Consider the following 119,173-nt stretch of genomic DNA (forward strand, 5'->3'; position numbering starts at 1 on the left):
ATCGAAGAACAGGTCGAAACGCACACTCTCTGCCCTAAACTGAAGTCTTCCAGGGTCTGAGACTACAGGGACTGCAGCCATGACTACAGAGCTTATAATTGCACTTCTCTGGAGGGCGGCAAGTCAGGCAGGGGAGATGCGTTACTTCATCCTGTCTCCTATTATCCGATTTAAATGAAGGATTGGGAGTACGTACCGTGCTCTTACTGTTGGCTTAGCCTTGATTGATTGAATAAACCACATTTGGTTGTGGTGTATAAAACGCTAGCTCATCATTTATGGATTGCATGATATCTGCTTGCCAGATCTCCAACAGTTGGTTGTTTTTGTGGTGGTTACTAATAACTGCAATTAATGATATACATCATCTTCTTCAAAAGACTAAAATGTTACAGAATGTTCAACGATGGCAACAACCTTGTGGGATCTGAAAGGCAAGCATATTATGCTATGAGCCTTCATATTTTTGCCCAGGCAGCTGAGCAAAAATCAAGGGAGCAAGCCAACACAGTTTTCAGTAAATTTGCTAGGGGATATAAATACAACATCTTGAAAAGTGTGATAGGAGTTTCCTGGCCTCCTTTATAATGAGTTCATTAAGGTGGCGTCTCTTTGAATACCTTGAAAAGCTTCTTCCCAGACTTCACTCCACCTGCACTAATTTGCTGTTTTTGTGATAAACTGCCAAGTGATTTGCCTACTCTCTGTCCATATTGTACCAGTGTTTCCATCCTTCCCAAAATTTCTTACACATATGTGGTAGTTGAATATCAAACCTTTTGACTTATAAATATGTGTATACATGTACTATTGCAAGAACTCATGCTTAATACTTGTTTGATTATATTAATATGATTGTTTATGTAATAGTGGTTTGCCATTTTTTTCTGGGATTTTGTACAATTTCCCACTCCTGGATCCAACCTTGAAATTGCTTGGTTATCACTCATTCAAGTACTAATCAAGTCCAACCCTGATTAGCTGATTTCAAGATCAGCCAACAGTTACTAGGGAATTTGCCCATTGTGACATACACATCGTTGCACATCTATATTTATAGATGAAGGAACACTGATGTAAAACATGAAGAGCTTAGGCAGATAGAATCTGAGAAATTATCTTTTTCTGTCTTTAACTGCTGGATGGCAAGTGCATATTTATCAGGTGCAACATCTGGCACATAAATACCGAGGATGAGATCCTTTAAAGATCAAATTTCTATCTATCATTGACCAAACCTAGAGAAAAAAAATAGGCAACTTTATCTGGTTGTGTGCTTCAACAGAATATTCATTTTGAGTAAAATCTCATATAACTTTAAAGATATCATGTATATTTCAACTAAGTAATCTGGAACAAAACAATTCTTCTTGCTGGATGATGAATTTATCATCAATTTATCATTTCAATAGTGCTGGTTATTGCCTCCAACTATACAAGAAATCTTTCCTTCCTTTGCATGGGACCCAGATACTCTAAAAGATGGAAATTCACTGGATGTTGAGCAAATTGCGGTGCAGTGGAAAATGTAAACCATGAGAGGAAATGCCAGGCTATTTCCCAAGGGTGTTTAAAGAACTGGCCCATCAAGAAACTCCATATTATTCAGTGGGATCAGGAGCATTTTCCAACTGAAGACTGAATAGACAATTGTGAAAGAACTAATAGGACTGATTTGGTGTGTTCTCCTTGTCTCAAACTATGAAAGACCAAAGTTTCTTTCAAACCTCTTTAGAAGTACAGTGTGATAATTGCTAATTCAAGAGATTATGCTAGCAAATAACTAAGGAGTAGCTAATTTCAGGACATCTTAAAAACTGTACTATTGGCAAGTCACTAAGCCAGTGATACATAACTAAATATAGCCGACCAACATGTAGTGCATAGATTGTTGCAGCAATCTATGAAGGATGAGATTGAAATTTTCAGTCTTCTTCTTTTCCTCTCTCTTTTTGGGGTTGGGGAGGAATGGGGGGGCGATTAAGAGACAAAATATATGACTTAAATTTGTCAGGTCAAGCATTGACACCTCTCCTGCGCGAGCTGCACTGGCTCCCAGTGGTCTTCCGGGTGCGATTCAAGGTGTTGGTTACCACCTTTAAAGCGCTCCATGGCATAGGACCCGGGTACCTTCGAGACCGACTTCTGCCACCAATAACCTCCCACCGACCAGTCCGCTCCCACAGAGAGGGTCTCCTCAGGGTGCCATCGGCCAAGTTATGTCGGCTGGCGACACCCAGGGGGAGGGCCTTCTCTGTGGGAGCCCCAGCCCTGTGGAATGAACTGCCCCCGGAAATATGTAAGATCTCCGACCTCCGGGTGTTTCGCTGCGCTCTGAAGACCCTGTTGTTCCGCCAGGCCGGGCTATTAACATAACGTTTTAAATTGGGGTATTTTAAATTTCTGGGATTTTTAATTGGAGCCTAATTATTTAATGATTTTAAATTTTAATTGTTGTTTTGTTTCTGTGTTTTTAAATAGGCTGTACACTGCCCTGAGTCCTTCGGGAGAAGGGCGGTATAGAAATAAAATTATTATTATTATTATTATTATTATTATTATTATTATTATTATTATTATTATTATTATTATTATTATTATTATTATTTTAAATATCTTTTGAACATTTTCCCCCAAACAGTTTCCTCCACTGTTTTGAGAATGATGTAGTTTCAGCATGCGGCACACATCTTGGTTTGACTCACAAATTGATAGAAGGTGTACATTCCTGAGCTAGGCTAGTGAAAATTTATTAGACTTTCCTAGTATCTCACCAAACTGTTGATGCTCTTTAATTATAAAACTTACAGATGGTGACAAAACTTAACTGGTCTTGCATGATTTTGAAACCGCTAACTAGATTGGTTCAGTTTAATATATGATGGGGAGAACCACCAGAAAAAGAGTATAAGCTAATGGGAAGTTAACAAAAGCTTCAGAAAAAAGCTATGGAAAAAATGTTTTTGTACTGTTGCCAACTCTGATTTCTGATATTCCAGCTTTTATCAGACAACTGCTCTGCTTATTAATGGATTTTTGTTTTGGCAGATCCATGCACACATGGATCTGCCACCAATCTGCGGTGACAAATTTTCCCATTATTTCTCTCTGTGCAGAATAGCTGTTTTTTCATCAGTTGCACTTCTGCGTTTTGCCTGCAAGACTCTTAAAAGACACTGGTTATAAAAAGGCCTTGCTGTTTTCATAATCTACAACAGGAAGAAGAAGCTTTTATCCCACAAAACTAATGGGGCTTCGCCCCCTGATAGAAAGCAGGATTTACTGCTAAACAAAAAAGTCCCTGGACAAATTTGGGTCTAGCTTTGCTGCCTGCTAGATCCTGTCATCCAGCTAAAATAACTAGAGGCCTAAATACAAAGCTCAGTTTCTTAGACATTTTGGGACAGATTATATGAGCTGGGAGTATTCTGTGATGAAGGAATTATAAAGAGACAAACATTGTATTATAGCAAATATTCTAAGCTCACAAACTGAAAACTCTGCTCTTTTCATATCAAGGCCAGAATTCTCTAACATATTTTGATTCTGTTTCAGGAGCAAGACAGAAAGCATATGTTCATTTTTAATTGCATTTTTTCTGCCATTCCTAAATTAGTTGGGGGGGAATGCCAATCTGTTCTAATAATCCTAATTTATGTGCTAATCATGTATTGGTAAAACAGCATTTTTTAAATTAAAAAAATCCCTTTCCTTTTTCTGGCAACTTGTTACAGCTCTCCCAAGAGCCCAATGGGCAAAATCAGAAATTAGTTTCTAAAGAGAAAGATAACAGATGCCATCTTATCCAAAATCTGTGTGAAAAGATAACAACATGATAAACTAAAAATAGGTTGCATTATGCCTAATGATGAATTCTGTTTCCACTTAGAGGTCACTACTGTTGGGTCATCAAAATATTTGTGTGATTTGGGATTACAGTTTATGAGGTTCCATCAGATTGTAAATTGGTTGCTTTTAAAAAGAAAAAAAAACCGTTACTGACAATTTCATCCACCTTGGTTGAAAATTACTATAAGGATCCATTTCCTTTTATATCACTAGCCTATGAACGCCAAGCCACATTTCCTAATACTTTTTTCTTCTGATGATCTGTACTGTGGGTGCAACCCCATAGCTGGTACTATGGTTCGTCGCACAGTCAGTTAGATGTTCAGACTGGATTTGGCATTTTTATCCACCTATCAAGTCCTTCCCAAGGACCTGAGATAGGCAGATGTTGATGTTTTGTGGTGTTAGAGGTAGTGTCACAGGATGTAAGCTGTTCTGAGTAAAGCCACCTTTTGCAATTGACTGATGGTGAATTTGTCAATGCCAGTGGTGTTCAAATGGTGCTCCAGTTGTTTTGGGATGGCACCCAAAGCACCTATAACTATTTAACAATTTATTTTTTAAAAAATTTGATTTATATGCCGCCCTTCTCCGGAGACTCAGGGCGGCTTACAATGCGTTAAGCAATAGCCTTCATACTTTTGTATATTTATACAAAGTCAGCTTATTGTCCCCACAAACTGGGTCCTCAATTTACCTACCTTAGAAAGGATGGAAGGCTGAGTCAACCTTGAGCCTTGGCGAGATTTGAACTTACAGTAATTGCAGACAGCTGGTGTTAATCACAATGCTATCAGTCTGCTGAGCCACCAGGCCCTAGTTTATATTATTAATATTGTTATTATTGCCCTAGTGCATCAATAATATGTTCCTCCTGATCAAGAAACCTCAGAATTAGCAAAACATTTCAGGTACCCTCCTACCATCCTGGCAGTTAGAGCTGAATATGATTTCTTGCAGGCAGCTACAAAGGACACTACCAAAAATAGTAGAATAAACATGCTGGGCTGGGCACCATAATTTCATGACTCTTATAAATGAAGCAAGAGTTTCATAATTCTACCTCTGAGGCATTTTCCTCCCCTTCTTTTCTTGCAATAGGGTCTTTCTTCTGTAGAGCCTGGCTCTAACCCTATAACATAGACTGTTTACACAGCAGTGCTTGGTGATGAGATCAAACTTGCTTTAACAACTATTCCCCTCCTCTTTCCATGCATGTAGCCTGCCATTTTCTGCAGATGTTCTATAGAAGTTTAATCAACAGCAAGCACAAATTTTGTTGCCTATCCTTATAACAGGCTGAAAGACAGATCTCAAAACCCATATGGGGTGCCCTTGACCTTCCATTCAGCTAACTGTGAATGTGCCACAGTCACACATACAAATGGACCAGTCACCCGAGATTGGAATCAGATTTATTTGTGCTTTAGTCCCATTCAAAACATTAATAGTGCCTAAATGAATCATGCCTAACATAAGACAGTTGACTTCAATAGCCTTCTAATTATGCCTCCAGATTTCCAGGCACAATGGTTGAAAATCAGTGGTAGGTTTTTTCCAATCATTTTAAAGTAAGAAACACAGAAAAAATATGGTGTACTGTAAATCATTCTTAATATAGTTTGTTTTTTTTTTAAAGGGGGCACTTCCCTTCTCAAATAATCTGGAGGAAAAACTTTTTAAGAAAATGCTCTTCCCATTTACATAAAGTTGGAAAGGTCAACAAGCACCAACCTATCATATCCCCAATAAATATTATGGATCCTGAACACTAAAATTGCTCACCTCTGGATTTTACCATGACCACACCAGTGATGGGTTGCCCCCGGTTTGGACCTGTTCGCAAGAACCGGTAGTAAAACTGGTGGGAGGCCCCGCCCACCGCCCCGGATGTCATCATCGGCGATCTGCGCATTTGCAGAAGCAAGGCGCTCGAATGAAGCAATCCCGTTGCGAACTGGTGGTAAAGGTAAGTAGAACCCACCTCTGGATCACACCATTATTGCTTAAGTAAAAAAAACCTTAACATATCCTGGGAACCCAAAAGAGACTGCCTGTCTGCTTTATGTTTCCAGTCCTGCCAATGAACTTCTGTTGGCAGATTGGTGAGAATGTTACTTTGCAGCAATGGGCATGAAAAGACCATCCTGAGATGCAGGGATGCAAGAGCCATAAGGAGAAACAATGGTTCTCAGCTTGTGTTTTAAGTCTTTTCTCAGCATCAGCATCATCAGCAATTCTATCAAAATGCAGGGAGGGGGATGCTAGGTGTCTCCCTAGGGCCAATAGGCAGTTGGTTAGACACATTTCTAGAAAGCTCAGAAAGTTCATTCCCATTTGGAAAAGAGAGCTGCAAGATCTCTCCATCTAAGTACATTGTGTTAACTGTTCACTCTCTAACCCCCCCCCAAACTGAACAGAATCTAAGCCTCTGAGTAGCTTGAACATCAAGACCATATATGATTGCAGTTGCTGTTTATTTTGGGCGATTTAATTTATTCATGTTCCACATCTTCAACATGCTGTTTATCACGTAACTTTTGCTAAGGGCTTTCTTGTGATGTTTTAAGTCAAGCTAAAACAAAACTTGCCGTTCCATCAATGTTCAGTCTTGTTTTACTGCTAGATGAGCTTTTTGTGTTTTGTCAAGCCATTTGATAAACAGCTGGCATGGCAATATATTCTTACAGGTGGCATTTCTAACACACCTTTTTAATTGCATCATTGGTTTATCCTGGTTTTCTGCCCCTCCTTAAATCAAGTATTAAACTTGGAAAAAAAGCAAATTAGTACTGTAATATTTGATAAAAAAAAACCTCAGTTGAACTAATAGTACCATGTTTATCATATATTACAGAATTTAATTTGTTAAACAAACCATAATTATTTGGGCTTACACATATTAAACCATAGCACATGATTTACACATAATTGCTGCATTCGCACAGTGTAATAAATATGTTGAAACAAGCCACAATATGTCTTGGGTGCTTGGACATAAAGTAATATTTTATTCTGTCCCCCGTTCTACCAATTTTGTTGTTTATGAAATTCTATGTAAAGTATTAATAAACATGCATTTACTTCTGAGGCTGAGCTCATCTTTTCTCCATTTGCAAGAGTTTGATGTCCCTGAGCAGAACCCAACTTTTTTTGGCTGGAACCTTGCCTGTCCCATGAATTTACTAACCCTCCATATTACAATTTATACATATAGTAATGTATTTTGTTCCTTTTTCAATGCTCGAAAAACAAGAGCCAGAATTCCACACCCAGTTTAGCTGTAGGGTTACTGGAGGTGATTAAGGTATTTTTATGGTTTTTTTTAAAAAAAAAACTTTTAATGTTAAGTATTTTTCCCTTAAATTCTGCCAGTTCCCTGCCCATCTAACCCCTGGGCTGTATTTTAAATCATTATTATAAGTAAGGATTACCCAAACAACTTAGTCATTTTCAATTCACTTGTAGTTTATATGTTTCTCAGCTGATGGAACTTCTTGCCCTTTTATCACTGGGAATAAATGAAGTAGCTGTTTATCCCAGTAGAGCACAATTTATTGGCTTGGATGACAACGTAACATGTTACATGACACTTGCACGCAGTCAATAATGCCATTTTAGTTCTCTTATTTTTGAAGAGAAAAATATTCAGAACTGCTGACATCTAGATTTATTGATCGTCATTTACTTTGTAACCTCAAGACTAGACCACAAGAGTGCACACAAAGCTCCCTTTGATGAATTTTTGGAGTAGCGAGCTTGTTTCTTGACTATGAATGGATAATTGGGAGTACAATTTGCACTCTGGGTTTGAAACGGATTTTCCCACATACTATTTGGCTTTCCACTGCTCTATACCTTCGTTAGAGAGCACCAGCTTGGTGCACAGAATTGGTCATCTGCTCATTTGAAATGTTAAGGAAACACTGAAGAACAGGATGAGCACGGAGATATATCTAGTTAGTATACCGCATGAGTTCTTACCTTGGAAGAAAAAGACCACCTAGTATATAGAGACCGTAGTATATTAGTAGACCATTTGCAAAACATTCCGATATAAAAAGCTCCAGGTCCAGGATAGACTTATACACAAGCTTTATTTTCCCAATAATATTTTGGTTCATCCTAATTAGTTTTAGTTTTTTGATATGTTATCTGGCTGAAAGGCTGGTTCAGAACAGTTATAGGAAAAAGTTGTTATGGTGTAAAGTGGGGATAGAAACTGATAGTAAGATGAATGGGGAAAAAGTTTGGCAAGAGCATCCTAAGTAATGCTGTCCTGATTCCATAGTTGGGAACTGTTTTAGTAACCCTGTGCATGGTTACATTTTTATTCAATTTAGTAAATTGAATATCAATTAACATAAGAAACAGAAATGTTTTGTAGCATACAGGAAAGTAAACAAAAAGGACATCTGTTCCAAAACAGTAAAATCCTGAAGTTGGAAAATGTATTCTGAAACCAGGGAGCCAGAACACTGGCAACAGGCATCTCTACAATTGTTAAAACTGTTACCATACTGATAAGGCACCCAACCTAACCCTTTCAATCTGCTACCCTCCACAGTTGTAGTGTTACAGCACCTTTCATTTCAGTAGCAGCAGATGAAAAAAGAATGGGCTTTTGAACTTTATGGGCTGTGGTGGCGCGGTGGTTAGAATGCAGTATTGCACTATAATTCTGCCCACTGCCAGGAGTTTGATCCTGACCAGCTCAAGGTTGACTCAGCCTTCCATCTTTTCGAGGTTGGCAAATGAAGACCCAGGTTGTTGGGGGCAATAGGCTGACATTGTAAACCTCTCAAAGAGTGCTGTCAAACACTATGGAGTGGTATATAAACTAGGAGCTTAGGGCCACTTATCTGACAATAAGTAACTCCAAAATCTAGTCGATATCTCTGCCTATTTCAGGATGGAAGATTTGATGGCTGCTGTGTTTAAGGAAAGAGAGGTTCTAGAGACAAGCTGTCACCACATAATTTAATGATACACAGAAAGAATGGATAATTAAATACCTTATTAATGCTATTATCCATTATTGTGGCCTGTAAATTGCCCATAAATCTTATTATTCTCAGAAAGCAGTTCTCCTTAATTTGAGCTATGATTATCTTAAGCTCCTGAGCAACCAGATATTTTTTTCGCAAAAGTCTCTGTGGCAGAATAATTTTTAATTAACCCTTGCTTGCATTCATTGCTTGCATGTTTTTGATAGCAAAAGCAAAAGAATCTAATACAAAAGAACATTCAATAAAAATTGAATGGAAACCATAATTTGTCTAAAAATGTATACTCAACTTCGAGCAGTAATTAAATATGAAAGGAAAATTCTATTCATCCTGATCCAACTGTGTTAAATATTGATGAATCAATATTGGCAAATTCTTAGAAAAATCCAAAGGGAACCCCTGCATTTTCATCAGTCTACAGTCTGCCAGATTTCCTTTTCGTTGCTCTTTTCCTCAACACATAACCTGAAATTCAGATGCAGAATGGTGTAAATAGTGGAATAAATGGAAGGTGATTTGCGGATCTCTCTCTACTGTCTTCTTTCTGCATCGTCTAATACTGGGGTGTCAAACTCGATTTTATTGAGGGCTGCATCAGGATTGTGTTTGACCTCGGGGGACCTGGGTGGGCGAGCTCCATTTTTGGCTGCGATGGCCTCCTGCAACCCTCTGCCAGCGAAAACGGAGCCTGGGAGGGCTGTGTGGGCCAATCCTATGTTGTTTCCAGGTCGGCCCCATGGACCAGACTAAACACCCCGCAGGCTGGATCCAGACCGCAGACTTTGAGTTTAACACCCCTGCTCTAATACAAATCCAAAAAATGTTATAAAGTTTTGTTGCTGAGTAGGAACAAGTGCACTTCCAAATAATAGAACAGACATTGTGTATGCTCAGAAATCTTAATAAAAAACCAGCTGCGTTCACACGATACAATGGCATCCATAGAGAAGAGGGGAAGGGATGTCCTTGCATCATAATATCATTGAAGAAATGGTGTGAATTGTATCATTTCTCTCATTGTGGGTTCTTATGGACACCTTTGATGCATGAGAAACTAAGAATTAATTATGATGAAATGACTCAGCCACTGAATGTAATCCAGACAACATATGAAATTTTGATTTAGGGTTTAATAATCCTCCACTTTTAAGATATTATTGCAATAACCTTTGTGCTAGTCGATATTTCCTGCTCAGTTTTTTCTGTTAAATTGTAAACAACACAGAAAAATCCAGGAGCGCCTGAATTTCTACAAAGGACCATAGGTAAAGATAAGTTACAAGAAGTCATGATTGTGTCCTGTGGCTAAACTATATCATTTGTTTCCCAAATACACACTAGTGGGGGGGGGGGGACGGGACACAAGAAGCAGCAGAGATGTATGGGTCAAATAGTTCCACTCTACAGCTGCCTATCTGGGTGTCTAGAACCAGAAAGCAAGATTAACTTTCTGATTGACCTTTCCATTTAAGTCCAGATAAAATAAGGATTAATGTAAAGGAGATCAATCTGAGGAACCTTTTACTTACTTACCTTTTACTAACCTTGGTTCCAACTACAACTAAATTATTCCATGGTAACCATTATTTGGTCTACAGTCCAGGTTCAGATGATGTGGACCTAATGAGAAGTTCATTTGAGATGCCATGTGAATATAGTCATCTTGATGCTATTTTATCTCATGTGCTTGGTAGTACAATTTAGTACCTTTATGGAAGTATAGTCAAGATGAGACATGGAGAAAAACAAGCTTATAGATAAAGAGGGCTGACATTAAAAGCCTGACTCGTGGTAGTTCAGGAAGCCCTTTTGTACTAATTTGTGAACTAAATAGCCTTATTACAAGAAATTCTCAGAGAAGTCAGTCTTAGTGATTTAAACATAATGTTTCCCAGTAACTTTGCAAAGCATTAAAGTAGTCTGAGCCTTCAACTTGTAATGTAAGGGTATTGATTTATGATTTTCTTAGTATAGTTAAAATGAATGAAATATTATGTATGAACACTGCACAAAAATATGTTTATATAACCCCGGAATCCCTTAATTTGGGATAGATTTGGGGCGACTGGATGGAGCTGAGCGTTTACTGGCCGGATGCCCTTAATGACGCTATGTGGAGGATGCAGCAGATATTTTTTTCTTTCCACCCTAGGAGAGAAACATCTGCTGCCACTTAAGATTGAACTTTCAACCTTCTGAGTGAGAGGCGAGCATCTTCACCACTAGGCCACCACACTGCTCGTATGAAACACTGCATGAATATTAATATTCATATCAACTATCACCAATATTATGAGATTAGTAATGGATTGTCCTTTTTAAAAAAATATTATGGTCACTCCTGGCCATGCCTCAAAGTTAAAACCTTTTTCTGTCTTATAACTAAGTATTGATTATTGATCCAGCTAGTATATGCTATGATGATAAATTGTTTATAAATTATTTTTTCCATTATTGTTACTCAGGATTACAACTCCATGTGCCACTTCCCACCTGCAACTCAATGACATTTGCAGGGTATCAGAACCCAGATTATTAAAATGTATTTTTTGTTTGCAGTTAGAATGGACCCATGATATCCTAGAAAAATAAATTAAAAATAAAACAAGCCATTCAAAGATATCCCCCAAAACTGTTGTTGGAACGAAAGTATAAATAGAGCATATTTATCATTGTGGTGTCAAGCCTCAAGTGTTTGTCAAAGCAGTGTTTGCCACACTGTAATACTCATTTCAGAGATTTCCAAAGGCAGAAGGTGCAAATCCAATTCTACTTTTGTCCAGGTACTCTAGGACTGAAACAGATTCACACAGATATTTTTCAGAGTTCTGGGGCTATGATCCTCTTTGCATATGTATAACTCTTATTTATTTACCTCTTTATCTATCTATGTATTCATTCATTCATTCAATTTCTATAGCATCTGTTATAGCAATGTTATCATCTAAAAGCTGCCAGTGACAGCTGTTTCTGTACCTTTGATTGCAACATAACATGCAAACCAGCTTTAATGAGAAGCCTGCATAATAAAAGAATATGAAAATTTTGCCTGTAATTTAAATTAGTGATGGTCCATTGATAAACCATTTTCTTATGCTGTAGTAGTCTTTGAGCAACTGGTATGAGCATTTACACGGAACCAGACCTAAAATCTAAGTCAGCAGATTCACATATTTAAAAAACCCTGTGAATTGCTTTATTAGTTATATAAAATCAATGAATATAAATATTTTAAAAGAAAAAAAGCCATGGACACAGGCTGGTTCATTAAAAAAATCCATTGGACTTGTTTAAGTGAAAAACCAACAAGCTTTACCAACACAATTTTCATAATCTATTCTCTCCCTAATGACAGCATCCCTATCGATATCACTGAAAAAAATAAAACAAATACAGATATACTTAGCTGTTTCTCAGTTTTTCTGTGTAAACTTCATCAGTTCCCAGAGATATTGGCACCACAGTTTGAACATTTAAATTGTTCCAGATACACTATGCATACACTAGTGCAGTTTAATGGGAGCAAACCAGTTCTAATAAATACTGTAAGAACTGGTAGAATTACATTATTAAATATGAAAACTAGACTTCTGAATATTGTAAAAGCACTTCTGGCAGCCAAAAATTTTGTAGTGCCCCTCAGTCACATGACTGCATTTCAGGCGCTTAGGAACTAGTTCACATTTACAACTGGTTGTAGCATTTTGCAGTCATGTGATCAAAATTTGTAATTTTTTTTTTTTGCCAGTTTCCAGCAAAAAATGCCCGTTTGGGAAAATAGGTTCATACAATTCACTTAGTAATCACTGTAAAATTGGTTGTAAAATCAGGTCCAGTCATGTGGGTGCCTTGACTTATAACTGGTGGGCTTTATGATCGAAATCCCCGCCCCGATTGCTCTTGTGAGTCAAAGACTACCTGTAGAGAGCCAGTTTAAGGAGAAAATAGGAGTACATATCTAAATCAGAAATTTTTATATATTTTGTACCATTGACTTGCAAAGGGGCTTATAACAATAGATGCTATGATAAATGAACAATGAAGTATTATAAATATTGTTCACCATTTGCTTTTTAATGGAGCTCAGCTCCAATTTGCTGATAGGTAACACTGCCAGAATCTTTATCAGATTCTGTGAGAAGCTTGTCTCCAAGTCTATCAAAACACTATTCACTTGTACTGTAACGGGGAGCCATCCTGTAGCTTACTTATTCTTTGTTTGAGTGACATACAAACCTGTTCCAAAAACAATCCATGATGTTTGGCAAAAACTTCCATTTGAAATCATAGTTTTAAATCACTTTGTGAATCTTGGCACATATTAACCATCACACAGTTGTATCCAAATCCATAATCTTACCTTATTTAGAGTTCGTTATACTCTGCTCATTTCTTCTGAGCATTGATACAAGAAATGGAAAACAAACAAACCAGCAATTGGTCATGAATACTTTCCTCCTCCTCTAAACCATGGTCAGAATATGTCCCAGTTTACAGAATGGGACAACTCGCCACATCCAACTCACAGTGGCCAACTTGCCATGGCCAACTCACCACGGTGAACTTGTCACAGGACAATTCAACAAATACAAAAGTTAAATTAATTTCAATGGAACAGTGGCCAATAATAATAAAATAAAGTCAATCTAGAAATACTATAATACTATAATTTTGACGAAAACGTGGTCACCAATATCAAAGTAACTGAATGAAATGATTAATACAGCGTTGAAGTCCCACAGTGAGTTGTCCCCCAGCAAATTGGCCATGGCAAATAGTCATAGACCCCTTCGTTTATGTGCAAATGTAGCCTCAGTGCAAAATAAGAGAGAATCTTTCTGGCTATGGAACCACAGTTATTAAAAATGCTCTCTGGAAATTTGGTGCTAGTATTTTCTTATCAGTTTGAAACCTTAAAACACAAGCATTTTAATTGGATGATCTTAATTGTAATATATTTGATCATTTTTATAACAGATTCATTGTGTTTTTATTAAATGGTATATAATACTGATTACACCTATATATTGCCTTGATTTTAGTTTTTTAATTTTATTTTGTTTATAATATTTTAATTTAAAAATAAAAAAGTACACAAGCAATGAAGATATTTGGTGATGGCAACAATAATGATTATAATAATATTTTAAAGAAAAAATATTTACTAAGAATAACCAAATGCAACATGAACATTTTCTATTTTCTTAATGCTCCCAAAATGTTACAAACCAATCCATCATGACAAAACAGGAGCAATTTCAATGGAATTTATCCGGAGAACAGTTTGCGGCTGAATGACAACTGGGGGAAAAAAAGGAAAAATTCAATTCAGGACTTGGCTTTACAAATGAATTACTTTATAAGTTGCCAAAAAGAGCTAAATAATTCCATGGCTGATCATAGAATATACATCTTAAAGGTTGCTTGTTTGTGGCACTGAGAAATAAACCATCACTTTGGAAGAATGCATTGTTAAATGCATTTGTTAAAATACATTGTTTTACCTTGTTAACATGTACGGAATCACATGCAAGATTTGGAGCTATTGGAAAGGAACTGCCTTGCTTTAAAATTCAGTGAAATCTAAATCAGGTCTAGTTAAAGGGTACTATGCTAAAAGTCTAACAAGCTAACAGCAACTGTGCAACATTGGCTGATTTCTGATATCTAAGTAGGGTTAAACTTAATTTTTGAATAGGAGACTATTAGGAAGTTATCTGAAGGACCATCTTTCATAGGTACATCTGCCTAACTCACAAGAGTGTGGGGACAGGATATGTTATGTGTTCCCTCCATTAAGAGGTGGTAGCTCCCTCCCTGTGGAACATCATCCCTGCAGAGATAAGATTGCTCCGCCTCCCCTTTGATACTCTTTTGAAAGGCCCTGAAGACATGGGTTTACCAGCATGCCTGGGGACCCCAGGTGAGATGGAACCCATCTGATTGTTGTTGCCAGGGGACTGAGAGTTTATTCCAATTCTGTAAGCTTTCTGGGGTTACCGTGAGCGGGGCAGCGATAATACATTTTCTCAATAAATACAATAAATCAAAATAAATAAAAGAATTACAATCTCAATGAAAAAAAAGCTGAAAGGGGCCAACAAGTTATATTTGCATTGTTGCTACAACAACATGACCCAAATAAAAATATTTTATCTTTTTAAAATGGCAAAAAAAAGAAAGGGAGATATTTCTGTTGTAGTTCTTAAAACTCAAATCATTTCCCCCGCTTTTATATACAGTTCTTTCAATGATTACAGCAATTATTTGGCTTAGTAGAGGTTTAGATAAAAAAAATTATGTATGTTTTTCATCTTACTTTTTCTCGTCTCATAACTCTTCCTTCGACGGAACTTCACATTAACTCTTGGCCAAGAATCAGTCTTCTCTATAACAGTGGCTTCCACACGGACTAGGTCCTTTCTTTATAACAAATCGAGAGATTAAAAAAAACCCTGCTTACTTTCTAATATATAGATACTTTCTTTGAAAAATTAAGCAATGGCAATAGAAGCTATTTATTTACTGCATATCAATTTTCTCAGAGAACTTTCTCAAGGTAGCTTACAAAACAAACAATTACACAAAGCATATATAGAGATAATATCAAAGAAATAATACCACAAAATAGCAGACTACAACATTTTGAAATATACATTTATGATTTTAGAAGAGAACTAATTTCTCCAGGAAATTAAAACAAAGTGGACAATTGCTGGTCATGAAGGAATGTTTCAGAACAAGGAAACACGATGAATTAGATTATGTTCAGTATGTTAAGTCAACAGACACCACATTTTTAATGAGCATTTTTAAGCAAAATTCTAAAATGAAGATTCCTTTTTTTTTGTTTCCTGCCCACAAAACTGTAATGATGTGTGTATATCAGTCTATAATAGATTTTGCTTTCAATGGTTCTTTTAGCCCAGTGTTTTACATCAGATTTTGAAAGGAACAGAAAAATAAGAAACATGGGATTTGATTCTCCCTGGTGAAGAGAATTTGTAGCCTTTTACAGACCATTTGTTTTGATAAGAAGCCCCCAGATCCTTGAATACTTAAGTTCCTTCTTTTCTCTCTCTCTTGGATCTAACTGCAACTCTCTACTATTTCAACTTGCTTTTTTAAGGATGGTCTAAATTCAGTGGAGTTACTACGGCAATTCCCTTTTTTTCTGCACACATCCTTCCTCAGCTGCTTTTGAGTGCTTGGTAAAGTCCTTTCTAAAGCCTTTCGAACTCCTTTTCAGTCCAGTGCACATGACTCTGAAAAGATTCAGCATGACTGAATGACCCCAAAGCAAGCCTTACCCCAGGAGAGGCTTTCCCAGCAGTGTGAAGTTATCAGCCCCCACCAACAGTACCTGGGACAGAAGTAAATAATGCATGTTAATCATCATATTACAAAATATGTCAGAATGTTACCAAGGCAATCATGGAAGATGCACTTAAATCTGCACTTTGGTTTTCTCACTCTGGTAATTGAATGACCAGGATGAAATAGGGGATTGCCAAATAAATACCGTTTAGGACAAAAATTGTGTGCCCCCCCCCCCATCTCTGGGACAGCCAAGAGAAGACAATGAGTGATAGCAAGCTTCACTGTTTTCATGCATGGCATGACTTCTTTCAGTGCTGTAGTGACAACCACACATTTTGAAAAGAAAGAAAGAAATCACCCTGCTGGACACCTGTTTGTTCCTGGGGTTCTGACAGCTCAGAATCAATCTGAAGGAAACAGTACAGAGAGCTTCCTGATGGGACCATGAATATCATGGTTTAGTAGTTAAGGCACAAGACTAAAAATCAGGAGACGGTGAGTTCTAGTCCCGCCTTAGACATGAAAGCTGACAGGGTGACTTTGGGCCAGTCAGCCCAGTATGTCAGGCTTGGGAGACAAGCTGGTTGGTCATTTCCTCTTGTAATTAATGGATCAACATTTGGTTGATTTGAAAAAAAGCAGACCCTGCACTTGCAGGAAAACACTAGGAAGGGGGGGGAAAATCATGTATTTTCTGTTCTCCAGATGCACTGGGGCTTGGTGGTTCCAGAATTCCTAGCCATTTTTCTGAGAATTCTGGGAATTATAATCCCAAGATACTGGAGGAGTGCCAAATTGTTGGTGCAGACTTTTTGTTCATTTCACTAACCAGCCAGCAAAATTTCATGCTCCCATGATAGTTTCTTGCAAGATTTCCTTCTATTTTACACCTGTTATGTTACTGAGTTAAATGATGCATAAATATCCAGGGATGTCTTTCCAAAATGAAAATTAAAGGAGTAGAATAGAGGAAAAGTTCTTTCCATTGCTAAATTATTCCAAATTGTAATATTTCATCAGAATGCAAGACAATACAGTTCATCTCAGTGGCATCTTTTATTATTTTATATGAATCTTCAATTATCCAGGCTGTTTTATTGTTAAGTGGATTAGTCTGGGCATTGAACTATGCATCAGAATTATGTTTACAAATCAGAGCAGATGTATATGGCAATGTATAATTAAAACATGTCTGGATAGGAACAGAATAAATCACTTTAAAAAGATCTCATGCATGGAGGTCCTGACTAAAAGATGATAGTGATTAGTTTGATTTGAATTACGCAAATAATGAGATTTTAGCCCCTACAAAAATGGCTGGGGTTGATGTGAGGGGTTTTCCAAGGTATACAGAGGGCAACAAATTCAACCCAAATCAAAGTAAGTATATTTTATAGTGCCACAGGGACATGGAGACATCAATTGAAAAAGTGAAATGCCCACATAAGCTAACAAAGAGAAGTAAGTTATTCGAAGTATATTTTCCTCCAACCCCAAAAATTTAATGAAGTCAGAATTAGTTGTGTGAATGAAGTCAGGTGTTCACTTTTTAGAAGATGCCAGTGTTGAGAAAGTTCTCAGACTGAAGACAATGCTTTGTCTACTACAGCAACTGGTGGCTTGCGGGCTGGATGTGTCACGCACAGACCACGCCCACCCTAGCTCCACGAATGGGAAAAATGTCATGAAACATCACGTGATGGCAACGTGGCGCCGCGAGTTTGACACCCATGGTAAGAGCTGTTAAGCCTCTTTTGTGTGTTGGGTGTGTTCAGCTTGGTCAGAGGAAGATGCTGAAACCTGGATAGCATGATTTGAAATTATTTATATATTAAAATTTATTTATATATCAAAATTTGCTGTCAATTACAGATTACAAGGCTGTAATCTGCTTTCAATAAATCTTATTCTGGAATTCCTGGAGAAAGACGCTAAAACTGAGGACTCAACCCAGTGATGACCCAGGGCAAGGGCACAGAGGCAACATGACAAACTCACAGGGTCTGACATTGTGAGTCACCTTAATGAGGCAAAGTGGATGGGGCTGAAAACTGTGTGGCAAGTAGTACAGGTGGTCCTCTTTAGCAACTGCCTCATTTAATGACTGTTCAATTATGACAGTGAGAAAAAGATGACTTTACCAACAATCCTCACATTTAAGGCCTCCACAAGTCTGTAAAGCAAAGGAAAGGTGAAGTATGATCATAAGTACAATCATGGTTTCACTTAGTGACTGCTTCGCTTAATGACCAAATTGCCAGTCCCAATTGTGGTTGCTACCCGAGGACTACATGTATTGGTAAAGGGGGAAGAGTTAGAGGCGTCAGAGCCTTGAAAACAGCAATGGGGTTGGTGGTAGCATGAAAGTCATGAAAAAAGAAGGATCTAACAGAGATCTTAACAAGAGGGCCTAATTGTTGCCAATAGGGATCTGTAGCACTAGAAGTGCTAGCATAGGGCAGTATCTGACACCAAAGAGCACACAACACTGCACTGGCTGATTGAGAATTTAGGCAGCAGCTAAAGGAACTTGCACTAGTAAGAAAAGACTAAGTAAGAGAAGCAAATTGGAATAACAGAGTAAGAGGCACAGAAATTCTAACCTTAGGGAAACTGAGGTACACTGTATGCATTATTTAACTTGAGTATAAAGAAGTGGAAGCTTAGATAAATGTCTGGATTAGTGGAAACAGGTAAGATGGCTATTAGTACTTCACTCCTATCTTGCCTTTGAACAACACCCACAGGTCCATCAGCAACCTTTCTTCCACAGCTCATCACTTACCACTTAATTCTTTTTCTCCTTGGAATGCCATTTGAATCTTAAAAGAGTTCCTGATCATCTTTTTCTCTCTAGCCATCAGCAGAAAACCATTTTGATGTTCTCACAAATAGCTCCCAGCAGTCATTCTTTAATGTTTTTAGCTCTGTCTCCTTGCTTCTACTACCGTATTTACTCCCCTGTCACAGGACATGCACTCCTGCGGGAGATGCTAACAGGTAGCTAATGACATGGTGAGACGGAGGCAGACGTGTGTGTTATGCTGATTTAACGATACATTTATGGCAAAGTAATCTTTCGGATTAACATAGGGAGAAAAAAATGATTGCTAACATGAAGCCTACCTTTTCCATTCTGATTCTGTCTCCACATTCAGCAGGTATGTGGTTTTCAATTAAAATCAAGTCTTCACTGGTTATTTTCCACTGTCTGCTGGCAAAGTGAACAACTGCAAACAGTCTTCCATATTGTCCTGTGGCAATTAACTCATTCACATTCTGTACAATCTCTGGAAGAAAATTGGTGAGTTAAACTTAGTTATTGACTAATTAAGTTTATTTATTACATTAAGATCCCACATTTTGTTCAGGAGCTCAAGATGGTACCTAGACTTTTCCCTCATCTGATTTCCCCCCTAACCCTAAACCCTCCCTCCGGCCACACAAGACTTGAGATAGTTTAGACTAAGAGGAAGTGATTGGTTCCTTTTATGGCTGAAGATGTAAAACCTGGGTCTTCCCATTCCTAGTTGGGAACATTTTAAATTATAGGCCATCATGGTTCTCTAAACAAAATATATGTATTGAGATGAGTGTGGGAGAAAATTGCCTTGGATGAATAGCCCTATTATGTATCTATAGTACTGCTTTTCTTATACTTAAAAAAAAATTGATTCTAAAGCAAACTTTAAGATAAGGGGAAATGCACATTGCTTTGAATCTAAAGCCAGGAAGGGCCGTAGGCATCTTGACTTGTGAGCATCTCCTCACAAAAGCTGCACCATTTCTTGGGCTGGCATTGTCAAGTTCAAGTCTAGAAAAAGACTTGAAACAGTTCCATCCACATGTTCTTGGATGGGTCACAACACCAATCAAAGTGAGGGCTTTCGTTTTGGGTTTATGAAACATAGGAGGTAGGGTAGAAACATTGGGTCTCTAAGCAGGCAACATTGACTACATAACAGTCTGCTAATAGTGATTGCATTGGCTAAGAGGGTACACCATGACAGTAGGTAGAAGACAAATCTAGCTACTTTCTGTACTGTATGAAACCCCTGAAGACAACTTCACCAACGCTAGCGTTGCTTGTGCTTCTTGTTGTGTTATTCTGTATTAATGATTGCATGTCTTTATTAAATCAAAAGCAGGAACAAATGGGAGGCAGTGACAATGTCACAATGAAACACACAGAAGTGGCATACCTTATGTTTTTTTTTGAGATTATTTACCTCTGTGATGTTCTGCCTCTTCTGCTAGATCTGGTAGCTTGATTTGAGGCCATGGAGGTGATGACAAGGATGTTTTTGGAACTAGCCTGTGAAATAACAAGAATCCACTATTATAAATATTAGAGTCAATTCCTGGATGCTTGATTGCATCTCTTAAATCTCCTCTAGCCAATAATTTTTCACACCTCTCTCAGCTTTAGAACTGAAAGTTTGCTTTAGAATAAGCTTCACATACAGAAACATGAATCATAAAACATGATTACAGGAGAAGCAGAAAGAGAAAAATGAATTACCTAACCAATTCCAAAATGCAATAGGTTTTTGCACTGGCAGGAAAGTCAATCTCCAGTCAACTCCTTGATTATACTGTAGAAGGCCCCCTATTTTGTGTTGGACAACTCACACTTTTCCAAGTAGAATGTCTCAGTTTCAAGGTACTTAGAAACCTCACTTAAAAGGATTTCAGAGTCTAGGGTGGGGTGGGGTGGGGACTTGGGGAAAGGGTGAGAAAAGTTACTAAGAGCTGCAGTGGGCTTTCTTCATCCTTCAGGCATAATGAGGCTTGATGGAAAACTAGTTCAAAACAAGCAATGTATTGAGCATATTTAAAATTCAATTAGGAGACTACTTCCAGCAGTTGGGGGAGGTCATTTGTAGCATGTACTGACATGCTTACCAGATACCAATCTGCTGCCAATCTGTTGTTTATACACTCGTTTTCAAAAGCTTTCAATTAAAAAGCAGTATCACAAAGGGGAAGTTTGGGTATCTGGCATAAACCTAACTATGAATTATGGTTTATCTTTGAGAAAGTCCACCCATCAGTGGTTAATTCACCTAACCACAGTAGATGAAACTATGTTTTTTTTGTTCATGGATGATCAACAGTATTTCAATAATGAAAAAAACCTTCTGAAAATGTTTTCAATTTATCACATCTTTTGATTCCTCCTTTCGTTTTACAGTATATAAAATGGGAGGAAGGAAAAAAGAGTGATTGCCAAATCACAGGCTACAAATTCATTCAAATCCCTATGTGTTGTGCATGTTGTCTTGTAAAATGTTGTCATCTAACCAAGGGTTCAGCTACCTCAGGGTGGTACCATTCTGTGGTAGGCAAGCAGGCAGGCAGGCAGGAAGGCAGGCAGACGGTGATGATTGCTCTACTGATTGCCAACCTTCCCTTTGACATAGCAATCAGGCATTCAAAAAGTCCCAACCCAATAAAGGAGCACCTATGGAGATATTCAGTCATCCAGATCATGGTTGTTCCAAAGGTGCTTTTCCAAATGGCAACTGGATTTTCTTGGTTTATTCCTTGAAAATGTTTCGCTTCTTATCCAAGAATTCTTCAGTTCTGACTGAATGATGGGGAATGGAAGGATTGATAAATCCCTTTTTGGGACAACATAAAGGAGGCGTTTGAAAATTTGTTTGCAGCTCAAGGAGCTGATGGCTGAAGATTTTTCTCTATGGCTTGAGGAAGAAGCTGGTAAATTGGATGGGAAACTGATTCAATTTCTTTCTCTATGCCCATGGTAGAAAAGCTAATATAGGTAGTCCTCGACTTACAACAGTTCATTTAGTGACCGTTTGAAGTTACAATGGCACTAAAATAAGTGACGTATGAAGTTTTTCATACTTACGACCATTGCAGCATCCCCATGGTTACATGATCAAAATTCAGATGCTTGGTAACTGACTCATGTTTATGACGGTTGCAGTATCCCAGGGTCATGTGATCACTTTTTGCAACCTTCTGACAAGCAAAATCAATGGGGAAGCCTTAACAACTGTGTCACCAACTTAACAGCTGCAGTGATTCAGTTAACAACCGTGGCAAGAAAGGTCATAAAATGGGGCAAAATTCACTTAACAAACATTTCATTTAGCAACATAAATATTTTGCTCAAAATTGTAAACCGAAGACTAACTGTATTTTGAAGTCACTTCCAGTGAGGAATGACAAACTGAGATATTACGGCTGAAAGGCAGCTGGATACTGGATCCAGACTGCCAAAATTCTCTCTAGATGGGGAGATCTTTAGATTACTTATGCATACTCCAGACAGCTGTTTTTGGTGAGCAGACACTAATGTTTATTGGTCTCTTGCAAACAGTTGGGAGTCATGCAATTCCATTGTGCTCTGAATCATTAATCTAGCCTCTTAGGGGGTCTTAAAGTTCAACCACACCATCTTTTTAATCACTTATTGTTTGTTAAAGTTTTTTTAAAAAAACCTTCAGAACTGTAAGTTGGGCACTTGCTGGGTGTTTATTTATTTATTGGTTCGATTTATATGCCGCCCTTCTCCAGAGACTCAGGGCGGCTTACAACGTGTTAAGCAATAGCCTTCATACTTTTGTATATACCTGCTTAGTAGGGCTTTCGGCCGCCCCTAAGAGGTGTTCTTTTTTATACAAAGTCAGCTTATTGCCCCCACAATCCGGGTCCTCATTTTATCTACCTCGGAAGGATGGAAGGCTGAGTCAATCTTGAGCCTGGTGAGATTTGAACTTGCAGTAATTGCAGGCAGCTGGCAGCTAAGTGCTACTTAACAGCACTTTAGTCCGCCATGCCATCAAGGCTCCTGTTTCTCTTCAATCCATTTAGAAAAAAAGAAAATTATACGTATACAGTTTTAAGAATTTTTCTTTTTTGCAATACACAACAAAAGGGTTATTACAGTTTTGATTTTAGAAAGTTTTTTGTAAATGGATTAAAGATTCAGATGAATTTGAATTAAAAAATTTTTAAAGTTATTAAAAAGACCCTCTTCTCATGAGAATTATTTTTTTTGCTTACATTACAAACTGATTAACAAGTCTTTGAAAGTTTGGACATTATAGGGCACCGATGGCTACTTTAAAGGAAACATTTGACACTTGGTTCTCAAGCTGTTTAACTCTGCAATGGAATCAAAACATGTTATTGCAGAGGAACAAGCTTCATTGAATAATATTGAAACAGAGATTAAGTTGGATTTTAAAATTACAATTTACAAGAAAGGAAGGGAACATTGGGCTGACAAATAGAATTGGATGACTTAAACATTTAAAAAGCTATAGAATAAGCTAAAATAGTGATGTTGATTATTATTGTTTTTATTTTGAATTATAAGGAATTTAATGGAGCTGTTTCACTGGAACTACTAAGGGATTTTGATAAAAGTGACAAGAATTTTGAGAGAAGAGGCAAAGAGATATGGGAAAGCAGCAGTTAGAAATTTGTGGGTTTCAAAGATAGCTGACAGGAAAAAAAATAAGGAGATGGTTTATTTGATTGGTTTCAAGAAAACAGTTCATTTTTGGACAAAAAAAGCCAATTCTAGTTCCATTTATGTATGCCTTCTCATCCCCTTTATATTTAAAAGTCTTTTAAAAGTAAATTTTGAACCAAAAATATAATCCCAAATTAAATATTTGCACTTGAATTGTTTCATGTACTTCATGTCATAACAACTCTTAGCATTAATCTGGTCAGGAATTTCTTTAACAGACTTTTCTAAATATTGAGGGGCTAGAGGTGAATGGATCTCCTGCTCAAAGAGTTTAATAGCCATCCTTTTATTTCCGACTTGCACTTTTCTTTGGGTTTTTTTGTGCAAGATCACAATTTCATTTAGACTAGCACAGATGAGTTTGGTTAATAACAGAGTACTCAAGCCCTGTTTGCTGTCAGTTTTCTGAATTTTAGAAATCATATTACCATCTGTATTTCTTCTTGTGTGCTTCAGTGAACCAATTTCCAGTCACTGATCTATTACTATGAGTCAGGGTATATGCAGAATGGAGGAGACTGAGGTAGTGAGTGGTTTCTGGCCCTTGAATCTTGGGTGACTGAATGGACTACCTGCTGGATCCCAGTGTTCTATACTTAAGAGAATTACTGGCCTAGACCTGGTAGAAAAGTCTTGCCTCTCAGCCAGTTTTGCTAATAAAGCACATACTTTTTATTCCCAAAAATAGATGGCAGCAGATGTTCAAACTCTCACTGCCATTTACTGTAATAAAGCATGGAGAATCCCAAAGATCCACATTGCACTCATGTATGATAAATGCAAACTATGTCTTTTCCCAAAGGGAGCAAATCTAAATTCTAACCTCCATTAGAAAAACATACAGCTTATCTTTTTGTTTTTTGCATTTATCATTTGAAATGAATAATTTTAAAATAGGTCTCGCTCTGGTCCCCAACAAAACTAGCAATACAATGCAAACCAGTATTCTTTGGCTAACCCACCTGTGTTATTCAAACCTTTTTTTTTTTCTATAGTACATGCTCCCCAGCAACATTTTTTCTTCTTTGTTATTTCTCTGTGATATTGTCTTCAACTCATTTCCAACCATGAGGTAGAATTAAACCAGCCTTAGCTGAACTCTTATTAAAGTGCTACTTATCCCTTATTCCCAATTCAGTCGAAAGGCAGCTTCAAGATGGAGACAATGTGTTAATCTACAATGCTTGTTAATCTGGAGGGAAATCAGGTGGGGGCAGTGATGTGCAATAGAGGCAGGACAGGGATCAGCAATGGAAATGGCAATTTCCACACCAATTATTTTTCTGCCAAGGATGGAAAACCTCAGCTAGGCATTGGAAAAGGCCCCCAAGAGCCTAATAGATTCAGAGTTTGGACAGAAGCCCTGCTCTGGCAGGAACCAAATGCATGTAGGGCACAATGAAAAATAGGGCTGCTTTTAGAGTTAAGATTCCACCCCCTCTCCACATTAGGTAGAAATTTGAACGAAAGCTGAATTTCTACGTGAAAGAATATGATTACAGTTCTTTTGTGTAATTTGAGGTTTTGCTTTACTAAAATCCTGAATAAAGTGGTAGCAAAACTCCAATTCACTTCATGCTGTTCTCTGAATGAGGTGAGAGTTCACAGACAATAGAGGATTAGGATATTTATGTACAATGTGCATAGCTCCATTCTCTGTCATTGTCTCAAAGTCAGCAGTGGTAAACCACTTCCTTATTATTGTCAAGAAAGCTACTGGATGTGTTTGATTCTTAAAAATGGACAGACTTCACTTCAGACTGTCTGGGTTCATGCAGCAGCTAAGTTAAAATGTGGTCAGCTGATTTATGGCTTCAGGCGTTGTATGAGTCCCACCAGAATAGTTGATTTATAATCCAGTCTGAGAAGCATACTCAGGCAAATTGGTTAATGTGGTAAACTAGAATTCCATAGCAAACTTTGAAAAACATGAAATGCCTATTTGTAACAGAGGTATCCACAAATGTATCTTATTATTTATTGAATTTATATGCTGCCCATCTCAACAATACAACTCTGGCCAGTTAACAATATAATAGAAGTGAAAAAGTGAAAAAAAAAATAGAATAAAAAGTTAAAAATTAAAATTAGAAACCAAGAGAATCTTCTCTATCCCATTAGCCACTACCAATTTAGTGACAGCAGAGCCAAATTTTTTGGCTCTTCCAGAAGGCCAGGAGTGTGGGGGCTGATCTCATCTCTGACAGGAGAATATTCCAGAGGGAGGGGGGCACAGCAGAAAAGGTTCTCCTCCTCCTGTATCCTACCAGCCAAAATTCTTTGGCTGACAGGATCAGAAGTAGCTCTTTGTGCTGGAACAAATGGGGCAGGTTAATCTCAACAGGGTAAGGCAGTTCCTCAGATACCCTGGAACCCTGCCATAAAGGGCTTTAAAGGTAATGACCAACACCTTGAATTGGTCTGGAAGCAAACCGGCAACCAGTGCAGCTCTTTTAACAGCAGTGTCACTTCTGCAATCCCAGGGGCCTTAAGAACTGTCCATACTGCATCTAGTAAAATACTAGGTTAAATACCACGCATACCTGTTCCAGAAACAAACCACAGAATGAAAACTAGAGATGGTGTATTGAGATGAATATTTATGTAAAATAGGAATGCTTCAAGTATTTTAAAATAAAAGGAAAAAACCAATATGTCGGGGGACAGACTAGAATTCTTGTTTTAATATATTGACTTTGTATGCCTAAAGAGCATGAAGTTACGGTATTATATAAGCCCAAATTGCACATCTGATTTTAATAGCAATTATATCATAAAAGAGCTACCTTGACTCTGAATGTATGGCTATTAATACTGCTATTAATGCTAAGGTAAGTGTTTCCTACCAAATACCTGAGGTAGTGATGTAATCACATTTTTGTGCTTTACCAGCCAGAAGACAAGGGTGAATATAAAGAAGCTAACAGGCAGGAGAACATTATTCTTCCCTTGACTTTATGATGGGAGGCGAGGAATATAAAGCTATTTGTAGGGCTAGACAGGGACATTACAGAGCCCCAGGAGTCTCATGCGAACATGAGCATGTTCTCTGCCTCCTGGAGAGAAGGCAGGCATAAAGACATTCATTCAATTCAACCCTGGGGACCAGATGGGCACATTGTGGCAATAGCAAAGAAGCATTTTGTCTCTGCTTTCTTCCAAATTGACCTTTCAGCTTCCAAATCTAGTTTACCACCCAAATTATCTCCCTGTGATCAGATATCCCAAATACTAACCACATCTGTCTGTAGCTTTTTCAAGGGTGTTCAAAACGTGCTGCCACCTGCTGGGGCCAAAACATTTCATCCAGTTTGTTAGATACCTTCCATTTAAGTTTAAGTACTTCTTTACTATTGGAACTGTCAAAGGGAAAAAAGGTGTTCTGTAGTGCATCAAGATGCTCACATAGCACCTGTCAGGAACTCCTGAACACAGCTGTATCTTTTTCCAAAGCTCTCTTAAGCTACTCTCTGCAGAAGCATGAAAAGCAATCTGGTTTAATGTTAGCATCTTCCCTACTAGCATCGGAAACCTTTGCTCTGTATTTTAAAAAGTCCTGGTTTTAAGGGCACAGTTATCTGCGAAGGTTCAGAACACATGTTATCTGTCTGTCCATAACCTGCATTTTGGTACTGGTATTAGGAAACACTAATTAAGAATTTAGTTAACAATAAACCTAAGTTATAAGAAACCATTTACTTCTCTGCCAAGGAACCACTCTGTATTTTTCAGCTGTACTTTCCTGTGATAAAATTCTACAATTCAAGAAAAAAGACAGTAAGCAATTCTAAGGAAATAGTTAATATCTGAAAAATGATTAAAACATGACAATTAAATGAATTTTTAATAAACCAAAAACTTTATTTCCATAAATTAAAATCAATTGCCTATACAGAAGCGTGTGTGTGTGTGCGTGCGTGTGCGTGTGTATACACACACACACACACACACACACACACACACGAAACAAATATCTGAAGGTTGTTTAAAGCTTTATTACTAAGCCAACATCTCTTCTGAAAACAAATATCAAAAGTGCACTTTCCTTCCTTAAACGCATGTAACTTTTATTGTTCAGACAGTTGTATAATTTCAAGCAGGAGAATTCATGAAAAAGAAGAGAACTGCATTCATAATCCCAAGTTTATATAAGGCTTGTTTAACTTCATTAATTGATTTTACAATAGTTCTACAATAAGCATGGATATGGCTTTTCAACTGCCATTGCACGTTTCTCCAATGTTGATCTTTATTACAGAATTTTACATGACCAGACATGAGGAAGTTCAGTAAGTAACTAACTATCTTATACAGCCAGCCCTGAAACAACTGTGGGGGATCATTAAGGAGAAAAAATTTACACCTTTTTCATTGAACCTGAGACTCAGACTATAGTTCATGCTGTACTATGTAAACATGCTAGTCCATTTTTAGTGATATGAGAATAGGTTTAGGCTTTCTGATTGGAAGTAAATGATTGCATAGGTACCCAGGGTTAGCTAATAACAGGTTACATTTAATAAATCCAATTAGTTCAGAATTACTAAAATTCTTAAATAGATCAGATTACAACATCATGCCATCCACCAGTTTATTACAAATATTCAACTGATCACTTTTATGCTCAAAATCTATTCCTTATATGTTCTTATTTCTTACAGGCTTAAAATGGTTATTAGCTACTATTTATGGGAAAGAGCAGCTCTTTAGGCAATTTAGTTTGTATAACTGCCCACATTAAAGACAAAAATGTCACTAATCACAAAATTTTCATATGAGTCCAAATAGAGGATGTACATTCAGTTATTACCATTAAGAGTCTGAATTATGAATGCAATTAAAATGAAAATTTAGGCTACCAAAGAAAATTCATGTATACATAATATCCATGTACATAGTCTGAGATTTGAATTCTAGGTTTTATAATCCTATCCATTTGGGAGTTCAGCGTTTTTACTTGGGCTCTATTAACACAAAAGAAATTTTCTCACTAAATAAGTTTTTCCATTAAGTGAGTTTTATTATTTTAATTCTAATAAGATGCTTGTAACAGTGCCCTACATTCTTCATCAGCTTCTGCCTGATTGCATCAATATTTTTATAACTGGCTTACAATTAAACAAAAAATAAGTTCTTTACTACTTGTACAGGTTTTTTTTAACATAGGTTTCAATAGATGGGAGTCTATGGTCCCCCAGTAAACGGAGCTATAATACTCCTTAAAGCAGAATTAAGTTTACATAAAATAAACAAAAAACAAAGCAGCCAAATGAGAAGTTAGATTACCAAATTCATCCATATATTCATATATATATTGGATGGTATTGTTTGCGATTGAGTTTTTTCCTACAAGCAGGACAAGAGTTTGTACTTTTAAGAGAATTTTGGAGGCACTGACTACAAAAGATGTGGCCACATTTTGTTGACATTATAAGTCGTCCACTGTGGATAATTTCTGCATAGCCATCCATGCAAATTGGACAATTCACAGTGCCTGAAGATTTCAGACTTCCAATTTTCTCCTTTTCTAATTCTCTAGGCAATTTACTGGCAGCCAACTCACTTTCACTATATTCGTTGTCATTATCATTACATACTATACAGCTGTTGAACAGCGGTCGGCTTCTTAATTTTTGGTTTTGCTGTTGTCTAGTCTCTTCCGCAAGTACAATGGAATCATTATGTGTAAGATCAACCACTGAAGTGTCACCGGTGAGATCTATTACTTCTACACCTTCATCGAGTTTGATTGGCTCTATTTTTGATAGTGCTTTTGCAGCTGAAGCTGATATTCTACTTTGGTTAGGAATTTGCAGGGGAGTCCTCTCTCCATAGCGTTCCTTCTGAATCTCTTCCTGATCCATGCCTCTGCTAACACTCAAGGGGACAACTGCATCCAGAAAACTGGGCCCAGCTTTAGAAGAGCAGCCAATAGAGGCAGCTTCTACAGTGGCTATGGGAGAAATGGATGGCAAGGAGAAACTCTTGATTTTAGAAGTAGCTCCTGTAGCCATTTTGCCTGGGCCACTAGAAGGCGTTGCTGAGTTAAAAGGACTCTGTGTTTTACTTTTTCTGCTCTTGTTTCCATCAAGCTTCACACTGGCTGACTTCATGGTATGCAGCAAGAGGACTGGAACAAGTTGCACAGAATATCTGTTTTCTCTCTTATCTCCAACTGCAGGTTAATGCTTAGCTGCCACTCAGTTCTACAGTGCTGGTTATGAATATTATGGAGTACCTTTATACAATGGGAGAATTTTTAGAGCACTACAACCATTAAAGTGATCTCTTTAATGCCACGTACTGCAAAGCTGGGAGCAAGTTCAAACTCTTGTGTTGAAATGTTACACTTTAGAACTGCATCAAAGTAGGAAAAAAACATGATTAGGCTCAGAAGCCAGTACATACAATTCATTTTTTATTTTTTTCAGCCAATAATCAGCTAAAACTATTAAGAGGTAATGAAGAAATTCAGACAATTTATTGCAGTATATACTAAGTCAAAGCAAGGCTTCTGGTTGCAGATACTATATTTACCTCTACTCAAACAACTGAGCAAATCAGTTGTTCAATTATCTGTAGGTATCTATTCTGTCCGAATTGAAAAACTAGTTACCAATTTTGGGTGCAATCTGAGAATATTAAACCATAACTTAAAGTTGTTGTACTTTTCTGGTTTATTTAACAGTAACAGAATTGGAAGGTACTTGGAGGTCATCTAGTCCAATCCCTTGCTCATGCAGGAGACCTGTACTAGGGATTCGAATCGCCAACCTTTCTGATTGACAAGCTCGGTGTCTTAGCCACTGAGCCACCTAGTCAGGCTAATTATTCCAAAGTTGACAGTCATACCTTAAGGTTGGACCACCTAAAACTAAACATGTTGTCAATTTTGTTTATACACTCAAGCAAAGAAATGCATGTGCAGCAAAGTGATCATTTTGCTGGGGTGATAATCTCAATGACTTCCTTGACTGCTACCTTTATAAAAGAAGTCAGAAAAGAAGAGAAAACCAGAAAATGAATGCAAGAAGTGAATGCTTCTTAGGAATAAGTAGGACATAAAGACTTTTTATACATTTAAAATACTATGTAACTGTTGCTTCAAGTGTCTGATAACATCAGTATGTAAAGACAGGTCTTGCAGAACTACCCAGCATTGGGGTTTGTCTTACAATACTGCAAGAAAGACAACATGGCCTGCATTATGTAAAAAAGGGATATCAATATGGGCTTTCCTGCATGCTGGAATGCTTTTTTTCTTCTGTTACAATAGCTTATTTTGCTTAGTTGTAGGCCATTTTGTACAAAAAGACTCTAAAGTGACTAACAATTATAAGTAAGTAACTGTACCATTATTTGCAACAGAAAAACTGCTATTTTCCCAAAGCCCCGACAGCATAAAAGGTGTAAAAAGTTTCCCAAAATCATGAGAGGAGGAGAAGGAAGAGAAAAAGAACTAGGCACCCATACGGTCTTTCAAGAGCCCCTAAATAGCAATAGCGCTTAGACTTATGTACAGCTTCATAGTGCTTTACAGCCCTAAGTAGTTTAGAGAGTCAGAATATTGCCCCCAACAATCTGGGTCCTCATATTATGGCTCAATAATGGGAGAAAAAGGAAGGATTCATGAAACTTATTCATATAATTTCAATTTAGCAGTAACACAATTTCAAATGAATATGATTTGAATAATATATCTTTTTTTCTGCTTGGGTAAAATGTTAGTTAATTAACGGTATACTGCCTTCACACAACATTGAGGCTAAAAGGTTAAATTTGTTATATAAATCTAACCAAAACTAAATCAGAATACCAAAGCAGAAAAGAAAACATTCTGCAATGTCCTGATCTTACCCTTGAACTGGTGAAGTGTTTTGCGCACTCAGACTTCGAACTGTAGATCTCAACAGAAATGCTGAAAGAGAAACCGGGACAAAAAGTCATTCAGATAGAACTAAGATGTTCCAATTCTAGAATTAGTAAGAATAGTTTACATTTTTTAAGGAAGAATAAAAGTTCTATTGGAATCATCATACTCCTCCTTAGAGACTTTACAATTCATACAAAAAGATCTTTGCAACCTTTTTGGGGTCAGAGAGGCAAGATTTTAACAGTAAAGAATCTCACTTAATTGGGCAGACTTAATTAGTTAAACCTCTGGTTTATGAGAATTATAAAGAGCTTCAGATATAAAGGCAGGCCTAATGAGGTACTAGGTAGACAATCAGCATAGTTGTCAGTAAAGCAGCATACTGGAGCATAGCCAAATATTATGAAAATATGCTGCACCAGATCTTAAATCCTAAAATATGTGCTCACTCTTCAATATGAATTGAATTCTTGAAAACATATTGGATAGACTGAGTAGCAATATTCCATATGGTCAAGATTAAGTTTATGCCTTTTTACATGCAACTTTTCCTTCTTTCATAACAATTGTTTTTATATAGAAAATAAAAAATTCAAAGTAAAAAAATTGGGAAAGGTATTGTAAGATGCTATAAACAGGAAACTGAGAATTAAGTGGGTGACCTCCAACATAAACAGGAAGAAGTGATAATACAGAGAACTTGAAGGTTTCTAGACATTTCAGGTATATAGCCATTGTTTGAAATGGTTGGTTCATACAATCTGAACTAAATTAATCTCTCTTTAATTTGGCACAATACACTGAACCACAATAACAAACAGGCTAAATTTATGTCACATTGAAGGACAAAACAAACCAAATTTCAGTATATGGTGTGCACCCAGCTATTAGGCCTTTAACTGCTTTAGCTGGGAATGCTATTTGAACCCAGGTGAATAAGACTGTAACAAGACTTTCCTCCTCCTGGCAAAGATCTTTTATAACTATTTTTTGGCTTTTTAGATATACTTACATAACACACATAATAGAACCTGGGAATAAAAATTACCCATTTATAAATAATAAATGAACAATAACAGTTATCTGCAGGAAAATGCCAGCAAAAATTGCTGACTAAAGTCCTGAGGGTTAAGTTTGCTCCAACTGATAGCAATACTTTTCTGATAGACAAAAATTGTACATATACTAATTGAAACAGCTCTTTCAAAGCATGTAATGACAAATAACTTTACTTTCTTGGAATGCTTATTTGAGTAGGTGGGTGTGTTGTTCAAATATTACCAGCTTGAAAGAGTAAGAAGGGAATAGTAGGATCTCAATCTTGACAGCCATTGGAGCACTTAGATGTTACTCTTTATTAAATGTGGGGTGCTGCTCAATACTATTCATACCTAACAAGTAAATATAACGTTGAGTGAATTTATACTAAAGAGTAAAATAAGTGTAATTTACCAAATGTGTCACTTAAACTACCAGACTTCAAAAACATGTAACAAGAATGTAGCCATCACAGCATATTCAATTGGAATGGAGATTAACATTTATTTAATCATATACTTACATTCTAAGAAATAAAACAATTTGGCAATGCTAAAACAAATAAGTTACGAAGCAGTTTAGTTATAAACTACCAAAGCACCCAAAACAAATGAAAAAAAGTTGAATATTTAAAGTATTCTATTTTACACTATCAAATTAATAAAATTAAGACTGAAAAGAGTAAAAAGGCACTATTAGCAATATCAGTATCATTATTATGCTAGTTTGGATTGAGTCAGACTTTAATTTTCAAAAATAGATAGCTTCAAGTTTTCTGGACATATTTTTGTAATAATATAAATGAAACATGCAAAGATAATACAGAGGATACAATCACTCAGGCCTCACTGAAATTTAGGGGAAAAATACAAGAAACATTTGAGCTTTGGCGGCTCAAAACCTGACTAAATTTGCTTTGTTCTTAAGAGTTCCCCATAAATACAGGAATTACTTGCATTATGAGGAATTCATATATATAATTCATAATTGCTCTTAGCAGCGAAGATACAATAAGCAAGGCAAAACAAATTGTATGTATGTATGTATGTATATAATAATAATAATCCAGGACTTGAAGCACCCTTCCTCACCTGGTTGAGGTGAATTACAAATCGGAAAGCATTCTCAATTACACGACCGCCCAGAGATGAAGTCCAGAGTAATTGGGGAGTGTATGGGGAATGGGGTCGGGGGAAAAGGAAGGCTGCCTGAAGAAAAATGCCAGAATAAACAAGAGCTCGATGCAGGAGAGGAAAAGGATTTTCGATTTAAAACCAGCAGCAAAGAGAACACAAAGGGTAATTATAATGCAGGCAGAAAGTGCAGAATAAAACAGCCGAGCCACATTAACAGAAAAATACCAGAAAGGTAACCAACCCCGGAAACGAATAAACGTTGGGTTTAAAAAAGATCACAGCCCGCGCTCACCTGTGCGAGAAAGAAGCTGCCCGTAACCAAAGGAGGCAGACGCCGCTATTGCCATTACAAGCTGACCAGGTTTTTACCCGCCTGCTCTCGCTCCCGACGGAACCGGAAGTAAAGCCCTGGGACCAGCTGGGGCGCCATTTATAGGGGCCGTCGGGCAACGGGAGTCGGGTTTTAAAGGGCCGTTCGTTGGTCGGCACGTCGTTGCCTGCTGTCCCCAGAACGGGGCTTCTCGGGGCCGGCAGCAATGGCGGCGTCGGTGGAAGAGTTTGTGTCCCGGCAAATGGAGTTGCTAAAGGAGGAAAGAGAGGCCGAAATTTCGGAAGCAAGGTATCCCTTCGGCTAGGGGGCAGTTGGGTTTCTCAGCATCCCTCTGTCCCCATAGCAAAAAATAGGAATGTAGTAATTTAAGCCACGACTTAAGTTATATGTTTTGACCTTTGTAAACACGCTTATTCAAATATCTGCTTCCTAATTCTAAATTGCTGCTAGCCAATGTTGGTTTATAACCTGGCTTATAGACATTTGTTAGGGCAAGAACAGGTAAGATAAGGTGTCTTTCTGTAGGCTCATTAGGAAGGATTGATGGGGTGCTGTAATCGAAAACATTTGAGGGACCTAGCTTTGCTACCGTTATATTCAATTAAACTGTTTAATTTTGAGTATCTGTATCCCCTGCCTTATAACTGAAGACTTGAAACCGTTAAGCAAACCTGCCATTGGAGAATTGGGTCTGTTAGAAACAAATAGTTGTGTAAATACACAAATAGTGTATTAGGGTTTTTTTTATTTTTATTTTTAAATAAAACTTAAAAAAAACAAATAGTGTATTTGTTTTTTTATTTTTTTAAAAAAATAAAACTTAAAAAAACAAATAGTGTATTTGTATATTTAATAGATAAATACCACAGTAAACAAGCTACTTATGTGAGGGCTAAATTCTATAAACTTGTGTGGTATTTACTTCAGGATAACTATAGGTACTGTTGGTCAGTTGACCAGAATGACAGAGCAAAAATAGTGATAAACTGGCTTGCTAATCATGACTGGTTTACAAAGTATGCTAATCCAAACAATTACAGCATAGATTTTTATGTGTGAACCCAGTCAATATCTTTCTAGTTCTATAGATAGCAAAGTTGAAAGCACTTACAAATAAACTAATAATTTAAAAGTATTCATTAAGATCAAGTATCTGGATTTCATATTTTAAATATAGTTTTGGTGTCACATGTGGGCTGCTTGGAAGTTACTGATTAATGTGTTCTCTAAATCATAACAGTTGCAGGTAATTAGAATAACACATTAGCTAAGACATAAAAGGGAAAGTTTTTTTTTAAAATTTATTTTTATATGCCGCCCTTCTCCGGAGACTCAGGGCGGCTTACAGTGCGTTAAGCAATAGCCTTCATACTTTTGTATATGTTATACAAAGTCAGCTTATTGCCCCCACAAACCGGGCCCTCATTTTACCCACCTTAGAAAGGATTGAAGGCTGTACCTATAGTATGAAAGGATGAAAGTCCTGTACCTATAGTAATGCATTGAATATAGTGGCACTTTCTTTTGACTGGATACGTTTTTTTAAAGAGCCCAGAGAATAAATAAAACAGGCTTCACCTCACTTTCTGATTTCAACTTTTTCTGTTGAAATCAGCACAAAACTGAAATTAGGCGATGTTCAAGGTCACTGCTTTCTGCCTTGCAGCAGCATTGCTGGAGAAACAATAGAGAAGGTGTTAGCAGCATACTAATGAATCCTACTCTGAAGGACTTCCAGCATGTTCATGTATGTGTTTAATAGCATAAAGGCAAGGAAGACTCCTATGAGTTTCTATAGGTCAACAATTTATGTATCAAATAGTAATCTCCCAATACTACTTATCTGGACACATCCTGAGAGCAAGGGTCAGGACCACTGGAATGCCTACCAAATAGCCCAGAAGGTTATCACAGTCAGGGTTATTAAAGGGTACTGAAAGGTCTAGAAAAACTGGAATAGTTGTACTTGCCGCATCTACCTTCCAGCATAAAACATCCACCAAAATGATCAAAGCAATCATCACACTTGGACAAAATCCTGTTTAAATTGACCCAAGTAATCTTTAAGAGATTGTAATAATCAAAAAATTCCTATCCACATCTATTATTTTTGGGAAGGTAGCTGCAAGCATGCCATTCAAAACATATATGTGGTTTTCCCTACCCCAAAATCTTCTGCATCCCTGCTAAACATAGACATAAGAGTTAGAAAGTGGTTTGATTTACTCCATGATTCATTCAAAGCCTAGCATATGCAAAATATTATGGCACTAAAAAACAAGCAGTCTTGAAATTTTGACATGCTATCAAAAACACAAATATGAATATTGTGAGATATTGCAAGGTTTCTTCACTTATAGATTAGGAAATTTATCTGCAATTCAAAATTAAGCTCACACGGTAAATTATAAGCCATAATTATTAGATGTTTGGCTGGCTTTATGTATTGTGCTAAACCAAGATTAAGTGTAATTGCTTAGTATGATCTGTTAATCTTGTTAGTGACTCTGAATTTTTAAAATAGTTTTATCTAACTTGATGTCCTTCAAATGGAAATTATAAATGTTCTAGTTCAACATATTTGGAGGTTTGAGAAGACTTGTTACAATGTTATGAGTCACCTAGAATTGTTCAAGATGAGTGACTGTCCACATCTTTTAAATAAATAAAATAACATTATTATCTATATGGGAGATGTTTTTTGTTTTCTGCCAATGTTCTCTCTGGATGGAAGCAAAGAGGGTCACAATATGATTTAGCTTCTCGGGTGGTACCTAGTTAACAATGACGTAGTTTTCTCTTTGCATGATCTTTTTCAGAGCATGGCAAGAAGGAATCTCCCTGAAAGAGCTGCAGCGCAAAGGAGTTTGCTTACTGAAGCTTGAACTACATTGTCAAAAAACTGGGCTATATGGCCATCTGCTTGTAACTTTACAGCCGCAAAAACGTGGCTTAGACACAGAGTTACCTTCCAATAGTTTTGGGCCTGGTAAGTAAAAGTGTTAATTTTGAAAGAAAGTTTATTGTAAAAGGGTAGGTGGAGCTTTAGATATTGGAAGGATATACCTTCATGATGTGATGGGTTCTTTCTGAATCTGTAATGATTTCAGAGTCTTCGAATTATAGCTGCTACATCAAACAATGAGGAAACTAGACTTCTTTTTTTATTCACACATGGAGTTATTAGCAGTATAAATTTTGCATTCTTTTAAAAATATAAATGCCCAAGAAAAATAGTTTATTATCACAAATATAATACACCCGATAGAGATAAGGATTTCTCAGTATTCAAGTCAGTTTTGACAATTTACAGTAGAAGAATAAGCAATAATTTTACCCCCTGAAAATAACTACATTCAAATAATTAAAATTTGGGGGAGGGAAGATTTATTGCACTTGCCATCTTTTATCTTGATAGTAATCTTTCTTTGATTATTGTAAACCACCCAGAACTGTTGTGGATTGAATGGTAAAGAAGTTTAATAAATTCTTACAAAAGATAAAGTAAATGAAAACATATTTCTGGGAAATGAGAGAGCAGGAGAAAGAAACTCAAAAAACCCATGCCTTGATTCTGTATGGTAGAAAAGAGGAAGAATGCCACCTCTGGCTGGCTTTCAAGATTCTGCTATTTTACCCTACAACAATAGGGTCCTTGCTGTGTTTGTTTCCTGACCCTGGTCTATTCTGGAGTGCTGACAGACCTGATTGTTTCAGATTGAATTTGTCAGATTGTTGCCTTTGTCATGATGACTTTTGTGAATAGAGTGACAGAGCATCTTGGAGATTCTCTCAAGATAGTTGATGACAGTAATAAAGTTTCTGAAATACACTCAGAAAATAAATGTGCCTTACCTTCTAACCCAGGTTTTTATTTTTTATGGGTAGCTGTTCATGTTAGTAACTCACTATATCATAATGAAACGATGTACAATATTAGTAGAGGCTCATGCTTAGAATCTGATTTTCACATATTTGTAAAGTAATTTTTGTCACAGTTCTGCATCCACTCACTTAAGAAAAAGGCTTATAAATTCAGTAAGATTAACTTCTGAGTAAATATTTGAATCATACCCTTTCTCTGATTCGTTTTTAAAAAAGAGCCTTTATCTTCCTTCCTGCTTGGCTGGTCACACATCATGTTAAGGCATGATTTGTATTAATTGCATAGTTCAAACATAATTTTAATAAAATTTTAAGCCATAAATCATAGTTTACCAACCACAGTGGCTGGGTTCAGAAGCCAAAAACCAAACATTATAAGGTTTATTACAGTTTATGAATCAAATGACTGTAGCCTAAAAAGTGCTATTCTCCAAGAGCTTTATTAAACATCTTTCCATTATGTTGCAGTCACTGAGAATGCTACTTACTGCATGCACAGTACTGCATTAATGGACACACACATGCACACACACGCATACACTTGAGCTGCCGACTGGACAGTCCTGTAAAACAAGGGGTTCTAGGCATATTTTTCAATTTAGATCAGTTTTGAATCTCAAGGGTATTTTTTTTGTTTAAAAAGGAGATTCAGGACCCTCCCGGCATTCTTTTCCCTTGCCACAGACAGTTGGACTAATTGTATAATTAATTAATTGTATGTTTGAATTAACTGTGTATCAAAGAAGTAATCGGGAAGATAATTTTTGTCTTTTTAAAATGCTGTTTAGAAATAGGATATGTGCAGAATTAGACAAGGATGTGCTTTGAAAAGAGCTTCAGAGACTTTGAAAAGCACATCAGTTCAAGACAGGTTGTTTCTGAGGGGCAAGTTTTCTAAATTGAAACTATGTGCTAAAGACACATACTCTGTTAGATTCAGAGTTGCTAGGGGGTGAACCTCCAATCTTGGGTTCAATAATGCACAATTGCATTTTTCTTGTTGTGAATAAATCAGATACATGTGGAGGGTAATGTTGTGTGAATTTGCACAGGGCATTTCTTATGGCTTAAAGGAGAATAAATTCATTGAATAATGACAGCTTACATTAAAATTGTTATGATGAAAGATGCCCCACAGCTTATATTTAAACAATTGAGCTAATCAGTTTCATTGACAGTTCAATCATTTTCCAAAACAGAATGTATTCTCACTGGTAAACAGAGTGGATACAGGTGTTTTTTGTTTTTTTTTACCAAAATGGGAATGGCATGTAAGAATGTATGTTTCTTACATTTCTTATATTTACATAGAGGCATAATGTCTGTATCAGTGTTTCAAAATATTTATGGTATCTGCCAAGAATGGCTTCTAGCATCATTCCAGGGTTTTCTGAAAGGCTTTTGTTTTTCTGGATGATGCTAGTCAGAGCTCAAAGTAATGATTCTGAACTGCCCCATAAAGCTGTGGGTTTCAATGCTGGGGCTTTCAATGCTCCTGCTTTTACTTTTTTGAATTAAAAAAAAATAGGGATTGCATCTTCTTTTAAGCTTTTGTTGTGGTCTGCTGGTGGCCTGCGGAGCTGGCAGCAGAGTCGAACAGTGAGGATGTTGGGGAGGAACATGGGCCAGTCCTGGAGTCTGGGGAAGGCTCGGACGAGGGCTCTGCGTCGGAGGCAGAGTGGGGGTCAGGGCCATCTGGGAGTTATGTGCTGCCTCTGGAGCCTCCAGAGTCGGACATCAGCGAGGCAGAGGAACGGGGAGCCTGTTCCCAGTGCACGCATGCGCAGAGCTGCCAGAAGGCAAGAACAGTTAGGACAAAAGGGATGACTCGGGAGTAGGGCTTGGAGATGATTGGCTTCTCCCATAAAACATAAAGGAAGCAACTTCGTTCGTTCTGGTTGGTTTGAATTCTGAAGCTCCGTTTTGACTCTGTGCTCCGTGTGGCCTTGCAAAGCTAATTGCCAATTAGATTTTTGGCAGCGTGTCAAGGGAGATAAAGGTGGGTGCTTATCAGTCTTATCCCGAAAGACTGTGGCAGACTTCTATTGGACTCTTTACAAACTATTTGTGATTCATTGCTTCACAGCCATTGAAATATAAAAAGGGTTTTGGGGACAAAGCGTGTGCTTTTTACTATCTCAGGAATCTCAGAAACTACCTCAGAGCAGCTTTGTTTAGCCAAAGAGTTCTCTTGTGCATTCAAGTTTTGACCATGGATAAAGAACTCCCAATGGCAAAATGTGTTTTGGAGCCTGTGGGTTTTGCCATTGCATTGGAGCTCTTCTGAGCTCTGTGCTGGAATTTTAGCACACACTGGGAATTAAAGTGAGAAACCTTGGAAAGAGTTAAAAGGAATATAAGGTGCCCTAGTTAATTTTAGTGGATTCTCCTCAGATGGGTAGCAATGTCACTTGGTATGACTGACAGTTTTGCCTCCTTTGTGTCTTGTGATGGTTAATAAATTATTATTGCTTTACATATAGTTTATTTCAGTAACCAACCAGGAGGAGTATTTTTTGCTTATGAAAGCCTGGATTCTCTTGATGCATAATTGATGAATCCATCGGACATGACCTACTTTCAGTCTCATCAGTACAGACTATAGTCTGCATGAGGGCTTTTGAAAAATCTTATTTGCTATGTTATTTTTGAGTACATTGGAACATTATGAAAGGTAGCAAAAGGATGGCCAGGCAAATTTCGAGTATGATACTTGCCCATTTTTCTGTACAATTCAGTCATTTTAAAACCTTATCTTAATAACTATTGCATTTTGATTGGCACTGCACCAGTTTAGCATCAAAATGTTGTAATCTCCTTATACATTATTATAATTTCCACATGTCCTGTGAGTTGACAGAAGACTTTAGTATCCTTTAAAAAAAATAAATGCTGCATAGTCTCTCTGGATCCTGTCAAATGATGGTTCACTGTGCTATTTCTACAACATATAAACTTCTAATATTATATATTAAATTACCTCTCCCTTAGGCATGAAAGTCAGCTGGATGACTTTGGGCCAATTACTTTCTCTTAGCCTAACCAATCTCACACTGTTGTTATGTGGAAAATAGGAGGTAGAAACAATAGAGATGAGTGCTGCCTTGAGTTTTGCCTCCAAATAAATGGGTTAAAGTTAAATACATTTTTTGCAATAGGTTGTTTTGTATAACTTTCTATAAATAAAGTTTTAGTACCTGAAGTTTTGTTTTGTTGTTTGATTAAGGGTTAAGACAGAATTGAAATGCCAACAGTAAGGTATGTTATCTCATTTCAACTTTAGGATCACCAGTCTAACCTACAAATTGCCACATTTCAGCTTGTTGAATATGACTTAGAATTTAGAAGCCGATAACTAATCAATTTTTGAGTAAGATAATCTGTTTCAGTAATATGTAAATCGATTTGATTGGGGATTCATAATTCCTATGTATTAAGTAAATTTTGAGCCTGCACAATTTTTGGAAGCCTTTTTATACAGTGAATTTTGCCTGTAAATTTTTGTGTTCCATTTTCCCTAAATTATGCCTGCAGTTATAATTTCTTCCTAATAATCAAGTTCTCTATACCAAATCTTTTAAATGTTGAGTTACTTTCCGAAAGAAATGTATTTGTCCTAGATTAGTGTATATCGAAGCAAGTGTTTATATTTAGTTGTCCCATTTCCCTTTATAAAACTAAACCTCCAATCCTTTTGTATGTTTTACTATAAAATTCAAATTGATTTCATTTAATTTGCCATCTTGTGCTTGATTTATTTGTACTCTCAGAAAATATTTTTATAAAATAATCATAGTTAATGCCTTTCTTTATATATATATTTCTTATAGCATTACTACTGATGTATTTAAATATTTCAAATATTTACTAATTCTAGTTCTTTTGATTAGAATTCTTAAACTTCTACATTCAAGGAAACTTTCTTGGTCACTCACAAGGATTTTTTTGCCAATATTAATTCATTTTTCATATAATTTAGATCAGTGTTTCTCAACCTTGGCAACTTTAAGACGGGTGGCTTTCAGCTTCCAAAATCCCATCTTCAAGTTGCAATGGTTGAGAAACCAGTGCCTGCCTGTCCGTCTGGTTCTGGGAGTCCCCTAGGATTTTAAGCTTTCTTATTCTCCACAAACTTTTGTGGGAACAAAAGGTTGTGGGATCCCCCATTTAGGTTTATGAGGATCTAGTCCATATTCTGTACAGATGTTACTGTACACAATGCAAGTTACTCGGTTATGCCATTCCTACCTACATCTTACACTCTGCCACTTTGTGTTGGACTATCTTTGAGGCATAGATAGTCCAACACTACATAGCCTGCTAGCATTGGTCCTTTTTAGTGTGGTAGATCCCTGCTTCTGTGGATCTGGTGTTTAGTACTTGTTCTTGTGCTGCTATGATCAGCACTATCTTTTAGTCCAGCCCATTCCAGTCATTGGGATTCCCCATTATCTGCCACCTCCGCTACTGTGTCTGTCAACTGTATATCCTGTTAAGGATCTTGCCTTGGCTCCTCCCCTTCCCATTCCTCCCTCCCTCCCTCCCTTCCTCTCTCTCTTTCTCTGTATATACATATGCATATACAGCTATATAATTTCAAAGATAAAGTTCAAATACAAAATTACAGCAAAAAAAGGAAAAACAAGGATTTATTTTTATATCAAAACTGCTCATTTTTTGAAGAACAGAAATATTCAAAACTCAGAAAGGAAATAATTGGAATGTTTAAATAATTAATTTGAAAGGAACCCTTCATTTATTCCTTATTTAGTTTCTTGGAACTGTTTCCTTTTCTATAGCTTATCCTGGTGATATCTTGAAATAACATCACTACTATTTCCTTCTTGGTTTATGTCTTGTAGCTCATATTTCTTTCATTTAAGTTTGTCTCTTATGCATGCAGTGAGAAATGTTGATACAATGTGTCTCACAATGTGTCTTTGTATCTTCGTGAAGCAAACATTCTATTTGCATAGTCAATATTCTTATCCATAGGTTTTAGATCAGGAAACAATTCATTAAGTTTTGTCACCAAATAATCAATTATATTAACATTCTCAGCAGTTTCTCTAAAATCTCTGACCCTTAGATTATTTCTTTTGCAGTACTCTGATCTTGTAAATTCGCCAAATTTATCTTGTTATTTGAAATATCTTTTTTGAATCTTTTCTATCTTAGATGTATTCTGTATGCTAGAATCATATGATTGGCTACCTATTTAAACTTTATTAGACATTTGCTTTGACATTTCCTTAAATTTTGTATTAATTTATTATGCCTGCTAAATTTTCTCTTACTAGCATTATAATCTTCTCCCATTTCAGATTTAGGTCTTGCCTGAGTTGTCTCATCAATGATTGAATGAGAATCAATGTATTGTTTACCCCAATGATGTATCTTAGATGCTTCACTTCTCTTTGTCTTTATTGTTGATTTATTCCTGTTTGTTGCTGGAGGAATGATGAGCTTCATATATTTGTGGTTTCTTCAGATAGGCTGTAATGCCTTTGCTTTTATATGAGGTACCTTTTCTGTCTTCTAATTTTATTCTTTGTCGTCATTTATCTCCTGCAGGTGACATAGTGGGACTTTATGAAGCAGCTGGACAAAATAATCAGATCTGCACAGGAATTGTCACCCGGACAGCCTCCAATTCAATTACTATCGCAGTTGATGAGCCTCAGAGTAACCTTGTGAGTTTAGATCAGGAGAATTTGTACCGTCTGTTGAAACTTGCCAATGATGTTACATACAACAGACTCAAAAGGTAAAATTAACAAAGAATGATTATGGAACTTTTATGTCTTAAACAAAGAATAACAAATTATTTAATAACCAGAACGCTTGAAAAGAAGTAAGGAAAATAGTTATGCGAGGTATAGCTGGGAGATACCTGTCCATTTGCTCCATTGTACTGAGATTTTGGATGATAGCCTCATTTTCCTGGGTTCTGGAATTTAAAGATGCATGAATATTTCTCTATTTTTTATTCACTTGTATATCGGCGGCTGCATTTTTGTCATACACTTTGTAGTGCATATGTTGGCAACATATGTTCATAATCTGAGCCTTTCACTTGTGAAAACGATGAAACAAGTAGGCTCCAACTGGCATGTGCCTATTGGGTTAAGTTGGCATGTGGTTGGAAGTTTTTTTAGCCCTGGATGAAGGAGTTAGTGGAAGAGAAGCTAATTTAATTTTACAAGACTGATAATACTAAGTTCCTGGGAAGTTTTAGTATGGTTCTGAGACTACAATATGTCATTTCAAGCTGATCACACAGCATTTGTAATTATTTAAGATATTATTGTTTGGTGGTGTTTCCTAAGCTTTGAAGGGGAGTCGTCTTTAAGATTCAGTTCCTTTTGTTTTCTTCTCTTTGGAAGGGCTTTAAGTACACTTAATCACTATGGGTCTGGTCCAGCATCTGATCTTATTGATGTGCTGTTGTGTTCTTCTGAACCTAGTGGTGCCAGTGATACAAGTAAGAACTTTTTCTCTTTTTTTCTTTAATGAATGCTGAAAAATCTATGGAAATAAAGTTATTCAGTATGCGTGATTTAATCCACAACTGGTGTCCCTAAAAAGCCTTCCTCTCTTGCCCTCTGTGATGCCTTTTGAAGAAAAGATACAATTGAACATCATTTTCTTTGTTCAGTGCCATTTTGCATTGACCTGGCATATATTAAGCAAATATAAATATTTATTTCATAGAGGGTAAGCATTTATATCTGGGCAAGTATTGTTCTGTATTGTCTTTATAGATCTTCATAACACAAGTACAAATGTGCATTCATTTATCAAAATTATAGTTGTTGACTAGATTCTCACATCCTGCTAAGGCATAACACATTAACGCAGGGTGATTGTTGAGGCTTAGACAGTGTGGGAGATTGCATATCTTGACAATTCTCCCTCTAGTTTTCCACTTTATTAAACATTCTAGCAAGGATCAGAAATTTGTCCATTTGTTTTGTTTTTCACCATTTAGACGTAACTTGTAATTGTTTCTTGCATTTTCCTAGTTGAACATAATTACCTCAGGCTTTGCTCCTGTTTAGTGTATTGTTCCTGAAGCATTTCATTTATTTTCATCTAAGCCTTAGTCTCAGTATATACAGTACACTGCTTTTATTGCATTCAGCAAATCTTCAATCCCATATTCCCAAAAAGCATTCCATAATTCAAATTTATTTAGAATCTACTTTCTTTAAATCCAGCGTCTAAACAAAAATCTGATTCTGCTTGTGTATGCCCCTCCCCCTCTGGTATAAAATCAAACCACATTTTCTAATTTTGCTTATTATCACCTCTCTCATACTCATAATCCAAAGACCAGATGATGTCCACCCAGCATTCATGCTGTGTACTCTCCATTTGTCTTTATAGATCCTGTGCAGATAATGTTCAACATTTCATAAACGGACTTTTTATTTTTCTGTTTCCATTTATCGAGAACCCAGTTAAGCCAGTAGACACAATTCCTACTGTTAGCAAGCATAGTAATATACTTACACTGAAATCTGTAGAGAGATTTTTTTCCCCTTAATTTGAGTGAAACAACTTAAATGACCTCAAAAATTATAGATGGCTATATAAGTCATTTTAAATAAATAAAAGAGCAAGCCTGTCTATGAGGAAAAGATCATAGTTATATAATGCCTCCTTTCTGGTGTATAATAATGACACACAATGGTTTGATTATTGTTGTGTGAACCGTGAACCTGATCGCTATGTTAAACTATAAAACATACTTTAGTGTACTCGTACGGATGTATACTTTAGCGTATACATCAGTAGAAGTTAAAATGAAGCCTCCCTACACACACACACACACACACACACGTATAAAGGCCAACCAATAGAAATAAAGGCCAATCATTTTCTGGCTAGTATGTCAGAAAAAACACATATAATAAAATGGGTTATTCTATTCTGAGTAGAAGAGAGAGAATACTTTTAAAAATTCACCTACATTTAAAAATAAGTACCCAGAAAGCCAGAAATAGAGAAACCTAGAATTTGGGAATCATAGATAAAGACAGTTGGTAACCACCAGAGGTCAGCATTTTTCTATGAGCAGCACAGCCATAAGAGCGCTATTGTCACTTTTCCCAAAATGTGCTGCTTCTGCAGAAAAAAAACAGATTTAGGCATCCCTGTAAAGCCAGACAAATTCTGATAATTTCTGTGCTGCTCATCTCTCTCTTCTTGTCAGATTCTCTTTTGTACTGAGATGTCTTTTTATCCGACCTATCCTTATGATCAGAGAACTGAGTGAGTGCTGCCTTTTAAGAATCAAGGACAGCAGGTGTGCCTCTTTTCCCTTCATCATTTCCTATAATCATTTGATCACACTGAATTCCAACCAACTAGAACATCAGATCAATCTTACATGAGTTTTTATCTGTGGTAAAGGCTCGTGTAAGCAATCGAATCCTTGCAGGTGCTCCTGGACTACTTTTAGTGGTTGAGTGGTTTTTCTTCTATGTTTTAAATAGTTCCAGTTAGATTTTGGGAATTGTTTTATCCTGATGTATTAAGGAAAAGGTTAGAAATGTGATGCTTTGATTGTTTTAACTGGGAAACAGAAACAAGAGTATGCTATTGTACTCCTGTCCTGCCTTAGCCTTGCCATTAGGTCACCATAGTAGGAGGAGATGCTGGACTGAGCAGCCCTTTGGTGCTGTACAGCAGTTCCTACATTCTTAGAAGGGATGGGTCATAAAAGAAATAGCAAATTTTGCTGTTTGAAACTACCTGAAGGCAGTTTCCTAAAGCTTACACACAAATAAATGTGTACATACATTACTTTCTTCAGCATTATGTTTTTTGCTAGCTGTGTGCAGGTGCACTTGGTGTCATTCAGAAGTAACTGAATTTCAGCCCTGTAGCAAAAAACAGGTCCATTTTCTTAAATACTAGTAATTACTAGCATTCAAGTAATACAATCCAAAAGAAGGTGTGCAGAAAAAGCCCAAACCAACTTGCCATAAATCATGATATACTTTGAGATTGACAGTAAATACTGCCTCTTTTTCTGTTTTCCCTAACACTTGCAGTCTTTCCTTGAGAAAACATAAAAATGGCACTTTATAAATTGCTTACACCTTTAGTGAATTGTGAAAAATAAGAAGTCTAAATACTGGGGCAAAATCACTGCTGTGATTGGAAACAGAATTTGTTCCATGAATTAATCTTTTAGGTAACTTAATGTGGTAAAAAAACTTCTGTCTTTTTACTAAAACTATCCCATATTTCTCATGTGCATCATAGATGCACTGTCCTGTTCTTGAATCTGTTCTGCAGAAAAATACCGAATGCATTATAATTTTCTCTAGTAATTATTTATGCACCTTGGCAAATAGGCACCTTATCAGCTTGCCTGACATGCCTTCCCTCATTCTGCATTTGTCAGCTGATAAATGAATCCGATCTTATGAATAACTTAGAATGCAGTATAAAATGCCAAGTGGAGCCAAAAGCTTCTTTAGCATTCGTGATGTATAGGACTTTTGGCTTTTGAAGGTGTAGCTTAGTCATGACTAACAAACCAGAGCTCATTCATGCTGTTACAAGAGCTGGAATCCTTCATTTGTACTGTTTTGCTAAGGGCTGCAATATTGCCTTACACATCAGCAAGAAATAGAACATAAATATGGTAAATGGAAAATGCACTAAAAGTATGTTTTTTAAAAAAATGAAAAGTCCCTAAAGCTCATGTTAAACTAATGGAAAGTTTAAGGTGTTCAAGTGTTCACAACAATTTTTAAAGGTTGATTTTATATGTGGAAAGAGGATTTATTTAAAGGTTCTTATTTTTAGACATTAAAAGAAATTTTGATTGTGCATGTGACATTTTTAACAATAAAAACATTATAAAACAAAGCAAAAAAGCTTAAAACGACATGTAGCTTGGATCAGCAGTTCCCAACCTTTCTGGTTCCGTCAACTGGCAGCAGTGGCGGGGGAAGGGATAGTTTTGCGCGTTTGTCCGCCATTTGCGCAGCCCAGTTCCCAATGGGCTGCAAACCAGTACCGGTCCATAGACGGGGAATTGGGGAACCCTGGCTTGGATTATCTATAAAAAATAGTTAGAAATATAGGATGGTGATAACTTTCTAACATATTCTTTACCAATCATTACAAAACTTGCTATTACTATGATTTTACAAACATCTGCTTTTTGTATTTTTAAACAAACTTGCTATTTGCATTATTTTAATAAAATCTGCCTGAGAAACAGTTGTATGGTAAAACTGTAATGCTAGCACCTCTCCACTTGCAGAAGAGCCATTCCAATCGGGCATCTTAGCAGCAGCAAATTTGGAGAGAGAATTATTTTCTTGCTGTTCAGATTGCAAAACCTTTTGGCATCCTGATCTAGCAAAGTGGTATTGCTGCCCCTTTTGATGTACCAGCTCCTATAGCTAGAGAGGAATTAAATTGTCCATTTAGTGTCTTTTGCCAGTTTGAAATTAAAAATGCCTATTCCAGTAGCATTTGCCAAACTAACAATGACAACAACTCCTACTTACCAACTGCTCCCCTATATATAAAATTGCTGTTTATATTTTAGTTGATTTCCTCCGGATTTGGGTGAATAAATGTTCTTCTGCTTCTTCCTGCAATACTGGCATCAAACAAGCTAAAAGCCTCCTCATCTTTGCAATTGAAAAGTTGGTGGGATGAGGAGGAGGTGGACAGGAATAATAATCATGGAATAATAATGATAATGGCAACAAAAATAACAACATTGGCATAATATCAGTTCCTGAGATACACCCAAAGAAAAAAATAACATATAACATTTTTTACAAAAGTGAGGGTCTTCTGAAAGTTCCCTTTCCCCATTCCAGTTGGGGCTGCATACTAGAGGCAGAAGTGAAATGTTACACAGGATGTTAATTGACAGTTTCACTCCCTCCCCTGCAACTATCATCAAGAAAAAAAGGGTGGTCCTGAATTAAGAAATAAAGGTATAGACATTTATGTAGTTATTTTAAAGTTTGCACAGCACTCAAAACATGAGGTCTCAGGAAAACAAGGCAGAAGTTGATATTCATACCTGTTAGCTCCATTGTTGTAGCTAGGACCCCCCCCCTTCTCTTTCTCACACACAGAGTGGCGCATTTTCCAACTGACTAAAGAGTATTTTCCTTGCATCCTTTCAGCAGCCACCATTGTCTGTTGGCCATTTCAAGGTAGTGCTACTTGCTCTTCTCCCGTCACTGTCTAATGAATTGTTAGCAGTTGTTCTATGAAACTCTGCTGCTCATCTAATTACATATTAGTGTTCAAAGCTATAATTAGGGTTTTGGCTCAGCATATTGTTTAAAACATTTGTACTTTTAGGAAAGCAAGGTGTCTGTGTTTTTTCAAGGAATTTCCGAGTAAGAATGTATTTTGTATGGTGGAATAGTTAAAGGCAATGGGCTGTTAAAAGCACATTAATCTTCTGTTATTCTTTTAAAGACTGAAAATATTTGCAGTAAAACAGAAACTTTCTTGAGAGATGCCTGGTCTCAGTGGGGGCTTAGAATTGCTCTTAGTAATTATCAGGATGCTTCCTTTGCTGAGAATCTGGTCAATGTCCAAAAACAGCCTCTTATTTGTATTGTACTTGCTTTCTCACAAATGTTCTTGGTAAGACTGAGATCTGAACAAATGTTCCTGTTGCTTACAGAGCTTTTGAAGTTCTACGATGAATCCCTAGATGCCTCTCAGAAGGAGGCTGTTTGCTTTTCATTGGCACAGAAGGAACTTGCTCTCATCCACGGACCACCTGGAACTGGCAAGACGACAACTGTGGTAGAGATAATACTCCAAGCTGTGGAGCAAGGCTTGAAAGTGAGTGAAGGAATACATTTTCTGAGGAGATGCCTATTTCCAGGTCAGATTTAGCCTGGAAACTTAGGTCTCTGAAGCCATCGTACTATTCTGAGGCAAGAATGGAAGATGAATCTTGCCATTCAAATAATGCGTATTTCAGCTTTGGTTAAAGCAGGAGGTGGGAAGTAGCTGGCTGAGTTATTGCCTACAGTTCTTAATAGACCTGCAGCCTCTTTCATGCTTATAGCACCTTCTTAGTGTTTTAAGTCCAGTATGGCAGGTGAATTGCAAACGGTCACAATACATACAGATGGTAATCATGCTTTTCTCAGAGTATTAGAATTTAGAATAGAATAGAGCTGGAAGGGACCTTGGAGGTCTTCTAGTCCAGTCCTCTGCTAAAGCAGGAGAACCTATACCGGGGGTGTCAAACTTGCGACTGACGGGCCAGATGTTGTCACACACTGGCCACGCCCATCCCGTTTTAGCGAAGGGGAAAGTTGCAATACGTCACATGATGACAATGTGTCATTGTGAGTTTGATGCCCCTGACCTATACCATTTCAGATAAGTGACTGTCTAGTCTCTTCTTAAAAACCTCCAGTGATGGAGCACCCACAATTTCTGAAGGCATGTGCAAGAAATGGCATACGTATAAAACTTGCAGAGTAGGTGTGTGTGAGAGAGAGAGAGAGAAAAAGGGAGAAATGGGCTTTTGGGACCATGAACTGCTGGCCAGATGCCTCATATTTGGATGTAGTCAGTACTTAATTGTATTGTCCATTACTAATGGAACTAATATTTGGGGGGAAACAGTCTTGGAACTGATGAAAAGCTTGTATATAAGTTTGTGTGGAATTGTATGTGAATGTTTGAAAGAATGCTATGTGCAATAATGATGTATTTGTTACTATAGAAAAATATGAGGATGCTTGATAACTCCATCCTTCACTTTAAAAGGGAGGTATGTAATAGAACAGTAGGTTGATACCTTTAATATAATTTAAGTGAAAAGTTAACTGGCTTATTTTTTAACAAAGTGTCCAAAAGGTTTTGGGGTGAGGGGAGAGGAAAGGAATAATTTTACAAAGAGAGAAAATAAAGGAAAAGGAATTGAACTGTAAATATAAAACAAATAATAATTGGTAACCCTTATAGAAAAATAAACTACAGTATGGTAATATTATGCTCAGAGGAAGAGTTTTGTGTGTGTTAAACTACAATTTCCAATGTTCTCTGTTCACAATGCTCTCTGTTGTTAAATAAAGTTTTAATTGTTCATAATAAACTGGACCTCTGGGTAAATAACCTGAACAAAGTAATCCCCTAATTATCTAATTATCGTCCGGTCTCCAACCTTCGCTTCATTGTGAAGGTTGTTGAGAGTGTGGTTGCGCAACAGCTCCCCCAGCACCTGGATGAAATGATGTATCTGGATCCGTTCCAGTCGGGCTTCAGGCCTGGGTACAGCACAGAAACGGCATTGGTCGCGTTGGTTGATGATCTCTGGAGGGCTCGGGACAGAGGTTGCTCCTCTGTCCTGGTCCTTTTAGATCTCTCAGCGGCTTTTGATACCATCGACCATGGTATCGTGCTGCACCGGTTGGAAGAGTTAGGGGTGGGGGGCACTGTGTTGCGATGGTTCTCCTCCTTTCTCTCCAACCGGTTGCAGTCTGTGTTGGCAGGGGGGGCAGAGGTCGACCCCGAGGCGCCTCATGTGGGGTGCCACAAGGGTCGGTCCTCTCGCCCCTTCTGTTCAACATTTATGTAAAGCCGCTGGGCGAGATCATCCGTGGTTTCGGGGTGAAGTACCATCAGTATGCTGATGATACTAAGCTGTACATCTCCACTCCGGACCACCCCAACGATGCTCTTGAAGTGATGTCCCGGTGCCTGGAGGCCGTGTGGATCTGGATGGGGAGAAACAGGCTCAGGCTCAACCCATCCAAGACCGAGTGGCTGTGGTTTCCGACGTCCCGATATAGTCAGTTGGTGCCATCACTGACTATTGGGGGCAAATTGCTGGCCCCCACGGAGAGGGCTCGCAACTTGGGCGTCCTCCTGGATTCACGGTTGTCTTTAGAAGACCACTTGACGGCCGTGACCGGGAGGATTTTTCATCAGGTTCGCCTGATTCGACAGTTGTGTCCCTTTCTGGATTGGGACTCCTTACGCACGGTCACTCATGCCCTTGTCACTTCCCGCCTGGACTACTGCAACACTCTCTACATGGGGCTCCCCTTGAGGAGCACCTGGAGGCTCCAACTGGCGCAGAGTGCGGCTGCGCGGGTGGTTATGGGAGCGATATGGCATTCCTATGTAACACCTCTCCTGCGCGAGCTGCACTGGCTCCCGGTGGTCTTCAATGTGCGCTTCAAGGTCTTGGTTACCACCTTTAGAGCGCTCCATGGCTTAGGACCTGGTTATCTACGGGACCGCCTGCTGCCACCAGTAGCCTCCCACCGGCCAGTACGCTCTCATAGAGAGGGGCTCCTCCGGGTGCCGTCGGCCAAACAATGTCGACTGATGGCCCCTGGGGGAGAGCCTTCTCTGTGGGGGCACCTACTATCTGGAACGAGCTCCCCCCGGAGATAACGGAGGATCCCGGATCTACGCACCTTCCGCCGCGCTCTCAAGACCTTTTTATTCCATCAGGCTGGCCTGGCCTAATTTTTTTCCCTTTTTTCCCTTTTTAAAATGCAAATTTTAATCTGTTCTTAATTATTGAGGTGTTTTAAATCTGTCTTTGGCCAAATTGTTTAATTCGGTTTTATTCTCCTTTTAAATTTTGTATTTATGTATTTTATCTTGTGGCTGTTCACCGCCCTGAGTCTTTCGGGAGTAGGGCGGTATATAAATCAAATAAAATCTAAACCTAACCTAAACCCTCTCCCATTTCTATGATACTACACTACTAGGAAAAAAAAATAGAAGGTAGGATAATATTAGTATAAAATAAAACCTTAACACAGAAACAAATAATTTTGGGTTGGTGGCAGTGGTATTTTAAAATCTTTACATTTGCGCTCAGAATACATTTAGAAAAACATTAGGTCATGAGTATGGGAATTTGGATATAATATAAACCTTGGAAGATTCTAGAGAATGGCCATTTGGCAGTATCAAAGATTGGATATGGGAGTCATATGTGGTCTGATTCTCCGGTCAAAAACTCAGCAGAAAGATACATAATTTTATTTCATGGATACAAGTTTTTAAGAATCACCATGTTTATCTTATAGTTTGGGTTGTTTGCGATGGATAATATTCTTATGTCCACTTAGAAGCTAGGGAAAAACCTTGGAAGTGTTACAAATTCATCCAGGCTACCTGTATTTCTAGAAAATCTTTGTTTTCCCTGCTAATCGCTCTCTCTTTGTTCTTGGCTGAAGCACAACTGTTCCTGCTCAGAGGAGGTCCTGGATCTTCTGAGGTTCAGTGAGATATAAAAATAAAGCTTTGGAATTAAAGGCACATAAAAGAAAAAGACAAAGCTGAAAGATCCTTGGCAGGTTAAAAGTTAAATTTGGCTGGGACTAGTATCTCAAAGTAACTTTTGTCCTTGATCCTGGTTCAATCCTATGAATTTGTATTGTTCCTTTTAGCTTAGAGGTCTGGCCTATAATAAAATCCTTCAAACTCCAGGTCAAATCCTGATCCAGCATTGACTTGAGAATAATATTTTTTCCTGGCACTTATAAAATAACCTCCTTTCTTTTCCTTTTGACATTGATGTTTATAGTGTTTCTGTAAACTATAGATATGAATCTGTGTAAGACTGTAGCTATTTCAGTGAAGTGAATTAATACTGTTTAAAGAGATATTTTTTCTTCCTAGGTTCTCTGTTGTGCTCCCTCTAACATTGCAGTCGATAACTTGGTGGAAAGGCTCTCTGATCATAAGGTGCGGATCCTGCGTCTGGGTCGCCCAGCTCGTCTCCTGGGGTCCATACAGCACCATTCACTGGATGCTGTCCTGATGCGTGGAGATAATGCCCAGATTGTAGCAGATATCAGGAAAGATATTGATCAAGCATTCGTAAGTTTTGTATTACATTTTTACAGCCATTCTTTAGAATAAATTGTGGCTATAAATCTATGCACTATAAATCTATAGTTTTCTTTGTGACATTGTATTCTTGGAATAAATACTGTGCTATGCAGAAATGATTTATTTATTTATTTGTTTGTTTAATTTTTATACCACCCTTCTCCCGAAGGACTCAGGGCAGTGAACAGTTAAAATAACATACATATATAATGTGAATATAAGATGATTAAGCCAATTTGGTTCATCGGTTAAGAATCTTCAGCATAAAGATTTAGAACAATTAGAAGAGATTTATGCCAGCCCGGCTTGGTGAAATAGAAAGGTCTTAACTGCACAATGGAAAGTACCAAGATCTGGGATCATTTGTATCCCTGGGGGTAACCTGTTCCAAAGGGTACGTGCCCCCACAGAAAAGGCTTTTTCTCTGGGAACCACCAGTTGACATTGCTTTAGTGACGGCACCCTGAGGAGGGCCACCCTGTGGGAGCGTGCTGGTTGGTGGGAGGTTATTGGTTGCAGAAGGTGGTCTCGTAGGTACCCAGGTCCTAAGCCATGGAGCACTTTAAAGGTAAGAAACAACACCTTGAAGCGCACTCGGAAGACCACTGGGAGCCAGTGCAGCTCGCGTAGGAGAGGTTACATGTGAGCGTCATGTTGCTCCCAATATCACCCGCGCAGTTGCATTCTGGACCAGTTGGAGCTTCCGCGTGCACCTCAAGGGGAGCCCCATGTAGAGAGCATTACAGTAGTCCAGACAAGAAGTGATGAGGGCATGAGTGACTGTGCGTAAGGAGTCCCGATCTAGAAAGGGTTGCAACTGGCGAATCAGGCGAACCTGATAGAAAGCTCCCTTGGCCATTGCTGTCATATGTTCTTCTAAAGACAGCCGCATGTCCAGGAGGACACCTAAGTTGCGAGCCCTCTCCGTGGGGGCCAATGACTCACCCCCAATAGTCAGCGATGGTATCAGCTGGCTATATCGGGACGCCGGCAGCCACAGCCACTCGGTCTTGGAAGGGTTGAGTCGGAACCTGTTTCTCCCCATCTAGATCCGCACGGCTTCGAGGCACCGGGACATCACTGCAAGGGCACTGCAAGATTTTAGAAATCTTTAAAATATTGGATAAGAAATTAGATAAAAAGACCCTCAACTCCTTCTTTGCAACATGCCACCTCTCGGAATTCCAAAATCCGTCATCAAGGTAGGCCCCTCGATAATGTGGAGGGCCAGGTCTGCGAGAGGGGGGAATCTCGCAGAGCAAGAAGCTCAGCCGCTGAGTACATCCGGTGACCAAGGGGTGATCTTAGAATGGCCAAGAAGATGACATAAGTTCTGAAAGTCCTGGAGAGAAGGAAGATTAAAGAGCCTTGGTACTTTAATCTTCCTTCCTAATTAAAGAAGGAAGATTAAAGAGCCTTGGTACTACAGTGGTTTAAAGCACCCTGTTATTAACACAGCTGCCTGCAATTTACTGCTGGTTCGAATCTCTCCAAGGCTCAAGGTTGACTCAGCCTTCCATCCTTTCTAAGGTAGGTTAAATGAGGACCCAGTTTGTGGGGGCAATAAGCTGACTTTGTATAAATATACAAAAGTATGAAGGCTATTGCTTAACGCACTGTAAGCCGCCCTGAGTCTCCGGAGAAGGGCGGCATATAAATCAAATTAAAAAAAAAAAAAAAGATGTAAATCTAGCTGTTGGTAGAAAATGCTATATTGTCCTCTAATAATAGTAGGAGGAGTTTTATGTTGTTCAAGAACACCAAGGAAATAATGTCAAGGCCATCCTCTCACAGTGGATGGCTAGAGTATAAATGGTCTGATGTGCCAATCCATCTGATGGTGAAGAGCGATGTACCGACTCCTGCAATATCTGCATCCTAGCTGTTAAACTCTCCGTCCGACTGGATGGATTATAGGGCCGGTTTGTAGGATCCTGTTGGTGGTGATGTTATGAGAAGATGAGATGTATTAGCAATGGAATACTAGGAAGATGTATTAAGATAGATTGAATATGTATCTTCTTGAAATTGAACCAAAACTCAGCAGGTATATACAGTAAGCAATGTTGGATTGAATGGCTAAAATTAAAAATATCTATAGCTTTGTAATTGACTTTGACGTAACGTGATACAGATAGTCCTCTATTTACAACAGTTCATTGAATGATCATTCAAAGCTACAACGGCACTGAAAATTGTGACTTACGACCATTTTTCATATGTATGACCGTTGCAGCATTCCAATGGCCATGTGATTTACATTCAGATGCTTGACATTTGACTCATATTTATGACGGTTGCAGTATTCAGGAGTCATTTTGCGACCTTCTGACAAGCAAAGTCAGTGGAGAACCCAGATTCACTTAACAACCATGTTACCAATTTAGCAACTGCAGTGATTCACTTAGCAAATGTGGCAAGAAAAGTCGTAAAATGGGACAAATTCACTTAACAAATTTTCCACTTAGCAACATAAATTTTGGGCTCAATTGTGGTCGCAAGTTGAGGACTACCTGTATTCTATAGAACATTCAGGATTCTTTAGGATCCAGTCTTTTCTTTCCATTTTCTTTTTCCCAAGTTTTCTAGCACTGTTAAGATCAAATTGAGATTCCTCACTCAGTTTTTCTCTGCCCTTCTCTCCTGAGTACTTTCTGTTGTTGGTGTTTTAAACCAGAAAGTCCAATTGCCTCTTGAAAAAACACCTTTGGGACAATCACTGTGGTTGTTAAGCAAATTATGTCGTTAAGCAAATTCAGCTTTCCCCATTGACTTTGCTTGTTGGAAGCCCCCTGGGAAGGTCACAAATGGTGATCACCTGGCCCCAGGACACTGCAACTATTATAAATACATGCTGGTTGCCAAGAGCCCAAATTTTGATCACATGATCAGGGGGACACTGCAACTGTCATAAGTGTGAGAAATGATCACTTTTTTCAGTACCATCGTGACTTCAAATGGTTGTTAAATGTAAGTCGAGGACTACCTGCAAAGCAGGCAGAAAAGGGGGGTATTTATCTGAGGATTGAAAGGAGAAAATGTTAAGTGGCTTGCTTATTTGTTATCTTTTAAATTCTGCCATGCTCAGCACTATGAGTGTGTTCAGTGGCACTTTTTAATACAGTTCAACTTAAGATTTTCTGTAAAGTTTAATGTTATTTTTATTGTTTGCTTTGTTCTTTTCAGGGCTAGAAAATTGATTTTAATAAAAGATGAGGTTTGGGGAATTTTGAGAGTAATCTCTTCACCAAGGATAGCACAGCTGGAACCTTCTGTAGAGGCATGCAATATATTCTAGCTGTACTACATCCCTAGAGAACTTGTAAGGATGAAGAATGAAAGGTATAGGTCAAGGATTGATTGGCTCACACTAAATGGAAAGTCAGCTGTCATCACACTCACCATTCCTAGGATCCTTGAAGTCATTTTCAATAATTTTCTTGATTGGGCCAAAATTAATTATTCAGAGGAGTATAAGGGATTTATAATTTATACACAGAAACTATAAAGAGTTCTCATTGGAGAACAAGGACAGTGATCTCCAGTCCTTCCTTAGTTCTCCTGGTAGTGATGATACTTCATAGTGTAGCAAGTTTCATTTATGCACTTTTGTAAGAAACCAGAAGATCACTTTAAACTAAAGAATTAGAGCAAATAACTAGCACTTTGGCGACTTCTCTTTAAATAACAACTCCTTTGTATTCTAAAAATTATCCCTTTCATTTTTCACCCTGCCTCTGAAAACTGATTTTTTCCCCCCTCCAACCTTTTTTGCTTTGCCCCAACCTTAAAATGTTCAGAAAACAAACTGGTGCAAAGTACAGGATCATTGTGTAAGAAAAAAAAATCTATACTGGTTGCCAGCTGCCTACTGGACATAATTTAAGATGTGAAATTTTGAATCCCTTTATATTATCATGGTTTTGACTATTTGAGAGACTGTTGATACCACTATGAACTTGCCCACATGGCAAAAGAGGCTGTTTTGAAGGAGCTCCCACTGCCACAGGTGAGGCAGTTCTGTTTTCAGGAATGGGCCTATAGAATGTTTATTCCACTGCAGTGCAGTGCAGGTAGTCCTTGCTTAATGACCAGTCACTTAACAATAGGTCGAAATTACAAAGGCCTCAAAAAAGTAAAGCATTTCCAATTACCGCAAAATGTCACATCCCACATATGATCACTATCTCTCATGTGATCGCCACTTGCCATCTTTCCTGCCAGCCTCCCCAGAGAGTCGATAGGGAAGCCGGCAGGAAAGGTTGAAAACTACTGCCGATTACTATGTTTCCCCGAAAATAAGACCCTGTCTTATATTTTTTTGAACCATGAAATAAGCGCTTGGCCTTATTGCCATGAGCTCAAAAGCCTGATTGGGCTTATTATCAGGGGATGTCTTATTTTGGGGTAAACAGGGTACCAAAAGCACACTCTGTCATCTCTGGAAGCTGGATGAAAGAGCTCCTTGCTCATCCATGCCTGTTTGAACCTTGGCAACTAAAATTCAATCACACATGGACCCCAGAATCCCTCTCTCCCTATCTCCCAAAAGCTTCCCTAAGGCAGAGAAAGAAGAATGGCCAACTTTGTGCCTGCTTGAGCCAAACAAGCAGGCAGCCCAAAATCCCTTCACAGGCATTGTGAGACACTCCATTTGCTTCGCCCGTAAGATCATTTAATGACTGCAATAGGAGTGCTGGGATCACTATTACTGAGTGAAGGACCCAGGTGGGTTTCTCCCTTAATGTCTGCCTTGCTCAGTCACCAAGACTCCAGTCTCAGTTGTGGCTTGTTAAGTGAGGGCTATCTGAATGTTTTTAATTCCAGCAACTTTAAGATGTGTGGACTTCAACTCACCAGCATGCTGCCTAGGAAAGGCCACACATTTTAAATCTCTGTTGAGATTGCGAATCACTGCTCCACTATTTGGCTCCTGTTCTTCCCTTATTTAGGAAAATGGCAAATAATCCCCTCTTTCAGTTTTGACTTTTGATTGTTAATTGCTTTCGATGATACTGATTTTCATTTTGATTTTTACTATGCAGAATTAATTATACAGTAGTGTTTTTTTATTACTGTAAGCTGTTTTGAATATTTATATAAGCAGAAAAGCAGGTATACATTAAAAAAATATCAAGTATTTAATGAGTACTGTTATCAACCACTTCAGTGGTCATATGTTCATACTAAACTACAACTCCCATTGTCCCCAGACAGTTGATGGGGTTGGATTGGAGAAGATCCACCCAAAAAGCATTTGTGATGTTCTAATAGCATTTTATCAGAGAAATCCTGCTGCTGTTTTACAATTATCTTGACTACTAAATATGTGCTGTGCTGAGATCGTTGTTTCTCTTATGCAGATGAAAACTAGGAAGACCCAAGACAAAGGAGAGAGAAAACATTTTTTTAATGAAATTAAGATACTGAGAAAGGAACTGAAGGAACGAGAAGAAATGGCTATGTCTGAAACTTTGCAAAAAGCTCATGTTATTCTTGCTACGAACACAGGTTAGGAGAATTTTTCTAGATTTGCCTATAAGGTTTAATCAAATGATTAATTTGATTATTATTGATCTAACCGTTCCATTTGTAACTGTATTCTACTTAAACTGGAACTCCCCAACTGCATAGTATAGCTTTGAACTGTTTCTTACCCCAGTATCTATAAACATAAACAGTGCACTGTATTTATTATTTATTTATTTGAATCTCTCTTTATTATTTTTACCAGTAGCTCAAGGCATCTTCCTCCTCCACTAGACCAAACTGGGTTTCCAATCTTGCTGCCCAATTTATCATTTTTCTTTTGATCAAATTTTATTCTGTGATTGGGTGATTTGATAACTAACCAATACTATGTGAATTTGAACAGCAGACAAATACTGTTGTTCACATTTTACAAAGCATTGCTTCCCGTTTTCTTGTTCCATTTAATGAAGGAAAGGAATTTATGCATTATTTATAGGAATAATTAAGCCCTTGAACCAGCAAAGGAGGGAATTTATTTTTGTTTCCAAGTGCATACTCCTGTGTACAGCCTCTTGGAGAGGACTCAACCAGACTGCAATTATTTATGTTTGGGGAACTGTTTCTGATCCCGTAAGGATAATTTTCAGGAAACCTTGCAGATAATTTTGTGTAAAGAATACACATTAAAATGTCTATTGTACAAAGTTGATTTATGAACACAATATCAGTTCCAATTTCTTACTGAAAATTATATTCCCCTTTTGCTCTGAAATCTCATATCAGAGAATTGTAGGCAAGCTCTGGATGTTATTTAAAAGAAATACTTTAGTCAAAAATCTATAGAAGGCATAAAATCATACTCACTCCTTTGTCAATTTAATTTACTTCTCCTGGAAAGGTGCCAAAACCTGATGACGAGGTTGCTCAGTTTTATTCTGTTCATCCTACCCTAAGTGATGTCCTTTAAAAAGGCCATATTCATTTGCAGAGGGACAGGATACTTCATACAAAGTGATAGTCACTTCTACAGAGGCCTACACCATCTCTGCAATTAGTGTGATAAATATCAACATGCATTGTCCATCACAGCCAGCCCAGGAAAGGGAATTATCCTCAAGTGATAGGTCTCCAGCCATGCCCCCTGTTTTGTGTGGATTTTAATTGCCATGAATACCCATTCAAATGACTTGAGAATAACCTTTTCTCCCAACCACTGTTGAAATAACTTTAAGAACTTTTTGGTAGTTGTCTTGGTCTAGGTTGTTTTGAGGTGCTTGGTCTAATAACTAGGTCCACCATCAAGGTTTTGAAATAATAACATGTGTTCTGAAAACGAGGGACCATTACAACAAGCATAGGAATCCTTTCCCCCTTTAGCCTTTTTCATAGAAACCTGGTTTGCACTGGTTTCCAGAAGCAAAATTTCAAACATTGTGGTTTTAGAAGCAAAATGCAAAATTGTTTTATTTGTTAAAAGGCAATTGGGAATAGATTACTCAGCACCTTTCCATTTGTTCATGCATGCATGAACAAATGTATGTGTGTGTGTCTACAATCATCTTTTTGTTTCCTTTATAAGCATAAACTCTGCATGTGTGTTCATGTTACGTACAGTTACATATTTTCTGCAAATGAATTGGTTTGAAATCAGTGACATAGATATCAGGTAGGAATGAAGATTTACAGTGTTGAATCATCAATTTCTCTGCAGTAGATTCTTTCTCCACTCTCCCCTCCCCCCGCCTTTTTTTAGAAGCATGCTCCCCTTGCAGCAATTACCCAGTTTTTATAACTAAAGGTAGAAATCATTGTTGCCTTCTCCCTTCTGCAAGGTTATTTGGTGCAACCCAATCTTGTCACTTTATTGCTATGCTCAGCAGGCAAGCTTAATTGCTTTTACCCAAGGAACAGAACTGGCTTTTAATTAACTGAGTTCAATACACTAGGATTTTCCCAGAATGGTTAAAGTGGAATAAACCAGGACTGGTGTAATTTTACCTGCAACTCAAAACACAGACCCGTATAACTGATTATTCATTAAATATTTTTCTTACCTTTCAAAACTGTTATGTGTGTAGAACCCCTGAGGGGCTGTATAGAGAATATTATGACATCTCAAGTATTATTTGTCCTTCATTCAAAAACTCAGACACCTAGACACAAATGTAGATTTGCAGCTTTTACTGTTTACTTTCTGCCCTAAATGCTGCATTCACTCACACATCCTTACTTCATTCCAGCCTAGCTAGTCAGGCAAAGAGAAGAAACAAGATGGGACACCTCTATCAGTCCCAGACCTCCCTTAACAGTTTTATCTCATTCCTGCGATTTTTCCACTAGATTGCCACTGCCTCATTCAATCTATTATTTTGAGAACTGTAATTTTTATTTTATCCCAAGTCTTCATTTTTGTTCTTTTCTACGTGTTCCATAAGTTGAAATCATTTTGAGCATCCCTTTCTGAGGCTGGGTTGTGATTGCCAGTCTAGGAGGAAGCAAAAGTTTAAGACTAAAGATGTTCTTTCCAATACTTCATTTTCCCTGCTTGTAAATTATGTTTTTATCTATTACATGGCCATGTGGCCCTATGATTCATGGAGATTTTATTGTTAGGCGACTTCATTGATGGCATCCTTGTTGTCAGCCAGTTTAATGGGCAGGCTGCTTCCATACCATTGCCAAGAAAACTACACAAAAGCAATATATTTCTGGATATTAGTTGGTCGGAAAAAGAGCAGGAGGATGCTGTTGCATTCAAGTCCTCCTTGTGGGCTTCCCATTGCTGTCTATTTTCCTATTGTGGAAATGGAAGATTCATGTAGATTGAGCTGCTGTTGGGTCCACAGAATGTTCTGCCAAGCTAAGGAAAAGGGTAAAGGTTATGGGCACACTGCAGCTCTAAGTCCTTCCATAGATATAAACTCGGCAGCTCTTTCATTATAGGCTTGCAGATCAATTTCTTTTCATTCCGCACGTAAATCTGCCAGCTCTTACTTCTGCCCCTTCTTCTGACTGATAGATTTCTTATAGCAAATAAACAGTTGTGAATAAAAAGGTAGAATTTTACAAGGAGGGTGCAACTGGCATGACCATGGCTGTGGTGTTTTCTGGCAACTATCTGCCACAGCTGTCTTCTGGGATTTTTATGAGTTCCTAAATTAAGTCTGCAGCTCTGGGATTTGCTGGTGGCCTCTTATCCAGCTGTTAACCAAACCCAACCCTGCTTAGCTTTCTGAAATCTGTTGATTTCAAGGAGGTAATGCATCATTTCTATTATTATTCAGTAGAAGAATGTTCTGGTGGAAAGGAAAATTGATATCATTGGAAACTTTATTTGCATGTAATTGAAAATCATACAACTTGAAGAATGGCAATAATGATTATATACATATACATATACATATACATATACATACATACATACATACATACATACATACATACATATATATATAATATTATATATATATATATATATATATATATATAATTTATAGTTGCTGATAAAGAAATAAAGGGAGACTAGTATAGATCTATTTCAAGCTATTTAGCTGTCATCAGCTAGCCATACCCTTACTTGGATTTGAATCCGAGTAAGGGTATAGCTAGCTGATGAGAGCTAAATAGCTTGAAATAGATCTATACTAGTCTCCCTTTATTTCTTTATCAGCAACTATAAATTTGGTATAAAATAGTTTGTCGTGAATGCAACTGCTTGAGGGCTCCTGGATTGGAGCTGAAAGGCGAAAGGGAAACAGTATGCTCCCTCCCATATTGGGGTAGACCAGGTGCTTCGACCGAAAAACACTTTATATATATAAAGAGAGAGAGGGGAAGGGGGGAGGGAGGGAGGGAGGGAGAGAGAGAGAGAGAGAGAGAGAGAGAGAGAGAGAGAGAGAGAGAGAGAGAATTGTGTCATTATATATATATATATATATCAGGGTTGAATTATGGAGTCCTTGGTGCTCTCCAAGCAGGTAATGAAACATCTGCAGGCAAACAACCACACTCAGAAAGTACCAAGGAATCAGAAGACAATCTTTTAAGACAACTAGTCCTTTTCCATTTTTGCAGTGCTGAAAGGCTCAGTATAGTTTTTAATCTTGTTTTTAATTAGGTGCTTCTTCTGATGGTCCATTGAAGCTTCTTCCCGAGAACCACTTTGATCTTGTGGTGATTGATGAATGTGCTCAAGCTCTTGAAGCAAGCTGTTGGATCCCACTGCTGAAGGTTAGGAAGTGTATCCTGGCTGGTGATCACAAACAGCTGCCTCCCACAATCATCTCTCACAAGTAAGAAAATGTCCTCCATTACCAATTAATTATTTTAAAGGTGCTGCGAAAAAGCCTATCTGGAAAAAGGCCTGTCAATTAGAATACCCATCTTTGCATTTAATTGCACAGTAGGTAGAGATAACCTTCCTTGTTTTTTAATGAGATTTGATTATATATGTCAGCTGCTTATTATAAAGCAGGAAACTTAAACCAACTAACTTAAGATAATAAAGTAATTATTTTTTGAATTATAATTAACAGAACACACTCTTGAACTGAATACATCTTGTGAAAGAATAAGAAATAAGACTTGAATGTATTTTTAGATTGGAAGAAAACAAACGTTGGCTATGGAATAATTTTATATTACAGTCCAATCATTTGAGATATCCACACTTCAGAGGTCTTCTGCTGAGGGGATGGTTGAACTGAATTTATTTTTCCTTGTGCACAATTTGGGAATTTCTCTTATAACAAGAACAGTGATGAAAAATGAATGGAATGGAATGGAATGGAATGGAATGGAATGGAATGGAATGGAATGGAATGGAATGGAATAGAATAGAATAGAATAGAATAGAATAGAATAGAATAGAATAGAATAGAATAGAATAGAATAGAATAGAATAGAATAGAATAGAATAGAATAACAGAGTTAGAAGGGACCTTGGCGCCCACCGCCCCAGATGTCATCATCAACGATCTGCGCATGTGCAGAAGCTTCTGCGCATTTGTATAAGCAAGGCGCACACGCGAGCGAAACAAGTGCGTGCATGCAATCCCGTTGTGAACCAGTAGTAAAGGTAAGTAGAACCCACCCCTGGACCTTGGAGGTCTTCTAGTCCAACCCCCTGCTTAGGCAGGAAACCCTACACCACTTCAGACAAATGGCTATCTAGTCTCAAAAACTTCCAGTATTGCAGCATTTACAACTTCTGGAGGCAAGTTGTTCCTCTGATTAATTGTTCTAACTGTCAGGAAAGTTCTCCTTAGTTCTAAATTGCTTCTTTCCTTGATTAGTTTCCACCCATTGCTTCTTGTTCTACCCTCAGGTGCTTTGGAGAATAGTTTGACTCTCTCTTCTTTGTGGCAACCCCTGAGATATCGGAACACTGCTATCATGTCACCCCTAGTCCTTCTTTTCATTCAACTAGACATATCCAGTTCCAGCAACCGTTCTTTATATGTTTTATCCTTGAGTCCCCTAATCATCTTTGTTGCTCTTCTCTGCACTCTTTCTAGAGTCTCCACATCTTTTTTACATTGTGGCAATCAAAACTGGATGCAGTATTCCAAGTGTGGCCTTACCAAGGCATTATAAAGTGGTATTAACCTTCACGTGATCTTGATTCTATCCCTCTGTTTATGCAGCCTAGAACTGTGTTGGCTTTTTTGGCAACTGCAGCACACTGCTGGCTCATATCTAAATGATTGTTAGACTCCAAGATCCAAGATTCATCATCCAAGAAATGATGGATTCTATTATTTTTTTTGCTACACCCATACACTTAAGCGGGCCCAGTATAATCTCCAAAATTCGTAGGTAGTTGTATGTTTTGCATAAAAGCTTATAGGCTTCCAGAAATTGAGGAACTGTAACTCCTTCTAATTCAATTTTATAGGCTGGGTAGCATTAGAGCTACAGACACTTTTGAAATGCTACAGATCTCCTATCCTTGACCTATTTAAACGAACCCCTGTTATTCATTTGTCTGTAATTGCTGCCTTGCTCACTATCGATAGATTTTTCAACCAGCTTTTTCCATTCTTAAACTATATGCGGTGCTTTAATGAATTACTTCCACTTTCAATGAAACCATAGCTTTCAATTATACCCCAAGCCAGTTAATTATATTTTACTGGATACGGAATAATGAAGGATCTGTGTGCATTATGTATTATTGGTTAACTTGTAACAAAGATTTCTGCCAAAAGTGAAACAACTTATTAAAGAGAACCGCCCCACAGAGTTCATTTGTTATTAAGCAATATATGTGAAGCAAGTCTATTTGACTTTAAAATAGATTGTAAGAGTCAAATTAAAACGATTGATTTAATTATAGAACTTCTCTAGAAGGAAAGCCCAAGCCCATGAAACAACGAGGGGGATAAATTTGACAGTACAAGAGGACTAGGCTCAAGTGCTAGAAATAAAAAAAACATCCCTCATAGAAAGAATAAAGGGAAATTATCACAATGAAACAAACTCCTATGGAAAGAGCTTTGCAATTCTACTATAGCGAGGGTCCAGCAGTCATTACAGGGTTAACTTGCAGTTCCGGTGATGACTGAGTCTGCAATTTGTGAAGCTCCTCCCACATCCACTGACTTCCCAGATCTCAGACTCAATCGTTCTGGTTAGACCTATTTTGGCTGAGCTGGGAATTATTCTTTAATTTAGATAATAATTTCTTTTGGTAGTTAGTTTCTTTACTTCTTTGCAGGATTGCAGAGCTCCCAGGGACCTGGTTGAGCTCTGCTTTCTCCAGCGAGACAGGCTCACGCCCAGTTCCACTGAGGACCGCTTTTACTGTGGTGGGTCTGCAGGCTGGCAGACCCAATTTGGCGTCCCTGGGGTGTTGCTCCATACGCTTCCTGGCTGTGGCTTACTCTGAACTCAGCAGGTCTGGAGAATCAGCGGTCAGTGTGAGGCTTCTCCAGAGGTCATTACAGGCAGCCTCTTTCTTTAACAGGGCTACCCTTATGTGGGTTAGACAACTGCAGGGTTGCTTACCTTTGTCTGATACTAGGGCTCACCAGGATATCAATAAAATTATAGTGGCTCTGGAGTATTCTGCAGATGCCACTCTTAACGCCTCCAGATTTGCAGCTAAATCCATTGGTTCCAGCATCACCTCTCGCCGCCTCCTTTGGCTTCGCCAATGGCAGGCTGATACTAAGAATAAGTGGCGTTTGGCATCTTCCCCATATTCGGGGAACCTTCTCTTTGGTCCTCCTCTTGAGCCCTTGCTTATCGAATCCAAGGATAAGAGGAAGGCCCTGCCTAGCTTGTCCTGAAGGTCAGAAGGTCGTCCTTCCCCTTCTTCCTTTTGGCCCTTTCGGAACCCCCCCTCGAGTTTTCCTTCCTCCAGGTCCCAAAGATTTCAATCTACCAGGCAAGATAGATCCCAGGACAGACAATTGGGTCCTGGATTCCACGGCCAAGGTCGCAAATCTTTCAGAGGGGGAGGGGTCGTTCTTCCCACAGGTTTAGCTGACTCTTTGCCCGACCCTCCCATAGGAGGCCACCTGGTGTTCTTTGCCAGCCAGTGGGAGGCGTTGACCTCAGATGCTTGGGTCAGGGAGACGGTCTCCCAGGGACTATCTTTAGAATTTCTATCTACCCCCCCCCCACAAGATTCCTCTGGGTCCCTCTCTCGCGGGACAGGTCTCAACGGCTTCTACTGGAGGAGGCGGTGGCGCACCTCCTTCAAATCTGGGCCATTGAACCGATTCCAGTGGACCAAAGAGGACAGGAGTTCTACTCCTGCCTGTTCCTCGTCCAGAAGTCATCGGGGGGTTGGAGGGCCATTCTGACCTGAAGTCCCTGAACCGTCGCATAATCTACCGTCGGTTCAAAATGCAATCTCTTCAATCCATCCTAGAATCCATCAAGGAGGGAGACGTCCTCACATCTATCAATCTGACGGAGGCATATCTTCACGTTCCCATCTGTTTGGCCCATCGCAAATTTCTTCGCTTTTGTCTGTCGTCTCGTCATTACTGTTATTACAGGCTCTTCCATTTGGACTCTCCTCAGCTCCCCAAGTGTTCACCAAATTGATGGCAGCGCTAGTGGTCTCCCTCCGAGCGGTTCCCATTCAGATCCAGTTTTACCTGGATGATCTATTGATCCAGTCCGGCTCGGAGAAGTTAGCGCATCAGGACCTGCTCACCACCATTCAGGTCCTGAAAAGTCATGGTTTCTCGATCAATGAGGTTAAGAGCCACCTGGTACCGACAACTCGTATTCAACATCTGGGGGCCATAATAGATTCCATCCAGGGCAAGGTTTATCTGTCACAAGAGCACCTGATCAGTTTGCGGTCCCTGGTGGGGCAGGTCTCTCTAGGGCAGCCAGTTCCAGTGCGTTGGCTGTCGCAGCTTCTCGGGAAGATGGTGTCCTGTATAGGGATCGTCCCTTGGGCCCGTCTCCATTGCAGGGCTCTGCAGTGGTTCCTCCTACCTTTTCAACGGTCCCTCATGAGTTCTTCCGACACCCTAGTTCGGCTATCACCCAAAGTTCTTCTTTCTCTAACCTGGTGGGTGTCTCCGGCCCTATCCAAGGGACGTTTTTTCAGGGAACCTCCTCTGTTGGTCCTGGCCACCGATGCCAGTCTCTTCGGCTGGGGTACACACTTGGGAAACCTGTTTGCTCAGGGTTGCTGGAGCCAGGCCGATCTATCCAATGGTATCAAATGGTTGGAGCTATCCACTTAGCTCTGAGGGCATTCCAGGACCAGCTGGAGGGCACTCACGTTCTAGTCAGGACAGACAACGTAGCAGCGAAGGCCCATGTGAATTGCTTAGGGGGAACGCAGTCACGACATCTGATGGAGGAATCCGACCTGCTGGGCCTATGGTCGGAGAAACACCTGGAATCCATCAGAGCCACCCACATCTCCGGAGCAGCGAATGTGCAAGCAGATCTTCTCAGCAGGGCCACAGTGGACCAGGGCGAGTGGCGTCTTCGACCAGCCATCTTCCGCCAGATCTTCCGACAGTCCGGGGCTCCAGCTGTTGACTTGTTCGCCTCTAGCAAGAATCATCAGACAAGCAGGTTCTTCTTGCGGTTTCCAGACCAGGGGGCAGAAGCAGTAGACGCCCTTCAGAGTCCCTGGCCACCGGGGCTTCTGTACGCTTTTCCACCATTGGTGATTCTTCCCAAGGTCATCCAGAAGCTTCTCATCGAGGAGGCTGAGCTGATATCATCGCCCCCCATTGGCCTCGCCGTCTTTGGTTCGCGGACCTGGTGGCTCTGTCAGTGGCTCCTCCTTGGTGTCTTCCTCAAGACAAGAGAGCTCTCAGTCAAGGAGATCTTCTACATCCAGACATCGAGTGGCTTCAACTAACCGCATGGAGGTTGAGCGGCAAATCTTCCGCAGTCGAGGTCTCTCGACTGACATCATAACTACCCTTCAGGCATCTCGTCAGGCTTCCACGAACCACATTTACAACTCCACCTGGCTGTCCTTCTGCCGTTGGTGCTCTCGCTCTGGCCTGGTCGCTTTAGATGCTTCAGAAGAGCAGGTCCTGGGGTTCCTTCAAGTTGGGTTATCTTCAGGTTTGGCTCCCAGCACCCTGCGCAGACAAGTGTCTGCCCTTGCCTCGATTTTGTCTTGTGGGTCTTCCCTGCCCCTTTCCAGACGTCCACTCATCAGGCAATTCCTCATGGGGGCCTCTAACCTTCGCCCTCCTACTTTACACAGATACCCTACCTGGGATCTCCCCAAAGTTCTTTCTGCCCTCACCCGTCCTCCCTTTGAGCCTTTGAGGTGGATGGGTTTACGGTTCCTTTCTTATAAGGTAGTTATAATCTCGGCTCGCAGGATCTCTGAATTGGCAGCTCTCTCTTCTCGTTCAGACCTTTGCATCTTCCATTCGGACCAAGTGGTTCTCCGATTAGATCCTTCCTTCGTCCCTAAGGTTAATTCCCCATTCCATAGAGCTTCAGAACTCATCCTTCCCAACTTCTATCCCTCCCCTTCTCATCATTGGGAACAGACCTGGCACACTCTGGACGTTCGTAGAGCCCTCAAGATTTACCTTAGGAGGACTTCTTCGTTCAGGCATTCAGAGAGTCTCTTCATTTCTTTCCTACCTTCCTCTATGGGTCTGAGGGTTTCCTCTCCCATCCTGGGTCGGTGGCTTAGGGCCACTATTACCTCTCTGCTTACGAGGCTCAAGCATTGCCAGTGCCTTCCCGGATCACTGCTCATTCCACTCGTAGTGCTGCCACGTCCACGGCCTGGGCCACTCAGGCATCCCTGGAGGATATTTGCCGGGCAGCCACATGGTTTTCCCCTTCTCCGTTTATTCGTCACTATAAGTTGGATGTATACGCTTCTGCGGAGGCGGCCTTTGGCCGCCAAGTTTTGCAGCAGGTCTTCAAGGGGATTCTCTTTTGGACCGGTAGTCCCCCCAATAGAGGTTCTGCTTTGGCATGTCCCTGTAATGACTGCTGGACCCTCGCTATAGTAGAATGGACGTTGTCTTACCTGAACGTCCCTTCTGCGTAGCAGAGGGTCCAGCAGTCATCCCCACCCTATCCAGTCCTTCTTCTTCTTCGTGTTTCATGGTGGGGGGGGTTTCTTTCTGTTCTTTGTTGTGGTTTTTCCCAGCTCAGCTATTTAGTCTGCAGAATCTCCCTCGTCAGAAATCTGGGAAGCCAGTGGATGTGGGAGGAGCTTCACAAATTGCAGACTCAGTCATCACCGAAACTGCAAGTTAACCCTGTAATGACTGCTGGACCCTCTGCTACGCAGAAGGGACGTTCAGGTAAGACAACGTCCATTCTAGACCATGAACTTCTGTTAGCTGCAGAATTTTTCTTGTGTAATAAATCATGTAGGTATTTGGGTGACATTTGCATATTTCAGTCAATTAAAAAAAATAAACTACTTTGGGAGAGAATGTCTCGACTGGACAATCAACTGTTGGAAAGGGTAGTTGCAGTAATTAAAGATTCATAAGAATGTACTCATTTACGGAATGAATTCATTCCGTACTTTATCACAGAACATACGATCTAGAAGCATCTGTTGCTGAAATACAACTTGCCTAAAACCTGCTTAAATTAGCTCCCACTGATAAGGTAGGTGAAAAGAGATCAGTATGAAATGGCATTAGCAGCCTGACCTTTCATAAGTTTTTATGAAGAGCTACTTGCATCCCATGGTGTTATATCCTGACCAAGATTCCAAATGAAGTTCATGCTAGATCTTCAAATCTCCACATTCTGTGAAACATTTGTTAATCTTTCCCTATCAGCATAGACTTATTGAGATCCTGTTCATATTTTAATTGTTAATGATTTATATTCTGTAATTTTTCCCATGGGTGCATGTGTAGGTTGCTTGAATTTTTCTGTTTGCTGTGCTAGAATAAATTGCATGCAATTTATTAAACTGCACCCTGGAAGATGTTAAACCAGAAGCAGGAATGTAATTCTCTACATTCCTGGCAGAAAATTAGCATGCAGGAGACTATAAATCGTGCATTGTTGTATATGCTGCTCTTGCTGTGAAACTCTTCAGTCATTATTGTTTATGCACATATGTTTTATGGATCTCTCATATATTTTAAGCATGAGAGAGATCCATAAAACATTCGTGCATAAACTTGCCAGGAATAAGTTTAGTTCAGGAAACCTGCACATAATTGCTAATGTAAAGGATTCTTTGTGCTGTTGGCAGATAGAGTAGCAAATAGAAGTTTCAACTGAAAATTGCATTGCTTCCTTGAAGACCAACCGTCCCAAAACAGCCCTCGAGTACAAATTTATTCTCTGAAGATTATATATTGTTGTTGCTTTATAGATAAGATGATCCTAATTGCAATAAACTAATACTAATTTAAGGCACAGATTGGTTAAATAGTTTCTGCCAGGACATCACCTTAAGTCCTCTTTTAAATTTCCCCATAACTCTTCTACTTTGATGCCATTATAGATACAATTTTGGACTAATAGATGTAATATTGACCAAGATAGTCTTTTGAAATGTAAAGAAATGCTTAGAGCTGTGGTGTCAAACTTGCGGCCCACGGGCCGAATGCGTCATGCGCTGGCCATGCCCACCCCTGTTTTAGCGAAGGGGGGAAAAGTCACGATACGTCACTTGATGATGTGATGACGCGAGTTTGACACCCCTGGTTTAGAGAGATGAATAGTAGTAGTTATAGGGCAGTTTAACTGATTATAACCACAAAATGATGTTTAAGATGGCAAATTGTGAACAGCAAGAAAATAATTATATACGGAGTGAAAGCCAACTTGTCAGTTGTGTAAATGCTAGGTTCTTGTTATACAAATTATTGCTCTCATTGCTGTCCAGCTCTGAGACTTTTGTAGGAGGACAATAATAATGCAACATCAATTTCTTCTTTCCTCAGCACTCCCAGAATTGCCTGGGTTATCTCCAGATGATTGCCTCTTTGTCTTGTTTCTTATCTTTTTGGCAAATCAGATGTTCAACTTGTTCTATGAAGATGTATTCAAAGGAGAATATACCAGCAGAAGATGTAACAATGTAGTTTATAGGCAGTAGGCTGATCAAGATAGCAAGAAATGTTCAACTAAAGTACACAGAGTTGGAAAGGACCATTTAGGCATTTATATTTATCCCCTTGCTCAGTACAAAAATCAAAATTCTTGCTTGTGTCAACAGTGGTCTGATTCCTTTAATCAAACATTTGAATTATCCAAGATCTTTCTCCTTAGGGTTAGGGTTAGTGGGAACAGTTTAGAGAGGAAAATGCTGGGGTTTGAGGTTGATGTGCAGCAACTGGTATTTCAGCTATAGGCTAGAAATCTGGAGATCAGACGTTCTAGTCCCCATCTTAGGCGCAACTGGGTGACATCGGGCCAGCCACTTCTTTTCAGCCCTAGGAAGCAGACAATGGCAAACCACCTCTGAAAAATGTTGGCAACAAAATTGCAGGGATTTGTCTAGGGAGTCTCCCAAGAATCAGGACTAATTCAAAGGAACCAAAAAAGAGAAATATCTTTAGCTCTTTGGTATGGCAAGGAATGACGTGCCCTTAATTGAATGAGATCTGTTATCTTAGGATCAATATCACCATTTCTGTGAAATAGACCCTGTTGGGTGTTTTGCTATTGCTGCTACAGCTATTGATATCCTTATCCAATCTATCGCAGTAACTTTTAGATCCTGATAACCTTCTGTGAAATCTTGGCTTATTTGCCCTGATTGTGATCCTTCTGGCAGCAACTGGTTGTGATGACAAGCAAATTTGTTGAATCAAGAGAACTTTTGATCATATCCAGCAGGGTTCAAATCCTCTTTTCTTTTCTTCTAATTGGAGAATTCTTAATTAGATTTAGTATCACACAGAAATTGTTAATGGCATGTTTCTTGGGTTTAACTTTGCCTCCAGAGCAACAATTACATGCTTGCAAAAGGAGAATGAAATTCAATAAATGAAATTGCTCCCAAGGCGACTAAACATATTTGTAACATATTGGTAGTATATACTGGATTTTCAGGACTTTCCTTGTCTGTAAGGCTTAGCCAGATATCTTTCTTTTCTCGGCCTCTCTTTGTCCCTTTAAACTGAGTGTTCCTGATGGAACCATTGAGTTCAGAGTCTTTAAGGAGAACACTTCCCTTTCTTTTGCCCCTTAAAATTCAGCATTTACATAGGGGGCACAGAATTTAAACAGTTTATAAGTCCTCTTCTATAGCAAGCACTGCTGCTTCTCAAACCACAAGAAGCAATTGCTGCACAGAAAAAAAAGCTGCACATTAATTTCTGCCCATGCCCCAACTTTACTGGTTTCCCTGCAGAGGCATGATAAAAGGACAACAGTTTGAAAAGTGGCATCCCTTTCAAACCTCTTTAACAAGGATCTAATCTATTTCAAATATCTACACTGGTTTTCTTGACTATGACATTTTCATCTAAGTTGCTAGGTGCAAATTTCCTGTGTCGTATAATACCTCTACATGAACAACAATGTGTCATAGCATGCCTAATTTAGAAGTAAGACTTAACTTTGCTCAATTTAGAGATCTTTAACATACCAGCTAATTTCTCATAATGTCATCCTAGCACTTTGAATCTTAATGCCATAATCAACTCTGCAGTTATTATTCTAGAAAGAATACTGCTACAAAATCAAAGTTCAATCTTCAACTGCAGATCATTTTTTTAAAAAATTGCTCTCTGCATCCTAAGTGAACCTATGAGTTCCAGTACATTTTTAAAATAGAACTAGGCTTCTCTCAGAACTGGGGAAAATCTACTTTTGCTTTGCCTTTATGTTATAAACTGCTGAGTTGAAGAATTATTATGCTACATTATTCCTGATATCTATCTTTGTATTTGCTAGGAGTCAAACATGACTTTGATGGCACATAATCACTATATGTGATCTCTCTCAAATTTATCTAACAATCTACCTGTTGAATACTTGTGAAAAACTGGCATTGTACTAGGTTTTAAGAAAAAATTAAAGTATTGGATGTCCTATAAGTTTTGTACTATGGATTACAATTCCATTTATAACTATTTGAATGGGCAAACATTTGCCTATTTATTACACTTAGCTTGATTGCTCAGAACATTCTAGGGTAGAGTAGACTGATTCTGTTGGTCCAGACTGATCCTGTATCTTTAATGCAATGTTCAAATGCACGAAGTGCATACTGTTATATCGATTAAGATAGGTTCCCTGGAAAAGATGAGATATTGGAGTTTTTATGACATTAACCTACTCTGGACTGATTCATAACCATCCTTAATAAGAAAAGAAGTCTAGTTGGGGGTGGGTGGAAGAACGGTAACTTCAACCAGTATGCCGTGATGCAGGTCCATGCACCCATTTGGGCTTTCAAATTCAAAATGGGCAAGTTCTTTCAAATTCAAAAAGGTTTACAATTACCAAATTTACTCCTACGCCTGTCCAATACTGAGTTTGCAATAGGTGTTGGCCACTTTGTTAGCAGAAAAGTTATTGGGTATATGCAAACTGAGAGTGGATGTTTCTGTGTAATGGGATGGGTAACAAAGCAGAAATGTGGCTACATACAATCTGCACGTAAGAAAACATGGAGTTTGTTTTATACTCTTGAATTTCTTGAGTAGTATCTTCTTTTTCCAAGTGGACCTCAAATTAATATTTTAATTACATGCTAATCCCTTCAGGTAAATCAAGGTGTTATTGACTCTTTTCTCAAGCTATCCAGTCAGCTTCATGACTGAACCAAGCTTTCAACCACAATATTTCAAATCCAACACTGCATTCAGGAGCCTGTTGAATCCTAATTCAAGATGTTGATCTTGAGTTGACCCACACCTGTATCAGTTTGAATACAGAAGTAAATGCAGAATGTACATTGCATGCAAATGCAAATATATAACTACCCACAGTGTCATTTTTCATCAAGGCCTTTGGAGGTTTATATGAAAATAAAGTTAAAGACATTATAAGACATTATAAAAGACATTATAAAAACAAATTGTCCAAAAGGCAATATGCTTCACATTTTTCTGTATTGTTCTTATTACCTTGTTAAAAGTAAAAATAAAAAAGAATAACATTAATTTGGATGTTTATAAATATATGAATGGAATACATTGGCTAGATTTTGCTGATAACCAGCAGTGGGAGATAAAAGATGTTTAAGAAGTATGCAACGTTGGTGAATTAAGACTGTTCTTTAAACAAATATGTCTTATCAAAGAATAATTTTTTTTTGATGTTCAAGAAGCCCAGCTTCCTAAAAGGAACATTCGTTAACTATAATCTCATTTAAAATTATGGCAACAAAAATAAAATCAGTTATTAAAAGCTTGGTGGAAAATCTCAGTAATAGGAATGACAATATTAGACACAGTTAAATTTTGTAACAAATTTGTGAATTTAAGACGCACGAAGTCATTAGTAAAAAGAAAGTTACCTCTTGTTCAGTTACTAAATGATGGTATATGATAAAGATTAACTGAGCAAGATAGCAGAAGAAAAATTGGGATAGAAATTAAAAATGGAAAAAAGTATAGCAATGAGACTAAAGTCTTGAACATAGATTTTTGCTCAGTATGCTCTTTATTGAGCCAATTTGGTGTAGTGGTTTAAGCATCAGGCTAGAAACTGGGAGACTGTGAGTTCTAGTCCCACCTTCAGATACGAAGCCAGCTGGATGATCTTGGGCCATTCTCCCTTTTAGTCCTAGGAAGGAGGCAATGACAAACCACTTCCAAAATCTTGCCAAGAAAACTGCAGAAACTTGTCCCAGGAATTGCCAGGTGTCAATACTGACTCAAATTATCATATTTTGGGTGCATTATAGAAAGACCTAGTTCTCTTGAAAAGTCCGTAATGCTGGGAAAGATACCATAGAAGGAAAGAGAAAAAGTTGATCAGTAGCAAGATGGATGGCCTTAGTTACACCAACAATTAGTACCCTGTTGGAAGACCTGAAGGACCAACTTGGGGACAGGTTGTCCTGGAAAAAAATCTATGTGGTTGCCAAGAGTCTACCCCAACTTGATAGCATTTATTCAATTGATAAATCTCAGGGAATATCTTATAATAGCAATTAAACTATTTATTGCCATAAAGCCCAAGTACAAGTTCAATATGATACTCAGATCAGATTTTATAAAAAATAGCTTGATACCATCCCTATAATCTAAATTTTGAGAACTATCTTCCAGAAAAACATTTTCTCTTAAACATTCTTTGCTTGGAAGCTGGTATAAATAAAACTGAAAGTGATGTAATTTAATACACTCAACTACTGGCTAAAAGCAGTCTTCTGTTTCAGAAGATTAGAGAGAAGAGATCCATTCTGCTTAAGTTGAATTAGTGTAGGTAATTGGAGAATGATACACTAGCCTTAGGCCCTGCCCAAGCCAAAGTCAAGCTAAAGCAAAAAATAATAGAGAAATATAGGAAGCTCAACCATATGTGCCTCTAGAAATCTAGTTAGGTGCTCAGCTCTTCAGTTTCAGTCATATTAGAGACGGCTTGAAATGTGTAAATATAGATTGCTATGGTACTAGCATGATCTATTATTTTACCCATTGCTGTCTTGAAAGGGAAGTGTAGGAAGATTTCTTATAGTGAACAGTTTTGCCTGCACAGAATAGCAAATATTCATTTTTTTCTGTCCCACCCATTTATAGGGATGTAGGGGCTTATTCTGTAGGTCACTGATGGTTAACCTTTTCGGCACCAAGTGGCGAAACTGGAGTGTGCGCGTGCTGGAGTGTCAGAACCTGGAAGAGAGCAGATGTCCGGCGCCCATGCACGTGACAGAACCCGGAAGAGCAGCTGGCGCATGCCCACCGAGAGGGGTCTCCGTGCCACCTCTGGCACAAGTGCCATAGGTTCACCATCACGGCTGTACTTCAGCTCCAAGATTGCTGCATCAGTCTTGTGAGATCAAAGGAAAATTTTGATTTGGGTGACAGGATTATAACACCCTTTCAGCTGAACTGAGTTCATTTCATTGCAGCAGCAGTGGAGGCAGGATGATTTTGGTGGGAAAAATATTTCTGTTTTTTGTTGTATCAGGTTTTGCAGTGACTTGATATTCCAATTCACAGTGCGATCCTAATGTTAAAATTGTTAACTTGTGTTAGAATTGCTTCACCAAGTGCACTTTAACACCCAGAAAATGTGCTTACCAAAACATTTGAAGCATATAATAAGTTGTTCTAGCATGAATGGGATTTTTTTGTAATTTATACGTCAATTGTAATGGTAATTACGTACCATATTTGTCTGAAACAAAGATGCCCTGAAATTAAAATAACTTTCTCCCAAGGGGAGAGTGGTCAGCAAAACCTATATGAGAACCAACTTCCTTATCTTATTCATCTTGACAGCTCTAGCTGAAACCAGCTCTGGGGATTTCTCTTAATTTTGTTCTGATTCTGTGCATATCTCACACTGGTATGTGTGTGCAGGTTTACATATATAGTAGTCCTTAACCTATGACCACAATTGAGCCCAAAATTTATGTTGTTAAGTGAGAAATTTGTTAAGTGAGTTTGGCCCCATTTTACGACTTTTCTTGCTGGATTTGTTAAGTGAATCACTGCAGTTGTTAAATTAGTAACATAGTTGTTAAGTGAATCTGGTTTCCCTATTTGGTTAAGGATCTGGATCACATGACCCTGGGGCACTGCAACTGTCATAAATGTGAGTCAGTTGTCAAGCATCCAAATGTCAATCATGTGGCCATGGGGATGCTGCAATGGTTATAAGTGTGTAAAATGGTCATAAGTCACTTTTTTCAGTGATGATGTAACTTTGAACGGTCACTAAATGAACTGTTGCAAGTTAAGGACTACCTGAACTTACTAGGGAAAAATAGAAATACACTAACTGAATTCATAATTTATTATTATTTTTTTATTTTATTAGATTTATATACCGCCCTACTCCCGAAGGACTCAGTTGTTAATGAACAACTAAAATGAATTGCCTGTAAAATAAGGTACCTTGTTTGTAAAATGATCTTGATCTCCACATGTCAGTATTCTAGGGTTAGAAATTTGACTACAAGGAAGAGGGGATCAACCTATTCTCCAAAGTGCCTAAAGGCAGGACAAGAAGCAATGGATGGAAACTAATCAAGGAGAAAACCAACCTAGAACTAAGGAGAAATTTGCCTTCAGAACTTGTGGGTGCTCCTATACTGGGGGTTTTTAAGAAGAGATTGGACAACCAAACATTGGTCTGAAATGTTATAGGGTTTCCTGCTTGAGCAGAGGATTGGACCAGAAGATTTCCAAGATTCCCTTCTAACTCTGTTATTCTATTATTCTGGGAATAAAGAATGCAGACAGTTGCTTGAATCAGAGATGAAGTTTCTAGAGTAGAACATGCTGAGTCAGCTGTTGGAAGCAGCTATACCAGGTCCTTTATGTCGAGTGGGTGTCAAACTCAAGGCTTAAATCTGGCCTGCGGGGCCGACCTGGAAATAGCAAAGGATCAGCCTGCAGTGCCTCTGGCAGCCAAAATGGGGTGCGGAGGGGCCTCGTGTGGCCTCCCATGTCCCATTTTGGCCAGCAAGATGCAGGAGGCGTCCACCCTGGCCGGCCTGTGGAGAACTACAATGCTGATCCAGCCCTCAAAGAAATCCAATTTGAGACCCCTGATGTAGAAAAACCTTGCCTTTGTTACTTGAAAATACACAGAAATGTGCCCATACTCTAGGAATTCCAAGAAAGTACACTTAGCTTGATTTCCTTGAGGGACCACTCTGGAGTTAGGTACCCTGCTGTGTTGTGGTTTCCACACACATTGTGTACCATACTCCTTTCCAGGAGAAAGTAAAAAAAACCAAGAAAAATCCACAATGAAGATGGATTGAGAGGCGAATTGCGCTGGGGAGGGGGAAAAAAAAGACAAACCCCATTTTGGCAGAACAAGATCTAATTTACTAGACAGGTTGCCTATTTTCTTCCTATCTCGCTCCTATTCTGGTGTAAATCAATCCCTCTTCTTACTACCAAGTAAATATAGTTGTTCAGTGGAGTGGGCAGTTGCATGAAACCTTTTGCAAGTATAAAATTGGAAAGGAATAATTTGGATAAACTGGGAAGTGAGATAGAAGGAATCATCGTTGCAAAATATACTAACAATGAAGTATGTTTGTAATTAGTTATGTTACATCAAATTGCTAACAGAAGTAATATTCTAAAATGTTTATTGTCACCAATTAATCTGGTACGCTATAAACATTGGGATGCTTCCCATCCCCATCCCCCTTCCCCCATCTAATTGTGATTATTTGAAATTGGTAGAAATTAGCAAGGACTCTTTAGTATCCTTGGGTTTCTAATAGTTTCTGACTCCAATGAGGTTTATTACCCAATTAATTAATTAAGCATAATAACAAATGTGGTTATAAGGTTTGAGGAGATATATATATATGTTTACTTGCATGATGGATTGACATTGCAAAATAAAAGTTGCATAGTGTGATCAGCCCAATGCTTATCCAGTATCGATCTTCCAGTATGATCCCTGCACCAAGGATGTCTTCCATCCTTTTATCCTTTAAAAACCTCTAAATCAGAGGTGTTCATTGAGGGCTGCATCAGGGTTGTGTTTGATCTCAGGTGGGGGACTGGGGGGGGGCGTGGCCAGGATGGGTGTGGCCAGCTCAACATCACTTGTGTCGGGTGCCTGTGGTGGCCTGAGCGCTCTGCCAGCGAAAACGGACTCATGAGCTCCGTTTTCGGCTGGGACGGCCTCCTGCAACCCTCTGCAAGTGAAAACAGAGCTCGGGAGGACCTCCCGCAGCCTTCTGTTTTCGCTGGCAAACACACCATGGGCTGGTCCTTCGCTGTTTCCAAGGTGACCCCGCAGGCCAGATCTAAGCACCCTGCGGGCTGGATCCAGCCCCCAGGCCTTGAGTTTGACAACCTGCTCTAAATGGTCTAGATCCGTAATGGCGAACTTACGGCACACGTGCCGGAAACGGCATGCAGAGCATCTCTCTGGGCATGCCAGCTGTCACCCATTGCTCTTTCTGGTTCCAGCACATGCATGCACGCTGGCCAGCTGGTCTTCGCATGCGCGCCAGAAGACCAGATGACCAGCGCGCGCATATGCATGCTGGAAACCGGAAGCTCAGCTTCCTGGCATGCACATGCGTGCCAGGGAACTGCTCTTCCGGTCTCCAGTGCTCCCGCGTGCGTGCTCCGGTTTCAGCACTTGTTGCCGAAAAGGTTCACCAACACTGGTCCATATTACTTCTTTAGGAAGAACCTGGGTGATAGGTTAGAAACCTGCTAGGAGAAGCGAGAAAGAAGTATGAAATGCCATCTTTTTACCTTATTGAAGGTCTTTATCCTATAGAGCAGGGTATTCTGGGCATTTCAAAGCAGAGAGGAGAGATAGGCCAAGGAATTTTCTTTCGGAATATCTGCACTTGTAAAGTGCTGGATTCAGGGCTCAGGGGAGAGAAGATATAATATTACGACTCGGGCTACTGACTGTATTTGGCAGAAGAAAAGAAATGGCTGATTTATAAATCATGCAGTGAGAATTATTCAGAGAGTTTCATTATAGCCAATTAGAAGCATTCTAGGATGTGTAAGCTTGTGCAATAAAACAGCACATGTTGTTTCATAGACAGAAGGCATATGGAATTCCAAGACTGCTGATAGGAAAGCTCAATTTGGGAAAGGTATGTAAGCTTCCCCTTCCCCAAGTTTTGCATCAAATGTTTCTGTTTCATCAGTTCCAACTTCTCCATTTTGAGCGAGAAAACCTGAGGGAAGTTTCTACATCACAGGTTCCCCCTCTCTCAAAACAACCTGTCTATTTTTTTTTTCTGCATACGTTCCTTGCTGAACTCAGGAATTTGGGGAGTTGAAGTTCACAGGTCGTAATGGATGCATAGTTGCCCACCCCTGGTTTTTTGTTTTTTTTTATATATCAACTCCATCTCCCTGCAGGATCTTATCAGTATAAATCAAAAGAAATAGCAAAGGTTTTAATTCGATGCTATGTATCCATAAACTGCTTTCTTATCCATTTTCTCTCTTGCTAACCCCAATCTATTAAGTCTAGTTCAGGGGGAAAGTGATCCTTAACAGTTAATTTCATGCTCTTTATGTGTAAAATGTTAATATGATGAACATATTATGATCGTCTGCGACAATGTTACGATCATGAAGCTTTCAAACAAGCTGCAAAATAATCTTTGGGGGGTGGGGATTAGCAAAGCTCTGATGGGGTAGAATTTTAGTATTCGAATCACAACTTTCACATACCAGCAAGGAAGTTTTCTCATCATAATGTCATTGAAATAGTGCCTCTTCTGGGCTTTTGTTCTTAGCTACAGTATTACTTGGAAGCCAAGAAACACATTTGTTTCCAAAGCATTCGTACATCCATTGCTTCAGTGGTGCTGAAAATTGAGAATTGATTTTACCAGTTGGACTTGCTAATTAATATTGAAGGACATCTGTCTTACCCTTTATTCCCCTTCCTTGCCCCAATTCTTTACATGTGGTCTCAGCATTAATAACACTTAGTGCTAATGCTTATCAATAATTCAAAACCAGCTCTACAGAAATGTCAAAGTAAGTTCAATTATTCCTCTCTTTCCCCCTTCTAAAATGATTATGGTACTTTGAGCACTATTTATTTTGTTCCAATCTTATTATTTTCAAAAGCTGCAGGCACTTTTGAATTAAGGGATAGTATAGAAATATGTGAAAAGTAGAATATCAAGTATTGTATATAACAAAATCCAAGAGAGTTTTAGATGCTACTGCTGGGACGATGATTATCAGTAAGATTGTACAATGCTCCATGTTGTCATAAAAGACTTCTAGTTACCTGTTAGTGAGATTGAGAATATCTTGATCTGTTTAGTTATCTTCTGTTTAGAGTATCTTAAGGTAATTATTGACTGGGCTGAAGGAAAAAAACTTGAGGCTTAAGGGCTAAACCCTAACTCTAACCTAAATGACACGTTTTAGGTTAAACCATCAAATTATTGCCTATTATCATAATTTAATTTTAAGTATGTCATGCAAACTCTGTCATTGTAATCCATCTTTGTTTGTTTATTTATTTATAATTAATTATTTATTAATTTATAAAAATTTATAGGCAGCTCATCTTACCTCAAGGTAATTCTTTTAAAGGTTAGTGCTTAACTCTATGCCTTCTGTTTCATTAAGTTTGACTGCAGGCTTTTTTAAAAAAAGCTGATTAAAAATGAACTTATTGGAAAAATACCACTCACATAAAATGAAGAGGCAATTGCCTGTGTAGCTTGCTTCAGATTTGTTTATTTTAACATGTTTAATCAACAACTAATGCTGTCTTTTTATCATCTAAAGGCAATGGAAGACAGTTTAACAGAAAATTTAGATAACTGCTTGTGGACAGTGTTTTGTATAAAATTTGGAAATAATTTTAAAAAGCTTTGAGAAACTCCCACAAATGAGGTCTACTTGACAAAGAAAATCAAACATTCTGAATTCAAAATCCATATTATTACACAACCATCCCTAAGAAATACATCTCTGTTTGTATGTATATGTTATTCTTACCATGAGTTCATATTCTTTTAAATGCTGAACATTCCAAGAGAACAAAGAATGAATCAAAGGAATATTTTTTCTGCCAGTTTTTTAATATGAATAGGTCTTGACTAGGACCAAGGGTAAATTATTTAAAAGGTGAAAAATCTCTTTGTAATTAATTTATCTTATCGGGTGTTATATGTTCCCACAGTGTATTGCACAATGCCTTGGGCACAGTTGGACAGTCTTATTGTATATAAAAGTTATATTTCAGATGCATGGTGAGCTTTATTGGTTCTCTCTTCACTTTTATGAGGTTCCATTAAAACGAATACTTTAGGCCATTTATTACCTGGCATTAAAGCAAAAGAGTTTTAACTGTGAGACAGCTCTGGACTTGCTTCGTATTTCATCTAACAGTTTTGTGAGCTGTGTTGAACATACCGGAATGGCATAGGCATCAGCAATTTTCCTTTCTCTTTCACATCCTTTCTCTATGCATCATTTTTCTGGTCTGATTATAGACTGTCCTTTAGCATTTTTTGGACCAAAACCTTAGCAGTACTAAAAAGGGTTTGCCCAGTGGTGAAATGTAAAGTTTGTTTCTACCGGTTCTGTGGGCATGGCTTGGTGGGTGGGTGGGGGGTAATATGATTGAGTGGGCATGGCCAACTTTTTTTTTTTTTTTTTACTTTTAAAACCATTTTTTCTACAACCTCTTCAGCTGAAGAGGTTGTAAAAAAAAATGCTTTTAAAAGCCTCTGACGATCCCAGCTGACTTATCTGATTGGCAGAGGTTTTCTTTTTTTTTTAAGCCTCTGACGATCACAGCTGACTTGCCTGATCAGCAGAGGCTTTCTTTTTTTAAAAAAAACAACATTTTTTCTATAACCTCTTCGGCCGAAGAGGTTGTAGAAAAAAATGCTTTTAAAAGCCTCTGATGATCCCAGCTGAGCTGCGTGATCATCAGAGGCTTTTTTTTTACTTTTAAAAGCATTTTTTCGGCCAAAGAGGTTGTAGAAAAAATGCTTTTAAAAATATAAAAAAAAGCCTCTGATGATTGCACGGCTCAGCTGGGGAATGGGTTGGGGGGGCAGGGATTTGTTCTCAGAACCACCCGCCTCCATTGCTACCGGATCAGGCGATCCGGTCCGAACCAGGAGCATTTCACCCCTGGGTTTGCCGTGTTTAAAAATAACCAGATGATTTCATGGTGGTTGGATTGTACTTGCAGAGGGCCTGGAGTAAAACCTTGAAGATTGTAATGATCACACTTGAGAGAGGCAGAGACAGAGTAGGACAGACAGCTCATTCAGGTCCTTCATGGTCTCTCGGAAAATTGCAGTATTATTTAACATGATATTCTTCCAGGCCAGCATGAAGCAATGCCATTAAAGTCATGTTCCGGTAGCTAAAGACTATGAAGGTTTGAATAGGGAAGAATAAGCTCAGATTCACCTTTAGGATCACTGAGTGACTTTGAGTGTTTAGACCTCTTAATAATGGTGATTTCCCATTTTTGGCCATGAAAAGGGTTACACTATCTGGTTTGGATCTAGTGTGCAATCTGGGGTTCCTCTTGGATTTACAGCTTCTGCTGAAGCATGAAAAGACAGCTTTGGTCAGGCAGGCTTTGAACAAGTTCATTCTGTGCACAAAGTTGTGCCCTTTGCTGCTGTTTGAGATCCTTCTTATTGGTCACTCATGCCCCTGATCACTTTGCAGATAAAACTATTTCAATACACTATACATGGAGTTGCCCTTAAAAATCCACAAGCTACTTGGTAGCAAATGTAGTACAGGTAGTCCTTGACTTACAGCTATTCAAAGTTACAACAGCATTGAAAAAAGTGACACATGATCATTGTTCACACTTATGACTGTTGCAGCATCTCCATGGTTGTGATCAAAATTCATGTGCTTGGCAACTGATTCCTATTTATGATGCTTGCAGTGTCCCAGAGTCTTGTGATCACTTTTTGTGGCCTTCTGACAAGCAAAGTCAATGAAGTCAGATTCGCTTAATAACCATTTTACTAACTTCACAAATGCAGCAATTCGCTTAACAACTGTGGTAAGAAAGGTCGTAAAATGGGACAAAACTCACTTAACCCGGACCACCCCGGACCACCCCAATGATGCCCTTTAAGTGATGTCCCGGTGCCTGGAGGCTGTGCGGATCTGGATGAGGAGAAACAGACTCAGGCTCAACCCATCCAAGACCGAGTGGCTGTGGTTTCCGGCGTCCAGATATAGTCAGTTGAAGCCATCGCTGACTATTGGGGGCGAGTCGTTGGACCCCATGGAGAGGGCTCGCAATTTGGGCGTCCTCCTGGATTAACGGCTATCTTTAGAAGAGCATTTGACGTCCGTGACCGGGAGGACTTTTCATCAGGTTCGCCTGATCCACCAGTTGCGTCCCTTTCTAGATCGGGACTCCTTACGCACAGTCACTCATGCCCTCGTCACTTCCCGCCTGGACTACTGTAATGCTCTCTACATGGGGCTCCCCTTGAGGATCATCCGGAGGCTCCAACTGGTGCAGAGTGCGGCCGCGCGGGTGGTGGAGCGACGTGGCGTTCCCATGTAACACCTCTCCTGCGCGAGCTGCACTGGCTCCCAGTAGTCTTCCAGGTGCGCTTCAAGGTTTTGGTCACCACCTTTAGAGCGCTCCATGGCTTAGGACCTGGTTATTTATGGGACTGTCTGCTGCCACCAATAGCCTCCCACCAGCCAGTACGCTCTCATAGAGAGGGGCTCCTGTGGGTGCCGTTGGCCAAACAGTGTCGACTGGCGGCCCCTAGGGGGAGAGCCTTCTCTGTGGGAGCACCTGCTATCTGGAACGAGCTCCCCCCGGAGATACGGAGGATCCCGGATCTACGCACCTTTCGCCGCGCTCTTAAGACTTTCCTATTTCAACAGGCCGGCCTGGCCTAACTTTTTTTTTCCCTTTTTAATTCAAATGATGAATTTTAAATTTGTCTTAAAACATTAGGGTTGTTTAAATTGTCATGGGCCAAATTATTTAATCAGATTTTATACTGTTTTTAAATTTTGTAATTTATGTGTTTTATCTGGCTGTTCACCGCCCTGAGTCCTGCGGAAGTAGGGTGGTATATAAATCTAATAAAATAAAAAAAAAATTAACAACTGTCTTGGCCAACAACAGACATTTTGGGCTCAATTGTGGTTGTAGGTCGAGGACTATCTATAATGTGGTCAACAATAAATGGCCTGGGCCATGTCTATATAACACCAAGGCTCCGTGAACTGAACTGGCTATCATCTGGCTTCTAAGTGCAATTCAAGGTGCTGATTGTCATGTTTAAAGCCTTACATGGTCGATAACCCTAAAAGATTATTTGGGAGTGGGCCATGTCCCCTGATTTCTCTTCATCTGGGTAAGATTCAGCAGAATTGGCTCTCTCTTGTCTAGCCAATCCAGCAGCGTAATCCAATAGGACTCAGGACGCAGTCCTTCAGTGTCACAGCACTTGTCCTCTGGAACAGCATCACCCTCAAGATTTGCATGTACCTCCCCCCCACCCCCATAATGGCCTTTAAAAGAGCCTTAAAAACACGGCTCCTTCTCCAGACCTTGAGTTAAATGATTGGGGGATACTGTTGTCTATTTTATCTGTATGGATATAGGAGAGTTGGTTGTTGTTCCCTCCACCTGATTCTATTGTTGGGGTTTTATTTTGACTTTTGCTGTTTTATGTGTAAAGCGATCCAGAATAATTAAGAGTTGAGCAGCCTGAAAAATAAATGAATAAATAAATACATTTTATATAGAGATGGAATTTTCTTTAGGTGCAGTCTGATATCTCTAGCTAACCAGAAGTCCACCCGAGGAATTCCAGAGCTCTTGGCTAGACTGAAATGTTGAAACATCCTTGCAGAAGACAATGACAACAAACTATTTCCATAATATAGATGCATGCGTTCAACAGGAGTCAAGCTCAACTTCTCATTGACCCCACTACAAGCCCATGGCATTTGGGCTTATATTATAAAACCATAGATAACACTTTCCCCCCCCATTTTTTGTGAGCACTGTATCTGTTGTTCTTTACTGCTAACAGCTGACTGACATTTTCTCCATACAGATGCTGCTTGGGCCAGAACTTTAGAAATGAAACTTTACTTGACACTTTCCCATCATTTATTAGGTTTTCTGTTCCAAGCTTTAGATATTGCCAAGAATGCAGTTGCTGTGTGATACAGTCTCTATCTAGAAGTTTATACTATTGTGTAACATTTGATGTGTTTAGGTTCCATTGCCTTTGGTGAATTATGCGGTTGTATCCCTTGTACATTATGGAAGGAGAGAAATGCAAGTGAATATTCAGAAACTCCTGCATGTAAATCAGAATGTGAATCATATTCAGTTACACATTATAAGCATCCCTTAAAAAAACTCCTCTAAATATGACAGGCAGTGATGGAAGCAAAGCAACCAGTGTGGCCTTTGTTACAGTCCTTGAATGCCTTTTTCTTTTTCACTTTGTTTTTATTACTCCCTTGGTGCAGGGCTGCTGCACAAGGTCTTTCTCTTAGCTTAATGGAACGTCTGATTCAGAAATGGGGAGACCGTGTTGTGAAGATGCTCACTGTGCAGTACCGAATGCACCAAGCTATAATGCAATGGGCTTCCACTGAGATGTATGACGGTCATCTATCAGCTCACTCTTCTGTTGCACAACATTTACTGAAGTAAGTGATCGATGGCTTACTTGCTTTCTTTTTTTCTGCCCAAATGTTAAATTGATGCTGTCTTTTAATATTTCAAGCTAATGCAGACTTCTCCTGACAGCACTAAATATTTTCCTCTAGCTCTGTTCTAGCAAATAGACTTTTGCCCCATTTTCAACTGGCAAATAGCTGATTTCTGCACTGAAGGTTACAGCATGCAAGTTTTGTTCAACAGCTGAAGACGTGTTGTGGACTTGAAATTGTTGTCATTGTTGGCCCACCAGCTATCATGGTGTTAAGTTTGCTAATATCTCTTCCAGAAAATTTTTATTGAAAGTTGGAAGAGAATATTAGCTTCCTATTTCTCTAATTTGCCTTGACTCTTGCTTCTTTCCTTTTCTGGAGATCGTCCTGGGGTATTTTACAATAAACAAAACTTCTCCTACCTAGAAAGGGAAGGGAGTGGGATATCACCCTGTTTAAAAGAGAAGTAGTTTCAACCTTGACACTGTCTGGCTGTTGGTTGACTCTCAGGTAAACACAGAGGAGTTTACCTATTGATTACAGTAATATTCCTGACTCATTCATTAGCAATAACAATAACACTTAGACTTATATACTGCTTTACAATGCTTTACAGCCCTCTCTAAGCGATTTTACAGAGTCAGCCTATTGCCCCCAACAATTTGGGTCCTCATTTTACCCACCTTGGAAGGATGGAATGTTAAGTCAACCTTGAGCCTGGTGAGATTTGAACTGCCAAATTGCAGGCAGCCAGCAGTCAGCAGAAGTAGCCTGCAGTACTGCACTCTAACCACTGCGCCACCATGGCTCATTTATTCATTCAAGTCAAAGCATCACCTAAAGTACAAGAAGAAAAGCAACAGAGATGCCTAGGGCCCAAAACCCACCTATATGGGTTTTGGGCCCTAGGCATGCCTTGAAGGAGAGGTCCCCACTTTGGGACCACACTTGATTTCTAAAATGTAAGCATTCAAAGTTTATTTATAGTCCAAGAGCAAACATATGGAAAAAGAACAGCAGTACAATTCATATTATAAAAGGATTTTAAAAATTGTAAGAAAATCCTGAGACAATACCCAGTAGTTAATAACATGATGGAGGAACCAGACAGTTTTTAAGATAGAAATTTTGAAACTTTCTTATAGATTTCTGAAGACGGGTCACAAAAAGAAGATTCATGGTCTCTTGATCACAATGGCAATGTGACCAGGAAATATCAAGTTCTATCATCATTGGGTATACAGTGGACATTTTACTAGAAAATGTGAAACAGATTCTACTTCCATGTCTGAAAACAACTATGGCTTTCATGTGGAAGATTTAAATATCTGCAAGTTTTTGCTCTAATAGATAATGCCCAGTCAGGCTATTGTAATAGTGTCCTATGAGGGCTATATAGAACTTTGAAGAAATATCTAGGGATAGGCCAGAGAAGAGAGATAATTGTGTTATCACTAATATGCCTTCTTAGGGCTGCATAGAACTATCTAGCATGGTGAGATGAACCAAGCTATTTCCTTCTTAGGCTTTCCTCAGCCAAATCCTAGGACAAGAAAATTGGGCCCAAGGGAAGTGCAGCCAAGTTCCGGTCAAATTGCAACATAAGAAATTGAACGAGGAACTTGCAATAAGATTTTTTTAAAAATTTGACTGAATTGCTTTTAATCCAGAAGACCTCCTTGTAGGTACATCTGAGCACTATATAGCATCATGCCCGCAACTTTAATTTTATATAGTTTAATAGCTTCTGAGAGATCATTGTTTCCAGATTGATCTGCAAATTTAGTAATTGCAAGGGATGCTTTTTGGATTCTTGCTAGTAGCTCTCTTGCGTGAATAGACTTGCAAGTAGAAGATTTAAAATAGACATCTAGATACTTAAAAGATTTAACCTGCCTGATAGGTTTGCTGCTAATCATCCTATTAGAGCTTTAAAGTGTCTCCTAGAGAATACTAATATCTTTGTTTTAGAATAATTTATTTTGAGGCATTCTCTGGAGCAGTAAAGCAGTAGAGTTTTAAGGTGTCTTTGAGGGTCTACTTGGTTTAGAGAGTAGGACTTCATCTTCACCATTGAGAAGAATAGAGATGGGGTGGTGGGCAAGGCAGGGTGAATGGAATTCTAGGTTAGCAGACTTAATAATATTGTTGAACTAAAAATTGAACTAGTCTTGTTTAAGATCTTGCAAGTAGAGACACATTTAGTTAAGTCATCAGCAATATTGCCCTTAACTTGAATAGTAATGCCATGATGCAATAACATTATTAGTTTAAGAAGATGGTGTTGTAGTAACTAATTTCTTTAGAGTTTTTCTCATGGTATTAAATCACACTCTGCCCCCGCCTCAATAATGTGCTTGGTTTTTGCCTTACTGTGTTCAAAGAAGCATGCACAATTGCAGTTTTAATATCCATTTCACTATTAAGGAAATGTATAAATAATTCTAACTGGATTCAGCATGATGTTAGCATTTTTATAAAATATGTACCATCATATTCCCAGTGAAATTTTGTAAAACACTTAACACTGGCTCAATTGCATCTTTGCTTTCAGCTTTTTGAATACATGGGGAAAACATTATTTGGTTTTGCTCTTACTGATAACACATTCATCTTAACTTTTCTCACAACCCAGCACTGTTTACATAAATAGCCAAAACCTCTGATCATACAGTGTGTGTCTTTCTTTTTAAATTCACATTTTTAACCAATTCTCTTTTGCATTCCTTAATAACTACTGATGGTACTGTGAGAATTGGTTTGCTATCCCAGTAGCTTTAATCTCATAAAGATTGTATCTAAATTTTGAAGGGAGAGTTATTTGACATAAAGATTCTTTTGGCATGATTTTCTCTGCAGATGGAATTATTTTAAAAGAACCAAAATGGAGTTGAAAAAAGAGTATAAGTAGAGAAAAACAAAAGCTTCAGTAATCTGTTGGCATTGTCTCTGTATATCGACTAATATGTGAGAGACCAGCTCTGCATCTGAAGCCTTGCAGTAGAACAATGGATAATGCTGAAATATTTGGTTTTTTTAAAAAATCAGTACTGTAATTGCTTACTTCTCCATCCAGAACAAAGAATTGGTCTTTGGGGAGCATACTACTAAGAAGAACTTGCAAATGCAGTTTTGAACAAATTATGTCCATTAAACTTAACATTATAGTCAGAGATCTTCAAAGAAGATTGCTTCAGCGCATATTCATGCTGACAAACCTCCATCCTTTTCGGTTGGTGGGAAGTTTGTGGTCATTTCCACTTTTAGCTTACAATGTTTTCTCTTATATGTAGACCAACAATCTGTACTAAATAGTAACTAGAGTTTAAAATATGTTAACTTTAAGCTACGATTTCTGAAATTACTTTGGTTGAACCAATACAATTAATATTAATCACAGTTCCTGGGCAATCCAAAATTGTAACTTGGTTATTTAATACTTAAAAATTTAATACTTTTAATACTTAATAACGGGAGCAACAACTTCTTAATTTGGAGAAGGGGTTTGAAACAACTCTATCCTTCATGTGCTATAGAGAATTTCTTCATAGTTGTGACAAGTCAAGCCATATTTGTATTACTCCTGTTTGTCTATATACTGGCAAGGATCAATACACTTGCACGTATCAATTGCTTTGACATTTGACAAACGAAACATAATGCCAAGGGATAGATAATGGTGCCAGAAAGAGCTGGGCTACCAAACCTGCAGGTTTGATGGGTTTTTGTTCCCCAGGAGTCATTGATGGGAGAGAAGGTAAACCTCTCTTTTGCATCTTTGTATTTTCCTTTGCACCCCCCCTACAATTATGTCCGTTCATGTGTTGTTATGATCTTACATTCTGAATCCTTTCTTATCAATAGCTTCTGTACGTGACCAAGATTTTAAAAAATGAATTACATTCTCATACTTCAAATCCTTTTTTTGGGGGGGGGGGATTTTTTATTTTTAAACAAAACTTAAAACATAAAACAATTATCATCCATTACAATTACAGAAAGTGTATTGATCGGTTACAAATCTTTTATGCTTAATCCTCTATCCAATATTTTCTTATTTAACAGTTTATTACATTATTATTCTCATTTATCAATTATTTAACAGTAAATTGTCCTCTATAAGGGGGGAAAAAAACCCTTTATATGTTTTATTATCTTATCCATTTCATATTTCATATTTCATTTCCATTCTTTCTTGTCTAACCATTGATAAAATAAATCCCATATCAAATAATATTGTTTATCTTCTTGTTCCCTAATTTCAAATGTCAATTTATTCATTTCAGCACACTGCAAAATTTTCTTGATAACGTCGTCATCCGTGGGTATCTTCTCACCTTTCCAATTTCTAGCAAATACAATTCTAGCCGCCGTTAAAACATTCACAATTAAATATCTGATTTCTCTATTGTATATTTCTGGTAAAATCCCCAATCATACTTCAAATCCTATCCATCCTTGGATCCCTTAAAATTATTTTCATGTGTTTGCTCAGAGATTAGATATATAAGGAACAACTGTAGTTCTGTAATGTTGATGATTAATATGTCTCTTCTAAGTACAAATAACATCTTTTTGCAGTTATTAGACCCACAGAGTGTATCTTTTCCTAATATCACAGCTGTCTCCAATAATAAATCTTTTGTCTCTGAGCAAAGGAAGTAGTTGTGTTCTGTGAAAGCTTTTGTCTATAATTTTATTTTTTGCTTTCATTGAACTGCCCTGTTCTGTAATTTGCTTGATATATGTGTTACTAGAAGCATCTACTGTTAAACAGGAACACCATATGTGCTAATTTGTGTTCCCATCAGGCTGCATGTATTGTTTCTTTCCACATAATAACTTAGAATGGGTTCTGAGATCTCATAGTTGCAGAGAGAGAATAAAATGACCTTACAGCTTCTTGCAAAAGTAGTTTGTGTCATTCTTTTTAATAATTTGACAGAGACTTGCCAGGAGTGGCCCCCACAGAAGAGACCAGTATCCCATTGCTGCTTATAGATACAGCTGGTTGTGGCTTATTTGAACTTGAAGTGGAAGAAGAACAATCTAGAGGAAACCCAGGTACCATCATTTACTCTGCTTCATGATTTTTCTTTCTTGAGTGGCATCTTCAAAAAACTGCCTTTTCAGTTTATATTACCTGTATAGTGATTTTGTAATACCAGCCAATGCAAAAGTTTCCTTGTACCAGAAAAGTATGGTAAAAATTGAGTTATTGACATATTATACCCATGATCACAGGTACAATTCCTGTGGAAATTGTTGAACATGTCTGGAAATTTCTTGCATGTCATGCTTGAATTACATATGTTATATCCTTGAAGCAGATGAATCGCCTATTTAAATATTTAATTATTTTAAACTGCTTTTAAATTTTGTATGTTTTGTTTTTTACTTTGGCTGTTCACCGCCCTGAGTCCTATTTGGAGAAGGGCGGTATAGAAATAGGAACAAACAAACAAACAAACAAATAAATAAATAAGCCATGGCTTCCAAGGCTGTTTTTAGAGTTTTGTTTCTAGGTGGGGTTTTTTTTTTTTTTTTTGATCCAAATGTAAGTGATAATGTTAGAGAAAAGTTATTTCTCAGTTGCTGTGCCTATTAATGGCATTTGGAATGGACAAGTAAATAAGCCAATCAGAAAGCGGCTAATGGGTTTGAAACTCCCTGGATTTTATATTCCCTCCCCTAACTGTCACTGTGACAGTATAAAAGGAGATTTCTGACAGAAAACTATTATCAGTTAGAAGTCAGTAAGTAGTCAGTTGTCAGTTAGAGGGCAGCTCTGCAGTTCTAATGTCAGTTACAAGTCAGTTAGAGGGCAGCTCTAAAGGGCAGTTCTGCAGTCAGTATGCAGTTTAAAGGCAGTTCTGAAGACAGTTAGTCATCAGTAAATTGGCAGTTAGGAGAGTTCTGATTAGGGATCAGAGGTAGATCTGATGTTTTAAAAGAATCCTTCTTCTGAGGAAGAATAGCCAGAACTATAAAAACATAGAGTGATTACTTATATATATCTGACAGGATATTAAAGAAAAGGATTGACATACTATTTAGTATTTGAATAGATATTGTTTTTATTATTATGTAAATAAAAACAGTTTATTGTGAACTGCTAGTAAGTCTCATTTGTTATAGTAGATTGTTATAGAGATAAGGTTTTACGGTACATTGATTTAACCTCCACGACAGATAACTATGAAAGAAACAGATGTTGACATACCAAAACTTCCATCCACCTCACACTTTACTATAGTATAACTAATGAATCGATATAAAACATACAACGGAGCAAGAAAGAGACAGAAGGTAGTACAATTTTGGTAGTGACTAGAAGTAGCAAAATCCTAAATATTATTTTGTTTCATAAGCTTGAACTTTGTACCCCCGTAGTTAAGAGTTACAGAATTTTAAATTGGGCTTCAGGTGTAGCCTGAAAAAATAGAAACCAATGTTGCAATGAAATGACTGCGCATGCGCATGGGATTGAAGCAGTTTGCAAAACTGACATGAGGCCTTTAAAAAGAAGGAGCTGCTTTAACAATTCAGAAAGAGAACTTTCCTATGCATTCCCATGAATTAAGTGAATGAAACCTAGCCTTGGTGGAACAAAAGGCTACTAAACTGGTAGAAAACATGCTCATGGGTTTTAGGTGGAAATCAATTGTGGTGGGTTATAATTAACTTAGCTTGGAAATTTTATGAGAATAAAGAATGCATGCCAAAATTGAATAACCAATAGTATGTATTTTAGAAGCTGTTCAAACTTATGTTTGCTCTGACATGCCACTGTTTTTCTGGCATCTATTTTTCCCCCTGTTTTTTCCACTGCCCACTGTTGTTCCTGGCGTCTATTTTTTACCATATGTACATAGGGTTGCAGCCCTAAATAGTCTCACATGGGCATTGATGCATAAGTGAATGTCAAATGGTCTGCAGTATTATGTTTCATTCCCACTTTTTAACCAGAAAAGGCTCTGAAAAGTTATAGTAATGTAATCCGTATCTGTCTCGTTAGACACATTCAAGGATACTTTTTTTATATATGCAGGAACATTTGATTCTCTGAACTTGAATAAGGCTGCTTATGTAAGTTTGAAATAATGTCAGGTTTTTGAGCAATTCTGCAAAATAGATGAATCTGCTAGGAGAATCTTTATAACATATTGATTTCTTGCCTGTTTAAACACAAAAGGAATCAGATCCTTTTTAGAATCATGAAACTGAATAATAAACATGAACAATATGGAAAAGTGTTTATTGTTCTTTTAACTAGAGGAACAATAGCTGGTGATGGGGAAGAAAAAAATATCCATGTATTCATCTTGTTATATGAAAGAACTGGGGAGTGGGGGGGGGAATGGAGAATTTTAAATTCTCTAGATACTGTTAAATTCCGTTTTGCTTTAAAAGAGATCAGGGAAGGTGGGAGTTGTAGCCTCTTACCTTCTGGATCACCACATGAAATAATTTAAAAAATAACCTTCTGAATGAGCACAGATTTCTTACCTCTGCCCTAAGCTCAAATACAAAGTTGGGATGACGTTCTAAATAACAGGTAGGAGTAGAGGCTCCCATGGCTGAAAGCCCAGACCAATCTACTGGTCTCCAGCTAGACAACTTACATCTTGATAACAGCTGGGCAAATTGTATGGACAGTTACCAGCGATGCTTGTCATATCTTGTTGCTGAAGTTTAAATATCTTTCTACATACACAATTGGCTCTGAAGCAACAGGAAAGATATCAGCTTTCAGCTAGGAATATTGAACTGGCTTCATATCCATTCTGTTTGTGGCACAGCAGAGTTGAGAGAGCTTTCACTTTTAACTGTCTTGGCACATCACACTTTGTCCAGTTTTGAGCAAACAAAGGCACAAACCTATGCAGTTTGTACATCAAGAACTAAAGAGAATTTCGGAAATATTATTCAAAAGCCATAAGTCTTAGAATCCATGTTTCTGAATAATATTTAGTGACATTTTCCAAAGCAGCAATATGTCTATGTGGTTTGTTTTATGCTTAGAAGAAGGATAGGTCAATGCTCAAACATTGAGTAAGACTTTCTTAATAAATAGTGGATCTTGCTTTATGGAACCGGCTCCTTCGTTGCCGTCCTTGAGTTTCAGAAAGCCTATCAGAATGATTTTACGTCAGCAGGCCTTTGCACTCTGGAGTTTTAGCATACATCTATTTTATTTGCATTTATGATGTTTCATTACTATAATTTCAGTTTGGTTTTCTAGGTAGGAAATACTTATTCGGTATTAGTTTATAAACTAATAAACTAAATGGGGCAGTTTATAAACACTACAAATAAAGTAGCTTTTTTTTTTTAAAAAAAAAGCTACATTGTACATTGTTTACAATGTAAGTATATGACACATGTGAATGAGGACCATTTTATGTTTTAGTGTGTACATATACTCTTGCTAACTGTGCCAAGAAACAGTTGTGGACAACTCTTTCCTCATGTGGTGACCAGCGAGAGCCTGGTGAATGAATAAATGGAACAAAAGAATGTTTCTTGGTTTGCCATATGCCCAACCACAGATCATCATCTAAATCAAGAACATAAATCCTTAGCAAGGTGACCTATGGCAGTGGTCCCCAACCTTTTTATCGCCGCGGCCCGCTGAGCGCGTGCAGGGGTGGGGGCACGGCCCAGGAGCTTTTGCGCACGGCCCATTGCGCACGGCCCAGGAGCTTTTGCGCACGGCCCAGGAGCCTTTGCGCTGCAGCGTTCATGTCCCCCGGCCGCTGCGCGGCCCGGTGCCAGGTACTCCACGGCCCGGCACCGGTCCGCGGACCGGGGGTTGGGGACCACTGACCTATGGCATAGCTGCTGTATTAGGAAAATGGCAATTCTTTAGCAGTGGGAAACCCACATAATGAAAAAATATATTTTCTTTTGGCTTCCTGTAATCTTTGAATTCTTAGCAAATAAATCTGTGCTTAAATATTAAATGATTATACACACAGTGCTGTTTTTTTTTTTTTTTTAATTTAGAATGTGAAGTGAAGTTTACAGGTCGGTTTGGTTTTCTAATTGAATCTGCCTGCCTGCTTCTTCAACCTTAAAGTTGCTTGTTCCTTGTTCCCAGGTGAGGTACAGCTTACCAGTTTGCATATAGATGCTTTGATAGAAGCTGGTGTGAAAGCAAAAGATGTAGCTGTCATTGCTCCTTACAATCTTCAGGTTAGTGCATCTACTACCATATACTAAGAAATATGTCATGTTGAATAAAAATTGAAAACTTAAGTACAAAATTATAGAAGGAAATATGCTGGCATTGATGATGTTATCTAGTTTGGTATTGAACTGTCTGAAAGAAAATCACCAAGCTTAGAGAGCACCAGTAACCCCATAGTAAGTACAAAAGAAAATGAAACTGATTTGAATCTTCAGGGACCTAAATTATTCTCACTAATAGTAACTTCAGTGAGGTAGAGGCAGAACTTTATTCTATTTTCTTGATCTATGAGGACTTACATGCTTTGCGTGCTGTTTGGTGTAGACCTAACTACTGCTTCCAGCATCTGCTGGTCTATAGTAAATTAGGAAGATCTCCATTCCTCCATCCAGGATGTAGGTCCTACCTCACCAGTTCAGAAATAGTAGAATGAACATCAGATATAGCTTTTTGTTCCTTTTTCTAGGCAACAGCCTACCTTCTAAGATATAAGATGCTTAATTTCTCTTGGAAGGAGAAGACTTTTTCAGTAAGATGGCATTCATTTCCTGTACCAATAAGTGCTTTGTTTTCCAGGTGGACATGCTAAGAAAACATCTGTATCAGAAGTATCCAGAGCTAGAGATTAAATCAGTGGATGGCTTCCAAGGAAGAGAAAAGGAAGCAGTTGTTCTTTCTTTTGTAAGATCCAATAGAAAAGGTAAATCGGTCATAATCTACAGCCATGCACAATGAAAGCAAGGAATTTACAAGAAGCACTGATGCTACTGCATGTTTATGTGGTTGTGACTGATTCATGGTTTTGGCTGGGGAATTAAAAAGAACATTATGATTTTCTATATAATTCTTTTCAAACAGAGACCAGAATGGCGAACAGTAAGAAAATGATAAAATAATTGAGTCAACCTTTTTGGTAATTATGATGACTGCCGTTCAGTTTAAAATACTGTCTTGCAGCCACATGAATAATAACTATTCAGATGACTGTGAATGTAACTCAAAAGATGTTTCTAAAGTCTGTAAATATTTTTCTTCTTTCCCATTATAATAGTGGAGCATGATATGGAGAGGGGTTTCTTCTCTGCTTCATATGGTTGCTGGAGAGAAAAATTGCCTCCCTGTTTAAAATAGATAAGCAAATTGTGGTTCATTGTTGTCTATGTATTATGTCTTCCGATATGGTTTTGACACTTGGTAATTACTTCCCAGGTTAGGCTTCTCGAGCACAAATTGGTGACTCACATATTTTAATGTGCCCTTTAATGTTTATTTTTCCATTTGTCTTCTGCCTAGCTCCTTATATAGGACTCAACCCCATCGGTTAAGTAGCTGAGTTGACTCATCCTGGCATTTGCTATCTGTTATTATAAAATCTAAAAAAATCTGGAGATCAGAAATAACTTCTAGAAAAGGCTTTGTCATTTCTAGCTATTTATTCAGTCTTGGATGATGCTTTTTTTAAAGATTATGCTAAATATTTTTCTGACCTTTATCAGACTTGTTAATAATTAGAAATGAGCAAAACGCATTTGCAATACTTCAAGAAACCTTCCTTATGTTAAATTCTGCTTGTCAGATACAGCTCCAGTCTCAGAGCAGTTCTATTGTGGACAAAAACTTTATAAAACTTATTTAATCAACATGAGCAGTCAATATGCTTTTCCTCACCATTGTGAAACAAAATGAACACTTGAACATCTTTCAGAAGTCATATCAAGTGCTAAAAATTCTTATTTTTCTAGCTCCTGGCCGTTTATTGAATTTTGCTTTCCTTATTTAAAAGTAAAATGGGTTTCTCAGAAAAATATATTAAAATAATATTGCAACCTATCCAAAGCTTCAATGTTCCTTGGGCTAGATTATTGACTAAAAAAGTGCCTTTCTGGAAATTAATGACCTTATAAGTAAATTTCAAGCACTGAAATGAAAACAAGCCTGAATTTAAGCATTTCTCCTCTCCCTTACTTTTACTTTTCAAAAAACTAAGGAGGGCCTTCTGAGATCCTTCGAACCCCTCTTTTTCTTCTGTGGGCTGAGGTATGATGGTTGTCTAGGCTGAGGCTTTTCCCTCTGTCTATAAAGTCACTTCCACAGATCATTGGTCTATAAAACAAGTTATCACTGTGTCAAAATGGTGTCCATAAACACTGTCAAGTGCATCTGATCTTTGTCATACACTGGATTAGGTATGGTTTTGGGTGATTATGAGACTTGGCTACATATGTTTTCTACTTTGAAGTTGTCAACATGAGCATTCAGTTTGAAATTTGGCACAGGCAATGACACTCCCACCTCAGATTTCATAGTTTTACAATAATGATAATAAGGAAGCTATAATATGACTGTTGAAATCTTGATGGGATCTGCTTATACAGGCCCTTGGTGCTGAAAATGTGTTTGGATTTGTTTGTAAATAAATAAACTTGTGCCTACACTCTGTTCATGTGTTCAATCCATTTTGGAAATGTCATTCTTGGGCAATAGTTTAGATAATTAAAGAAAGACGCAATCTACTTCACCAAATCCCATGGAGTTCAGTCTAACTTGCTTCTGAGGAAATATGCTTGCAATAAAACTGCCTCTATTATCATTACTTTACATGGTCTGCAAAGCTCTGCATCCTGACTTACTGTTTTTATGATGTGTAGGTGAAGTGGGATTCCTCGCCGAAGACAGGAGAATAAATGTTGCAATTACCCGGGCCCGACGTCATGTGGCTGTAATCTGTGACTCTCGCACTGTTAGCAATCACAGTTTTCTTAAACGGCTGGTGGAGTATATGAACACCCATGGAGAAGTGCGCACAGCCTTTGAATATCTGGATGATATTGTACCCGGAAACTACACTCCCAAGAGTTCTTTGGGTCCCCGTAACCAGGAAAAGAGACTTAAATGCAACATTGGTCCAGTCCCAAAGGCTCTTGGAGAGAAGCCAAAAGGAAGGCCTGCCCAAAAGCCTAAAGAGAGGCTAACAGAATGTTCCCTGGAAAACACGGGCAAAGTCACAACATCAAAAACCAAAGAGAATGAAAACTCATTTAAACATAAAGCAAGAATATTGGAGTTTCTGGATAGTAGTGAGGTCCAACTGGATTTCCCTTCCTCTTTAAACGCTCACGATAGAATGCTTATCCATCAGTTGGCTGAAGAATACGGGCTGCAGCACATGAGCACAGGAGAAGGCAGCGCACGACACATAAGTATTCGTAGGAGAGATTCTCCCACAGAATTATCTTTGGGAGGTACTGTAGTTTGTCAACCTGAATTAATTCAAGGCTGTCCAAAAGAAATAGATGCAGGCAGTGAAGAGAGGGAGAGCGGTGCTGGCCCAGGGGCCACAGACCTAAAAACGTTGCATGTGGAACGGATGAAAAGAGAGAGAGAGAAGAAAGAAGAGAGAGTGAAACAAAGCCGAGAATCCAATGTAAATCTTCAGGAAATAATTGGAAAGAAAGAAAAAGATGTTGGAGGTAAAGAATCCATTTTAAAAAGTTTAAAAGATACCCCTTTCATTCTTTTTTAATCCGCTGTTTATCCTGTTTTTCTTTGCAATCCCTATATAGATTCTCTCCTGACAAAGGTAGTGTATCCTTTGAGGAGCTTTGGGGAAATTTTAAACCAAAACACAGCCAACAGAATTCTCTGCTTTAAATATCAAGCCTCCTGTTTTTATACAGTGCTTACAGAAGGAGTTGCTAGAAGCAGGCTTACTTCTAAAACACAACTACTTTTGAGAGCAACCACTAATTTTAGATCTAGGAAGCACAGTGCGTTTTCCACAAATAGGCTTCTTTTGAAAATGTCAGCCAAATATTTGTCCTGGCTTTTGGATATACAGTACATGGATTTCCCCCAAAATCAGTATCTCTGAAATTATCACAACAGATGACCTAGGGCACGACATGGGCTTGCTTTGTGCAGTTGGATGATTGATTAGAACATTTTGAGGAGACAAAGTACAGATCCTTAGCTGACACCAAGCTGAGCCAGACTACATAAATATCCTCTAACATACCCTACTTGTCTTTCTCGGATGTTTATGTTCACATAGAGGCTATACATGAGCTTGCCAATACAAATGAAAAAGTGGTATCAATTGAAAAGAAAAACTTCCTTTGCCTTGTTAGGAAGGTGTGTGTGCGCAAGCACCTGAGTATTTGCACATACTCTAATGTACCCATTTCCCATGATTGATTCTTTGGGGGGGGGGCTATGAAACCACTTAATATGTACATAGATACCTTCTGAAATTCACATCCTCCAAGATTTCTAAAGAGGAAGAAAATCCCCTCTGGTACATTGATAAGTCTGCTATAAAATACAGAGGCAATTAGATTTATTGGGCATGGGAATAAACCTGTATCCAGGCAGTGCCTTTGATTTTGATTCTAAAATCAAGAGTGTGGCCCCTAATTTTTGAATCAGTAACATTGTCTGGAGCAGCCTTCTTAAACTATGACACCTTCCAGGTGTATGGGTTTCTATTGTTAGCAGCCCTAACCCTAATCCCTTTTCCTTCTTTAAAGTGTTCTCTAAAAGAGTTTCTAATTTAGTTGGGCAGCTTCAAAGATAGTTCAGCTAGTCTCAGGCAGTTTGTCTTCATATACACAAGCCAATGGGGAGTCTCCTCTAAGAGCACCAGACACGGCCCATATCAGATTAAGCTATGAGCAATCTGGCATCTGAGGAGCAATGATGAGCAATCTGGCACCTGAGGAGAAGAAGGGTGTCTTTGTTTTTAATTGTGTTTTCTGGATTGTGGTGAGCCACCTAGAGACATTGTCTGAAAATAGGCAGCCATGAACGTCCTATAAACAAACAAACAAACAAATCTCATTATTTCCACTCTATTATCATGCTTTGCCTACTCTTATTTGTCCACTTTATCTTACTGATTCCTTTTGAAGGAGAAGTTAGTGCTATCTGTTGGCCATCTGGTTGCAGAGGGCCAGCATACTGCCAGTGCTCTTTCAAGAGACAACTGGGCTTTCTTGTTTTTCTTTGAAGACCTTTCACTTCTCATCCAAGAAGCTTCTTCAGCTCTGACTGCATGGTGGGTCCTTCCATTCCTCACCCTTCCATTCCCCACCATCCAGTCACAGCTGAAGAAGCTTCTTGGATGAGAAGCGAAGCGTCTTCAAAGAAAAACCAGAAAGCCCAGTTGCCTCTTGAAAAAAGCACATTTGGGAAAATCATCAAACATTTAATCAACACAGCTGTGCCTCTTTATGTCCATAATAAAGTGTTGTGTGCAATCTTTTTGTTACTGCTCTCTAATTATTTTATACCCTTATACTTATTTAGGAAAGGCATCCAGTAAATCCAAAAAGGAAATTGAAGCCAAGGAAGATTTTGATGCTATGATCTCTGCGGCAATTAAAGCAGACAACACATGTGGCTTCTCCAAATGTAAAGCCAGTGTAACAACCCTGGGACAGCTGTGCCAGCATTGCAACAGACGCTACTGTCTCAGCCACCATATCCCAGAGGTACGCTTTGGTCTCTCCCCTGAAGCAGACAAAGCACATCCATTTTCTCACCTTTCCCAGGTTTTCAGAGCCAGCGTAATTTTCAGGTGAAATTGAGGTGCCATTTTTAAAGTATTCAGTGTAGTTGACTTTTTCAAGGAACCTCATCGTAATAAAGGTTGTGCAATAGCAATAGCAATAGCACTTAGACTTATATACCACTTTACAGTTCTTTACAGCCCTCTCTAAGCAGTTTACAGAGTCAGCATATTTTCCCCAACAATCTGGGTCCTCATTTTACCCACCTTGGAAGGATGGAAGGCTGAGTCAACCTTGAGCCTGGTGAGATTCGAACTGCCAAACTGCAGGCAGCTGGCGATCAGCAGAAGTAGTCTGCAGTACTGCATTCTAACCACTGCGCCATTGTGGCTCAGACTATAGGCCAGTGATGGCTAACCTTTTTGCCATCGTGTGCCAAAAGCAAGGGGAACGCAGGGGGGTTGTGCGCATGTGTGCCCGCATCCATAATTCAATGCACCCCACCCCCGCACATGTATGCACGACACCCCTTCTGTGCTCCCCCCACTTTTGGTGCACGATGGCACGGAGGGCTCTGTAGGCCTATTTTTCACCCTCCCCAGGCTCCCGAGGCTTTCTTGGAGCCTGGGGAGGGCAAAAATGGCCTCCCCCCCTGGAGACCCTCCAGAGGCCATAAAGAGCCTATTTCCTGTGGGCCCGAATCAGGCCCGAAAATCAGCTGGCCGGTGCGTGCATGCGCGGTGGAACTGAGCTAGGGCAACGCTTGCATGCCCACCAATATGGCTCTGCGTGCCACCTGTCACATGCGTGCCATAGGTTCACCATCACGGCTATAGGCAAATCCAGTGGAGGGTAACTTTTCCCCATTCCGCAGCTTCCGTCGTGCACTGAAGACTCTATTGTTTCAGCAAGCCGGCCTGTCCGAATGAATTAATTTAAGTGGGTTTTAATGGTTTTAAAGGGGTTTTAGCTAGGGGTTTTAAATACGGCCAATGCTTTAAATTATTTTAAATTGTTTTTTAATTTTTGTGTTCATATTATTTTATCATGGCTGTACACCACCCTGAGTCCTTCGGGAGAAGGGCGGTATAGAAATGTAATTAATTAATTAATTAATTAATTAATTAATCTTAACTTGCCATTTAATATATACATGGGCATATACACACAGACAAATACAAGTACTTGTGAAAAAAAATCTACCTTTAGAAAGGTAGAGATGGGATTTCGGCCTTATGAAAGTAATGTAGCATAATAAACACACAGGGCATAATTCACAAAAGAATTGAAGCTATAGTTGCCTCCAGTTTAATTTTCCAATGACTGGAAATGCATCCCCTGCTGGGCAATCAGGAGGAAAAATGTTGGTCTGGAGGGCTGTTTTTGCTCATAGTCTTTAGGTTTTAAAAATGAAGTGGGGTTTTGTTTTCTTTTTTGTTCTCCTCTTGGCATTTTAATGGAGTTATTTTTTATGGAGATCTGTACTTTTGAAACATCTTTTTATCTCTTTCTAATATAAAGAATGATTTTATTTCCAGTTAAAGTACACAACATTTTTCACTCTCCTTCATTCTTCAAATTTATATATACACACGTACACCTACTACCCTCTCTTTTGAGTCTTCAAAATGAATCGGATGAAGAAAATGTACCGTATTTTCCGGCGTATAAGACGACTGGGCATATAAGATGACCCCTGAATTTTCCTGTTAAAATATAGGGTTTGGGCTATACTCGCCGTATAAGACTACCCCTCTTCCAACGCACACCAAATAAAAATTAAAAAACATCAGCTGGCTCACCCACAATGTAAAAGCAGCTGTGCTAGACCCAAAATGGCCCCTGCAACAAGCAGGAACCTCACACAGCCACAAAAAGCCCAAATAAACAACTTTCACACTTTACACACACACAACACAACTGGCTCACCCACAATGTAAACGCAGCTGTGCTAGACCCAAAATGGCCCCTGCAACAAGCAGGAATCTCACACAGCCACAAAAAGCCCAAAAAAACAACTTTCACACTTTACACACACGCATAACACAACACAACACAACTGGCTCACCCACAATGTAAACGCAGCTGTGCTAGACCCAAAATGGCCCCTGCAACAAGCAGGAACTTCACACAGCCACAAAAAGCCCAAAAACCCAACTTTCACACTTTACACACACAAAATTCCACATACAGCTTTGTGAGATTTTGTGTGTTTGTGTAGTTAGAGTGAAACACTACAAAAACACACTAAATCTCAGAAAGCTGCACAAATATTATTTTATTTTATTTTTATTTTTATATGAAAGCTAAATTTAAAACTTCCTAAACTTTAAATGGCTAGGTCTAAAAAAGAACAACTAAAAAACCCCAATTAACTATTTTTTTTAAAGATCCCAAAGGGGAAAAAACTTACCCAATAGAACAGGGGTCTCCAACCTTGGCAACTTTAAGACTTGTAGACTTCAACTCCCAGAATTCCTGAGCCAGCTTTGTTTTGCTGGCTGAGGAATTCTGGGAGTTGAAGTCCACAACTCCCTGCCTGCTTGATTGCTTGCTGATGGAATGGATTCAGCCATGTGAATAGTTTCATTGCTTTCCTTCATCCCCTATAGCAGGGGTGTCAAACTCAAGGCCCTTGGTGGCGCAGCGGACTAAAGTGCTGTTAAAGTAGCACTTAGCTGCCAGCTGCCTGCAATTACTGCAAGTTCAAATCTCACCAGGCTCAAGGTTGACTCACCCTTCCATCCTCCCGAGATAGGTAAAATGAGGACCCGGATTGTGGGGGCAATAAGCTGACTTTGTATAAAAAGAACACCGCTTGTGGGGGTGGGGGTGGGGGCAAAAGCCCTACTAAGCAGGTATATTCAAAAGTATGAAGGCTATTGCTTAAAGCATTGTAAGCCACCCTGAGTCTCCGGAGAAGGGCAGTATATAAATCGAACCAATAAATAAATAAGGCCCGGGGACCAGGCCTGGCCCACAGAGTGCTTAGATCTGGCCTGTGGGGCCATCCTGGAAACAGTGAAAGACTGGCCGGCGATGCCTCTGCCAGTGAAGACGGAGCTTGGGTGGGCCGTATGTGATTCTCCCGAGCTCCATTTTCCCTGGCAGAGGGTTGCAGGAGGCCATCGCAACCGAAAATGGAGCTTGGGAGCCCGTTTTCACTGGCAGAGCACTCAGGCCATGCCCACCCCGCCATGTCCAAGGTCAAACACAACCCTGATGCGGCCCTCGAAGAAATCCAATTTGACACCCCTGCCCTATAATCACATCAAGGCACAGAGTCAGATAAAGTAGCCTTTCCTATTTGGTTCCCTTCCTATATGCTGGACCAAGTTCACAGTAATCTTCTCATGTCTTAAATGTTACTAGTTTTAACAATTGGGGTTTTAGTATCATTTTATGGTGGGTATGTGGGTGGGTATGTCAAGATTTTGTTAACTGCCTCACATATTCAAGTGATCAGAAAGATGAAATAGAATTCATATTACTCAATCCAGTTGGCACCATGGAGATAGCTGACATAGTATTTCTGTCTCTTCACTGATACTCCCACGGCTATTCTCATAGTTCCAGTGACTAGAAAAAGCCCACATTCATATACAAAAAAAGATATAAAATCTTCCGTCTTTCGATCAGTGTGGTAGAAGAATGAACTGTCAATAAAGTCAGATTCACAATGTTGCTGAATGTTACATAGATTAAACTTCTTTAAAAAAATCTAACGTTTTGTAAATTGTAAAATCTAATAACAAAAACAATATATTTTGATTGGCACTTTACCAGTATCAGGCGCAAAAAATCAGGAGCCAAGATAGCTTTCAAAAGCATTACAAGTTTATTTCATGCTATCTATATACAAGAATCTGAACTATTAATGGTCAGTGCAAATTAGCACCAGATAAGACCCCTGGAGTTAGGTCTCTTTCAGGGGTGTAGGGACTCCAGACTGAGGATGTGTTTGACAGACACGCACATGGGCTCACTCTGGTCATCTCCTGCATCCTACAATCAGTTTAGTATCAACATTTTCTAGTCTCAGTACAGATCGTATTATACTTTCCATATATTTTGTAAGTTGACAGAAGACTTAGTATCATTTATAAAACAAATATAATTCCTCCAGATTCTGGAAAATTATGTTTACTATATCTCATATGCAGTGGTGGACTCCAAATTTTTTAACAACCAGTTCTCTGCCCTAATGACTGGCTGGGTGGGTGTGGCTGGGTGGGGTCTTGTGACTGAGTGGGTGTGGCCAACTTTATGTTACCTGTTTAGGTGGTACCTGTGTGGGACAGGCAGGGTTGGGGAGGGAATCCAGGGGTCTCCTGTGGGGGAGGGGGGGCGGGAGGAAAGAAAGATCCAACCTGTTTGTGTATGCGTGTGCGTGTGTGTGAGAGAAAGAAAGATTGCGTCAAGCTAGACTGGGAACACTGGCTACGAGAGGAAGAGAAGCTGGGTAAACTGGACCCAGACGCTTCCCGGGTCCCCTCATCCCAGAAGCGGCAACCTTGCACTCTCCCCTCTCTGGTAGCCGCCTTCTTCGCACAGGATCACACAGCAGCAGAGGGGGAGAAGAGGGCAGCGGGTTGAGGGGAGAGTGCCACACAGAAACGGGAGCACACAGAAGCGCCACCTCCTTCTCCCTCTCCATTTCATTGCTGGATGATCCCATGCGAAGAAGGGGGCTAGCAGAGAGGGGAAGAATGCAAGGTTGCTGCTTCTGGAATGAGGGGACCCGGGACACATCTGGGTCTGGCTCACCTGGCTTCTCTTCCTCTCACAGCCAACTTTTTTGGGCCATTTTCAGGCCATTTTTTGGGCTGTTTGCAGGCCGATTTTGGCTTGAAAAACGGCCCGAAAAACAGGCAGGGGAGTTGCCAGCCGGTGGTCCGATTTGCCGGTTCTCCAAACCATGCAGAATCGGAAAAACCTGTTTGGGCGAACCGACAGCAGCCCACCACTGCTTATATGAACTTTAGCTTACAGCTAAGCTTACAGTTTAGTGTTGTTGACCAGGTCTGACTTCAAGAAGAAAGCCCTTAGAAATATGTAGCCACAAAAGAGTAATTCCTTTTTTTTATATACTATAATATTATTGCTAATTTTAAAAGCATTAGAACAGAACCCTTGATATAAACTAGTTTTTAAAAACATATTCAAATTGCTTAGTTCAATAATTTTTGTCTCACACCCTGCATTTGAATAGGTCTCATTTGAGAAAAGAAGGAAGATTTTATCTTTTTAGAATTTAAGTCATGGAAAAATTCATATGGGTCAGCCCAAATGCTTGATCAATTAAGACAGAACTAATAAATGTGAACATTTTAGGTGTATGCTTGGGTTTGATCCAGGACAATCACAGTTTAATTTCTGCATTTGCTTCAAATCTTTTACCAGAATGTTTTATACTTTCTTGTTGCCCTCTAAATCTAGATGTTATATGCTTATTAAAATAAAGCTTTCTGACATAATATAATTACCTGAGTTGGTCCATCTTATAATCTTATTTTCCAGAAATTCTGTCTGATTCCATCATCACTTACTACTAATAAAACAGACTTCTATTAAAGCCATTTTCAGTCTTTATTATAACCTTTATTTTATTAAAGTGTTTACCTTTTCCCTCTAGGTATTTTCTGCTCATATTTTCTCATAATTTAAGAATTACTGTGTGCTCAATCTCTCCCCAGATATAAATTATTATTCCTGGCACTTTGTTTCAAACATACTTTTATTTATTCATTCAATTCATGCAATGTATATTGGCTGCCCAACTCGCAATGATTCTGGATGGCTAACATAAAATGAAAAGAGACAAACAACAGCAACAAATATTAAAACAGCAGAGAATTTAATGCATCTGAAGTCCCACATAGTTCTTTTCTTAACCATTACAAGACAGGCTCAACCAACAATCTGACTAGGTTTTCAAGACCTTACCGAATTGGGCCATTTGAATTTCAGGGGGTTACTGTTCCAGAGGTCAGGTCCTGTGACAAACAAGGGCCCAAAAGAAAGCCATAGAGGGTATCTGAAGTATGTCCATTCTGGTTGGGTCCGAAGCAATAGTACCCCCAGAAACCTACTATGAACCAGTGCAGCTTGCAAAATATCTTAACGGGCCTATCCTATAAGCCCTATTTTTTTCTGGGCTTCTTCAAGCAATTTTCTCCCTGGGTATTGGCCAGGGTGAAGCCTGTCTGCTTCAGTTAGGTAAGTGGCATCTTGTACCCACTAGCTGCTCATTTGGTTTTGTCCATTTCATGGCAAATTAGCTTCTAGAAATATTTGTTGTTGTATTCATACAGCTGTGTTGTTGTTGATTTTCTTCCAATACTCTTTAGAAGCATCTCTCTTTATAATGTTGGAGTTTAGAGAATGATGATAGAGTTATATTTTATCAGACCAAGAAACAAAGTTGCCCAGAAGATGGAATAGAGATTTCCCATCCACTTGTAGAGTTTAAAAAGAAAATACTTAAGCTGTCTGAAAAGATGAATTAATTTCACTTTAGTTTCTACTGGGGGGCGGGGAATGATTGAATATATTTTTTTTTTGCTTTTGGAATTAAAAGAACTGTCAGTAAACAAGTAAACTACTTGTACAGTTCTGTAGTTTAGGGAAGATGTATGACGTAGTGTAACCTCTCTCTTTTTTTTTTTTACTAATACTTTTTCCTACTGGAGTATCTTGATCTTCTGCCTTTATTTCCCACAGGTTCACGGATGTGGGGAGAAAGCCAAAGCAAATGCCCGGCAGAGAATCAGCAAGGAAGGGATTCTCTATCCTGGGAGTGGGATGAAGGACAAGTCCTTGGATCCTACCAAGAGAGCTCACCTCCAGAGACGCTTGGACCAGAAACTCAGTGAACTGTCCAAACAGCGAAAGAGCAAAAGGAAAGATAGAGAGAAATAACAGGATGTGTGATTTTGGAAAGGAATTAAAGCCAACAAGCTCTCCTTTAAAGCTTGTTCAACTTTGCAGGAAAAAAAAAAGCTAATAAAATATTTGAACACTTGGGCTTCTTTTTTTTCTGTATAACCAGAACGTGCTTTTGAATGTCACAGTTCTCAGAGGACCCAACACTGCTTAAAGTTGCATACTGAAAACCTTACCTGCAGATTTTGAAAAATGTGCTGGATGCACCTTATGCTGTAAAATGTGTTTCTACCTCTCGCATCAAGGTTATAAAACCCTGTTGATTAGGGGAGAAAAGCAGGCTGCTTTGGCTTTCAGTAATTACTTTTGCTGGAAGTGTAATCAAATATACAGTGAATAGTTAAATAGGCAGCTACGCAATAAAGAGGGAAGTTTCATTAAGAGCATGAATCAGTGAAAGAAAGAAACATAGGGATGCAACGTGTTTGTGAAAATGATAGGAAGGAAAAGGATATTATAAATCTGGATGAAGGCGAACTGATATTGTGGAGTAGAGCTCATAAATTAATATATGTGAGAAAGTGAAGCTGTAGATTTAATTATGAAAAAGCTATAATATATGTGTTGATACGATCTAGAATAGGGGTGTCACACTGAAGGCCCATGGGCCAGATCCAGTCCATGGGGTGCTTGGATCTGGCCCAAACAATGAAGGACTGGTCCATGATGCTTCTACCAGACCCTCCTGGGCTCCATTTTTACTGGCAGAGGCTGCAGGATGTCAAGCTGCCCACGCCCACCCAATGCAGCCACACCCACTCAGCCCCCCAAGGTCAAACATAACCTTGATGTGGCCCTCAATGAAATTGAGTTTGACACCCCTGATCTAGAATATTGCTGCATATGCAAGAAGAAAATAGTTTGATCATAATTTCATGATACTCTTCATCAATGTTTATAGTGGAAGAGCCAAGGATGAGCCTGGGGAAAAACGTGTGACCTGAATCAATCTGAGAAAGTGCAGAAAAAAATTAGCCTGCTAGTCGATAGGAATGAATGAGTGAGAAAAAGATGAAAGAGTGCAATAAAAGTTAAATGGGCTACTTGGAGACCCAGAAATGAATGGGAGCTGTTTTGTGACCATTTACTTAGAGGAACTTGTGCTTTAAGTGGTATGTGTTTTAATATGTATTTTTCTGTAGACATTGAAAAGCAATTAACCCTTTTGGATGGTGATTTTGATTCTGATAAAAGATTGAGAGGTTTTGTGAAGTATACAAAGATAATAGAAGCTTCTGACTGAGAGACAGACTATAATGTCACGAATGGATCTTGGGGAGTAGAAGAAAATGCAAATAGAAAAAAAGGAAAATAAATGAGTGGAAGTAGAATGAGTAAGGGAAAAGTACAAATCCTGAATGAAGAATTATTTGTACATTAATTATGCTCTCAAGAGAATTAATAGAAAGTAGACACAAGCAATTTGGAAAAGAATAACCAATATAAAGTTACCGTACAAATGCTACAGAAATATATGCAGTTACACTAATGAGTATTAAAAAGGATGCTTGAATCATAATGAATGGGGTGAACAAAACATTGCATATAAGAGAATGATTGCTGCAAAAATGAGAATGAACAAAGTATATTTTATGATGTGTACAGACACAAGAGTGTACCAAAGAATATGAAACAAAGGGCTGAATTAAGGTAGAAGGAAAGAAAATGAAGACGAATTTTTACTGAAATAAAACTTTGTTTTAGAAATAGGTGAAAAACTGAACAAGAAGCATCCAGCAGTAAATGAATTAACCAATAGAAGAGAATATATGTAGCTACAGGTTGAACTGTGGAGTCCTTGGTGCTCTCCGAGGTTGGTTGTTTGCTTGCAGACATTAAATATGAAAATGAGGAACTGAATTGGAATATACTTGAAGTGAGGAAATATTGAAGTAGGGTTATGGAGATTTATATAGTGATATAGTGAAGAGTGGAATTAAAATGAATGTTAGTGTCAAGGGAAGGGAAGGGAAAGGAAAAAGAGAAATGGGCTATAAATGCAGGTGGAATTACTGGAGAGTTTAAAATATGGATGTAGTTTTATTATGGAGTGTCTGTGACTTCCTTAATATGATTCTTTGAAAAGTGCTAAAAAGAATGCAAAAAAGTTTTAGTTTATAAAGTGTAAGTAAAAAAGTGCTTGGCAGATTATCGACTGAAAATGTACTGAGGTGATAATGAGCAAAATTAGAGAAGAGTCTTGCAGTTTTATGCCAATAAGGTGTAGACCAGATATTTGCTCCTCAGCAATTAACTAATAAGTGTATGAATGTGACGTAAAAAGCCTATTAAATATTAGTTGATTTCCCATCATAGGCTTGAATTATGAAGTGCTTTGTATAAAATAGTGAAGTTGCTTACTAAATACCATAAAAGCAGTGTATAATGGAACTAAAGTATGTGTAAGAATAAATGATTCAATACTGAGCAGGGAGTAAGACAAGGATTGTGATGTCCTACTGTTTGTTTATATGTATTTATGGATAAATGTATAAGGAAGACTTGTACTATTGGTTGGGAATGTAAATGTGCATTTTTGTTTGTCAAAGGCTAAGAACTAGAATAATGTGAGGCTAATATCAGATATATTCTATGATGCAGTAAGGAGTATGAAAATTAATGCAATGAAGTAGTATTTATTTTTAAAAGGTATGAACAATAGCAAACATAAATGATAAAAAATATTTGCCAGATAAATGGATTTGTGTGCCCTGATAATTTTCTACAGATGAAAAAATGGCTGCAAATGTTAATAGAAGAGTAGTGTTGGGAGTAATGAATGAATATTTTTTGAAAGAAGCAAAAATGGCTGTGCCTTAAGAAGTTGCTTCTGCCCACATTGTTATATGGAGGCGAAGTTGTGTATGTCAGGCAAAGCATAGCGGTAAGCTGAGTGCAATTGGAATACAGTACTTTAATGGTGTGTATAGCAAAGCCAGAACCAGAACTCAATCCTGAGAGAGGGATAAATGTAGATTGAATGCAAAAGTGAGTGACAATATGAAATAGATTGAAAGTGATTGGTTATGTGAATAAATGAATGAAAGTAAATGAGGAATTGAGGACTGAATCCCAAAACAAATATATGATGGAAAATTAATGAGTTATGTAGAAGGGAGTGACTGAAAACCTTGAAATTGAATGAAATTAATGAGAACCTGAGAAAACAGAGGTGAGAAATTTAAAGAACAAAATCTTTCTCTCTTTTTCTTTGTCTTCTACTTACTATTCTTTTTTGCTTATTCCCAAAAGGGGTAGATTTATCGTTATGGTCGGATGGATGACTTCCATAATACAAGCATACATTCAGGCAGAGAAAAATCTAAAATGAAACCCACAATTGGCTATTTTGATTCATATTTCTTTATGCCTTGCCTTGCCTTTTTATCTGCAAAAATATCTTGTCTCTTCCCCGCTTGCCTTGAAGAATAGTGCAGTTTGCTTTGAAGATATATAAAGAAGACAAATAGCTTTTCTTTCAAACTGCGTAGCCCTTTTTTCTCAGCAAGTCATTATAAAATCTCTGAAGCAACATATTTTAGTCCACTATTGGAACCCAACTATAAAAGTCCAAATGGGCATTGCTCCTTTTAAGTAGAGGGATTTTGGCAAAACATGTCATATGTAGAGAATATGATTGTGCTTCTTTGATCATTACATAAATTGTAAAACAAAATTGCACATAATGCAAGCATCTACACCCCCATTATAATAACAGCATGTTCTTTTGATGGAGGGAAGAGTGGCTGTCCAGCATGCCCACATCTGTTACTATTCTGCCTGGGTTTGGTGAAAGTTGGAATCTAGTACCGTAATATCTGAATTCATCACAGTTGTTGCTCATTTATTTTATTTGTCAAGGCCGCCCAACTCCAGAATGTTTGGGCAGTGGAATTTGGAGCAGATCCAAGCACACAATATCTTCTTAGTGCATCAGGAAGAGAAATAAATTGGTGCAACAAAAGGAAGACTTTGGGTCCAGAACTCCAAGATCTTTTTAGAAAATTACTGCAGCATTAGGAGAGAGGTGTGATTCTGGCATCTTCCACAACATACGTATCCAGCTGCCTCCTGTTGTCAGATACAGTTATTTATTTAGCGTAGGAGTTGAAAGCTACAGATGATACCCTCTTAGCATTCCAGGATCACATTGCTAAAATTCAGCAGCAAAATTCCAATTTTCAGCAATATTTTGTTATTGGAGCATTATGAAGTACGGACGGAAAGTGTCGGGCCTTTAAGCAGCAAATACCAGTGATATAACTTGTGCTGTATAACCTTTTCAAGATTTAAAGGTGGGATGAGAGCAAAGAAGCCTCTGACTTCCTTCCCCAACTGTACAATTTCTACAAAAGTATGGAAAAAACAGATGGGAAACTTACATTCTTTTAGGGCTCATCATGTGGTGCCTGAAACCTGCTGTAAAACTGGATGTTTGAATTATTCATCTTTGATGTAATACGCAGATATTTTTCTCACCGGCTGCAGTTCTCAAGGTTTCAAGAAGAAAACTATCCTAACCCTGCAATTTAGTGTCCTTTTAATTGGACACTTTTAATTTAATTGGAAATTAGTTGGATGTGTGCAGAGATGCCATTCTTCTGCAGAGATGTGTGCTATGGTGGAGAGCTTAACTTGGGGCTACAGAATCTGTAGGCTAGATTTTATTTTTCTCAGAGTCCAGTAATGTTTGATGCTTTTTGAAGTGCTTTGAATGGAAGTTGTTAATTTATAGAACCAAATAACTGTGAAAATGGTTGTGTTTATTTCATTCCGCAAAACAAACCTGAATAGGGAAAGAGCTGTCCATTTTCAAGAGGGCTTGCAACAATATTGTCTTTGTTTATAGATTTGCTCAAATATAAAGGAAGAAACTGCATTACTCATATTACTTATGGAACTGTGATTTTGATTTTTACTTCATTATGTGAACAGACTGCCAAAATATACAGTAGGTTATTTAACAATTATTGTGGCTCCAACATTTCTGTGACACAAATGTCCTTAGTCCTAGAATAGTTGTGGCAGAAATTGTGCAGCCTTCGATTTGGCCATCCTTTTCTTGTCAGACAATGTGTCCTTGAAGATCCACAAACCCCCCCCCCCCATGGTTTTTACCATCAGTGGGTAGGTTAACCTTGAGTCAGTTAACCTTTCTGAACTCAGAAAATTATTGGCTTTTCTTTTTGGTCATTGTCTTGAAATTAAAGTGCTGTTGATGTTTTATCATCCAGATAAAGTGGTTTCCTATCATTTCTGTGATGCTAAGCACAATGTAGCTTCAACCTTGACTGCACTTGGATTTAGCATGTGTGACTTATGAATAACCTGAGACTGCAATAATAAAATGAAATGGATTCCTTTTCTTTAAAAAAGACCATAATTATGGCTTACATAAAATAAATTTACACAGTTTAGAAAATCACGGTGTTACACAATGTTTTAGAGCAAATGGAGGCTACAAAGTTGAAGGCAGAGAGATCCAAATTGGCTCTAATGAGGATAGCTTGATTAACTGTTGAAGTAACTTTAACTTTTAGAAGATTCAGATCACAACATACTTGATATAGAACAGGGGTGTCAAACTCAATTTCATTGAGGGCCACATCAGAGTTGTGTTTGACCTCGGGGGGTCAGAGTGGGAATGGCCAGCTCAGTGTCACTCGTGTTGGGGGTTCCTGTGGTGACCCGAGCGCTCTGCCAGCAAAACGGGCTCCCAAGCTCCGTTTTCAGCTATGATGGCTTCCTGCAACCCTCTGCCAGCAAAAATGGAGTTTGGGAGTGCCACCCGTGGCCCTCGCAAGCTCAGTTTTTGGCTGCAACTGCCTCCTGCAACCCTCTGTCAGCGAAAAGAGGCCGCACGCAGCCCTACCAAGCTTCATTTTCACTGGCAGAGGCCACATGGGCTGGTCCTTTGCTGTTTCCAGGGCGGCCCTATGGGCCAGATCTAAGCACCCCGTGAGCTGGCTCCGGCTCCCGGGCCTTGAGTTTGACACCCCTGATATAGAGGATCTAGAAAGTTTTTGAAGGGCTGATAGAAATAGGATAACAAACCAATAACAACTGGCTAAATGCATGCATGCATGCATTCATTCATTCATTCATTCAGCCATGCAAAGTAAAAGAGGACTTTGTTCAGGTGCTTCAGCAATCTTATTCAGATTCAGGTGCAAGAATCTTTGTCTGTCACCCTGTAGAAAAATTAACAGTTGGCATCCGCTGTCACAATGTTTTGAAGATGTAATGACTTTAAACCAGACACAGACACACACAAACACACACAAAGCAAAACATATCCTTAGTCTGCAGTTTGACTTGATCTGCCAACAAGGTACTGCTGAACAGGGTCTACGACAACTTCTTGTGGCCAAGTCACTATGGGGCAAGAGTTACACTATTATTGAAGAAATAGTTGATTAGAATCATTAAAGATAGGATGCCAAAGGAGGGACAAAATGAAACGTGAATGACAAAAACTAAAATAATTTTTTAATTATTTAAAATTATTGAATTATTGAATTCAAGTTGTATGTTGCAAACTGGCCATGATCAGTTGACTGTGAGGAGTGGGCCGGGGTGAGTTGGCTGTGGCAAGTTGTCCCATTCCGTGCTGAATAAGCCCCTGGTCCCCCTGGGACAATCTGGATTAAACATCAGTATGCTTTTTGTATCCATAGATTTAGCTATCAGCCTGTACCCTAAAGCAATTGGAAAATGTTTTAACAAATACAAAAATGCAAAAAGTTTATCCAGTTTCATTCCGCCTTTATCCTATATTACTTTGATATCTGCTATCAATCCAGAATCAGATGAGTCTTCATTGTACAAGGGCATCATAAACCATATTCAGGTGTGCTTCTGCTAAGTCCCACAGCAGTCCATTCCCACACAGAATTAGAGTGGTTGAGTTCCCAGTCACATTTATATTAAGAGAGCATTAGTGAGTGTGAACAGACAAGACTGCAGAGAAATTATTCCCTGGCTACTGATTTGTAACCTCTCCTAATCAAGACTGATCTACTTACATAATGCAGTTAAGCAAGTCATTTCCACAATTCCTATTAATCCTAATCCTGTGCTCTAAATCAGGGGTCTCCAACCCTCGGTCCATGGCCTGGTACCGATCAGTCTGTTGGGAACAGGCTCTGTAAGTGGTAGGTATGCACACGATTGTGCAAAGCTCCATTTGTGGGCACATGCACGAAACCACTCCCTCTCCCTGTGCCACCGCCACCACTGCTGCCAGTCCACGGAGCTGGAAAGGTTGGGACCACGGCTCTAAATGGGCAGGAATCTTCTCTGTAATATCTTGTTGTTGTTGTGCCATATCTGTCATTGGACATTGTAATCATGTTGGCGATCCTATTTTTATCAACAGCCGCACGAAAAAATGCTGTTGAATTTTGCAACCCTGAGGATCTGTAGCAGGGATCTTTGGAGTTGTGAGCCAAAACAGCAAGAGAATGCCAGTTTGAGGAAGGCTGTTATAGGCATTTTTAAACATCTCCTTTGTGCAATTGTGTGGTATAAACTGGAATACGTCATAATTTCCTGAAATTAGACATACTCCAATTGGCAATACCAAACCAAGCATTTAAACATATTCTCACTTGCAATCTTATTCCTTGTCTTGCCTTTTTTGTAGCGTTTTCATCTTTAGTATTGGCTCATTACCCCCCTCTTGCACCCAACGTCTGCTCCATTGTTGGCAGTTGTGTAATATAATCAACATCTTAATTTATATCCCAGTGATAAATCTAATAGCCTTTTTTTCCAGGGTGCGGAAAAAAAGATTCAAATGATGCCATTTGGAAGAAATGGAATGAAATCCTAAAACTATCCTAGAAGGGCTGGGTCTGCAGAAAATGCAAGTCCCTGTTCCCTGTTGATTGAGTGGAAAATAACTAAGCACTTACAGATAATGATTGTCCATAGAGAAAAAGCAGATTTGCATCGGATGATTTGCTCACGTTAGAAATTTTTGCAGTCAGAGCTGAAGAGTGAAGTAGAGGGGAGGCATTCCTCCTTTCCTCTCAAGGAAGCGTGATCAAGGTGGAGCGTTTGCAGGGGCACTCCTGTGTTTCTGAATTTATCGATAGTAGGATTGATTAATATCTGCTTTTATCAAATTGTGTCCACTGTATGAAAACAGCCAGGGGTGTTCTCACCCTACAAGACAAATCTACAGAATTTCAAGTAAATTCCTAGATTAAATGAAATTACTCAGCTAAGGTGCGAGTTCTTAGCCAGCTCTTGCTGATCCGGAAAAAAAGGTAAGCAGAGTTAGATCTACTGGTAGTTAGGTCAATCCTAAAAGGTCAACAGGGCTAAGAAACCAATGCCATACAGGTTAGGGCTACTTTTATTGGAACAGCTATGGTAAAGGGTTCTTGCAAGTCTGAATGTGCTTCCCTCCTCATTTTATCTTCATGGGAATTGGGGAGGGCCTTGTCTGAGAAGTTTTCTGAAGTTAGTTTCTTGAAATGGGCCCAAGTCATCTGATCCTTACCTTGGTAGAGGCTCTCCCTCTATCCTCCAAGGCCACTCCCTTTGCCCTCTGCAGGTTACTATAGGTCCATGATGTGAGCCTATGGCACGCGTGCCAGAGCTGGCATGCAGCGCCCTCTCTGTGGGCATGTGAGCTGTTGCCTCAGTTCAGCTCCATTGCGCATATGCTCGTGTCTCCTGCCAGCCAGCTGGTCTTCAAGTCTCTGCCATGCATGCGGTGGGGTGGGGGGCATGGTCGGGTCCACGCACATGTGCGGGTGTGTGTGCAGGGCATGCATGCATGGGGGCAGGGCGCATGCACAGGGGATGCACATGCATTGCATTTTGTGAGTTCGGGTATGCGCACGTGTATTCAGGCACTCGGTCCGGAAAAAGTTAGCCATCACTGCTATTGGTACTCCTCAATTTACAACTGTATTGGAAATGAAATTTCTGTCATAAGTCAAGGCACCTGTGTGACCAACTTTTTTGCAGTGACTGATAAGCAAACTCCACAGGTCAATACATTCCTATGGGTGTTTTTTGCCCAGAAACTATTCAAAAAGGACAGTGTCTGGCAAAAAACCCCCAATGTAAATGGTGTCACATGATGGGGAACATTGCAACTATTCATAAATGCAAGGCAATTTCCAAGAACCAGAATGTCATGTGACTGCAGAGGGAGCTACACCCATCAGAATTCTGGAACTATGCGATAAATATTTGGGGAGGGGGGGTCCATCATAACACTAAGTGATTGGTCGTTAAGTGAGGACTATCTGTATTTGAATAAGAAGCTACCAAGAAATTTGAGGGTTGGCAGAATACCTTGGGGAGAAGATCCCAGAAAAAGATAATAGCAAACCATTTCCACAGTCTTATCTAAAAACATTACATGGCCGCATAGGCATCTGTTCCCAACCATAATGCCAAAGTACAGGGTGCATCATGACATTGTACACAAGGACATAGCAGAGTTGGCATTATAATGTCACAATGCACATTTTGCCATTTGCTCCCCTTCAACATCTATATGCTCAGATATGTTCCTGTTATCCCAGACTGAGCACAACTTTTAGATATCTTCATCATACAAGAATTAAGTTTGAGCTGAGTCTTAGAAGTAAGCCATATTAAAAATGGGGTGTGTGTATGTGTTTGTTTGTGTGTGTTTGACTTGCAAATAAGATTATTGCTGCCTCTTGAAAAAAGATACTACTGGCCGCTATCTGTTCTTGTCCACATACTTGAGGGGTGTATGAATATTGTAATTCCACAGAACAGGTGCAATGGGTTGAATATATGAATATGAATAACTTAAAATGTTCCTAGTTCTCTGTAATCCCATTTACCAATCCTTTGAAGTTGCTCACCACTAATGCTAGCATCGAAGTGCCTGAGGAAACCATCATTACCTACTAATTGTGTCTATCTGGGTTTCTCAATTCCCTCCTTCTCATGGCACAATTAGTAAAGCTTCTTGTGTCGTAGAAATTTTAGTCTAGCCTAAGGAGACAGAAGGCTGAGAATTTAAAGTTGAAATCCTTGCATCTTAAAAATTGCCAAAGTTGAGAAATGCTGATCTAGATTGGAAGATGGCCAAGCTTATTCAGGCTAGTACACTTCACTGACAGAAATCATGTTATAATTGCATTTTATAGTCCAAGCATTTTACAAAGGCAGGAGTTAGATACAAACTGCTATTAAATAAATGGTTTGGATATTAAATACTAGATAAAGTTGTCTGTATCTCACTTTAAGAACATTTTAAAATTTTATTTCCATCTTGAATCTCTAGGGTAAAGGATGCATAAAATTTACCACTTCTGCTTTGCAGGAACATTTTTGATCCCTAACCCAGCTCTGTCAGGCAATGCGAGCTGAGCCAGTTACTCAATGAATGTTCATGGTTGAGTGGGCCTGAACATGGACTTCCCCAAGATCTTCATTACTACATGTTATTGGCTGTGACATCTAGTCAGAAACTGAACCACTG

General features: G+C 38.8%; 2 protein-coding genes and 1 pseudogene across 3 annotated transcripts; 1 reads left to right on the plus strand and 2 right to left on the minus strand.

Annotated features, from left to right (window-relative positions):
- Positions 1–13,885: 13,885 nt before the first annotated feature.
- Positions 13,886–34,236, minus strand: MRPL21 (mitochondrial ribosomal protein L21). The gene is made up of 7 exons (XM_034416724.3): positions 34,028–34,236; positions 31,546–31,606; positions 20,408–20,493; positions 19,305–19,468; positions 16,169–16,221; positions 15,178–15,281; positions 13,886–14,159 (listed from the first exon to the last, which is right to left on the minus strand). Exons 1-7 carry the CDS (start codon positions 34,080–34,082, stop codon positions 14,095–14,097), a joined length of 588 nt encoding a protein of 195 aa, XP_034272615.1. The 5' UTR covers positions 34,083–34,236; the 3' UTR covers positions 13,886–14,094.
- LOC148116509 (E3 ubiquitin-protein ligase RNF4 pseudogene) lies at positions 27,525–29,917 on the minus strand (annotated as a pseudogene). The gene has a single exon (XR_015730442.1). The product of XR_015730442.1 is annotated as an E3 ubiquitin-protein ligase RNF4 pseudogene (transcript).
- Positions 33,997–108,769, plus strand: IGHMBP2 (immunoglobulin mu DNA binding protein 2). The gene is made up of 15 exons (XM_034416721.3): positions 33,997–34,354; positions 36,886–37,055; positions 43,526–43,718; positions 44,338–44,435; positions 49,638–49,801; positions 53,621–53,821; positions 59,197–59,344; positions 63,423–63,597; positions 86,860–87,042; positions 91,991–92,109; positions 96,149–96,243; positions 96,815–96,938; positions 98,887–99,708; positions 101,543–101,727; positions 108,469–108,769. The coding sequence occupies exons 1-15, from the start codon at positions 34,272–34,274 to the stop codon at positions 108,664–108,666; spliced, it is 2,958 nt and encodes a 985-aa protein (XP_034272612.1). The 5' UTR covers positions 33,997–34,271; the 3' UTR covers positions 108,667–108,769.
- Positions 108,770–119,173: the final 10,404 nt, after the last annotated feature.

This window comes from Pantherophis guttatus, chromosome 1, assembly GCF_059756535.1.
Source record: "Pantherophis guttatus breed Tessera chromosome 1, ASM5975653v1, whole genome shotgun sequence".
NCBI classification, from domain to species: Eukaryota; Metazoa; Chordata; class Lepidosauria; order Squamata; family Colubridae; genus Pantherophis; species Pantherophis guttatus.

Coding starts and splice junctions, on each gene's coding strand:
- MRPL21 (XM_034416724.3), bottom strand. CDS start 34,082: ATGGCAATAGCGGCGTCTGCCTCCTTTGGTTACGGGCAGCTTCTTTCT. Junction 31,607..34,027: donor GCAGCTTCTTTCTCGCACAG/GTGAGCGCGGGC, acceptor TTTCTCTTTCAG/CATTTCTGTTGAGATCTACA. Junction 16,222..19,304: donor ACAGAATCAGAATGGAAAAG/GTAGGCTTCATG, acceptor CTTCTGTCCCAG/GTACTGTTGGTGGGGGCTGA.
- IGHMBP2 (XM_034416721.3), top strand. CDS start 34,272: ATGGCGGCGTCGGTGGAAGAGTTTGTGTCCCGGCAAATGGAGTTGCTA. Junction 34,355..36,885: donor GCCGAAATTTCGGAAGCAAG/GTATCCCTTCGG, acceptor GATCTTTTTCAG/AGCATGGCAAGAAGGAATCT. Junction 63,598..86,859: donor CCCACAATCATCTCTCACAA/GTAAGAAAATGT, acceptor CCCTTGGTGCAG/GGCTGCTGCACAAGGTCTTT.